General features: G+C 45.7%; 3 protein-coding genes and 1 non-coding gene across 8 annotated transcripts; 2 read left to right on the forward strand and 2 right to left on the reverse strand.

The window, feature by feature from the left end:
- Window positions 1–8,807: 8,807 nt before the first annotated feature.
- On the reverse strand, window positions 8,808–83,456 carry USP12 (ubiquitin specific peptidase 12). Its single transcript, XM_044292669.1, has 9 exons — window positions 83,249–83,456; window positions 46,009–46,089; window positions 32,611–32,824; window positions 24,072–24,301; window positions 20,924–21,000; window positions 15,966–16,049; window positions 13,262–13,459; window positions 12,293–12,371; window positions 8,808–9,490 (listed from the first exon to the last, which is right to left on the reverse strand). The coding sequence occupies exons 1-9, from the start codon at window positions 83,294–83,296 to the stop codon at window positions 9,389–9,391; spliced, it is 1,113 nt and encodes a 370-aa protein (XP_044148604.1). The 5' UTR covers window positions 83,297–83,456; the 3' UTR covers window positions 8,808–9,388.
- Window positions 83,457–92,807: 9,351 nt separating this feature from the next.
- Window positions 92,808–115,109, reverse strand: LOC122924869 (translation initiation factor IF-3, mitochondrial-like). 5 transcript variants are annotated; one of them, XM_044276387.1, is made up of 6 exons: window positions 115,062–115,109; window positions 114,042–114,085; window positions 98,438–98,484; window positions 95,892–96,383; window positions 94,856–95,010; window positions 92,808–93,084 (listed from the first exon to the last, which is right to left on the reverse strand). In XM_044276387.1, the coding sequence occupies exons 4-6, from the start codon at window positions 96,373–96,375 to the stop codon at window positions 92,866–92,868; spliced, it is 858 nt and encodes a 285-aa protein (XP_044132322.1). In that variant the 5' UTR covers window positions 96,376–96,383; window positions 98,438–98,484; window positions 114,042–114,085; window positions 115,062–115,109; the 3' UTR covers window positions 92,808–92,865. The 5 variants fall into 5 exon arrangements, with proteins under 5 accessions (XP_044132322.1, XP_044132323.1, XP_044132324.1 ...); XM_044276388.1 differs by lacking the exons at window positions 114,042–114,085; window positions 115,062–115,109 and adding an exon at window positions 107,510–107,570; XM_044276389.1 differs by lacking the exons at window positions 114,042–114,085; window positions 115,062–115,109 and adding an exon at window positions 107,430–107,465.
- A 10,939-nt stretch (window positions 115,110–126,048) lies between these two features.
- LOC122924870 (60S ribosomal protein L21-like) lies at window positions 126,049–134,594 on the forward strand. The gene is made up of 6 exons (XM_044276390.1): window positions 126,049–126,110; window positions 128,473–128,551; window positions 129,325–129,386; window positions 131,160–131,272; window positions 134,115–134,265; window positions 134,466–134,594. Exons 2-6 carry the CDS (start codon window positions 128,485–128,487, stop codon window positions 134,553–134,555), a joined length of 483 nt encoding a protein of 160 aa, XP_044132325.1. The 5' UTR covers window positions 126,049–126,110; window positions 128,473–128,484; the 3' UTR covers window positions 134,556–134,594.
- On the forward strand, window positions 131,300–131,431 carry LOC122925295. Its single transcript, XR_006387606.1, has one exon. It is a non-coding gene; the product is annotated as a small nucleolar RNA SNORA27 (small nucleolar RNA).
- Window positions 134,595–144,179: the final 9,585 nt, after the last annotated feature.

Genomic DNA, 144,179 nt, shown 5'->3' on the forward strand with positions numbered 1-144,179 from the left:
CCGATCGGTAAATGTCTGACTCCCAGCATGATCTCCAGTAGCTCTGGAATCGCACAGCTCCTTTCATTGTGTAGTGAATGGAGTTGGTTACTGCAACGCTGCTCTTAATAGTTACTATCTCCACCCACTACACAATGGATGGAGCCGTGTAGCTCCAGTGCAGACGTCCAATGCGACTGAAAAATAGCTAATTGATGGTCCAGCACCCTCATCAATTAGCTATTTTTTAGTCGCATTGGATGTCAGATATTGATGGTTTACCTTGAAGACAGGACATCAATAGTTAAATAATGGAATACTACTTTAAGGGTGGGGTCACACATGGCTTTGGTGGCACTTTTTTGTGCCACAAAAAGCTGTTTGACACCACCCTTAGGCCTATTTCACACAGGCGTGTGTGCCCCGTTGTCGTGCTGCGGCCCGCAAAATCCAGGGCGCAATGCACGAGCACAGTCCGTGGGGCAGCCGCATCGGATCGCGGACCCATTCACTTGAATGGGTCCGCGATCCAGCCGTTCCGCAAAAAGATAGCACATGTTCTATCTTTTTGCGGAAAGGAAGTACGGGACGAAACCCCACAGAAGCACTCCGTAGTGCTTCCGTATCTCCAGATTTGTGAACCCATTGAAGTGAATGGGTCCGCATCCGTGATGCAGAATGTCCACAAATGCGGTCCACAATACGGCAACAGGTCACACACGCCCGTGTGAAAGAGGCCTAAAAGGTAGGAAAAGAAAATAACGTTTCTTAAAATCAATAGTATACAATTGTCCCTAGGCTATGTCTGGTATTGCATTCAAGCCAATGAGACTAAGCTGAAATACGAGTCCAAACCAAAATCGATGACCGTCGTATTGTTCTATTGATAAAAAGCAGACCCTTTTTTCTAACTCTGGACATCAAAACACGGAAATTAAAATTGAAGTTCTCACACTAGGGCTTTGTCCATATTTCGTCAGGGTTTCTGAATTTTTGACAGCAAGAACAGTATCACCCGAAGCTCTGTTCTTGGCGTCGGCTCCAGAACCTGACTGACCACATCATAAGGCCCCATGCACACAACCGTATCCATTTTGCGGTCCGGAAATTGTGCATCCATAAAATACGGATGCAGTCGGTGTGCTGTCTGCATTTCATTTGTGAACTCATTCCTTTCAATGGGTCTGTGGTCTGCATATTGCAGAAGGTCTATCTTTTTGTGGAACGGACACACGGATGATCCGTGTGCTTTCCCCATCCGTCTGTCTGTCCGGCACAAATTTAGAACATGTCCTAAAGTCAATGGATGGGAAAACAATGTGGACGCAACACAGACTGCATTCGTATTTTACGGATCCGCGATTTGCAGACAAGGATTCTTTCTGAACTGAACAGTCAAATGACCGATTTTGCCGCACGAAACAAAATTATAAATTTTTTTTGCCTGTTTTGTTAAAAAGGTCCACCTTGGACCATAATTAGTAGGAGAACACTGGGCCGATTTATTAATTTATTTCTACTACTTTTTATGAAGCAACACTTTATCCAGCACAAACGCATAAGAAAAAGTGGGTGGGATGTCAGTGAAGGGCTGAGCAGGACTCATTTGCCAACATTTTCCTTCTTGGACGTGGCAGAAACCAGCAGCAGGTCTAACCTGGAATTATCAGTGTCCGCCGTATTCATCAACAGGGTATATTCTCTATTGATGAATCAGACATTCGCATTTGCATGTTACACCAGCTTAGGCTTCGTGCCCGACAGGTCAGAAGATGATTGGGATTCCCCTTTAAATGCAAGAAGAGAAGAGAGAGGGGGGGGGGGGGGGGGGGGGGGGGGAGAGGAGAGAAGAAGTCGAAAAGCCAAGGTTTCTAGCCATGTGTGGAAAATTCTCACTACTTGTAAATGAGAGATAGATAGTCTCAGCCTTATCAGAGTTCCGAGATGCCGCTCTCAGCATTACTTGGGCTACAGGCTCAATGGGGGTAATTTATTATGTGACTTGCGCTAGTTTTCCAGCATAAAAATTTGCATATTTGGGTGCACACATTTGCACAAAAAAATAAAATTAAAAAAAGTGAAAGGGGCTTAGCAGGAGGCGCATAGCTGCCCAACAGATTTAGGCCTATTGCACACGGCCGTTTTTTTTTCCCGTTTACTGGCCGTTTTTTGCGTTCCGTATACGGTCCGTATACGGAACCATTCATTTCAATGGTTCCGCAAAAAAAACGGAATGTACTCCGTATGCATTCCGTTTCCGTATTTCCGTTTTTCCTTTCCGTTTTAACATAGAACATGTCCTATTATTGCCCGCAAATCACAGTCCGTGGCTCCATTCAAGTCAATGGATCCGCAAAAAAAAACGGAACACATACGGAAATGCATCCGTATGTCTTCCGTTTCCGTTCCGTTTTTTCCTGAACCATCTATTGAAAATGTTATGCCCAGCCCAATTTTATCTATGTAATTACTGTATACTGTATATGCCATACGGAAAAACGGAACGGAAAAACGGAACAGAAACGGAAACACAACGGAAACAAAAAACGGAACAACGGATCCATGAAAAACGGACCGCAAAACACTGAAAAAGCCATACGGTCGTGTGCAATAGGCCTTACTATAACTTACATCAGAAACTGGCGACAATTATAGCACAAGTCTACGCCAGCTGATAGCGGCCAGAGAATCTCAATTCTGCAGCTGGGTCTCTTAAAAAATTTGCTGCCACTTACTCCAGAGAACTTCTGACCAAGGCTGCCATATGAAATGCCATTCCTTATAAATTACCTCCTATGGAATTTCTGGGTGTCCTTGGATCAGAACTATAGAAGAGCAATTCCTGAGCCAATAGAAGTGTTTCGTGTTAGCAGAATAGTAATCATTAGCAGCAGTGATCTCTATTTACTACCCTATCAAACAGACTTTACCGGGTCTCACTGTCTTTAGTAAACACAGCCCATTTTCCAACAGGCCAACATAGGATCTATATACAGCACAATCTTCAAAATCTATGGTTTTAAAGTCTTACCACAATATGGAAAGAAGGAATGGTATCAAGGCTGAACGGACAATAAATGAGCTGCAAACTTAATCCACTTTTCCAGGCAAGCTACATTCAAAAACACGGTCAGAAAATACACAGAGGTCATAATGGAACAGTTAACAATACAATAACGTAGTACTGTCATAGTATTTGGTACTGTCATAGTTGTACCATATCAGCTTCAACTTAGAAGCATTGTACAGAAATAGAAAAAAATATTTTGCCCTAGGACAGCGCCACTCTTTCATGGACTTAGTCTGGTAGAGCAGCTTTGAGCTTTGCCCCATTTACATTAGAGTAATACCAAACGCAGCCCATGGAGAAGGCTGTCGCCATTGCTAGGGAAAAAAAATAAAAATGTTTAATGACCATCCATTCTAATCCTGGACAAGACCCTTTAAAGCGTACCCCATGTTACAAAAGAGAAAATCACAATCAGACGTAGTACAGCCAAAAATCTGCATATTTTAGGTCTTTCTTCTTACTGGTTTCTGTAAATGCACATTTCCTTTATGAGTCGTGAGTGGACTCTTCCTGGTTGGATTAAACACACAAGCACAGTTGCCAACATATCCTGGGACATTTGAAGGCTACCTTTGGGGGCAATTTGTTTTATTGCATTGTACTCTTTGAGCTAAAAATCATTTATTCAATTTGTCTATTAAAAATGTTGAGCCCCTTTCTCTGTACAGCCTTGAGATTCTCTAGTAGCACGCTCTGTGTTTTTACGGTTCCATCAGGCAGCCCAGCTGATGGCTCCTGATCTCTGCCCTTATAAACACTCATTCCGTATGTATTCAGGTATTTTTTTTGGCGGATTTTGCGGAACCATTGACTTGAAATGAGCCACCGATCGTTATTTGCTGGCAATAATAGGGTAAGTTCTATCCTTCAGCGGAACGGAAATACGGAAACGGAATGCATACAGAGTACATTGTTTTTCTTGGTTTTTGCGGAACCATTGAAATAAGTGGTTCCGCATACGGACCGCAAACGGAATGGAAACTGAAAAAAATATCAAAAATGTTTGTGTGCAAGAGGCCTGAAAGTACTATTCTCACAGCTATGACAAAGTTGCTGAATATTTGTAATGAAGACCAATTGAAAAAATATTTTCAAGTGGAAAATAAGTAAAACGCAGTTATTATAGCCTATCATAACTGCTATGCTTCATCCTAATGACCACCTCAAAGCTGAAATCTGCACAAACCCTGTCCCCCTCCCCAGGACTGTTGGCAACAATGTGTGCGCTCAAAGCCGGTCAATAGGATGTCCTGCACTGCTACATTCCCTGATGCTATCTCCATGAAATGGGGAGAGAGACTGCAGCTGCATCCCCCTCCTCCCTATTTACTCTAGATGAATTTTTTGGTGACTGAGAAAAAACATTTTTTTACATTTACAAAACGTCTGCAGGCAGAGAAAGGGGAACTACTGGCTACAGGAAGATGTCATGTCAGTTTCATGCACTCCTACATACTATGGATTATTGAAAAAAAAATGTTATAACAATAGGTATGTTTTGGAGAGAAAATAAAAAATTAAAAAATTCATGTAAATTTTCTAACTATTCTGTTTTCTGTGTTATAAAGAAATGATCTATGAAAATAACAACCTGCATAAATATGTGTACTAGGCATGATCTCAAAGAAAATCTTAACCTTGTGCCAGCATCAAACAGTTTTTGGAACCTTTAAGACAATCCCCAAAAAGCCTCCCTCCCGGCACAGACTGCACACTAATTACAATCATTCTGTTACCTGCACTTTTCACCTATTCTCTTGCATCTCTTCTTTTGCTTTAAAGAGGGTTCTCCAGTCTATAGCTAAAAAGCCTCCTTCAGCTAAACTGTGGAGAGAAGACACTATGAGCAGTACTCGACCTTCAGACGCTCCATCGATTCCGGCTAGGATCCTGTGAGCACTCCACTGGTTGGCAGGCTCTTCCTCTGGAGTACTGACCAGATGTAATCGTCTTTCTTCCCGTTTAGCTATATCTACATTATGCAGCTGAAAAGGAAGAATAAAGAGCACATCCGGTCGTAACAGTGGAGAAAGTGCCTGCAGCCGGTAACATGACACCAACCAGGATTGCGGAAATTGGTGGAGCAATGGAAGTATAAGCACTGCTCAAAGTGTCATCTCTGAACAGGTTAGCTGAAATAGTCTTTTTAGGTACAGGTCCATAGAACCCCTTTTCAAGTGAATGTACGCAATATTTTTATTTCAATAATTTCTAAATTCTGCATTGCTTATTTTCTTACAGTATCTTTACATCAGAGTTCCAATTTTCTGATAAATGTAGATGAAAAAAAAGAAATTTAGATTCTTGCAGCCACCACTAGAGGGAGGTTACATGCATACTATTCATACATTGAATTAAGTAATACCTCTGTATGCAGTAAGCTCTTCACTGCCTTCTAGTGGTGGCTTTGAGTAGCCTGTATGTTATTTTTCAGAAATACATCTATGCAGTGGATCTAGAGCTCCGGCTGCTGTAAAGATATACTCAAGATAGGAATTTTGAATGATAAAAAGGTGAACATGGTCTCGAAAAAGGTGGTCTTGTAAATGTACGCAGCCTGCAGAATACAGGGAAATTCACAAGAGGAGGAATAAGCAGAGTAATCCTAACTTCATTAGGCGGATGCAGTTGGGCTTTCTGAACTGCAGGCAAAGTAAATGGCACTTCCCAGCATTAACGTCCAGTGGCTACGTATGACAAAGCCGACATTACTAACAGGTGAAGTGATAAAGGAGGACGACTCAAACTTTGGTACGTAATTCAGCATAGAAACAGCATCTAGCAATGAATAAGTCATTAACTAGAGAAATTTAGAACATAGCAAATCTCAAAGCAGAATTCTGTCCATCTCTGCTACAAAGTGATCCCACTGAAAAGAATTTCAAACCTATTGGCGGTGTATATACGTCACTTATATACCCACACATGATGACATACATATACACAGTAAAATTCCTTTTATTGGGCAAAAGAAGTAATCCATAAGAACAAGTAGTCCGGGGAGGGAAAGGCATTAAGGAGCCTCCCCCAATTAATATATATATATATAAAAAAAGAATCTAATAATTTATATGGCATAATATATATATATTTTATATAAGCAATTTATTCTGTGATGATCAACACCCATAAAAAGTAATTTTTTACATTCTTTCCTATGACCGTTTTATAATCCAGGATTTCTAATAATTCAGTACTCACCAGATCCTGAAAAACAGAACTTACCTGATGTGAGTGCGTTAGTAATTTTGGCATTCATGCATTAATAATGTATGGGTTCTTTAACTCAGGGTTGAAGATGCTGTGGTGCTCACCAGAGCTCCAGTGAGTGCCACGGCCTCCTCGCCACTTAACAAGCATAGTGCCTTACATATATAGTGGCTGTGCTTGGTATCGCACCTCGGCCCCATTCACTTGAATGAGAATGAGCTGCATCTAAGCCATGTGACGTCACTGGCATAGGAAAGGCTGCAAGAAGGCCGTAGCGCTACTACGAGCACTTCTGCCTCCTCAACGTAACATAGGAGCAACACAATGCAGTTCTAAGAAAACATGTTTCATAATTCCGAATACTAAAACATGAAAGAGGTTATCCAATCCCAATAATGACCCCCAAAATGCCCAGGTACCTCCTCTAGAGCATACTTACCTGCTCCCCAGCACTGAAGCCCCTCAGGATCCAGCAGCGGCGGCCGTGAAAGGATGTAGTGTGACGCAGGTGACGGGGAGCAGGTATGCTCTAGAAGAGAGGCTCAGGAATTCTGGGGGGGTCATTATAGGGATTAGACAACCCCTTAAACTAAGGCATCAGGAAAGCAGACAGGTCCCCCTTGCTGCTGGACTGAAGGAATTTTCCTGTGTATATGTACATATCATTGCGAATGTCCATGACATTCCTCTAACCAATAAATTACCTTAAATTTGACTATATTTTGAGTTAGAAAATAAGAATTTAAATCCAACCCGAGGGGCCAAGGTCAACATTTGTGCGGCAATAAATGATCGCTATTACCAGCAACTCCCCCCAGCCCAAATACAAAGTGGGGAAATAAAAGACACCCATTAATGATCCCAAGCTTATCATCTGAACACACACTATAGACTTCTCCAGGCATTCAACAACCTGACTCGGGCTCATCTCTACTGTCCTTTGAAAGAAAGGCAATTGCGGTTGCTGGGCGCAAAATATAATTATATATATATTGTCCTTCTAAAAAAATTTGCTTATTGTGATAAAGTTCATTATTTTCTGTAATGTACTGATAAACATTAGACTTTCATATATTTTAGATTCATTACACACCAACTGAAGTAGTTCAAGCCTTTTATTGTTTTAATATTGATGATTTTGGCATACAGCTCATGAAAACCCAAAATTCCTATCTAAAAAAATTAGCATATCATGAAAAGGTTCTCTAAACGAGCTATTTACCTAATCATCTGAATCAACTAATTAACTCTAAACACCTGCAAAAGATTCCTGAGGCTTTTAAAAACTCCCAGCCTGGTTCATTACTCAAAACCGCAATCATGGGTAAGACTGCCGACCTGACTGCTGTCCAGAAGGCCATCATTGACACCCTCAAGCAAGAGGGTAAGACACAGAAAGAAATTTCTGAACGAATAGACTGTTCCCAGAGTGCTGTATCAAGGCACCTCAGTGGGAAGTCTGTGGGAAGGAAAAAAGTGTGGCAGAGAACGCTGCACAACGAGAAGAGGTGACCGGACCCTGAGGAAGATTGTGGAGAAGGACCGATTCCAGACCTTGGGGGACCTGCGGAAGCAGTGGACTGAGTCTGGAGTAGAAACATCCAGAGCCACCGTGTACAGGCGTGTGCAGGAAATGGGCTACAGGTGCCGCATTCCCCAGGTCAAGCCACTTTTGAACCAGAACAGCGGCAGAAGCGCCTGACCTGGGCTACAGAGAAGCAGCACTGGACTGTTGCTCAGTGGTCCAAAGTACTTTTTTCGGATGAAAGCAAATTCTGCATGTCATTCGGAAATCAAGGTGCCAGAGTCTGGAGGAAGACTGTGGAGAGGGAAATGCCAAAATGCCTGAAGTCCAGTGTCAAGTACCCACAGTCAGTGATGGTCTGGGGTGCCATGTCAGCTGCTGGTGTTGGTCCACTGTGTTTTATCAAGGGCAGGGTCAATGCAGCTAGCTATCAGGAGATTTTGGAGCACTTCATGCTTCCATCTGCTGAAAAGCTTTATGGAGATGAAGATTTCATTTTTCAGCACGACCTGGCACCTGCTCACAGTGCCAAAACCACTGGTAAATGGTTTACTGACCATGGTATTACTGTGCTCAATTGGCCTGCCAACTCTCCTGACCTGAACCCCATAGAGAATCTGTGGGATATTGGGAAGAGAAAGTTGAGAGACGCAAGACCCAACACTCTGGATGAGCTTAAGGCCGCTATCGAAGCATCCTGGGCCCCCATAACACCTCAGCAGTGCCACAGGCTGATTGCCTCCATGCCACGCCGCATTGAAGCAGTCATTTCTGCAAAAGGATTCCCGACCAAGTATTGAGTGCATAACTGAACATAATTATTTGAAGGTTGACTTTTTTGTATTAAAAACACTTTTCTTTTATTGGTCGGATGAAATATGCTAATTTTTTTAGATGGGAAATTTGGGTTTTCATGAGCTGTATGCCAAAATCATCAATATTAAAACAATAAAAGGCTTGAACTACTTCAGTTGGTGTGTAATGTTTATCAGTACATTACAGAAAATAATGAACTTTATCACAATATGCTAATTTTTTTTAGAAGGACCTGTATATATATTTTATATTTTTTCATCTTTTTTTATTTTATAGCGGCTTACGTTTTTTCACTTTTCTTGTAGCGTAGAATGAACATTGTGGAAATGCACAGGCTCTGGCTTAAAATTTCAGGAACACTCCCTGTGTAGCTTATAGCTAGCTAAAAAAATGACAAAAGGTAAAGAATCAATGACTGGAAGTCCAATCCCCCAATGGTGAAGACCACCTCTGTTCTTGCTTAGCAGTAGTAGTGATGGAACTGTATGGTGAGCGCGATTCCTGAGAGAAAATAAATCAATTCTCATGATAGGAGTTTCTTTTTGTTTCCTTGATCCGTGTTCTTTTGCTTCGGCGTGTGCAAACTGCGCTAATGCCCCCCTGAGCTCCCAGTACTCCATGTGTTTTCTCCTCTTCTCTGTAGATACATATATATGTAGCCTATACACATATATCTATCCATATATGTGTATGTATATATACATATCTAGTCATCAGTGCTTTCTCCTTGTTCCAACTGTACAAAGAAGAAGAATGAGGCAGAATGTATGTCTTATCACAGTTCTCATTTAGTCACGAGACTGGTAGAAGAGGATATACCCAGATTCAGAGTTTTTAGAGATGTCTGATGTTAACCCGTAGAATTCTTCTATCGCTTGTGCATCAATTTTCTGTAGAAAAAGACAATACAGACAATAATCAGTCAATCATTCAAGCAATTGTTTTTCATATAAATGTTATATATATTTCATAAAATGATGGGGCAGGTGGGGGCAGCAGGACTCAGGCTCTCTCTCTCGGGGCAGGTGGGGGCAGCAGGACTCAGGCTCTCTCTCTCGGGGCAGGTGGGGGCAGCAGGACTCAGGCTCTCTCTCTGAGCAGGTGGGGTCAGCAGGACTGACTGCTCCACACAAAAAAATAATAATACGAACCAGATTAAATAAACAATCCCACTCTATCATAGACTGCCTTCAGAGATGGGAGCATGGAAGACCTCCAAAAGTGAAGGTAGTCATCTAGTTACCAAAGCTCATTCCTTCACTGTATGCCTTTCAGCATTCTGAGAAAGCTGGGTAGACCGCCCCTGTGGTAGAAATTGGCGATATTGGTTGTGCCTTCGTTTTCGTAGAAACAAAGGGATCTAACAATGTAACAAGTATCGGTGTGTAATTGTAATGTGTATTAATTTTCCTTTGATTTAGCTTAGAGCTGGCGGAAAGAATATGATTTATGAGAAACTGCAGAGCTGGACAATACATGATACAATAGATGACCTGAATGCTTGGAACATCTCCAAGGTCAGAGCTATTATCACCATGATGATGTGAAATGTAAAAATAAATAAATAAAAAATGGCGGCCAATTAATTTCAGTGGATACTATACAGTTCTAGGGTTATGTTCATATGTGGCAGATTTGCTGCAGAACAAATCTGACTTTTCTATACATGTGAATGCAGTGGCTGCATGTGCTGATGAATAGGACAGTTGCAGAAATTCACAAATCTGCCCTGTGTAAATACATATCAACTCTGGTTAAAGAAAATTACAAGCACCACATCTTATTAGCTGTGCATGTCCTATCAGGACATACCAAAAGGGGTTGTCCAGCACAAAGAACCCCTATTACATATACGTGAGAACATATGTACCTGTAAATATTTAGTACAAAAAGAACAAGAAAATTGGTGTTATTAGGACAAGGGAATTGTTAGGTCTGCAATTCATGCCCACCACTCTCCTTCCGCTTCCTGTGGGCGCATACGCTGCGCCACTTGCCATGTCATCGGGTGTCCTGATAGCAGATATCCTCTCAATGCTTCCTCCTGATGCTCCCTTAGGTCACGCGTGCACTCTCCTCCAGCCTCTTAAAGGCTTAGTAAGCATGCTCCCTAATCCTTCCCCAGCCAATGGCTGAGGTTCCCTGGGTATTTAAGGCACCTTCTCCGGCAGGAGGGTGCCTGAGTTTTAGGTTACCCATGACCAGCAAAGGTGTTTGGTAATCTAGTGCTATTGCGATTTACCTGCGTTCTCCTACCTGTATTTCTGCAGTGTTTCAAGTCTATGCCATCCTGCCTGTGCGTTCTTGCACTTTCAAGTCCAAGTTCAGTTTGCGTTTAAGTTAACCCAGTCTGTCTACCCTGTCTGTGCTCCAGTGAAGTCCCCAGCCTGCCTGCTTCCAGTTAGCCTCATCACTACTCTGCCCTGGTTTCTGCATTAACTGTGCGCTGCCTGGATCTAAAACGAACACAAAAAAAATATAAAAAATAACCAATATTGGTGGGTCAGCTGCCAACTCACCGGGACTACGCAAGGAGGTGGTGGTGGTCTGACTGCTAACCTGCAGAGAAATACAGATCCCTAAACAGGGGTTAAAGGTTGCATACCAGACAAGCGCCAAGGCGAGAATTCCGCGCAGGTGCAATCCGTGGGGTGAACGCATTGCACCCGCACTGAATCCAGACCCATTCACTTTAATGGGGCTGTGCAGATAAGCAGTGATTTCACTGGTGCGTTGCGTGAAAATCGCAGCATGTTCTATATTCTATAGTCCCATAGAAATGAATGGGACTGCGCAAAAATCACAAGCATCCGCAGAGCAATTTTCACACATGGTTGCTAGAAGATGATAGGTATGAGCAACCCCGGACCCAATTAAAGTCTATTCACTGTATTATATTCCCTTATAACATGGTTAGAAAGGAAAATAATAGCATTCTTAATACAGCATACTTAGTAAAATGTCAACTGAGGGGTTAAAAAATAAAACAAACTCACCTTATCCACTTGATTGCGCAGCCGGTATCATCATCTTTCTTCTTCTTTCAGGACCTGCAAAAGGACCTTTGATGACGTAATCACGCTCAGTCAGCGCAGGTCCTTCATTCAGCAGGACCTGCGCTGACGTCACCGCGCTTACCATGTGGTGAGCGCGATTACATCCTCAAAGGTCCTTTTGCAGGTCCTGAAAGAAGATGATGTCGGCTGCGCGATCAAATGGATAAGACGTGTTTATTTTTATTTTTTTTAACCCCTCAATTGACATTTTACTAAGCATACTGTATTAAGAATGCTATTATTTTCCTTTATAACCATGTTATAAGGGAAAATAACAACAGCTATGCAACACCGAACCCAAAAAAGTTTTTTTCTCATGCGCATGCAAAAAGCATTGCACTCGCGCGGAAAAGACTGAACATTGGAACCCAATCGCAGACAAAACTGACTGCAATTGCGTGCCTACTTGCGCGGGTTTCCCGCAATGCACCCTGAAGGCATCAGGCCCTCACCCATGTGAAGGGGGCCTCAGGGTTAACCCTGCGCCAAATCAGTTAGTTGGCACAGAGGGTCCACACTTATCCATAACAGGAATTTCTAGATCATAATTAGTGCTTTCTCCTTTTAGTATTTGAGGATCACAAATCAATATAGAAAACGAAAGAGAACAATGAATTCTGAAGGCAAACAGCTTACCTCTACAATGTCATCATCAAACAACAGCCAGAAGTCATGACTCTTCACTATTGCAATATAATGTCCTCTGTTTGGGCCACTGTTAAAATGGAGAAGAAATAATAACCATATGTACTTGAACCATATTACCAAAGCTGAACATACAAATGTATGCAATTACAAGAAAATACAATTCAAAAAGGTAAGTTACTCTAGACAGGCTAGTCCTGCATTGCTGCTTGCCACCTAGTAGCCAAGGAGATGGGTCCAGTTATTGCTAGCCACCCTTTTTCCAAAGGCCCCATTATCGGCTGTATGTTCTGTGTCCATGGCATGTACTCCGTTGATTACCAAGTCTTAAAGGGGACCTGTCACCTCTCCTAACATGTCTGTTTTAGTAACAACTGGCATTCCCCATGTAATAATCTTGGAGCATCTATTCTTATGACTCTGTGTTGAGCTATTCCTCTTCTAATCCTATTATAACTTTCCGAATTAATTCATACCATTTTGCAATTAAGGTCCAGATGGGTGTTACCAGTTGGTAGTGTGTATCTGCACTGATTGGATAATGTGAGACTGTGCATGGACACCACCCACCCCCCCCCCCCCCCACCCCAAACTGGTAACACCCATGTGGACCTTAATTAGCTAGCTATTCAGTCATAACTTGGATAGGAATAATAAAAGGAATGGTACAACATAGTCAGTAGAACAGATTCTCCAGAACTGTTATTTCAAGGGGGATGCAATTAGCTGCTAAAACAGACATGTCAGGAGATGGGACAGGTTCTCGTTAAGTTGAAATATTTAGAGGTGAAAGAAGGCAGTACAAGTGTCTCTGAAGCTATGAAAGACTCTTCATCAGTAGGGCATGATGGAGGAGTGCAGTTTTGGGCACATATCACAAAATATCGGGTTATATGTGGGTTTCATGTTTGCTTCTCATTAGCATGTCTGATTGTCTTGATTTTCATAAGGTGATCCTACCTTCCACAGTGGACAACCACAGCCACAAGGTCATACATTCTTTCTGGGTTGGTGGCATCTCCCGAAGTATTAAAAAGTCGAAGCTCTAAAGGAAAGACTACTCGGTACGAGAGCTTTGTGTATCGATGCAGCTGGTCCATGTATTTGAACCTCTTTAGGTGCAGAGCTAAAATCATAGGCAGCTTTTTTACCTTCATCCTGAAATGGACAAAAGCCAAATACATAGATAATGAGAGAGTGGTCTGAACACCGAGTACACCAATACACATATGATCGCCGAGTCCAGTGTGTGTATGTGTGACCACTGCTCCACTCACTTGTACAGTACTGCAGGAGGTAGTCAAACATACTCAATAGTCCCAAAGTGGTGGTCATGCATGCACAGTACTGGTCCATCCACACTGGGGACTCAGGGACTCCCGTTAGCATGGGGTAGATGCTGGATACATGTAAATCCAGCTCTCGAATCAACCCGTTAAAAAGGTTTTACTTTCACAGGAATTTGATTTAAAAGGGGTTAATTGGGAAATAATATTGATGACCTATCCAGCCTCTCCTAACAGCTGACTGGCGGGGGTCCTGGGTGTCGGACCCCTGCCGATCTGATATTGATAACCTATCCCGAGGATAGGTCATGAATATTAATTCCCGAATAACCCTTTTAAGACATAATTACATATTAAAGGGGTCGTTTCTTGATAATAAGCTGATCCTAAAGTGTTCCCCTGAAAGGACCCCCAGCGATCAGCTGTAATCTGTGGTGAAACCTGGCAGTGAGTGCTCAGTTTCTCAGCAGCGCCACCACAGGGCAAATTAGGCATTACACAGGGCCTGTTAAAATCAATGGATTGTGTCTATAAAGAAGAAATGTCCAGCTTATTCAATATAGATCAATGAAAAAGGATCTAAAGTTCACAGTATAGTGTCCAGCAGTATTGATCCCCTTAAAACATAACTTTTACTAGTCAGATCATAAAAAAGGTACCACTGTGGTGGTTCACCAGTGCATAAGTGAAAAAGACAAACAACAATAATAATAAATGCAGGAATATGTCTGGGAGCTAGTCATAAAGACTCCACTACGAGAGGGATGAGTGAACACAGGGCAGCAAAAATGGGAGCAATGGGTATGCCTATACTCTCCCTAAGCTCGCCCTGGCTATAACCTCAGCCCAGGGACGTCCCCTTGTGGTGGAGACTCCCTGTCCTCGTTCCTGGGCTGACTGCCCTGCGTTTACCCTCCTCTTTACAATTAACAAAAAGTGCTCCACAGACCATAGGTAGGTGTGGTCATGTGTCCCTGGTAGGAAAGAAAAAAAAAAAAAAAAAAATTCCAACAGGGCCACTAGGATGGATAGGACCAATCAAGATCGATACAGTAAGGTGAATTAGTATCACCTATACCCTGTAGAGCCAAGCCCGGGTGCACCAGTCACTGCATTCCCAGGTTGGTTCTAAATGAAGCCCCACAGAAAGAAATATATGGTCAGAAATGCAACCATCACACAAGATAAGTTAGAGATACTTAAGATAAGGTGAGGCAACAGGACCAGAGACGCAGATGATGTTTAGGCATAGGACCAGGGACCCATTTGATATGTCCCACTCAATGTCCCGTGCAGTCAGGAGAAAGGAGAGCCCACATGATACGGGCCAATACGTCACTTAGGGATATTTAACCTGCGTCCTGGTGTCGTCCTGTCTATAAAGAAGGATGGGACAGGTCAGCCAGAGAGAAATATTCTTTACACCAGAGGGGGATATCGGACAAAAAATAGTGGAGGTAGTCTTTTCAGGATCCTCATTTTACCTCCCAAACAGGATATATGAAAATGGGTTTTCCAAATTAGACAATCACTTTAAAGCCTCACGCACACAGTACCACATATTAAGGGGTCGGAAGCCCACGGAAGCACTACGGAGCGCCTTCGTGGGTTTTCTGTCCGTGCCTCCGCACCACAAAAAAGTAGTGCATGCACTACTTTTTTGCGGTGTGGACCATCTGATGTGGATTGTGGACCACACTTAAGTGAATAGGTTCTGCATTCGCATACAGCGGCCCTACGGTGGGTGCCCGTGCATTGCAGTCTGCAGCACGGGCCTAGCCGGCACACGTTCGTGTGCATGAGCCCTAAGAAGTAACGGCAACTTGCTAGGACCTCTCATTTTGTGATTGGTGGGGGCTCAACCACTGGGGGCTCCATACCATGCCACAGAACGAGGAGGATGAACACCCGATCTGTGCAGGCTTCTGCAACATATCACTAATATAGCATCACTTCTTCCGATGGGAATACCCATTTAATTTGGAAATAAGAGGTAGAGAACAGTGTAGTCCGTATTTGGCCCGGTCACTTCCTGCAAAGAAGCTGGACCTGAAACAAGGCCTCAATCAAGAACAGACTGGTTGCTAAGGGCGAGCTCCTGACAACTTCATTTGAATGATTACAGCTGTCAGACAGCTTAACCTTAGCAATCAGTCTGTCCCAAGCGTTCCGTTATCCTTCATGAAATATGAACATCTGGAGAGAACGGATGATTGTGTGTGTATGGATCTGTAAGATAACACATCACCGGGGTCCAGATTTCACAAATTCTCAAACAGATGTCCCTTCTACACTATAGAATTCCATACATGACATTTTCCACACATTACATTTTCTCTTTGGATTCCGACAAGAAATGTCCATTACGGACGCGTTACCTTTTATGTGCTTCCTGTTTACTGCGACATTCTTCACAGTAATACTTATATTCACTACAGAGGGTCTCCGTGTTGCTAAAACCCCTATGAATGACAAAATAAAATGAAGTAAGATTAATTGGTGATGACTGATGGATAATTACTCAAACATTTTACATTCTCCCACCAAACTGACATGCTTCAGGAACTCAGGGAATGGTCCGCATTAATCTTCCCGTATATCGGCACTGCATGAGCATTTCCGCTGCAGGACAGGGAAGCTAGAGGTTACTAGATACTCAGGATAGGTCATCAGTAGGTCATTTGTGGGGGTCTGACAACCAGAACCAATCAGCTGTTTGGGGAGACCACAGCAGTCCGGTGAGGGTTGCAGCCTCCTGACAGAGTCACAAGCACAGCACCATCCAATGGATAGCAGTTGGGTCTGGTATACCAGCTTAGCCCCATTAGCGATGAACAACGTCGCCACCCTAGGAACAAGCCTCTTCAAACAGCTTACTGGTGGGGGTGCCAGGAGGCAGAACCTGCCAATCTGACATTGATGGTCTATCCAGGGAATAGCAATAGTAATAACAAGGACTGGAGGAGGGTATACAGTGCATATAGAGGGAGGACTGGAGGAGGGTATACAGTGCATATAGAGGGAGGACTGGAGGAGGGTATACAGTGCATATAGAGGGAGGACTGGAGGAGGGTATACAGTGCATATAGAGGGAGGACTGGAGGAGGGTATACAGTGCATATAGAGGGAGGACTGGAGGAGGGTATACAGTGCATATAGAGGGAGGACTGGAGGAGGGTATACAGTGCATATAGAGGGAGGACTGGAGGAGGGTATACAGTGCATATAGAGGGAGGACTGGAGGAGGGTATACAGTGCATATAGAGGGAGGACTGGAGGAGGGTATACAGTGCATATAGAGGGAGGACTGGAGGAGGGTATACAGTGCATATAGAGGGAGGACTGGAGGAGGGTATACAGTGCATATAGAGGGAGGACTGGAGGAGGGTATACAGTGCATATAGAGGGAGGACTGGAGGAGGGTATACAGTGCATATAGAGGGAGGACTGGAGGAGGGTATACAGTGCATATAGAGGGAGGACTGGAAGAGGGTATACAGTGCATATAGAGGGAGGACTGGAGGAGGGTATACAGTGCATATAGAGGGAGGACTGGAGGAGGGTATACAGGGCATATAGAGGGAGGACTGGAGGAGGGTATACAGTGCATATAGAGGGAGGACTGGAGGAGGGTATACAGTGCATATAGAGGGAGGACTGGAGGAGGGTATACAGTGCATATAGAGGGAGGACTGGAGGAGGGTATACAGTGCATATAGAGGGAGGACTGGAGGAGGGTATACAGTGCATATAGAGGGAGGACTGGAAGAGGGTATACAGTGCATATAGAGGGAGGACTGGAGGAGGGTATACAGTGCATATAGAGGGAGGACTGGAGGAGGGTATACAGTGCATATAGAGGGAGGACTGGAGGAGGGTATACAGTGCATATAGAGGGAGGACTGGAGGAGGGTATACAGTGCATATAGAGGGAGGACTGGAGGAGGGTATACAGTGCATATAGAGGGAGGACTGGAGGAGGGTATACAGTGCATATAGAGGGAGGACTGGAGGAGGGTATACAGTGCATATAGAGGGAGGACTGGAGGAGGGTATACAGTGCATATAGAGGGAGGACTGGAGGAGGGTATACAGTGCATATAGAGGGAGGACTGGAGGAGGGTATACAGTGCATATAGAGGGAGGACTGGAGGAGGGTATACAGTGCATATAGAGGGAGGACTGGAGGAGGATATACAGTGTATATAGAGCAGAGGTGAGGAGGGACCATTTCATGAGGCCCCCGGCCAGAAAATGCTAATGACTGCTCCCATTATGGAAGCGGTTATTAGCATGCAGGAAGCACAGGAAGGTGAGAACAGTGCTGTACTGGCTGTACTTGCCTTCCCTGGTCCTCTTCCGGCCCCACGCTCTGTCCTGACATCTACAGTGTCAGTACGTAGTACACGTAGAAGAGCACTATGACCTGACGCTGTGAGCTGTCAGATCACAGTACAGCGCAGCAGGAAGAAGACCAAGTCCGGAGCAGGAGAGCCAAGTTTTATTTTTTTATTTTTATGTCTGATCTGAGGTGGGGGGGGGGGGGCTATTGGTGGTCTGATCTGAGGCTGGGGGGGTCTAGAAAAGGTCTGATATGAAGTTGGGAGGTCTGATGTGGGGTGATCTGAGGCTGGGGGGTCTGATCTGAGGCTAGGGAGGGTCTGATCTTTGGTTGGGAGGTCTGATGGGGGTCTAATCTGAGGCTGGGGGTCTGATCTAAGGCTGGTGTAAACTGGGAGGTCTGATAGGAGGCTGATGGAGGTGGGGGGGCAGATCTGAGGCTGAGAAAGGGACAAAGGTAGGGACAGTTGCGAAGAAAGACAGGGACAGTGATAGGGAGTGTGAAATCTAGGTGAACCCCTCTCTGGACCCCTCTGGGGTGAGCTTGGCTGACAAATGCCAAATAAAGAACTAAATATATAACATTTTCGACTTAAAAATTAGACTGCCATTTGTGGTAAAAATGGCTATGTACTATTTGTAATATATATAGTGCAGGCACCTTTTGTGCTGCAAAAATACAACGCTCTAGATTTTTTTAATTGAAGCGCAATTTCTGTAACTTACCCCTAAGTCACTTATATGTTTGACCAAATATAGTCGTCAAATTTTTAGGTTGAGAATTTTGTATGGCCCCCGAACGATGTTATAAATATCCAAATGGCCCTTGGCAGCAAAAAGGTTCCCCACCCCTGATATAGAGAGAGGAGTGCAGGAGGGTATATAATGTATATACAGGGAGGAGGGTATATAGAGGGAGGACTGGAGGAGGGTATATAGAGGGAGGACTGGAGGAGGGTATATCGTGTATATAGAGGGAGGAGTGTATATATAATGTATCTAGAGGGAGGACTGGAGGAGGGTATATAATGTATCTAGAGGGAGGACTGGAGGAGGGTATATAATGTATCTAGAGGGAGGACTGGAGGAGGGTATATAATGTATATAGAGGGAGGAGGGTATATAATGTATATAGAGGGAGGAGTGTATATAATGTATATAGAGGGAGGAGTGTATATAATGTATATAGAGGGAGGAGTGTATATAATGTATATAGAGGGAGGAGTGTATATAATGTATCTAGATGGAGGACTGGAGGAGGGTATATAATGTATCTAGAGGGAGGACTGGAGGAGGGTATATAATGTATCTAGAGGGAGGACTGGAGGAGGGTATATAATGTATATAGAGGGAGGAGGGTATATAATGTATATAGAGGGAGGAGGGTATATAATGTATATAGAGGGAGGAGGGTATATAATGTATCTAGATGGAGGAGGGTATATAATGTATATAGAGGGAGGAGTGTATATAATGTATATAGAGGGAGGAGTGTATATAATGTATATAGAGGGAGGAGTGTATATATAATGTATATAGAGGGAGGAGTGTATATATAATGTATCTAGATGGAGGACTGGAGGAGGGTATATAATGTATATAGAGGGAGGACTGGAGGAGGGTATATAATGTATATAGAGGTAGGACTGGAGGAGGGTATACAGTGTATATACAGGGAGGACTGGAGGAGGTATATAATGTATATAGAGGGAGGACTGGAGGAGGGTATATAATGTATCTAGATGGAGGAGGGTATATAGTGTATATAGAGGGAGGAGTGTATATAATGTATATAGAGGAAGGAGTGTATATATAATGTATCTAGATGGAGGAGGGTATAGGACTGGAGGAGGGTATATAGTGTATAATGGGTTACCCCTTTAGGCCCCTTTCACACGGGCGAGTTTTCCGTGCGGGTGCGATGCGTGCGGTGAACGCATTGCACCCGCACTGAATCCTGACCCATTCATTTCTATGGGGCTGTGCACACGAGCGGTGATTTTCACGCATCACTTATGCATTGCGTGAAAATCGCAGCATGCTCCTCTTTGTGCGTTTTTCACGTAACGCAGGCCCTATAGAAATGAATGGGGTTGCGTGAAAATCGCATGCATCCGCAAGCAAGTGCGGATGCGGTGCGATTTTCACGCATGGGTTCTAGGTGACAGTCTATTCACTGTATTATTTTCCCTTATAACATGGTTATAAGGGAAAATAATAGCATTCTGAATACAGAATGCTTAGTATAATAGTGCTGGAAGGGTTAAAAATAATAAAAAAGTTAACTCACCTTCTCCTCTTGTTCGCGTAGAGGCCGGTCTGTTCTTTAGCTGTGGCTGAAGGACCTTTGATGACGTCAGATCACATGCTCTATCACCATGGTGATGGACCATGTGATTGGAGCATGTGATCTGACGTCACCTCAGGTCATTCAGTCCACAGCTAAAGAACAGACCGGGATCTACGCTAACAAGAGGAGAAGGTGAGTTAACTTTTTTTTATTATTTTTAACCCTTCCAGCACTATTATACTAAGCATTCTGTATTCAGAATGCTATTATTTTCCCTTATAACCATGTTATAAGGGAAAATAATACAATCTTCAGAACATCAATCCCAGACCCGAACTTCTGTGAAGAAGTTCGGGTCTGGGTACCAAACATGCGTGATTTTTCTCACGCGAGTGCAAAACGCATGACAATGTTTTGCACTCGCGCGGAAAAATCGCGCATTTTCCCGCAACGCACCCGCCTCTTATCCGGGCAAAAAACATGACGCCCGTGTGAAAGAGGCCTTAGACGTATCACGGATGACAGTGATATCCTGGACTATCTGTAGAGCATGTAAAGACCTATAGGCGTGCCGTATGAAGCAGATATTCAGTTCTCTTCCACAGCAGGAATATTGAGATCTCTCACTATATGATGAATAGCCATAGAGTATTTAGGGGAGCTCCAAATCAGTAGATTGGTCTAACCTAATTCCATTACAATTACCTTAAACAGTGTGTGATTGACGTATTTTGTTCAACATCTACGGAAAGATCTAAAAAATCTTCATCTTTACTGCTTATCTGCAGAGAACACAAGAATTAGACAATCAGTTCATCTGTCCTGGCATTCTGATCCAGCCACTTAACCAATTCAGAGAATGAAGCTTAAAAGGGGCTGTCCGACTGCTGGGGCCCCTGCCGATCACTAGAAGGGAGGCCGGTATTCCAGTCTGAATGAAGAGGCAGACATGCATGCTTCTCCCGCGCCGTTCATCTCTATAGGGCTGCCAGAGATAGCCAGGAGCAAGTACGCATTTGTGTCCACCGCCCCATTCAAAAGTCAGACCACAGGCCCCTGTTTTCGTTATCAGCGGAAGACCTTTTAATAGGACAATCCCTTTAAAGGAGCTCTTAACTTTCCACAATCCCCGCTTGTTGGAGGGAGAAGGCTGCTTTGACAGTAGGCTGATCACAGCGTCCACCTGCCAGGAACCCTCGTGATCATCTGTAATCTACAGGGAAACCTGGCAGTAGGCGCTCAATTTCCCTGCTGCGCCACCACAGGGGATATTAAGCACAACACACTGCCCATCCAAATCAATGGTTTGTGTGCGCACCATTTAGGACAGGGCAGGTCCCCCTGAGCAAGAGAGTCTTTATAACCAGTCTCCACTCTGACCAAAAGATGAGGAACTTGACCACAAGACCTCTCTATATTAAACTCAAAATTTTCAAATTGGGTATATGATGAAAATAGGTTTTATAAACTGGAGCACCCCTTTAAAAACTGTGTTTTCCTGAAGAGTAGGCATCTTTAACTTCTCTTCGGTCCAAAAGTCCTAATGAGTCAAGCTGCTCACAGGGGTTTCAATATCCAAACTCGGCATGTCATTGTAAATGACCCCCAATGCAAATGTGTGAATGGCAGATCTGATATCGACACCCGGTCTCCCTATAGAAGTATAAACGGAGAAATCCCCAACAGCAACGGGGGGCTGTTCGCTTTTTTGCATGACTTACATGGGCAAGCCTAGTGTGAAAATCGGACCAACATAGAGCATGCTGCGATTTCCTCTGCACGGCCGGGAGGGGGATACAGGATAGCACACGTTAAATCGGTCCATTAATTATAATTTGAGATGAGCGAATTTCAGATTTTGAAATTCTTTCATGCTTCATTTGGTGGTAAAAGCAGAATTGCATTATGGATTCCGTTACCACGGACGATAACGCAATTCTATGACGGAATGCCTTTAGAGGCATTCAGTTATTCATTCTGTCATAATTGAAGTCTATGGGCTGCAAAACGGATCCGTCCCGTTTCCATTATACAGGGGAGTCCTCTCCTTAACGGAAACAGGATGGATCAGTTATGCAGCCTATAGACTTATTATGACGGAATGAACAACGGAATGCCTCTAAAGGCATTCTGTTACGCATTCAGTCATAGAATTGCGTTATGGTCCGTGGTAACTGAATCCATAACGCAATTCTGCTTTTACCATCAAACGAAGCTTGAACGAATTTCATAACATGAAATTCACTCATCTCTCTTTGTAACGGCCAGCACAGGGGCTCAGTGGTCAGCACTGGTGTCTTGCAGCGCTGGGGTCCTGGGTTCGAATATGACTAAGGACAACATCTGCATGGAATTTGTATGTTGTCTCCGTGTTTGCATGGGTTTCCTCCCACACGCCAAAGACCTACTGATAGGGACCTTAGATTGTGAGCCCCACAGGGGACAGTGTGATGCTAATGTCTGTAAAGCGATGTGGAATATAGTAGCGCTATATAAGCGAGTATAAATAATAAGTAATGCTCAGTCTGTGTGCTGTCCATTCTATACTCAGACAGAACACAGATTATGAAAACTGAACGAGCCTCAAGTCCAGATGGCACAAAGTGTGTGTATAACGGATGTATGAATCACATGGCTGCATGATTGTGGATTTATTGGGAGTAACATATAAAGCCATGAAATTGTAAGCTAGTAAAGTTTGATGTAATCACGGCTAACAAGGTGCTATGAAAGATCACGCCAAACAACACGGACAAATATCCCAAATGAGGTAAACTGTAGCCCATGATGCTGCATTCCCCCAAGACACTCTATATAGTATGTTCTAGCATGCACGGTCACCTTACGCTGTGCGCGTCAGGTCACAACACACAGCAGGAAGAAGAAGTAGGAGCACTGGATGTGAGGAACGGCGTCGGCATCCAGAGCAGGAGAGGCGATCATTATATATTTTTTTACCTGATATGAGCATGAGGGTTATTCTCATGGAGGTCTGATCTGGAGAACGATTGGGGGCTTATTAACATTAGGGGTCTGATGGAAATAGTTTCTTCTTATTTTCCTCCTCTAAAAACTTAGGTGCATCTTATGGGCAGGTGTGTCTTATAGGGCTGCGCACAAGCATCTTGCTCTCCATTCACTTCAAGGGCGCCGTTCTGGAGATAGGAGTGGGTCCCAGAGGTGGGACCCTCACCTATCTGACATTCATTGCATATCCTAGCAATATGCCATCAATGTCCCAACATGGGAATACCCCTTTAAATATTCTGTCTACAACGGGAGAGCACAAAAGCTAAATCCTGCCCATCTTAGTCAAGCCTAACCCCTCAGATAATCCCCAGCTCAAACAGGATGACTTGGGAGCCAAGAGTACAACAAATCTCTATGGGACTCTATAGAAAATCCTGGACGAGGCCACGCTCTGTCATGACGAGCACCAGCGGCAAAAGGGGAACCAGAAAGGTTATGACGATTATAGTTATTGCTCCAACAATTTGGACGTTTCCCTTGCGTCACCATGATGCACTTGTCTCCGTACGGCCTCATGCACACAAATGTATTTTAAATCGGTGTCCAATCTGCATTTCTTTGCAGATTGCACACGGACCCATTCATTTCTACGGGATGGCACGCAGATGTCATCTGTGTGCTGTCCGCATCAACGTTCCTGTTCTGCACAGAACATGTTCTATTCTTGGATAAAATATGCGGACAACCGATCAACTGAAGTCAATGGGTCTGCAAAAAAAAATAAAAAAATGGATGCGACGTGGACATCATCCGCGTTTAGTGGTATGTGACAAATTCTCCATGTAATCTCCCAGAAATTCCATCCAAAGTAAGAAGAGCTCACCGTCTCACACGTAAGACACCTGGTTTCATTAGTTAGCGTTCCCTGAAAGATCTCGTGTACCCAGGTGGGGTCCGGTGTGCTGTTATTGTTCTCATTATCAATGTTTCCGTTGGGGATCCGCCCATTTTGCTTCTCCTGCTTTCTCTCCTCCTGTAATATATCGGCTATTGTGTTGAGCAAGTAGTTCAAGAATTCGTGAGCGTCCTGTTGCATGTAGTTGTCAAAAAGCTCTGGAAAAAATAAATAAAAAATAAGATTGGTTATAGAGAAATTGAGACCAAAATTAAAAGGGGTTGTCTGCAATTAATAAGGTAAAAAAAGAATTCGGATATTTTTTTTCTAGACGCTGCGCCACACATGTCCTTGGTCCCATTTTCTTAAAATGTAGCGGAGCTGCAATACAAGGCACGGGGGGGGGGGGGATTTTTTTCTAATCTCTAATCTAACACTTTTTTACCACAACCTGGGAATGCTGACCCTACAGGACTAGGCATCCAGTGTTATGAGCCAGGTGACTTTGGTAACTTACCAGGTCTAGAGGGGCATATAGACATGGCATACCCTTCTCTCAACAAAAAGACATCCTCTTCGTACATCAGCCCCTGCAACCAGCAGCAGAAAGTGGCAGGGGCGCTTACAGGATAGCTGCAGTTCATACATGTGTGGCGGCGCTGGTACTGCAACTCAAACATGGTCAGCCCCATATGACCCTAGCACGGGGCTCAGCAACTGCCAGCACTACAGCTGTTGTGCATGCTGGGAGTTGTAGTTTCACAACAGCTGGTGTGTCAAAAGTGGTCACCCCCTGCCCTAGTAGGTTCTGAAAACCTGCTTGGAGTTCTTAAAGTAATTTCCTATTGCCCATATTGGCAATATGCCCTGGCTTGGTTTAAAGGGGTTTTCCTGTAAAAATGATTTTTTATCAAGTTCCAGCAGCATGGTCCAGAAACAGAAGATTCATACTCGCCTACTCCACAGTGCTCCGGTGGTCCACGCTACCGCCATCTTCTGGTTTCTGAGTTTACATCCAGCGGTGCATGGACATGGTCGCGTGCACTGCTCCAGCCAATGACTGGCTTCAGCAGTGTCATTCTGCTTGTGGCCACATCACTGATGAAGCCAGTCATTTGCTGGAGCAGTACACGCGACAATGTCCATGCACCGCTGGATGTAAACTCAGAAACCAGAAGATGGCGGTGCATGTTGAAAGCAGAAGAAGAAAAAGCGCAGAGGACCGGGGAAGGATGGAGCAGGTAAGTACAAATCTTCTGTTTCAGGGCCATGCTGATAATTTGTTTGTTTTTTTACTGGAAAATCCCTTTAAGGCCCCCATACACATTAGTGTATTGGTAGATTTGGCTGACGGTCTAATGTGTGCAGGGAGCTCCTGGCGCTTTACTGACATGATGTCGGAGTAAAAAAGGATTTGGCAATATTTTCAGCAGATAAGCCGCTGCCTGATGTGTCTGACAGCGACTCTCATTTCCCCCAACTGAATTCACATACCCGTTCCGCAAAGCCGAATGTGTATTAAGGAGCCGGCAGAGAGCGACGTATGGCCACGCTTAGACTAGGACTACATGGCGACATTGATGTCGCACCAATGTCACGCACCATATTTTGTAATGCTAGTCTATGGTGTCGCACTGGATCCAAGATGGATTTTTGTGTGACCGTCGTGTCGCAGTGTGACACCATAGACTAGCATTACATCCATGTTGCAGTATAGTAGTACCCCATATGCCGCCATGTAGCCCTTGCCTTACACTGCAGTCGTGGTACTTGCAGGATCCTTTACGATGCATTTGACGGATCCATCATGATCACCCTACCAACTTCTGGGTCTGTCCAATGTATTATTTTTTATTGAACAGACTCATGCAGGCAGGTTTCCGTTACCTTTTGATGGTCAGAACAGCATGACAGAAAGTTTAATACAAATCCAAACATTCCGGGTCTTCGCGCCTTCAGCATAAGTACAGGCTATATATAAAGTGATCAGACCCCCATGAAGAAAGAGCTGATAATACATCTGGGCATACAGAGGAAAAGCTGGATGCTGTGACCATGTTCTGCGCCCGCCGGACACGTGTGGGCACTGCCAGTACATTCTCCAGCTCAAGAATGGGAAATGGCACCTGATACGCTTACCAACCTCAGCATAGAGACTTTCATTATTTTCACTCTGTATGTAGTTCATTTTCCACATACTTCAGCAGAGAAAAGCTTTATGAGAAGACTGGGGATGTTCACTGACCCTCTGCGGAGCTGAGCAGATGTGCACCATGCAAAAGCACCACCAGCTACGATTACAGATAATCATCGCCCAGTTGTAGCTTCAGCATAATAAAAAAATTCTGCTTACAACGGCATTATAAGCGTGTACAGGGGAAAAGCGAAAGATCATGAAGTTAAAATAAGGTCATACAATTGCTGGCAAAAGAATGCAGCAGAGAACACAACATGCAGAGCACATCGAGGGTAGCGGTGGTAGACTGTTAATTTAAAGGGAGTCTGCCACCAGAAAACTCACTCAAACCAGGCACCGTGCCTTGCAGGGCTAGCTGGGTTGAATGTAATGATACCTTTCATCATTGTTCTATTTTAGAGAAAAACTACTTTTTTTAAAAATATAAATGAGCAGTTAAAGGGAGTCCGTCACCTCCAAAATCAGTTTACCGCCATGTAGGGTAGGTGCCCAGAAACACAAAACTATACCTTTCTTATGAAAATCTGGTCCCCTAATCCTTAGAAATACTTCATTTTACAAAAAGGCTCTTCGGTGCACAATGGGTGGGGCCGCTCTGTTTGGTGCACCCAGCATACCTTGTGCCATCCCTACTGGCTCTGAAGTCTTAAAGGGAACCTGTTACCTGGATTTTGTGTATAGAGCTGAGGACATGGGCTGCTAGATGGCCACTAGCACATCTGCAATATCCAGTCCCCATAGCTCTGTGTGCTTTTATTGTGTCAAAAACCCGATTTTTATAATATATATTATATATAAACCTTAGACGAGTCCTGTCTGCTCCATGCTTCAGAGAGGAGTCCAGCATTCTGACTCATCTTACAACGTGAGATTACGGCGCTCTAGCTTTGTGACGTCGGGGAGCAAGGAGGAGATTTGGAGGATGCGGGGCGGTGCTGGGCTCCTTCACAGTGACCGTGGCTGGGCTCCGGAAACGTTAGTAACTTTATTTGCCTCATTTACACACCTATATATAATCGTTTTTTTGACACAATAAAACAGAAAGCTATGGGGGAATGGATATTGCGGATGTGCTAGCGGTGATCTAGCAGCCCATGTCCTCAGCTCTATACCCAAAATCCAGGTGACAGGTTTCCTTTAGGGTCCATTCACACGTCCTGTTTTTTTTCATCCTGAAAAACGGTCCGTTTTTTGCGGATCCGTTGTTCCTGAAAATGTTTCCGTATGTCATCCGTTTTTTGCAGATCCGCAAAAAACGGAAACATGTATACATTTCAATAATCAAATAAAGTTGTTTGGATTTCTTTGAAAAAAAATTGAAAAAAAATAAAATAAAAATTTGTTATGCGTTTCCAGGAACGGAATCCGCAAAAAACGGATGACATACGGAATGACATCCGAATGTCATCCGTTTTTTGCGGATCCATTGACTTTGTATTGTACCAGGATCCGATTTTTCAGGACAAGAATAGGACATGTTTTATATTTAAACGGACATGCGGAACGGAACAACGGAAACGGACAGCACACATTGTGCTGTCCGATTTTTTCCAGGACCCATTGAAAATGAATGGGTCCAGATCTGGTCCTGATCTGTTCCTGAAAAAACGGAACAGATCAGGAAAGAAAAAACGGACGTGTGAATGAACCCTTAAAGGAAGAAAAAAAAAAAAGAAAAAAAAAGGAATAGGGGAGGTGCTGGACTGCTTTACTGTGGAGAAATGCTAGCTCAGCCCCTCCCACAGTGATCTCAAACTTTTTTGCATGAAAGTACAAAGTATTTCTTAGGATTAAGACTGGATTCTTAAATGAAAGGTACATTTATGTTTCGGGGCCCTTACTCTACATATTGGCATGTTTACTTGGAAACAGATTATGGAGGCGACAGACTCCCTTTAAGTGCACAGAGGGCAGGCCCAAGCTACTGTGTGCACCCTTGCTCCTCCGGCTTCCTCTGTTGGCCCCTCCTTCTTCTTAATTGACATTCCCCTAAGCTAGCAGTACAAGTCTGTGTGCCCCTATGCAGCAGATTAGGGGCAGGCTGTCCCAGCAGACAGCAGTGTCGCTGTACATTTCGCCTAACCCTCATTGACTATAAAAGGTCCAGTGGTGATCCCGTCTCTTTCTGGCATAAATGCTAGGTTTCATTGCATGCAATAGTTTTTGTCTGGCTGCCACTGGTACCAGATCAGGCATGCAGCAAATGCGAACATATTCATAAAAAGGAGCTGTTCCCTCTGCTGATATATATATTTTAACTCCCTATATAATCATTCTGAAGCATTCATTCTTGTGGCTCTATGATGTGCCATTCCTTTATTGTTCCTGCTAGAAATTTATGAATGAATTGCTGGCAGTTTGCAATGAAGGTCCAGATGGGTGTTACCAGTTGGAGGCGTGTCCCTGCAGAGTCTGACATGGGCAGCACTGATTGGATAATGTTAGACTGTGCAGGGACACCCCCCCCCCCCAACTGGTAACACTCATCCGGACCTATTTTGCATGAATATCTGCCATTGAGGGACAATTCTTTCCTTGGAGACTGATATAGAACACATGTCCAGTATGCAAGTTGATTTCAGTGGGGTGATTGCCATAATCTGCAGCCAGACATCCATGACAGCGCCTTGTCACCTTGAAGAAACGAAGATCATCTCCAACATGCCGACCCTCCTTTCTCCAAAAGTCTGCTCCCCATACATCTTACACGGCCATCCAACTATGACGTTCACATCACATCATTGGATGACTGCTAGAATGACTTTATGGAACTGCTCTGTAAGTAATTCCACAATAATAAATGGGTTTAATGGGAATATACACTGATTGCTTATACTTCGGGTAGGTGATCAGTGTGTGATCACTGGGTGCCTGAGCCCTAAGCACCATCACAGATGAACAGATTGTTGGGATATTGACCAGGAGCAGCAGCACATACCGTAGAGTGGTATCTGGATAAAGCACTGAATGGGCTGCAGCACTACACGTCTCTCTTTACATTTGGCCATCAGAGAGATCCCTATTCATCTACATTTTCAAAGCCGCTCCAAGCTTCTCTTTTAGGCTACGGCAAACTGCGAATTAACCCTTTCACCCCCGGAGGTTTTTTTTTTTTTTGCGTTTTTGTTTTGCGCTCCCTGCCTTCCCAGAGGCATAACTTTGTCTGTTCACATAGCCATATGAGGGCTTGTTTCTTGCGGGACAAGTTGTACTTTCCAAAGCCACCATTTAATATTGCACATGATGTAGAGGAAAGCAGGGAAAATAATATATAATACAGTGAGGAACAGAAGTATTTGAACACCCTGCGATTTTGCAAGTTCTCCCACTTAGAAATCATGGAGGGGTCTGAAATTCACATTGTAGGTGCATTACCACTCTGAGAGACAGAATAAAAAAATAAAAATCTGGAACTCACATTGTATGATTTTTAAAGAATGTATTTGTCTTGCACTGCTGAACATAAGTATTTGAACACCTGAGAAACAGCAAAAATTCTGGCTCTTAAAGACCTGTTACCGTGCCTTTAAAAAGTCCCCCTCTACTCCACTCATTAATCTAACTTAGTAGCACCTGTCTGAGCTCTTTAAAGACAACTGTCCACTCCACAGTCAGTCAGACGCCAACTACTACCATGGGCAAGACCAAAGAGCTGTCAAACGAAACTAGAGACAAAATTTGGACCTCCACAAGACTGGAAAGGGCTACGGGGCAATTGCCAAGCAGATTGGTGAAAATAGATCAACTGTTTGAGAAATTGTTAGAAAATGGAAGAGGCTAAAGACGACTGTCAGTCTACCTCAGACTGGGGCTCCATGCAAGATCTCACCTCGTGTGGTATCACTGATAAGAAAGGTGAGGAATCAGCCCAGAACTACAAGGGAGGAGCTGGTCAATGACATGAAGAGAGCTGGGACCACAGTTTCAAAGGTCACTGTCAGTAGAACACTACGCTGTCATGGTTTCAAATCATGCATTGCACGGAAGGTTCCCCTGCTCAAGTCATCACATGTCCAGGCCCGGCTGAAGTTCGCCAATGACCATCTGGATGATCCAGAGGAGGCATGAGAGACAGTCATGTGGTCAGATGAGTACTAAAGTAGAACTTTTTGGTCTAAACTTCACTCGTCGTGTTTGGAGGAAAAAGAAGGCCAAGTTGCAATCCCAAGAACACCATCCCTACTGTGAAGCATGGGGATGGTAACATCATGCTTTGGGGGTGCTTTTCTGCGAAGGGGACAGGACGACTGCACTGTATTAAGGAGAGGACCATGGGGCCATTTATTGTGAGATTTTAAGCAACAACCTCCTTCCCTAAGTCAGAGCATTGAAGATGGGTCATGGCTGGGTCTTCCAACATGACAACGACCCGAAGCACACAGCCAGGATAACCAAGGAGTGGCTCCGTAAGAAGCATATCAAGGTTCTGGAGTGGCCTAGCCAGTCTCCAGACCTAAATCCAATAGAATATCTTTGGAGGGAGCTGAAACTCTGTGTTGCTCAGCGACAGCCCCGAAACCTGACAGATCTAGAGGAGATCTGTGTGGAGGAGTGGGCCAAAATCCCTGTTGCAGTGTGCGCAAACCTGGTCAAGAACAACAGGAAATGTTTGACCTCTGTAATAGCAAACAAAGGCTTCTGTACCAAATATTAACTCAGATTTTTTCAGGTGTTCAAATACTTATGTTCAGCAGTGCAAGACAAATAAACTCTCTAAAAATCATACAATGTGATTTCCTGATTTATTTATTTTTATTCTGTCTCTCGGAGTGGAAATGCACCTACAATGTGAATTTCAGACCCTCCATGATTTCTAAGTGGGAGAACTTGCAAAATAGCATAGTGTTCAAATACTTCTGTTCCTCACTGTGTATATATATATATATATATATATATATATATATATATATATATATATATATATATATATATATATATATATATATATATATATATATATAATTTTAAATAGGGTGAAATTGCAAAAAAAAAAAAAAAAAAAAAAACTATTCCACCACAGTTTGTTTTTTTACGATGTTCGATAAAACTGACCAGTTACTTTTATTCTACAGGTCAGTACGAATCCGGCGATACCTTATATGTCATTTTTCTTGCGTATCGCTTTTACTTTTTTGTCGCCATATTATGTGTATGGAGCTGTATGGGGGCTAATCTTTTGCGGGGCAATCTGAACTTTTCATTGATACCAATCTGGGGTGTGTGTGAATTTTTGATCACTTTATTTAAATTTTTTGTAGGAAATGAAGCAACCAAAAATGACGAATCTGCCATTTGGCCGCTTTTTTCCCTTTTCCCTTTTGCTGTTTACCGCATGGGGAATATATTTTTATACTATGGGCGTTTTCGCACATCGCGACACCGGTGATGTGTATTTTTTTTTTTTAGTTCTTTTAATTTTTCTTTTGGGAAACAGGGGGCGATTTGAATTTAGGGTTTTATTTTTAAATTTTTTTACACACTTTTTTATAGTTCCCATAGGGAACTATAACAATCAATCATATGATTGCTATCATCATAGACCCCAATGCACTAGCATTGGAATCTATGATCATTTTACTACTTTTCTATAGAGCCCTATTACAGGCAAGGGCTCCACAGGAAATACTATGCAGCAGCCTCCTGTCATTAATTAAGACAGGGGCTGCTGTACACACGCTCCAGCTCCTCCGATCGCCACACGGATGAGCCGGAGCATAACTGAAAGATTGACCACGGGATCTGAGGGGTTAAACGTCCGCGATCGGCATTACTGCCGGTTGCGGACATGAGCAGCGGGTGTCTGCTATAAGAAGCAGGCGGCCACCTGCGGCTATGGCGTCAGCAGCGCACGCGATCGGGAGCCATGTTTAAAGACCGGACCGATGACGCACACGTACGTCATCGGGCGTGAAGGGGTTAAAGGGAACCTATCACCTGGTTAAAGAGCCACCAAGTCACCACCATTATGCAGCCAGGATTTAGGCTGGTTTCACACAAACGTGTTCAATGCGTTGTACTTCGCAGTGTGTGATTGCGAGAGCTCCTGCCCACTCAACAGTAACCTACAGGATACACGAGTAGGAAACGGACAGAGCGGCTGTCGGGCCTGGCCGGAGAGTGATCTTAACTAGCCACAGGAGCAGGGGTTGCAAAGAACTTTCTGGGGGAGGCGGTGGGGACCAGTCAATTCTAGTTCTGCCACTGCGCTATGCAAGTTGAGGTTGCTGCGGATTTGCTGCAGTTCCACCCCACCCCCCGCACACACAGATACCGATACCCAGAGCGTCTATAGTTCTACCAACTTGGGTGAGTAATACAGCAGTTACTTACCATTTTCTTTCCGTAACCGGGTAATGAACTTCTTTGGAGGAATGACTCCAACTTTTTTCTTTTGCGTGGCTATACTGTGGAAGAGATCGGCTAAGCAGGTGAGGAGATTCTCCTTCTTTCTTGGTTGGCTTTTGTAGGCAAGAACTTTTTCCCGAAAAGGGCGGCAAAAATAAAGTGCCTGAAGGACAGAGTTGCAGTAGCAGGTGTTCCCGAACTAAGGGTATAAAAAAATAAAAATATAAAAAGTGAGAAAAGAAAAAACAAAAAAAAAAAACACACAGAAATTACCACATGTATAGCACTAATAGCCAAAGTCCACTCAACACATGTGAGCGCTAGATTAGCTGACGCCATGTTGTCACACTTAAAAGAAGTTGTCAAGAATTAGGGTACTTTCACACTTGCGGCAGAGGATTCCGGCAATCTGGACGCAAACGGATGCATTTGTCATCCGTAAAAAACAAATCCGGTATTTATTTTTCGCACAGATTTAATGGTCTGCACATGCGCGGAAGGAAAGAACGGCGCATTTCGATGGAAATTAATTCCTGATCCGGCAAGTGTTCATGATTTTTGGCCGGAGAGAAAACTGCAGCATGCTGCGGTATTTTCTCTGGCCAAAAAACGTAAGAGGGACTGAACTGATGCACCCTGAACGGATTGCTCTCCATTCAGAATGCATTAGTATAAAACTGATCAGTTTTTTTCCGGTATAGAGCCCCTGTGACGGAACTCCATACCGGAAAACAAAAACGCTACTGTGAAAGTACCCTTATTCATGTAGGTCATGTACATTGTATTCTACGAGAATATGAAATTCTCATGCACACGACGCAGATTTTTTCCGTGCGGATTTTAAAATCTGCAGCATGTCAATTTACAGTTGAAACCAGAAGTTAACATACACTATATAAAAAGACACATATACATGTTTTTCTCAATATCCGACATGAAATCAGAATAAACCTTTTTCTGTTTTTGGTCAATTAGGATTACCGTAATTATTATTATTTGCCAATGCCAAAATAATGAGAGAGAAGGTTTTAAGGCATTGTTATTACTTTCTGCAAAAAAAAAAAAAAAAAAAAGCGGCTGAGGTGGGAATCAAAGTATAGGCATTTAAAGGGAGGTTTTGTACTTATTTGATCAGTTATTTCCATCAGTTATTCTGAGCCAAATACAGGTCGGTGTCAATGTCGTTTGGCTGCAGATCTCGCCCTTCCATTGAAAGGGGTGAAATCTGCACCAATACTTGCAAACAATTGACATGCTGCGAATTTATAAATCTGTACTTCAGGTCAATTTCCACACGGAATGAGCAAAGTGTACATGAGATTGGTCTAATCCCATACAATTTACTGCGTTTTTTCTGTACAAGAATCTGTGCAGAAAAAAACTTGAGTAATCCGCTCCATGTGCAGGTGGCCTTACACCTCTGGTGCAACTTCTCTGTACCATCAGGAGTGGGTCTGGAAATCCCTATACAAACTTAGGCCTCTTGCACATGACCGTATGCCCTCCAAGACATACGGTCCGGAGCGGCATTGATCGTGCGCACGGGAGTACACCACCACATAGATTACAATGATGCTGTGCACTTCGGGCCGCCCGCGGGACTATCATCCCGCACTAATATGATCTCTTTAGTGCAGGACAATAGACCCACGGGCGGCCTGACGTGCACAGCCTCATTGTAATCTATAATGCTGTCTACTCTCGTGTGCACGCGATCAATGCCGCTCCGGGACATATGGCCCGCTCACAGACAATGTCTTCGAGGGCATACGGTGGTGTGCAAGAGGCCTAAGATGGTCGTTCCAACCTGTTGAAATTGAAGGGTGTGGCTGATGTTCTTATGTGTACAGACAGCTTAAAGAAGTTGTCTTACCTCAGTAAATGGCATCATAAAGACAGAGTTAAAGGGGTTGTCCAGTTTCAGAGCTGAACCCGGACATACCTCCATTTTCCCCCCGGCAGCCCCCCTGACTTAAGCATAGGAGCAGTTCATGCTCTGATGCTCTCCTTTGCCCTAAATCGCGCAGGGCAAAGGCATTTTTTGGAGATCCGGTGACGTACAGGGCTCTCCATGGGGCTGCCAGGAACCATGGTGACGTCACTGGCACTGATGGGCGGGATTTAGCGCTGCCCTAGCCAGTAAAACGGCTAGGGTAGCGTTAAAGCCCGCCCATCAGAGCCGGTGACGTCACCGAACACACTGCCGGGTGGAAGCTTCCGCCAGCAGTGTGTTATTAAAAACAAAAGAGCCCGTGCCCTGCGCGATTTAGCGCAGGCAAGGGAGTGCATTGGAGCATGAGCTGCTCCGATGCTAGCCTCAGGGGGGGCTGCCTGGGTGAAAATAAGGGTATGTCAGCTCTGAACCCGGAAAACCCCTTTAACATAAGCCACTTACTAATGTATTGTGTATCCATATTGTCTATTTTGCTGACAATTCATTTATTCCATTGCATTATACTCTGTTTGCATCCATGGTTACGACCCCCTGCAATCCATCAGCGGTGGTCGTGCATGCACCCTACAAGAAACTCGCTGGTGGCCGCGACTGGGGGAGCACGCATATCATATAATGTGATGGAAAAATGAATCCAGCCAGCAAAGTAGGCAATATGGACAATCACAATACATTAGTAAGTGCCTCATATTAACTTTATCTACACGATAAATGCCATTTTCTGAAATGAGACGACTAAAGAGCACCTGTCATCACATTTTGCCTAGGCAGTAAATGGCTGCTGGGCACATTACACAGTTCTCAAAATTATTTTTCTTAAAACTGACCATAAAGCCGATTTCCTGAAATAAACGTTAGTATCTTGGCCTGACCTGAGCTCAGTGTGGGAGGGGGGCGTATAACTGGATTTCTTGAGTCACCACCGCCAGCTCGCCCACCTCGCCGTGACCGACAACCCCTTCCTGACATCAGCTCGTCTATAATCTTGCTCCTGCTTATGGAACACTGTTGGGGTCATTTATCAAACTGGTGCAATAGCAACCAACCAGTTTCCACCTTTAATTTTACAAAGGAGATGTCAAAAATTAAAAGGAGGAATCTGATTGGTTGCTATGGGCAACTAAGCCAGTTCTACTTTATACCAGATGGATAAATGACCCCATGAGTCTGCTCCTCGCTTGAGACATGTGCAGTGAGCCTCATCTTCAGTAGCTCACAGCGCACGCGCAAGAAGTCTGTGAGCCTCTCACAGCAAGTTTGTGATGAGCCGGTACCAAGGTCAGCAAGCTCAGGGAATGTCAATCACAGCGAGGTGGGCAGGCTGTGCGCTTGGCAGCTGAAGACGTCTGTGCTGGTCCCATGTTCATATGTGTCCGCATTGCTGAGAAAAAAAAAAAGTGCAGACAGAATGGCAGTTGCAGAGAGAGCTGAGCCTCTAGGTGTAATGGTAACACCCCCATTGCTCCTGGAGGATTATTTGCATATATATTAAAACATCATTTTTCTCAGCAATGCGGACACATATGAACATGAGACCAACACAGATGTCTTCAGCTGCCAAGTGCACATGTAACAGGTCAGCCAGTGTCATAGGGATAAATCTGCTGACAGATGCCCTTTAAAGGGAACCTGTCACCGGGATTTGGGGTACAGAGCTGAGGACATGGGTTGCTAGATGGCCACTAGCACATCCGCAATACCCAGTCCCCATAGGTCTGTGTGCTTTTATTGTGTAAAAACATTGATTTGATAGATATGCAAATTAATATAAAAGAGTCATATCTTACTTGTGTGACCAGAGAAGAGTCATATTTTCAAGCTCTGACTCATCTCAGGTTAATTTGCATATGTATCAAATCGGTTTTTATACACAATAAAAGCACATAGAGCTATAGGAACTGGGTATTGCGGATATACTAGCGGCGATCTAGCAACCCATGTCCTCAGCTCTGTACCCAAAATCCCGGTGACAGGTTCCCTTTAAGAAAAATAAGATTGAAAAAACAGTGCAATGTGCCCAGCGGCAACATGCCATAAGTTGTATGGGCAAAACGTGATGACAGGTTCCCTTTTTCCTCCCCTATGTTCCTTATCAAGGAGCCAAGATGAGACCGGTTAGTCTACTATCACACTGGCGTTTTGGCTTTCCGTTTGCGAGATCCGTTCATGGCTCTCACAATCAGTTTGCATTCTAAATGGAAAAGGATCCGCTCAGTTTGCATCAGTTCAGTCTCCATTCCGCTTTGGGACGGACACCAAAACACTGCTTGCAGCGTTATGGTGTCCGCCCGACGATGCGGATCAGTCCTGACACACAATGTAAGTCAAAGGGGAAGGATCCGTTTTCACTGACAATATTAAACGGATCTGTCCTCCATTGACTTTCAATGGTGTTCAAGACGGATCCGTCGTGGCTATGTTACAGATAATACAACCGGATCCGTTCTGAACGGATGCAGATGGTTGCATTATCTGAACAGAGCCGTCCATGACGGATCCGCACAAAACGTGAGTGTGAAAGTAGCCTAACATGGACATTCAGCACAGACAGAAATTTGTCCCGAAAGCTCCTGGATAATAAAAGGATTGTCAGACGGAGTATGTGAGATAACCCGAAAACAAATCAAGAGGAAAAAGCCGTGAAAAGAGCAGCAATTGTGATTTCCATATGATGCATTTGTGGATAAAGCGGATTACACATAAAACACGCAGTGAACAGCCTAATTTCTTCTGAAGTGATGACCGGTATAATGGCGGTTTCTACAGTCGCTTCTGTACAGACACTGCTGGGGTCTCCTATACCACCAGGACCATCATGGGAAATACAGAAGTTCCATAACGCTCTGATCACATCTGTGTCATGGTCCGTGCAGTCCCAGATCTGTCACACAACGCACCCCAATGGCGCCTGAGGGACTCTGCTGACTTGTATGGTACGTAGGATTGGGAAGGAGAACTTCGGAGGTCATATTGTGCATTTTGATTCCCTGTGGGCAACCAGTGAAGAGAGAGCGGGAGGAGAGGCAGAGGGGTTAAAGGGATGTCTCACTTCAGCAAATGGCATTTATCACATAGAGAAAGTGAACATAAGTCACTTACTAATGTGATTGTTCATATTGCCTCCTTTGCTGGCTGGATTCATTTTTCCATCACACTATACACTGCTTGTTTCTGGCATGACCACCGCTGCTGTATTTGCAGGGTGGTCGTAACCATGGAAACAAACAGTGTATAATCTGTTAAAAAAATATATGAATCCAGACAGCAAAGGAGGCAATATGAATAATCACAATACATTAGTAAGTGTCTTGTATTCACTTTGTGTACATGATAAATGCAATTTGCTGAAGCGAGACATCCCTTTAAGGTAGCCATACACCTTAGAAGGTAGTCAAACATTCCAGATATTCCTTCCGATCCCCTTGCACGTGTGTGTTCTTAAAAGGATGGAGAATAAGCCGCCGCCAGACACCTCTAGGAATGGTTTATCTCCCTTGATAACAAAAGGACTGGACATGTGGAAATCCAATATGTCTGATGCTGCTATCCCCAACATCTGCAATCCAGGGAGAGTCAGGATAACCCCTTAACATTTCATGAATGTTGCTGAATTTGGTGGGTTCTCCTCTTAGTCTATTGTGTATGGGCACCTGTAAGGATAGAGCGGAACAGTGACTAATCAGGCTAGTCAGAAAGGAAAGGACGCTGCAGTTATCAGGGGGAACCATGAAAACATTCTATATTGAACTATGCCGACATTCACCTCCACTGGGGTGACAGAACAAAGCACAGATTTCCAGGTACTTCTCTTGTTGTCAGTGGTGTCCCCGTGGAGTGATACACTGTCTAAGTGTGAAGGAACAGGGAAATGCAGATAATAAATGGGACAATGGTGGTTACCAAGCCTAAAGCTATACAGCCGCAAACTAAGGCCACATACACAAGGCACAGCTGAACGCAGGCTGCAGCGGGGTATAGACAGCGACGTTCTCCCAGCTCGGTAATATGGCATCTTATGGAGATGTGCAGTTCATAAGGATCGTCCTTTGTGAGAATTCTTCCATCATATCACAGGGGCAGCCGATGATGCTGTGAACACGCGGAGGGGTGTCCATCGGACGGATCCCCTCCAGCTTCTCTCCACCAGGCTCGGCTTGATCGACAAGGCTCTCCCTATACACAAACCGGGAGAAATCTGTCAACCAGGCCAACTGATGAGAAGCTGGAGGGGAGCCGCCCTGAGGACACTCTTTTCAGAGCCATGTTCTATATGAAACGCCGCAGAATTAGAGAGCTGAACGTAGTTCTTTGTAATGAGGGAGCCCGTGGCAGTCTGATGCCACCCGTGGTTTGAGCGGTGTGAAACTGATGACAGGCTGCCTTGAAGTTTCGCTTTTAAAGCCCTGCATCCCCTTTGAACAGCGGCGCAGACACCCAGCTGTCACGCTTTGCAAATAGAATTCTTTAAACCTAAAAAAAGCAGGCTTATATAAAGCACCGGAGCCGCATTCTTGAGGAAAAAAAACAAGTTTGTGATCTGGGAACGCTGCCATCACTTGTGAAAATCCACGTTATTTATTCCAGCACAGTGTCATTTTAGAAGGAGGGTTTTTGTTCAGATAAAAGTGAAGACGGGAGACAGATTTCTCTTACATTTCTGGGACGTCTGCTATTTTTGGAGCAGTTATATAAAATTAGAGCGTATTTAGGCATCTGTTGCGGCGTTCCGACTATTGAAGCACTACAGTCAGAACGTTCTTCGTAAAACAGCAATGTCAGAGGCCGCAACTCCCTCTAGCATACCAACATCTAGGGATGAGCGAAGCGAGCTTCCGGTCCTAGATCCAAAGTCGATTCGCTCAAAACTTTGTTTAAAATGCTGTACGAAGAGGCGAATGTATGGGCTCCGGCAAGACTTCGGTGAGTAACTTTGGGATTGGATTTTACAACTTTAAAACCATTTTAAAACTTGGTACCAAAGCCGGACTTCAGATACCTGTTTTAGGCCTCCTGCACACGAACGTGTGCTGCCCAGTTGCCATACTGCGAACCGCATTTGCGGATCCGCAATACACTGGCGCCGCTCCCATTTACTTCAAAGGGTCCGTAAATCCGGAGATGCGGAACGAAAGCACAGAACAGAAATTCCATGGGGTTTCGTCCCGTACTTCCGTTCCGCAAAAAGATAGAACATGTCCTTTTGGCGGAACGCGAAACCAATAGAAGTGAATGGGTCCGCGAACCGTTGCCCCACGGTCGGTGTTCGTGCATTGCGGCCCGCAAGCACGGCCACAGGTGACATTAAGGCCTCTTTCACACTTGCGTTGTCCGGATCCGGCGTGTACTCCACTTGCCGGAATTACACGCCGGATCTAGAAAAACGCAAGTGTACTGAAAGCATTTGAAGACGGATCCGTCTTCAAAATGCGCTCAGTGTTACTATGGCACCCAGGACGCTATTAAACTCCTGGTTGCCATAGTAGGAGCGGGGAGCAGTATACTTACAGTCCACGCGGCTCCCGGGGCGCTCCAGAGTGACGTCAGAGCGCCCCATGCGCATGGATGACGTGCCATGCGATCACGTCATCCATGCACGTGGGGCGCCCTGACGTCACTCTGGAGCGCCCCGGGAGCCGCACAGACTGTAAGTATACTGCTCCCCCGCTCCCCACTACACTTTACCATGGCTGCCAGGACTTTAGCGTCATTCAGAAAAGGCTAAACGTCGGATCCGGCAATGCGCCGAAACGACGTTTAGCTTAACCTCTTAAGGACATAGGGCGTACAGGTACGCCCTGTGTATTTCTGATCACTGCCGTGCGGCTGGCAGTGATCGGAACCCGGTGCCTGCTCAAATCATTGAGCAGGCACCTAGAATAAATGCGCGGGGGGGTCCCGTGACCCCCCCATGTCGGCGATCGCTGCAAACCGCAGGTCAATTCAGACCTGCGGTTTGCTGCGATTTCTGCAGTTTCTGATCCCCGCGGTCCCTGACCCCCTAAAATGGGGTCACTTTTTTTGGAGTTTCTACTCTAGGGGTGCATCAGGGGGGCTTCAAATGGGACATGGTGTCAATAAAACCAGTCCAGAAAAATCTGCCTTCCAAAAACCGTATGGCATTCCTTTCCTTCTGCGCCCTGCCGTGTGCCCGTACAGCAGTTTACGACCACATATGGGGTGTTTCTGTAAACTACAGAATCAGGGGCATAAATAAATGAGTTCTGTTTGGCTGTTAACCCTTGCTTTGTAACTGGAAAAAAAAATATTAAAATGGAAAATCTGCCAAAAAAGTGAAATTTTGAAATTGTATCTCTATTTTCCATTAAATCTTATGCAACACCTAAAGGGTTAACAAACTTTGTAAAATCAGTTTTGAATACCTTGAGGGGTGTAGTTTCTTAGATGGGGTCACTTTTATGGAGTTTCTACTCTAGGGTTGCATCAGGGGGCTTCAAATGGGACATGGTGTCAAAAAAACTGTCCAGCAAAACCTGCCTTCCAAAAACCATATGGCGCACCTTTCACTCTACGCCCCGCTGTGTGGCCGTACAGTAGTTTACGGCCACATGTGGGGTGTTTCTGTAAACGGCAGAGTCAGGGCAATAAAGATACAGTCTTGTTTGGCTGTTAACCCTTGCTTTGTTAGTGGAAAAAATGGGTTAAAATGGAAAATTTGCCAAAAAAATGAAATTCTCAAATTTCATCCCCATTTGCCAATAACTCTTGTGCAACACCTAAAGGGTTAACGAAGTTTGTAAAATCAGTTTTGAATACCTTGAGGGGTGTAGTTTATAGAATGGGATCATTTTTGGGTGGTTTCTATTATGTAAGCCTCGCAAAGTGACTTCAGAGCTGTAGTGGTCCCTAAAAATTTGTTTTTTGTAAATTTCTGAAAAATTTCAAGATTTGCTTCTAAACTTCTAAGCCTTGTAACATCCCCAAAAAATAAAATATCATTCCCAAAATAATTCAAACATGAAGTAGACATATGGGGAATGTAAAGGCATCACAATTTTTAGGGGTATTACTATGTATTACAGAAGTAGAGAAACAGAAAACTTTGAAATTTACAATTTTTTTTCATATTTTTGTTAAATTAGGTATTTTTTGGTGCAAAAAAAATTTTTTTTTTACTTCATTTTACCAGTGTCATGAAGTACAATATGTGACAAAAAAAACAATCTCAGAACGGCCTGGATAAGTCAAAGCGTTTTAAAGTTATCACCACTTAAAGTGACACTGGTCAGATTTGCAAAAAATGGCCTGGTCCTAAGGTGTAAAAAGGCTGTGTCATTAAGGGGTTAAGGCCGGATCCGGATCAATGCCTTTCAATGGGCATTCATTCCAGATCCGGCCTTGCGGCAAGTCTTCAGGATTTTTGGCCGGAGCAAAAAGCGCAGCATGCTGCAGTATTTTCTCCAGCCAAAAAACGTTCCGTTCCGGAACTGAAGACATCCTGATGCATCCTGAACGGATTTCTCTCCATTCAGAATGCATTAGGATAAAACTGATCAGGATTCTTCCGGCATAGAGCCCCGACGACGGAACTCTATTCCGGAAGAAAAGAACGCAAGTGTGAAAGAGCCCTTAATGGTATTTTAGTTTAATAATCAAATGCCGAAGTTATTCACCGAAGTCTCACGAGACCTTCAGTGATAACTCACTTCGCCTTGCCGGAGCCCATCCTTTTTTTCGTCTCCGTACAGCATTAAAAGAGTTTTGAGCGTAGGGACTTAGGACCTAGGATCCGAAGCTCACTTCGCTCATCCCTACTGGCATCACAAAATTAATGGCAGCTATAATACTAATACATCAGTAATATTACAGACTAGAATAATATATTTGCTGATCTGGAGACGTGCATGCATAAAAAAAAAAAAAAAAAAAAAAAAACACCACTCCAGAAGGCCGCAACTACGCAATGCATCCATTAAGGCATCATTTACACAGTGTGCTATTCACAACGGATCCGGTACCAGTTACTTAGATTATGTTTCATGCCAGATCAGTCTTGCTCAGTATCCCTTGGCGCACTCAAAAACGGAGCTTGCAGTGCTTGTGTGCGCGTCACGGGAACGCAACGAAATGCATTCTGGTACAATGAATGGAGACAAAACTGAAGTGTTTTTCTCCGGTTTTGAGATCCTCTGATAGATCTCAAAACCGGAAAGGAAAATACAGATGTGAAAGAAGCCTTACATGCTGATTAGGTCACGGCTTTAACCCTCTGCAATAGAAATAGGTGAATTCCACGGCAAAAAAAATATTCTAAAAGGCAATCCTGGTAAAATCCTGCAAATGCATGGGTTCTTCCGTAAACAACACTTCACATCTATTAGGTGATAAATGTCTGATTAATTGGGGTCTGACTTAGGTCCCTTTCACACGAGCGAGTTTTCCGCGCGGGTGCAATGCGTGACGTGAACGCATAGCACCCGCACTGAATCCTGACCCATTCATTTCAATGGGGCTGTGCACATGAGCGTTGTTTTTCACGCATCAGTTCTGCGTTGAGTGAAAATCGCAGCATGTTCTATATTCTGCGTTTTTCACGCAGCCCTGGCCCCATAGAAGTGAATGGGGCTGCGTGAAAAACGCATTGCATCCGCAAGCAAGTGCGGGTGCGATGCGTTTTTCACTGATGGTTGCCAAGAGATGTTGTTTGTAAACATTCAGTTTATCACGCGCGTGAAAAACGCATCAAAACGCATTGCACCCGCGCGGAAAAAACTGAACAACTGAACGCAATCGCAGACAAAACTGACTGAACTTGCTTGCAAAATAGTGCGAGTTTCACTGAACGCACCCTGAACGCATCCGGCCTTAATCCGAAACGCCCGTGTGAAACCAGCCTTAGGCCTCTTTCACACTTGCGTTGTCCGGATCCGGCGTGTACTCCACTTGCCGGAATTACACGCCGTATCCGGAAAAACGCAAGTGTACTGAAAGCATTTGAAGACGGATCCGTCTTCAAAATGCTTTCAGTGTTACTATGGCACCCAGGACGCTATTAAAGTCCTGGTTGCCATAGTAGGAGCGGGGGAGCGGTATACTTACAGTCCGTGCGGCTCCCGGGGCGCTCCACAGTGACGTCAGAGCGCCCCATGCGCATGGATGACGTGCCATGCGATCACGTCATCCATGCGCGTGGGGCGCCCTGACGTCACTCTGGAGCGCCCCGGGAGCCGCACGGATGGTAAGTATGCTGCTCCCCCGCTCCCCGCTACACTTTACCATGGCAAACAGGACTTTAGCGTCCCGGCAGCCATGGTAACCAATTCAGAAAAAGCTAAACGTCGGATCCGGCAATGCGCCGAAACGACGTTTAGCTTAAGGCCGGATGCGGATCAATGCCTTTCAATGGGCATTCATTCCGGATGCGGCCTTACGGCAAGTCTTCAGGATTTTTGGCCGGAGCAAAAAGCGCAGCATGCTGCGGTATTTTCTTCGGCCAAAAAACTTTCCGTTCCGGAACTGAAGACATCCTGATGCATCCTGAACGGATTTCACTCTATTCAGAATGCATTAGGATAAAACTGATCAGGATTCTTCCGGCATAGAGCCCTGACGACGGAACTCTATGCCGGAAGACAAGAACGCAAGTGTGAAAGAGCCCTAAGGCTATTTTCACACTAGCGTTGTTTGAATCCGGCGTTCAATTCCGACACCGGAACTGCCCGCTGGATCCGGAAAAACGTGTGAAAACTGATTACATTTGAATCCTGATCAGGCTTTCGATCACAATGGAAAAATGCAATGGAAAAAACGGATCCGCCATTTATGGACTTTAACTTTTTTTTCCTATTTTTCGGGTTTAACATGCAAAAGCCGGATCCGTTTTGACTGAACACACGGTGCCGGATCCGGCGTTAATGCAAGTCAATGGGAAAAAAGCCTGATCAGGCGTTCAAAGTGTTCAGGATTTTTGGCCGGAGGAAAAAATACTGCATGCTACGTTTTTCTGAAAAGCCTGATCAGTCAAAAAGACTGAACAGAAGACATCCTGATGCATCCTGAGGGACGGACTCAATTCAGAATGCATTAGGATAATGTTTAAAGAATAGTTCTTTTCCGGATTTGAGCCCCTAGGACGGAACTCCGCGCCGGAAAAGAAAAACCCTAGTGTGAAAGTAGCCTAATGGGACTCCCACAACACGAGAACCAGGGTCCTTTGAATGGAGCAGAGAAAATCTAGCCGTGCCATGTCCATAGCATAGAGACTGAAAAGATCAGTGGTGCCCATGCATAACCACTAGTGTTAAGCGAACTTGTGTTTTCAAGTTGGGGTTCTCTAAGAATTTCGTTATGAATTCCGCTACCACGGACCATAAATTACAGTCTGCGGTAGCGGAATCCATTACAGAATTTATATAACCCGAACCTTGTATGCCAAACTTGAAAACACAAGTTCGCTCATCCCTAATAACCACCACTCCACTGAAACAGTGGACACTGGACCTCAGTCAGACACTGCTTATCGATCCCTGTGTACAGGCGATACGCATTTATTATAGGAAAAACCCTTTAGCCCCTTCCCGACCTCCAAACATACATTTACATCGGTAGTAGGGTGTTTACAGTGAAACTCTTTCTTTTATTTATTTATGTAATTTATAGGGGCAGTGATGCTGACCATTTTTGTAATATACTTTAATTACTAAAATCACACATTTCTATTAGAAAATAGCAATAAAGTGGCCCCATTTTGAGCCTCAGCGACGCTCCTCTGTCTTCTGTTTACATAACTATGGAGACTTGCTCAACATTGACTGTCTTATGTAAACAGAAGACAGAGGAGCGTTTTAAGGTTCAAAATGGGCCAATTTAGAGCTATTTTTCTAACAGAAATGTGCGATTTCAGTAATTAAAGTATATTACAAAAATGGTCAGTATCACTGCCCCAACACATTACAAAAAAATAAAGAAGAATAGCAGTTACACTTTAAAAATGGCGCCTGCTCCACTCACTGCTCTCCGCGCCTTATTAGTAAGCAAGAAGCACGGGGAGCAGTAAGTGTAGTGCTGCTAGCACCATGACCCGACACTGTGCCACATCAGGTCACAGTGCAGGGCCAGAACAAGACCAGGGAGCGGCGAGTGCAGGAAGAGCAGTCTGAGCAGGAGAGGTAAGTAGTTTGATTTATTTTACTGTCATCTGAACTAAGGTCTGATAAAGACTGGAGGGGGTCTGATCTGAGGCCTGATAAAGTTTGGGGGTCCGATTGGGGGTCTGATGAAAAATATATATATTTTTTTTTAAGATTTTCCTTCTCTAAAGCCTACATGCGTCTTATAAAGCAAATAACATGGTAATTCACTTACAGTATATGGTGCCAGCCCCAGCAAAAAAATAAAATATGACCAAACCGTGCACAAAGAGAAAATCCATCTTCAAGTTCAATGACAATATAGAAATAATGGTCACTTACATTTACCAAGCCAAAGTAGTGCTCGTTCACTGGAAACTGTTCCGGACCAATCTCTTTCTCTAAAGCCGAGGCATTGGCGCCCTGGAGAGGAGAGAAAGAAGGCGCCATTAGAGATCTCTATAGCTTTTACTTACATGTTCACAGTGTGGGGAATAGAACAGCAACACATAAGGCACTGAATTTTTTATTTTTTTTATTAAGCAATGCTGGGACTTGTTGTTCAACATCAAAGCCACTTGGTGAACACTTTCCATAAAGAAGCGTGACTCTGATGTCACAGCAAGGAGGCAATTTCAAAGCATCATTTTAGCTGCGAGGAGATGGTGACCAAAACCTGATTGCAAAAAATTTAGCGCTCGTCTCTGGCATGAGATAAAGGATTTCAGGACAAAAAATAAAAAATAAAAATCCCTGACTTGGTCACAAGTACGAATACGGCTCTGGACGATTCTTTTGAACGCTTGCTGTTGTGAACTGCTGAGCTGTCTAGACATATCCCACAAACATGGCCGACCGAGCCGCTCCCTACAACCAGTCCCTTCATGCTGTGACCGGCAAACTCCAGCGCGGCTTTTTTTGGGGAAAGGCAGCTGAGGATTATTGCATCCTCTCTCACTCTGGCAGTTTCACAATATTGAACTCGCTGGAGGAGGATGATGGGAGTGGCTGGTCAGCTGTGGAGGATGATGAGCTGTATGAGGTTGCTGTAAATAAATGACTAGAATGGATTTTCAGGTGGTCATCGGGTTTTAGGACTGACAACGAAAAGAAGAGATCAAACTGCAGATGTGGAGTGAGGCAGTCACCCGTCGTCGGGACGCACCGCTCAATCACTCGGGGGGGGCATTATCAGAGGCATTTTTTATGCAATTTTCCTCCAATGCAAATTTTTTTAACTGTTGCTCAACGTGCAATACATTTTGCACCAGGAAGGGGGAAAATGGCATAAAAAAAATGCCTTTGATACATTCCAACCAAAGTAGTGCGCACAAAACGTCAGTGAATTGCGGACGTTTGCCGTCTGATCTCCAGGGATCGCTCATGTATCTTTTGACTTTAACGCGTCTATTCACACATGGACCGTGGCTCTGTGGTGACACCACGGAAGCATCCTCTATTTTGTCCTCGATTACGGATCCCTCACATACACTAGTCTACGGGTCTGTGAAAACCACTGACACAGCACGGACGTCATCCGTATTTTGCCAGTGGTTTTCACGGAGTGACATAGGGACTAAACACAGATGCTTGATGGACATCTTCACAGATGAACCACAGGCCTCTTTTACACGTCCATGATGACATCCGTGACAAGATGGTCAAAGTCACAACCAGGCTGCCAAAGGAGGGGGGGGGGGGAAGAGAGAAACAAGCTCTCGTATGAGGCACAAAAATGTTCCATAAATTCCCCCGCACGCCTTCTGTATCTGGCCATTTACGAGGTCCTTGAACAGAAACATTCTATAAACCCGTCCTGACCTCATCTAAGGGGTTAGCACTGGTGCCTTACAGAGATGGGGTCCTGGGTTCAAATCCGACCAAGGACAACATCTGCATGGAGTTTGTATGTTCTCCCCGTGTTTGCGGAGGCCTGGAAGCGAACGGAACTGCCTGCCGGAATCCTCTGCCGCAAGTGTGAAAGTACCCTTACATGGGGGGGTGCAAGTAACTATGAAAGCAGACATGTCAGGAAAGGGGACAGGTCCTTGTGCTTGCTGCCAAACAACCTCATTCAGGTGAATGGAACCAAATTGCAATTGCAGAAATGTCTGCAATAAATCTGCTGTGTGTGAATATTCCCTTACTACAAGGTACCTTTCACTACATAGAGATGGAAAACCTCGTCTACACAATAAGCCTCGATCAGTTCATACAGCAGGATGAGAAGGGCTCACTGAGCCAGCACGACCAACCTGACACAGCAAGGTAATGAGATCCCAGCGGAAAGGACTTAATTACTACCTGCCTGTTTACCAGAAGGTTCCCGCGCCATAAACCAGAATATAACACCGCATGGACAAAGTCTCCAAGAAAACAATCACATTCACCCGAAGAATGAAAGCGCGGCCCGTTTTATGTGAATAAGGCTTCAATTTTTCAATTATACTTGGTTCTTCAATTTCTCATCACTTTCAAGGCCTCTGCTTGCTGTCAAGAAACACGGCCATTTATTTCTAGAGGGTAAAAACCCATCCTAAGGCCTCATGCACACGACTATGTATTTTGCGGTACACAAAAAATGCGGATGACGTCCGTGTGCATTCCGTATTTTGCGGAACAGCTGGCCCCTAATAGAACAGTACTATCCTTGTCCGTAAATGCAGACAATAATAGGACATATTCTAATTTTTTGCAGAACGGAAATGAAATGCACATGGTGTACCTTCAGTTTTGTTTTTTTGCAGACCCATTAAAATGGATGGTTCCGCACATGGTCCGCAAAAAAAAGACACGAAAAGAAAAAAACATTTGTGTGCATGAGGCCTCCTGTCGCGTCGCAGTATGGCACATATTGCAGTGCAACACCATAGACTATCATTATAAAAAATGTTGTGCGACACATGTCGTCGTTTAGCCCTAGCCTAAAGCTGACCTACAGCAGTGAAGAAAAATGGCTGTGTTATGGAAACCTGGAGTAAAACTGTGTGTATGTGGAGACTAAGAGCCTGCGAGCTTCTATTGGCTGATAAGGGACATGTGAACGTGTGTATGGCAGTTGGGATATGAAGAGAAAGACTTGCAGGCTTGTATTGGCTAATGCAGGTCATTTTTTGGGAATATCTAGGAACGGTACATCCTAGAGAGCCGAGACCCCCACAAGATTTCTTTCCAGGTAGCAAGGGATGGGTATACCACGTTTCATTGAAATCGATAGTTGCGTTTTAGAGTGATTGCGGAACATACATACATACTTTATACATAGAGCTTATACTACAGACATGGGGCTGTATTTTTGTCACTTTTATGTTAGTATTTTTTTTATATACTCTGTAAATTCAAAAACAAATAAAAAGGGGGCTATTAGTCTGTTTTTCCTATTCGTTTTAAAATAAAAAGTGCAAATGAAACCCTTTTACATTGTCCCCACTTTCCGTTACAGTTGTACTTATATAGGGGATACATCGTTTACAGACACGGGGGTTATTTGTGCTGTTTTTGTTTTTTTATTTCACACTTTCTGCCCCTTGTATTTAGGCACGAGTTATATTTGTATATGGTGTACCCTGGTAGGCAAAGGTGAGGTTCTACAGCAGGGATCAGCAACCTTCAGAACTCCAGCTGCTGTGAAACTACAACTCCCAGCATGCAAACATGCTCAGCTGTTCTTCAAACTCCTATAAAAGTAAATGGAGCATTCTGGGAGTTGTAGTTTCAGAACACCGGGAGTGTCGGAGGTTGCCGATCCCTGTTCTACAGACTAAGGGCTGTCAATAACGGAGTCCTGTGTGGTATGTGGCACCAAAAGGTTAGCATCAGATCCATTAAGAGGGTATTCCCAGTTTTCCCACCCCAAAAAGTGGGGACTGTGAAATGTGGAAACGGCACAGCACAGCGCAGCGCGATAAGTGGATAGGACACAAACGTCTGAGACCCGAGTCCTGTAATTTGCAAGGTGGGACCTCCACGGGTCGGACTCATTTTTGCCAGGGGTCAATTGCTAATTGTAGATTTGTTTTTCCAGCATATCCCACAGGGACCTGATCGGATGGGGTCTGGAAAATCTGGAGGCAAATTCAATATCTAGATCTTTCTTACGTTCCGTAGACCGTTCCTGAAAAATGTTTGCATGAGGGTCCATTCACACATCCGCAATTCTATTCTGCATTTTGCGGAACGGAATTGCGGACCCATACATTTCTATGGGGCCGCACACCTGGAATTGCGGACCCGCACTTCCGATCCAGAAAAAAAATAGAACATGTCCTATGGCATATTCTCTTGGTGCCGCACATTGCCGCTGTCTGTGTTTTGCGGATCCGTGGATCCGCAAAACACACACGGATGTGTGAATGGACCCTTACCCTCACAAAATAACTCATTGCCATTAGGCAATAGTCCAGCCAGGAAGGAGTGTACGTGGTCTCCATAAATGTTTTGGGGGATGGTAACCTCCTCATGGAGCCCAGGTTTCCCAGCAGGATGCTGCCCGGAGGATCACGCTGCCTCCGCCGGCTTGTCTTCTTCCCATCCAGTGATATAGGGTTAAACTTCTTCTAATACTCATGTGAGCAAAAAGCCAGACAAAAGAAAACATCAATTTTCCAATATTACGCTAATGTGCAGTGCTCCCGGCTCATCGCCAGTAATAGGACGAAGATTGCTGCGATAATCTAGAATCATCTCCATTATCAGGTGTACGAAGCGACGCGGAGGTAAACGCTTCAGCGCGGTAATGGAGCAGATCAACCACTCACAGAATGCAATCACCTAGTCGGAGAAGTTTGCATGACGACACGATGTGGAAAACAGATCCTTCCGGATAATATGGACACGGGAGCTGCCACCCGCTGCCCACATCTTACACCAGTACCTGCAGATGGGAATCCGAGGAAGGACTCGTCCAACACCCAAAAAGGTCAAATACAAAAATAAATGTAATATATTCCACAAGGTCTGCATTTTATATATTTTTAAATCTACCTTTTCTATTCCAATGTTAATCCATGAAAGGCTACACGCACACGAATGTTGCTTGTTTCTGTGTCCGTTCAGTTTTTTTGCGGATAGCATGCAGACCCATTCATTTCAATGGGTCCGCATCAGTATGTGCGTTCCGTAGCCCCTTAAAAAAATAAAATAATAATATATAGAACATGTCCTATTCTTGTCCACTTTAGGCATTGTTACAATGGATCCGCAAAAAATAAAAAAAATAAACGGATGGCATCCCTTTTTTTTTTTTTTTTTTTTGCGGACCGCAAAACACATACGGTCGTGTGCATGTAGCCTAACACAATATTTTTCCTGTTGGGACCCTTGCAGCAGATCAGCAATGCTAAATTCTGTAACCTAGGCCTCTTCCGATTGGTAGCATCCTCTGTATAAGGGTGTAATCACAAAACCGTATTTATGGGCCCGCATCTGTTCTGCAATTTTGCGGGACGGATGCTAACCCATTCATTTCACCGTGTGCTGTCCGCATCCATACTTCCGTTCTGCGGCCCTGCAAAAGAGACAGTATTGCCTATTGGACTGGTTCTATCATAAGGCTTGCCGTGGGCTTTCCACAAAATGCAGAACACACACGGCGAGTATCCATGTTTTGCAGATCTGCAATTTGTACCATAAGTGTGTATACAGAGAAAGCTGTCAGTCACAAATAAGATAGCCCCCCCATGTACAACTGAGCTCAGAAAGAGCAGAGACTTAAAGGGGTTTTCCGGGTGTTTAATATTGATGACCTAACCCCCAGGATAGGTCATCAATATTAGATTGGCAGGGGTCCGACACCCAGCACCACCCACTGATCAGCTGTTCAGGTGCCACTGACTTTAGAAGAAGTCAGGGACAGATATGATGAGGTTTTCACTGCCTGTCCCTGTCAATTAAAGTGCAGAGGACGAGGCAGTCGCAGAGAGCGCAGAGCCTCTAGGTGCAATGACAACTCCCCCGTTGATCCTAGACTCTCATTTGCATATATTAAATCTTAATTTTGCTCAGAACACGGGACCAACACAGATGTCTTCATCTGCCAAACGTACATGTAACAGGTCAGCCGGTGTCATAGGGACATATCTGCTGATGTCACAGCATCTCAATGGGATTAGAGTCAAGACTTTGGGAAAGATTTATCAAACTGGTGTAAAGTAGAACTGGCTTAGTTGCCCATAGCAACCAGTCAGATTCCACCTTTCATTTTGGACAGCTCCTTTGGAAAATGAAAGGTGGAATCTGATTGGTTGCAATGGGCAACTAAGCCACTTCTACTTTATACCAGTTTGATAAATCCCCCCCCTTTGACTTCAAACCCTTAAAGAGGTTGTCCAGCTTTTATAGACATTTGGGCGATACCCCCTCCCATAGGTCTGGCAGTAGGAAGAAGCATACTTCCCTGCTCCCCGATGCTCAATCCCAGCTCCTTTAGTCCATCATGCACCGGTCCCTGATTGTCAACTTCCAGAATAAATGGGAGGGGGTGTCACATGTGTTACTGCAGCGGGGACACATGCCCCAAGTGGCATGTGACCCAGTAAGATATGTATTGTATGCACAGTGACCAGCAATGTCATTCACCACAGGGCAGGACGGTGGACATGGAAACAAGAAGTTCCACAGCAGCAGTGCCGACATCCTGAGACCGGATGGGGCAGATCACACAGATATACAGACGTGGACAAAATTGTTGGTACCCTTTGGTCAATGAAAGAAAAAGTCACAATGGTCACAGAAATAACTTTAATCTGACAAAAGTAATAATAAATTAAAATTCTATAAATGTTAACCAATGAAAGTCAGACATTGTTTTTCAACCATGCTTCAACAGAATTATGTAAAAAAATAAACTCATGAAACAGGCATGGACAAAAATGATGGTACCCCTAACTTAATATTTTGTTGCGCAACCTTTTGAGGCAATCACTGCAATCAAACGCTTCCTGTAACTGTCAATGAGACATCTGCACCTCTCAGCAGGTATTTTGGCCCACTCCTCATGAGCAAACTGCTCCAGTTGTGTCCGGTTTGAAGGGTGCCTTTTCCAGACTGCATGTTTCAGCTCCTTCCAAAGATGCTCAATAGGATTGAGGTCAGGGCTCATAGAAGGCCACTTTAGAATAGTCCAATTTTTTCCTCTTAGCCATTCTTGGGTGTTTTTAGCGGTGTGTTTTGGGTCATTGTCCTGTTGCAAGACCCATGACCTGCGACTGAGACCAAGCTTTCTGACACTGGCTAGTACATTTCTCTCTAGAATTCCTTGATAGTCTTGAGATTTCATTGTACCCTGCACAGATTCAAGACACCCTGTGCCAGACGCAGCAAAGCAGCCCCAGAACATAACAGAGCCTCCTCCATGTTTCACAGTAGGGACAGTGTTCTTTTCTTGATATGCTTCATTTTTTCGTCTGTGAACATACAGCTGATGTGCCTTGGCAAAAACTTCGATTTTTGTCTCATCTGTCCACAGGACATTCTCCCAGAAGCTTTGTGGCTTGTCAACATGTAGTTTGGCATATTCCAGTCTTGCTTTTTTATGATTCGTTTTCAACAATGGTGTCCTCCTTGGTCGTCTCCCATGTAGTCCACTTTGGCTCAAACAACGACGGATGGTGCGATCTGACACTGATGTTCCTTGAGCATGAAGTTCACCTTGAATCTCTTTAGAAGTCTTTCTAGGCTCTTTTGTTACCATTCGGATTATCCGTCTCTTAGATTTGTCATCAATTTTCCTCCTGCGGCCACGTCCAGGGAGGTTGGCTACAGTCCCATGGATCTTAAACTTATGAATAATATGTGCAACTGTACTCACAGGAACATCTAGTTGCTTGGAGATGGTCTTATAGCCTTTACCTTTAACATGCTTGTCTATAATTTTCTTTCTGATCTCTTGAGACAGCTCTTTCCTTTGCTTCCTCTGGTCCATGTCGAGTGTGGTACACACCATATCACCAAACAACACAGTGATTACCTGGAGCCATATATATAGGCCCAATGGCTGATTACAAGGTTGTAGACACCTGTGATGCTAATTAGTGGACACACCTTGAATTAACATGTCCCTTTGGTCACATTATGTTCTGTGTTTTCTAGGGGTACCATCATTTTTGTCCATGCCTGTTTCATGAGTTTATTTTTTTACATAATTCTGTTGAAGCATGGTTGAAAAACAATGTCTGACTTTCATTGGTTAACATTTATAGAATTTTAATTTATTATTACTTTTGTCAGATTAAAGTTATTTCTGTGACCATTGTGACTTTCTTTCATTGACCAAAGGGTACCAACAATTTTGTCCACGTCTGTAAATGTGTACGACAGAACCTCGCTCAGACTGTGCAGCTCACAGACGGCCATGTGTCCTGCGGGGCTCAGTCTTTTGAGGTTATAATTAGTGTTGAGCAAACTTGTTTTTTAAGTTCGGAGTCATCGAAGAATCGCGTTATGGATTCTAAATTCCGTTATGGTCTGTGGTAGCGGAATCCATAACGCGATTCTCCGATAACCCGAACTTTAGACGCCGAACTTAAAACACAAGTTCGCTCAACACTAGTTATAATTAGTTCTCCGTTATGTTGCTGAAGCTAAAATTTGCAAAAATCACGACCACTAACCGTAGCCCTAACAGATCCCCAGAGTAAGTAAAGGGGTATCCCAGTTATAGAATGTAATTCAATCCCTATCCACAGGGACCCTCACCGATCAAGAGAAAAGCTGCTCCGTCCATTTCAGGAGGGCTCCACAGGGTACAGGACCCCCGTTCTTGTGATTGGTGGGGGTCCCAGCGGTAGGTAGTCATCCCCTATCCCAGAGATCAGCAACCCCCCGCACTCAGTCTGTTCTGAAACCACAACTCCCAGAATCCTCCTTTCACTTCTGTGGGAGTTACAAGAACAGCAGGGTATGTTTGCATGCTGGGAGTTGTAGTTTCACAGCAGGTGGAGTGCTGAAGGTGTCTGATCCCTGCCCTATCCTGTGGACAGCGGCTAACTTTCTGTAACTACAATACCCATTTAAGTTCTATACGGCTAGACCTACACATTACATAGCTGAAAGCCATCTCTTCTGACCCTTCCACAGACATGCACCCTAAGGCCTCTTTCACACGGGCGTCATTTTTTTGGCCCGGCTAAGAGCCGGGTGCGTTGCGGGAAAATGCACGATTTTTTCTGCGCAAGTGCAAAACATTGTCATGCGTTGCACTCGCGTGAGAAAAATCGCGCATGTTTGGTACCCAAACCCGAACTTCTTCATAGAAGTTCGGGCTTGGGATTGATGTTCTGAAGATTGTATTATTTTCCCTTATAACATGGTTATAAGGGAAAATAATAGCATTCTGAATACAGAATGCATAGTAAACCAGCGCTAGAGGGGTTAAAATAAAATAAAAAATAATTTAACTCACCTTAGTCCACTTGTTCGCGAAGCCGGCATCTCCTTGTGTCTCCGCTGCTGATGAACAGGACCTGGGATGAGCTGCTCCATTAAATACAGGTTAAGGACCTTCGATGACGTCACTCCGGTCATCACATGGTACGTCACATGATCTTTTACCATGGTGATTCACCATGGTAAAAGATCATGTGATGACCGGAGTGACGTCATCGAAGGTCCTTAAGCTCTATTTAATGGAGCAGCTCATCCCAGGTCCTGTTCATCAGCAGCGGAGACACAAGGAGATGCCGGCTTCGCGAACAAGTGGACTAAGGTGAGTTAAATTATTTTTTATTTTATTTTAACCCCTCTAGCGCTGGTTTACTATGCATTCTGTATTCAGAATGCTATTATTTTCCCTTATAACCATGTTATAAGGGAAAATAATAATGATCGGGTCTCCATCCCGATGGTCTCCTAGCAACCATGCGTGCAAATCGCATGGCATCCGTACTTGCTTGCGGATGCCATCCGATTTTCACACACCCCATTCACTTCTATGGGGCCTGCGTCACGTCAAAATCGGACATTATAGAGCATGCTGCGATTTGCACTGAACGTACAAGTGATGCGTTAAAAACAACGCTCATGTGCACAGCCCCATAGAAATGAATGGGTCAGGATTCAGTGCGGGTGCCATACGTTCGCCGCACGGATCGCACCCGCACGGAAAAGTCGCCCGTGTGAAAGGGGCCTAAGGGCTCTTTCACACTTGCATTCTTTTCTTCCGGCATAGAGTTCCGTCGTCGGGGCTCTATGCCAGAAGAATCCTGATCAGTTTTATCCTAATGCATTCTGAATGGAGTGAAATCCGTTCAGGATGTCTTCAGTTCCGGACCGGAACGTTTTTTGGCCGGAGAAAATACCGCAGCATGCTGCGCTTTTTGCTCCGGCCAAAAATCCTGAAGACTTGCCGCAAGGCCGGATCCGGAATGAATGCCCATTGAAAGGCATTGATCCGGATCCGGCCTCAAGCTAAATGTCGTTTCGGCGCATTGCCGGATGCGACGTTTAGCTTTTTCCTCAATGGTTACCATGGCTGCCGGGACGCTAAAGTCCTGGCAGCCATGGTAAAGCGTAGCGGGGAGCGGGGGAGCAGCATACTTACCATCCGTGCGGCTCCCGGGGCGCTCCAGAGTGACGTCAGGGCGCCCCAAGAGCATGGATCACGTGATCGCATGGCACGTCATCCATGCGCATGGGGCGCTCTGACGTCACTCTGGAGCGCCCCCGGGAGCGCGCGGACTGTAAGTATACCGCTCCCCCGCTCCTACTATGGCAACCAGGACTTCAAATGCTTTCAGTACACTTGCGTTTTTCTGGATCCGGCGTGTAATTCCGGCAAGTGGAGTACACGCCGGATCCGGACAACGCAAGTGTGAAAGAGGCCTTAGCTCAGCCGAGCATGCCTGTGCCCTGAATGGGGAGAAAGCTGCTGCCAGGCAAGTCTGGTGGTGGCTTTTTATCCAGATTGGGGAGAGAAACTGGTGAATAACTAGGATGCTGCGATACATAGGGGGCTCCTGGAACAACCCACCGAGCAAGAATCTTACATACAGCCATAATATGGGTGAAAGGAGGCAGGAGAAGAGGGTTTCCACCCACAGGACACATGCCGTACACAGGGAGCTGGAAATATTTTTTAATTCGTGAACAAGCCCGCTCCCTTGGGCTATGCAAGGGTACTTTCACATTAGCGTTATTCTTTTCCAGCATAGAATTCAGTCCTAGGGGCTCAATGCCGGAAAATAACTGATCAGTTTAGTCCCCATGCATTCGGAATGGAGAGTAATCCGTTTAGGATGCATCAGGATGTCTTCAGTTCAGTCTTTTTGACTGATCAGGACGGAGATAAAACTGCAGCATGCTAGGGTTTTACCTCCGGCCCCAAAAAACGGAACACTTACCTGAATGCCGGATCCAGCATTTTTTTCTGTAGGAATGTATTAGTGCCGGCATTCAAATTGCCGCATTGACGGATCCGTTATTCCGGTCTGCGCATGCACAGACCTTTAAAAGGTGTAAAAAAAAAAAAATACCGGATCAGTTTTGCCTGATGACACCGGAAAAACAGATCGGGTATTGCAATGCATGCGTTTGCATACATACAGTTTGCCTGATCAGGCAGGCAGTTCAGGCAACGGACCTGCCTGCCGGAATCAAACAACGCACCTGACATGGGTGTATCAGTGCCCTGCCCAATAATGATGCAGACACACACTGGGCACACTATGCCATGTTTGCAGAGCATATCCACATTTACACTGCCTGCACATATTTATCCTACTACAGACGACGGCTTCAGTTTACCAGAAACATAAGGCTATGACTACTCACAGCTGAAGAGGTCGTCACACGTAACAGCGACTACCGGGAACTCACAGCTAGCTTCAGTAATGGAGCCACGGTCTGCAGATACTGTTACATGGAGCCGACTGACGGGTCCCACGTACTGCACATACTGCATAAGGCACTCATACAACAGCCTGTATCCCGAGTATAAGGCCCCCTGCACACGAACGTGTGCACCCTGTGGTCGTGCCGCGGCCTGCAAAAATGCGGGCCGCAATGCACGAACACAGTCCGTGGGGCAGCCGCAGCGGATCGCAAAAAGATAGAACATGTCCTATCTTTTTGCGAAACTGAAGTACGGGACGAAACCCCACGGGAGCACTCCGTAGTGCTTCCGTAGGGTTCCATTCCGTGCCATTCCACATCTCCGGATTTGCGGACCGCAATACGGCAACGGGAAGCACACGTTTGTGTGCAGGGGGCCTAAGGCAGTATATACAGGCACTCATAAAACAGCCTGTATCCCGAGTATAGGAGCAGTATATACAGACGCTCATAAAACAGCCTGTATCCCGAGTATAAGGCAGTATATACAGACTGCGGAGAAGAATAGGCATTGCTATAGGGGGTGCCGGCCGGGTGTGTTGCGGAGCCGCAACACACCATGGACGTGTGAATGGAGCCTAAGGCAGTATATACAGACGCTCATAAAACAGCCTGTATCCCGAGTATAAGGCCTCATGCACACGGCCGTTGTTGTGGTCCGCATCCGAGCCGCATTTTTTTGCGGCTCGGGTGCGGACCCATTCACTTCAATGGGGCCGCAGAAGATGCGGACAGCACTCAGTTGCTCCGTTCCGTGGCCCCGCAAAAAATATATAGCATGTCCTATTCTTGTCCGTTTTACGGAAAAGAATAGGCATTTCTACAATGGGCCGCCCGTTCCGTAAATTGCGGAAGGCACACGGGCGGCTTCCGTTTTTTTTGCGGACCGCAAAAAACGGAACGGTCGTGTGCACGAGGCCTAAGGCAGTATATACAGACACTCGTACAACAGTCTGTATCCCGAATATGGTGCATATTACAAAGATGAATAAACCTATAACGTAAGGCTCACATGGCTAAAATCCTCTGCACAAAATCAGTAGTCTGACCTGCCTCTGAACAGTGCATTTTTGATGGTGGAAAAAAGCATAAAAAACAAGCAAAAAAATAAATAAAATGCCATTTTAGCTCTCTCTCAATAACTTCAAAGGGTAATGCAGGGGAAGCAGACATGAGATCAGCACCAGACAGACAAACAACAACAACAACACGTCACTGTGTGCACTGTGGAGGCCAGGCAAATAAAACGTCACTATGTGCACTAAGTCACAGGCCTTTCCAGGCACAGCACATAGGCAATGAAGGAGTTAAAAAGAAAAAGCTCAGGAGAAAAGAATGACAATTAGTTCAAAAGGAAAAACCTGAAAGGTGGGGGAGCGGCAGCTACAAAGACATATGTGCTTTCAACTAATTAGGTGAAAGTCCCAGGCCACTAATTAGGGCAAAGCGAAGGCGACCACCAATGTAATGGCGTGTGTGTGAGAGAGAAAAGGACTGCGGCGAGTTTATCCAGCACGTTTATCAAAGGGTAAAGCCATAAAACAGGGGGGGGAAAAGCGGAGTGGATCACATACACACTCCAGAATATAACCGTACAGATCACGCCGATAAAGGATTGTGGCACCAATCATTTACCGCTGTAGAAAAGATACATTTTGATCGGTGGAGGCCTGGGTGCCGAGACCCGTCCCAATCCCTAGAACAAGATGAGAGCCGTGTCCCTTGTTTCTGTTCAGCTTTCCAAGTCCATAGACCTCTATGAATCCACATGATGCTTGATAGGTTCTCAGAAGAGGGCTAAAGAGCTGTACAGACATGAAGGGGGACGCCCCCTCTTTTTTACAATGACGTCTCAGCACCTAGACCACGACTGATCAAGACTTCCGATACGTCACTATGACGAGTCAGACGTTTCTTCATACGAGAAGTACTGAATAAGTTGGTGGTCCTGCTGTGAAGAAGTACTTGGGCAATTTACAGCAGCGGGGTAGAACGTACTGACCTTGTGGGAGGCAGCGACGTGTCCATTAGGTTGGAGCTTCGGGTCAGGAAGATTACATCATACCTAATGCGTGCATTCACAAAGCCATGTCCATTTTGCGGACCGCAAACTGTGAATCCATATGGTTGCTTCCGTGCCCGTGCGGCTGTGCCGCAAAAGATAGGACGTGTCCCGTATTTGCCCACAACAAGAGTCAATGGGTCCGTACCGCGATGAAGGGTACATCCAGCCGATGTCCGTGTTTTGTAGATCCGCAGTTTGTGGCCCACAAAACAGTCACGGTTGTGAACGCACAGTAAGGTCTCATGCACACGACTGTTCTGTTTATTGCGGAATGGAACAGGCGGCTCATTGTACAAATGCCTATTCTTGTCTGCAAAACGGACAAGAATAGGACATGTTATATTTTTTTTTGTGGGGCCACGGAACGGAGCAAAGGATGCGGACAGCGCACGGAGTGCTGTCCGCATCTTTTGCGGCCCCATTGAAGTGAATGGGTCCACACCCGAGCCGCAAAAACTGCGGCTCAGATGCGGACCAGAACAGCGGTTGTGGGCATGAGGCCTAAAGGATAGGGATGAGAACAGCAGCAGGACAGGATTGTACTGGTCTTGCAGGAGGCAGCGACCTACCTACAGTACATACTGTATGTGATACGTTAGGATTATACAGGAGCAACTGCTAATTATCTGTAACGTTATGAGACAATTATTCGTGGTTCTCCTGACATTTTTTTTTAATTTCAATTTATATTCCTCCGGAAATAATAACTCTGGAGCAGCTGTCTTTAGAACTCTGAAGCGTGCTGTTCTGCCTTTAATCTTCCTGGAAACGTGTGACCAAACTGACAACCGTGCGTTACCAGTTAGGGGTTTGCCCCTTCCCAGTCTGACGCCGTCTAATCACTGCTGACCGCTCACAAATGTAGGGACACACCCCTTTGATAAAGTAGATGGTATGGCCCAGCTGCCAATTTATTCATAAGCTTCTCACAGGAATAACAGAGGAATGGCACAACACAGACATAAAAAGACGCTCCAGAATGGTTATTGTAGTAGGGATACAAGTAGTTACTAAAACAGACACGTCAGAGGAGGGGACGGGTCAAGTGAAAGAGCCTTTGCTGGAGCAGTAGAGGAGTGACGCAAACAAGTATTGCAAACAAACTGGGGGAGATTTATCAAATCTGGTGTAAAGGAAAGCTGGCTTAGTTGCCCATAGCAACCAATCAGATTCCACCTTTTATTATCCACAGGATCTCAGAAAAAGGTGGAATCTGATTGGTTGCTATGGGCAACTAAGCCAGCTTTCCTTTACACCAGATTTGATAAACCTCCCCCAAGGTCCTCTGATAATTTGCTGCTGCTTTATCCTACCTTCCCCATTTTAATTTTCAGCGATTAATACACAGAAAAAAAAAAAAAAAAAAAAAAAAAAAAAACACACACACAAACACTGACTGAAAAGCCCATAAGAACACAAACCACAACGCAAATTTACAGTTAGGCCACCTGCACACATTGCGGTTTTCTCATGCGGATTCCCGTGAAGAAAAACCAGAGCGTATTAAAGTACCAGCATGCAGATTTTTTTTGTATGCAGAAATTGACCTGCTGTGCGGATTTTGAAATCCACATCATGTCAATTCTTTATGCGGATTTTACTAGTTTCAATGCAAGGGTGAGATCTGCAGGAAAACCACATCGAATCAGCCCAAAAAATGCAAGTAACATATGTAGTTTTTGGTGCGGAAATTCGTACAGATCTTATTATTAAAGCGCCATTCACTCCATAACGTTGTACATATGGCAAGGCCTCTTTCACACGGGCGTCATGTTTTTTGCCCGGATAAGATGCGGGTGCGTTGCGGGAAAATGCACGATTTTTCCGCGCAAGTGCAAAACGTTGTAATGCGTTTTGCACGCGTGTGAGAAAAATCAGCATGCTTGGTACCCAAACCGGTTTGGGATCGGTGTTGTGTAGATTGCTATTATTTTCCCTTATAAACATGGTTATAAAAGGGAAAATAATAGCATTCTTAATACAGAATGCATAGTACAATAGGGCTGGAAGGGTTAAAAAAATAATACTAATAATTTAACTCCGCTTAATCCACTTGTTCGCGCAGCCCGGCATCTCTTCTGTCTTAATCTTTGAGGAATGGGACCTTTGATGACGTCACTGCGCTCATCACATGGTCCATCACATGATCTGTTACCATGGTGATGGACCAAGTGATGAGCGCAGTGACGTCACCACAGTTCCTTTTCCTACTGCACAGCAAAGATGAAGACAGAAGAGAAGTCTGGCTGCGCGAATAAGTGGATTAAGGCGAGTTAAATTATTATTATTTTTAACCCCTCCAGCCCTATTGTACTATGCATTCTGTATTAAGAATGCTATTATTTTCCCTTATAACCATGTTATAAGGGAAAATAATGATGGTATCCACCCCGATCGTCTCCTAGCAACAGTGCGTGAAAATCGCACCGCATCCGCACTTGCTTGCGGATTTTCACGCAGCCCCATTCACTTCTATGGGGCCTGCGTTGCGTGGAAAATGCACAAAGGAGCATGCTGCGATTTTCAAGCAACGCATAAGTGATGCGTGAAAATCACCGCTAATGTGCACAGCCCCATAAAAATGAATGGGTCCGGATTCAATGCGTTCACCTCACGCATCGCACCCGTGCGGAAATCTCACCCGTCTGAAAGAGGCCTAAGGGGTGGACATACATAATACAATTGCACCAAGCATAAACAAGACGAGTTACAAACTGGTACAGAAGGAGAGAGGGCCCTGCCTGTGAGGCTTACAATCTACATAGTATGGGAGAAGGACACAGTAGGTGCGGGTGAAGTTGGTCATGGCGGTATAGAGGCAGCAGGGTCACTGGTTGTAGGCTTGTCTGAAGAGGTGGGTTTTCAGGTTTCTTTTGAAGGATTCCACTGTAGGTGAGAGTCTGATATGTTGGGGTAGCGAGTTCCAGAGTGTGGGGGATGCACGGGAGAAATCTTGGAGGCGATTGGGGGAAGAGGTGATAAGAGGAGAGAAGGAGGTCTTGTGAGGATCGGAGAGTGCGTGTGGGGGTGTATCAGGAAAGTATCTCAGAGATGTAGGGAGGGGACAGGTTATGGACGGCCATGTATGCATTTGTTAGTACTTTGAAGTGAATTCGCTGGGCAATGGGGAGCTCGTGAAGAGATTGGCAGAGGAGTAACAGGGTGAGAGGTGAATTAGTCGGGCAGCAGAGTTGAGGATAGATTGGAGGGGTGCGAGAGTACAAGCATTTTCGCAGATTCAAAGTTGAGAAAAGAGCGGATGCGGGAGATGTTTTTGAGTTGGAGGCGGTGGAAAGGGCTTGGATGTGCGGTCAGAAGGAGAGCGCAGAATCCAAGGTCACGCCAAGGCAGAGGACTTGGTTGAGCGGGGAGTGTGTGCAGCCATTGACCATGATAAATACAGGTGAAACTCAAATAATGAGAATATTGTGCAAAAGTTCATTTATTTCAGTAATGCAACTTAAAAGGTGAAACTAACAGATGAGATAGACTCATTACATGCAAAGCGAGATATTTCAAGCCTTTATTTGTTATAATTTGGATGATTATGGCTTACAGCTTATGAAACCCCAAAGTCACAATCTCAGAAAATTAGAATATCGTGAAAAGTTTCATTATTCTCAGCTCAAAGTGTCACACTCTAGTCAGCTAATTAAGCCATACCCCCTGAGCAAAGGGGACCTGAGCAGCCTTAACATGGTCTCTCAGGTTCAGTAGGAATCACAATGATGGAAAAGACTTCTGACCTGACAGCTGTGCAGAAAACCATCACTGACACCCTCCATGAGGAGGGAAAGCCTCAAAAGGTAATTGCAAAAAAAGTTATATGTTCCCAAAGTGCTGTATCAAAGCACATTAATAGAAAGTTATGTGGAAGGGACAAGTGTGGAAGATAAAGGTGCACAACCACAGCCTGGAGAGGATTGTCAGGAAAAGGCCATTCAAAAGTGTTGGGGACTTTCACAAGGATTGGACCGAGGCTGGAGTTAGCGCATCAAGAGCCACCACACACAGACGGATCCTGGACATGGGCTTCAAATGTCTTCTTCCTCTTGTCAAGCCTCTCCTGAACAACAAACGTCAGAAGCGTCTTAGGCTACTTTCACACTCGAGTTTGGTGTGGATCCGTCATGGATCTGCACAGACTGATCCGTTCAGATAATACAAACGTCTGCATCCGTTCAGAACGGATCCATTTGTATTATCTGTAACATAGACAAGACGGATCCGTCTTGAACACCATTGAAAGTGAATGGGGGACGGATCAGTTTTATATTGTGCCAGATTGTGTCAGTGAAAACAGATCCGTCCCCATTGACTTACCTTGTGTTCCAGGACGGATCCGTTTGGCTCAGTTTCGACAAGTGGACAGCAAAATGCTGCAAGCAGAGTTTTGGTGTCCGCCTCCAGAGCGGAATGGAGACTGATCAGAGGCAAACTGAGGCATTCTGAGCGGATCCTTTTCCATTCAGAATGCATTAGGGCAAAACTGATCCGTTTTGGACCGCTTGTGAGATAGATCCCTGAACGGATTTCACAAACGGAAAGCCAAAACGCCAGTGTGAAAGTAGCCTTACCTGGGTTAAAGAAAAAAAACTGGTCTGTTGCTCAGTGGTCCAATGTCCTCTTTTCTGATGAGAGCAACTTTTGCATCTCATTTGGAAACCAAGGACCCAGGGTCTGGAGGAAGAATGGAGAAGCGCACAATGCAAGATGCTTGAAGTCCAGTGTGAAGTTTCCACAGTCTGTGTTGATTTCGGGAGCCATGTCCCCTGCTGGTGCTGGTCCACTGTGCTTCATTAAGTCCAGAGTCAACGCAGCCGTCTACCAGGAGATTTTCGAGGACTTCAGGCTTCCTTCAGCTTTATTGAGATGGCGACTTCATTTTCCAGCAGGACTTGGCACCTGCCCACACAAAAGTACCAAAATCTGGTTCAATGACCATGGGATTACTGTGCTCGATTGGCCAGCAAACTCCCCTGACCTGAACCCCATAGAGAATCTACGGGGCATTGCCAAGAGAAAGAGGAGACATGAGACCGAACAATGCAGAAGAGCTGAAGGCTGAAGCATCCTGGACTTCCATCACACCTCAGCAGTGCCATAGGCTGATAGTACTTGGTTTGGGCCCCTCAGTGCGGCATGGCATGGATGCCGAGTACATATGCATGATTATACTTTTCACAGGTTCTACATTTTTCTATTTAACATCCTTTTTTATTGATTTTATGTAATATTCTAATTTTCTGAGATTGTGAGTTTGGGGTTTTCATAAACTGTAAGCCATAATCATCCAAATTATAACAAAAGGCTCGAAATATCTCCCTTAGGCCTCCTGCACGAGCACAGTCCGAGGGGCAGCCGCAGCGGATCGTGGACCTATTCACTTTAATGGGTCCGCGATCCGGCTGTTCCGCAAAAGGATAGGACACGTTCTATCTTTTTGCAGAACGGAAGTATGGGATGAAACCCCCCGGAAGCACTGTGTAGTGCTTCCGTAGGGTTCCGTTCTGCACATCCGGATTTGCAGACCCTTTGAAGTGAATGGGCCCGCATTCAAAATGCGGAATGCACACGTAACGGTGCCAGTGTATTGCGGATCCGCAATATGGCAATGGGACACCTACGGTCGTGTGCAAGAGGCCTTAGCATGTAATGTAACATTTCATATGTTTTCTAGCTATTTTTTATTTATTTTTTTGTGAGGATTTTATGCAGTTTTGGCGCTGATCTCACATTTCATTTGAAAAGGGGGAAATCCACAGCTAAAACTGCAAGACATAATTGACATGCTGCGGTTTTGGAAATCCAAATGACAGGTCAATTTCCGCACAGGAAAGTGTAGATTAGATTTCTTTAATCTGCCGGTACTCTACCACAATGTCCTTCAACTCCAGTGGCCCACCTACCGGTCACGATTTGAGAATATCCCACCGAATAAATACGGGGGGTAAGTCCTGATGCATGGACACACATATCACCTGCTCAATCTTGAAAACATGAACGGCAGGGGGTCCCGAGGACTGAGGTTGAGGAATACTGCCCCAATACACTGCAGTTTTTCCACACAGGAATCTGCGCTGCAACACGCAAACACATGGTCAAGTACCGCGCAGCCGTATGGGCCCCAGCTTGTTATACCAACGAGACCCCACTGTTAAGTCTTCATTAGTTAACAAGATCCAGCTGCGGCCTGTACGACCATGCAGTACGCGCGGCCGCGTCACCGCTGCTCCGTGTGGTCGTACCCCTACCGTCAGCGCCATAGCACAGCACCCCTCAGCAGGTGATCTCAGACGGATGTGATCTGGGAGGCGTTGATGGGCCTGGGTTACATACATGCTGACAGCTTCCACGGTTATGATTCCACCTGAGCGCATGGGATTAACGAGCATAAAAAAAAAGGTTCCCTTTCCTTATTTAAGGGAGTTAATCTTGCCGAGACCCAGAAATGTCTATTAAGAGATTTTAGTCAAAATGCAGATTTGCTGTGCCTTAAAAAAAAAAAAAAAAAGAAATTATATATAATTGTTGCCATGGCAACTCGAAACACCCAACTGTAAACAGTAGTCACTCCTCCGGATCTTTATTTCCATACATCTGCCATAACCACTCATGCCAGACATACTGTATCTTAAAGGGGTTTTCGGGAGTCCTACACTGATAACCTATCCTCAGGATAGTTCATTAATATCTTATTAGTGGGGGTCCGACACCCGATACCTCTGATAAGCAGTTGTTTGAGGCGGCCACTGTACTCCGGTGAGCGCTGCAGCCACCTCAAAGCAGTCTCAGCAGAGCGCTGTACATAGTATAGTGGCTGTGCTTGGTACTGTAGCCTAGGCTCATTCACTTGAATGGGACTGAGCTGCAGCGAGGCCACGTGACCGATGAACGCAACGTCGCTGGCTTACGAAAAGACCGCAGCTAGGCTTGAGAGAGTCAAGCTTCAGATCATAGATACGAAGCCGATTTATTAAAAAAAACTTTGTGGTTAATGCGGTTTCCCGTAGAGCATTAAAATGTATTGGCTCCATGGAGCCAAACTTCGTAACGCTCGAGACCTCAGTGAATTACTACGGTATTCATTTCTGCGTATTTCAAAAACATTTTAAAATGTGAAAACCCCAATGTACCAGCCAGTACCAAAGACTATTTTAAAATACGCAGATAGGAATACAGGACTAAGGCCTCTTGCACACGAATGTGTGCTCCGGACCGCAAATTGCGGTCCGCAATGCACGGGCACCGACCGCGGGCCAGCTACATGCAGATCGCGACCCCATTCACTTAAATGGGGTCCTCAATCCATCCGTTCCGCAAAAAGATAGGAGTTCTATCTTTTTGCGGAACGGAACACCACAGAAGCACCCCGTAGTGCTTCCGTTCTGCACCACATTAAAGTTAATGGGTCCGCATCCGTGATACGGAATGCACACAGCTGGTGTCCCGTGTATTGTGGACCCGCAATACGGCCACGGGGGAAACATGGTCGTGTGCAAGAGGCCTAATTCACCGAAGTCTTGAGAAACTTCAGGCGATACGAAGTTTGGCTCCACGGAGCCCATATATTTTAATGCTGTACAGAAACAGAATTAACCACAAAGTTTTTGAACAAATCGACTTCGTATCTATGATCCAAAGCTCGATTCTCTCAAGCCTAGCCGCAGCGCTCGGTGGCTTCTTCAAACAGCTGATTGTAGGAATGCTGGGAGTCAGGCGCAGACCAACCAGATACCGATTAAGTATCCTGACTTTCACACTAGCGGCAGGACGGATCCGACAGGCTGTTCACCCTGTCGGATCCGTCCTGCCACTATTTCACTGTGCTGCCGCTCCGTCCCCATTGACTATAATAGGGGCAGAGCTCCGGCACAGCACTGCAGTGCACGGCGAGAGGGCCCGGACTAAAAGTACTGCATGTCCGACTTTTTAGTCCGGCGGCCTCTCACCGCGCCAGAGCTCTGCCCCCATTATAGTCAATGGGAACAGAGCGGCAGTCCGGCAGCACAGCAAAATCCGACAGGGTCAACAGCCTGTTGGATCCGTCCTGCCGCTAGTGTGAAAGTAGCCCTAGAAGCACAGTTTATAATCTAAAGACTGGTGAAATGCAATGCTGAAACACCGGCTACACCTCCATGATGGAAGCTCAGTGACAACTCTGCCCTCATCAATCCCAAGGGGATCACAGGTGCCAGGGTGTTGCCACTGGTGCCGCATTTTTTTTTTTAAATGGTACAGCAATAAGGGTATACAGATTTTGCCACACACTATTGCTTGCGCCATAATTTGCCACTTTTTAGGGGCTTTGTGCCCTGTTGACTACTTTTCCAATGGATGCAGTAGGACAGAGTGTGGGAGGTACAGGGCTGGGCATAGCCGGCCTGGCACATTTATTTATTTTATGTAATCTAGGTCAGGAAACTGATTATACCATAAATCTACACGGCTCCCTTACCGGCATAAATTTCAGTTCGCCAGGATTATTAATATAGGTGCGCCTCTTAACTGAGGCGCAAGCCACGTCAGCGGGGGATGATTTAGACCAGTATGTAGGTACAACGCTCTTCTTAATAAATGTCCCCCATAGAGCAAACAAAAGGTTAAATGGGGTTGGCCCATCTTGGACACTGATGGAATATATCGCTAGGATATGCCATCAATGTCAGCCCTGCTCCGATCGAAACAACTGGGCCCCTGAAGTGGACAGTGTGCTCTCTGCTCACTTCAGGAGTCCCGCTCTGGAGACAGGAGCTGGTCCCAGAAGTGGGACCCGCACCGATCTGACACGGATGGCATATCCTAGGGATGTCATCAAAGTATAGTGGCTCCTGGACTGGTCCAACCAGCTCTTCAAGTATATACTTTGTCCAGTCCACCTTGGTCTGTACACAGATATTTAAAGCATGAACACCCCTTGGCCCCCTACTCGTTGACCGTCTTTGATCTCCCATTTGCCACCGCTTTCCCTTCTTGAAAATTCCTATGATGTTATAAACTTGATCACACGAATGGACAGGTCACTGCCTCCCAAAATGTCAACATATTCCTCTCCCGCTGTTCAGACCCTTCTGATAATTCTTCCTGTCGTTTGTGCAAAGAAAAGAATCCTTCTGCCATATAGGAGAGGAATGGGCAGAGACATGGAAGACCATGACTTACACAGTTCGGGGATTGGGGTTCTGTGATCCACGAGATGCAGGCCAAGAGACCCCCCCCACGAAAAGTAAGGCTTTCCGTTGTCAGGAAAAATCTACATTTTCTGGCTATATTTCCATAAGGCAGAATGTGACAGAACAGATTCATCATGCAAAAACACGAGAATCCTCCATATAAAAAAAATAAAATCGGAGGCACAGTATGGGCTTAGATTCCTATAGGCGCTGTATAATGGATTTGAAATGAAGCCTGAATTCACGCTACATTTTTATTTTTGCGTCTTGCTTTCCCTCCCCATACTTTTTCATCTACCCACTACGTGAAGCCGAGTGCGAGGGCATGGGCCTGGATATCATGCTCCCTGAGGAGATCTACATGATGCTGTGGGTACAGAGTTTGCCCTACCACCATTAAAATAACTGGCACGAAGCTATCCGCGGGCACAGCGCCTACCGGCTGAGGCGCTGCAGGGAGACGCACAATCGTTATTTTCGCTTGCACAAATGACTTCACTGATGCCATGTGAATTTGTCAGTGCGAGAAAATGCAAGACCATCAACTGTGCCCTACTTCCGTCAGGCCGGGGGCGGGCGATTCTCCTGCCAGCTATCTATTATGTGTGACAGCAGAGCGCCCGGCACCACGTATGCTGATCAATGGTTCCTACGCAGCGTCACACACTGATCAGGTTTTTCTGATGCAGTTTTTTTAACCCAAAATCAGGTGTGGGAGAGGAATTATGAAGGACAGGGGCCGATTCTCTTGCTTGAACCCACGCCAGGTTTTGGCTTCAAAAACTGCACTTTAAAAAAAAAGACAAAGACAGCAAAACCTGAATGTGTGACTATATCCTTGTGATTTCACAGTTTTGGGTGACACCATCTCCAGATGTTTCTCTATGGGAAACATGAAAAGCAGGACACATACGTGCCGTTTCTTTTAATTTGGTGACGTTTCTGTGCCTTTTTTTTTTTCAGAACCTTCTCTATACAGAAAAAAATGCTTGGAAAAATAAAGCACACAAAAATATTGAAAAAAAAAGATATACAGTATCCCCCAAAAATAATTTTTTAGGGCTTTTTAACAGGACAAACAAGTGACAGTAAAGCCTCATTCACACGTCTGTGCTTAAATCCGTGAGCAGGTGGTCAGTGATGCATCCGTGAAGCTGTTCGTGAAGGATCCGTGCTGGGTCCGTGTGTCAGTTTTTTTGCTGTCCGTGTTTCATCCGTGTTTCACTGACACTGAACAGCTTAAAAATAATTTTCAAAGCATCTCTTCCTAATGATCTGTGAAACACAGATGCAACATGGATGGCATTTCAAGACTATAATGGGCCTGATGGATCGGAGAACACGGACATAATAGAGCATGCATCCGTGCTAAAAACACTGATGTGTGAATACAGACATTAATATAAATGGGGATGCGTGCTGTCCGTGGGGAACACATACAGCACATGTCGGTGGAACACCAACGTGTTAATGAGGATTCTTAGGCCACAATGCACGATCGCTGGACGTAGGTCAGCCGCATCGGATCGCGGACCCATTCACTTTAATGGGTCCGCGATCCGCCAGTTCCGCAAAAATATAGGACATGTTCTATCTTTTTGCGGAACGAAAGTACGGGAAGCAACCCCACGGGAGCACTCCGTAGTGCTTCCGAGGGGTCCCGTTCCGTGCGGCCGTTCCGCAATTCCGGTTTTGCGGACCCATTGAAGTGAATGGGTCCGCATCCGTATTGTAGGCCTTAGGGTCAGTTCACACAGCTGATTTTTAAAATACATGTTGTAAGAAGGTATCTGGAATCATTGTGGATGGAAGGTATGTGTCACCGAGGTTCCTGGCCTCGGTGAAGTAATGTAAGAGCCGGTATTTTATGTGTCAGCAGCAGCTATTGCTAACTGACACCTTCAGATTTAGCATGGCCGCCATAGCTGATCTGGGATGGCTCTTACTGGGAGTAGTCAAAGTGCTGGGTGGGCGACTTCTCCCTATGTTCCAGGCTGGGTTTTGCCAGGCATAAAAACCAGCCAGCACTGCCAGGTGTGGTGGATTTACCTCCCTCTGACAGTGGAGCTCTGTGTGCTGTGAACTGAGGGCTGTGCTGGGATTTGAGGCTTGAGCCGGGCTGGAGGCCCCTCTAAAGGCGAACAGGCCGCCTATGGACTTGATGAGGCTGAACTGCTAACAGGGTGTGAATTAACACCCAGGAGAAAAGGTGACTTTTATTGTTTATGGACTTTCCTTGTGTGTGAACAAACACCAAGCCACCTGCGTTTTGTGATACACCTTATCTGCATTTTGTGTGAATAAACACCGCTGTTTGATTCAAGAACTGTGTACTTTGCCTCTATACTGCATCCGCTAGTCCTAACTACCAGAGCGAATCCCCACAATGTATTATGTTTAAACAGTATTTATTAAGTTTTGACAAATATTGTAACAATGTGCACCTGTAACTGCAAAGCATAAAAGTATAGAGAAAACAAACATACCGGTCTCGGTATTGACTATGCTATAACATATGACCATCCGTAAGTATCATTCCACTGAGTTCGTACATAAAATGCTTGCACGGATGGTTTACAAAAATGAGGATTAGGAAAGAATGATATGGGGGAAGGGGAAAGGAAAGAAAAATAAATATTAATAGCATTAGAAAAAAATAGATAGATATATATATCTATCTTTAAAAAGGAAGGAAATGTGCATTCCATCCCAGGGTTTATCTAGAAGGTCTCTTAAAGGAGTTGTCCAGGTTCAGAGCTGAACCAGGACATACCCATATATTTTAACCCAGGCAGCACCCCTGAGGCTAGCATTGTAGCATCTCATGCGTCAATGCGCTCCCTTGCCGTGTGCTAAATCAGGGCACGGGCTCTTTTGTTCATCATCGCACACTGCCAGGCGGCATGTAGAGAAAGTTAATACCAGGCACTAATGTATAGTGATTGTCCATATTGCCTCCTTTGCTGGCTGGATTAATTTTTCCATCGCTTTATACACTTCTCGTCTCCGTGGTTTTGACCACCCTGCAATCCAGCGACGGTGGTCGAGCTTGCACAATATAGGAATAAGCACCGGCTCTTTGGTGGCCAGGACCGTGAATAGTCCAGCACTACTTTCTATAATGTACAAGCACGACCACCGCTGCTGGATTGCAGGGTGTTCATAAGTAGTGTTCAGAGAGGTTTCTTAAGGCGTTTTAAAGCATTTAAAAAACATTTTTTATTTCTTTTCTATGCTGTTAGGAGGCCGCAGAACTAACCGAAGCACCGATGCCTCTTCAAACAGCCTGCCGGTCAGACCCCCACTGATCAGGATATCTATATTTCAGTCCTCGTTAATGTACTGTGAGCCCGTTATTTGTTAGAAGCAGGTTCATGAATATTCACTGCCACATTCTCATCAACAGCAGACTACACGGCCAAGAAAAACTGCTGAGCGAAGGAGGTGAACCGGGTGCAGCCGAGAGTGAACCACGCAGTAACCGGTACAAACACCGATGGAAAGTGACGGCCGGCGGTTATACAGAGGAGATATTCTTTGGAAAATGCATAGGGGGGGGGGGGGGGGGGTGAAGGCTGCCATTACTCTGCAGTCAATGTATTGGCCACTCAGATTTAAAGGGCATCTGTCAGCAGTTTTGTACCTATGACACTGGCTGACCTGTTACATGTGTACTTGGCAGCTGAAGACATCTGTGTTGGTCCCATGTTCATATGTGCCCGCATTGCTCATTTGCATATATTAAAACTTCAGTTTTTTCAGCAATGCGGGCACATATGAACATGGGACTAACACAGACGTCTTCAGCTGCCAAGTACACATGTAACAGGTCAGCCAGTGTCATAGGGACAAAACTGCTGACAGATGCCCTTTAAAATAAACTGAAAATCTGCCCCAAAAACACTAACAAAAAAAAACTAGATAAATAGTGCAGATTTATATACTGCTTTTATAGAGTTTTTGATGTGGTTTTCCTGCGGGTTTTCTGCTTACAAGTAGGCAATCTGTGCAGGCAGCTGAAGCGTACATGCACATGGAGAATATGCAGATTTTCTTCAAAGATTTTTGTATGGAAAATCCACATAAGAGCTCATGCCAAGGAGCGTACCTGTACTGCAGGCCGTAAATGGCGGTACCGCAATATACAGGCACCAGCCGTGTGCACTCCATGGTGCGGATGCACCATTGGCTTCAACGGGTCTGCAAGATATGACCGAAGATAAGACTTCACCTATCTTTTGCACAACGGAGGCATGGATCGGAAGCCTGCTGTGGTCCAGGCCTCCGCACCGCAAAAAGAACACGTGCTATCTTTTGCCGTATCTTGCAAATCCTGGACCCATTCAAGTCAACGGGTCCGCATTTGCAAATGGAGTGCACACGGCACGTGCCCAAGCATTGCGGATCGCTATTTGCGGCCCACAGAATGGGCCCTTACAATCGTGGGCATGAGCCATTATATAGTACCAGATCTTCAAAATCTCATCTACACGTTGCTAAAAGTTGCAGTGCAGAAATTGACCTGTGGTGCGGATTTTGAAAGTCTCAGCATGTCGCCTGTTTGTACGGATTTTAAGCGCAGATTTCACAATTTGCAATTCTAAGGATGAGATCTGGGGCAAATTCGCATCAAAATCCGAAACAAGAATTGTGGATCTCGGTGTAAAAACTGCAAGAAAATCTGCGTGGAAAATCCACAAACAACACTGCTGGGTAAACACACTTTTTCCTGCAGTTTTTTTTTTATCCTGTGGATGGGAGAAATTCTCTGTGCCTAAGGCCTCATGCACACGACCGTTCCATTTTTTGCGGTCCGCAAATTGCGGATCCGCAAAACACTGAAGCCGCCCGTGTGCCTTCCGCAAGTTGCGGAACGGAACGGGCAGCCCATTGTAGAAATGCCTATTCTTGTCCGCAAAATGGACGTTATATTTTTTATTTTTTTTGCAGGCCTACGGAAACAAGAACTGCGGCTCGGATGTGGATCCGCAAAACACGGATGGCGTCCGTGTGTGTGTTCCGCAACTTGCGGAATGGCACGGAAAGCTATTAATATAACTGCCTATTCTTGTCCGCAAAACGGACAAGAATAGGACAGGTTATATTTTTTTGTGGACCACGGAACGGAGCAACGGATGCGGAAAGCACACAGAGTGCTGTCTGCATCTTTTGCGGCCCCACTGAAGTGAATGGGTCCGCATCCAAGCTGCAAAAACTGCGGCTCAGATGCAGACCAAAACAACGGCCGTGTGCATGAGGCCTAAGGCTACATGCACACGACCGTATGTGTTTTGCGGTCCGCAAAAAAAAAAAAAAAAAAGGATGCCGTCCGTTTTTAGTTTTTTCTTTGCGGATCCATTTTTAACAATGCTTAAAACAGACAAGAATAGGACATATTCCATTTTTTGGCGGGGCTACGGAACGGACATACTGATGCAGACATTTTTTTGCAGACCCATTGAAATAAATGGGTCCGCATCCTATCCGCAAAACAACAACAACAAAAAACCACTACGGAACGGACATGGAAACAAACAACGTTCGTGTAGCCTAACCTGAAGGAGTAAGCGACCTGCAGCACATGTATCATGCCCCCTGAGCCCCTGTGATAAATCTGCTGCAATTCTGGACGTACAAATGCAGAAAACGCACAGATAATAGTCTGCTTTCCGCACCCTTATATCCGAACATGTCCTATTCTTGGCCGCAAAAAGCTGACCACAGACCCGCTGAAGTCAACAGGTCTTGGGGGGGGGGGGGGGGACTGATGCAACAAGGACGTCATCTGTATTTGGCGTGTGTATGAATTCATACGCTTGTCCATTCACTTGAGCCGAGATACCCCACACAGGACAAAAGTGAGCCTATTTTGGAGGAAAAACAAAACACCTACCTAATCATTATCCCAGGTAAAATGCTCATTGCCTCGGGGCCCTGCCGACGATAAAAAAATAAAAAATAAAAAACACCACACACACGGCAAATCACGTCCCTCATGCAAATAAAGATGTCAGCGCTTGGCTGTTTCCATGGTCCCACAGACATTTAATACAGCGCCGCTCCACTCATCTACAGGTCCTTCTCAAAAAATTAGCATATTGTGATAAAGTTCATTATTTTCTGTAATGTACTGAGAAACATTAGACTTTCATATATTTTAGATTCATTACACACCAACTGAAGTAGTTCAAGCCTTTTATTGTTTTAATATTGATGATTTTGGCATACAGCTCATGAAAACCCAAAATTCCTATCTCTAAAAATTAGCATATCATGAAAAGGTTCTCTAAACGAGCTATTAACCTAATCATCTGAATCAACTAATTAACTCTAAACACCTGCAAAAGATTCCTGAGGCTTTTAAAAACTCCCAGCCTGGTTCATTACTCAAAACCGCAATCATGGGTAAGACTGCCGACCTGACTGCTGTCCAGAAGGCCATCATTGACACCCTCAAGCAAGAGGGTAAGACACAGAAAGAAATTTCTGAACAAATAGGCTGTTCCCAGAGTGACATCACAAAAATATATATATAGTGGCCAATATTCCGTAGCCCCGCGCTGGCGTCCTCCTTTGTATGCATTACTTGCTCGGGATGGTTGCTAGCTGCGGTCCACATGCGGTGGGAGTGCTCCCCCAATGATAAACACGCTACAGTGTTTGGGGTTTGAGCAGCTCCCCCATACTTGCCACGGTAATTTAGTGGTTCATATGCGGTGGGACTGCTCGCACAATGAAAGACACGCTACAGTGTTTGTGGTTGAGACAGTCCCCCATATTGGCCACTATATATATTTTTGTGATGTTGTTTTATATGTATTGAATGGGCCTCTATCTGGCATTTGAACATTCTGTTGCACCTGGAAACCTCCATCACATGGTCTGATATGGGTGTGGCTTACAGTCTGGCTGTGTCCACATTGCATTAGCTGACCTGCTGTGCGGTTGTGTGGGAGCCTGGCTGTGAGCTGGATTTCATCACCTTCAGGCCTCATGCACACTGCCGTGTTTCACGGCCGTATACGGGCCGTGGAACCGCGGCCTGGATCCCTCCTGAGAGCAGGAGCGCACGGCGTCACTGGTTGCTATGATGCCGTGCGCTCCATGCTGCCGGCACAGTACAGTAATACACTGGTATAGATCATACCAGTGTATTACTGTATTGCGGCGGCAGCAGGGAGCGCACGGCGTCATAGCAACCAGTGACGCCGTGCGCTCCTGCTCTCAGGAGGGATCCAGGCCGCGGTTCCACGGCCCGCATACGGCCGTGAAACACGGCAGTGTGCATGAGGCCTCAGACCGTGTTCACACCATAGTTAGTGCAGTGGTAGGACCCCTTGCCATGCTGAGAACCGTGACGTGGTGCATGATGGGCTCCGATATCTTCCTGACAGGAATATATTGGCAAAAGTCTCAGCTTTTAATATCTGCTTGTATGACTAGCTAGTATAGTCAGAGGTATATCTGTTTGGTGCTTTTTCAGTGATTTATATGTTCCCAGAGTGCTATATCAAGGCACCTCAGTGGGAAGTCTGTGGGAAGGAAAAAGTGTGGCAGAAAACGCTGCACAACGAGAAGAGGTGACCGGACCCTGAGGAAGATTGTGGAGAAGGACCGATTCCAGACCTTGGGGGACCTGCGGAAGAAGTGGACTGAGTCTGGAGTAGAAACATCCAGAGCCACCGTGTACAGGCGTGTGCAGGAAATGGGCTACAGGTGCCGCATTCCCCAGGTCAAGCCACTTTTGAACCAGAAACAGCGGCAGAAGCGCCTGACCTGGGCTACAGAGAAGCAGCACTGGACTGTTGCATGTCATTCGGAAATCAAGGTGCCAGAGTCTGGAGGAAGACTGGGGAGAGGGAAATGCCAAAATGCCTGAAGTCCAGTGTCAAGTACCCACAGTCAGTGATGGTCTGGGGGGCCATGTCAGCTGCTGGTGTTGGTCCACTGTGTTTTATCAAGGGCAGGGTCAATGCAGCTAGCTATCAGGAGATTTTGGAGCACTTCATGCAGATGAAGATGTCATTTTTCAGCACGACCTGGCACCTGCTCACAGTGCCAAAACCACTGGTAAATGGTTTACTGACCATGGTATTACTGGGCTCAATTGGCCTGCCAACTCTCCTGACCTGAACCCCATAGAGAATCTGTGGGATATTGGGAAGAGAAAGTTGAGAGACGCAAGACCCAACACTCTGGATGAGCTTAAGGCCGCTATGGAAGCATCCTGGGCCTCCATAACACCTCAGCAGTGCCACAGGCTGATTGCCTCCATGCCACGCCGCATTGAAGCAGTCATTTCTGCAAAAGGATTCCCGACCAAGTATTGAGGGCAGAACTGAACATAATTATTTGAAGGTTGACTTTTTTTGTATTAAAAACACTTCTTTTATTGGTCGGATGAAATATGCTAATTTTTTTAGATAGGAAATTTGGGTTTTCATGAGCTGTATGCCAAAATCATCAATATTAAAACAATAAAAGACTTGAACTACTTCAGTTGTGTGTAATGAATCTAAAATATATGAAAGTCTAATGTTTATCAGTACATTATAGAAAATAATGAACTTTATCACAATATGCTAATTTTTTTAGAAGGACCTGTACATGAATGGCATCCAATGTTTTTGTCACTTTTTGGCCTCATGCACACGACCGTTCTGTTTTTTGCAGTCCACAAACTGCTGATCCGCAGAAAACGGAAGTCGCCTGTGTGCCTTCCACAATTTGCGGAACAGAACGGGCGGCCCATTGTAGAAATTAGGGCTGTCCCCGATACCACTGCCGATACCTGTGCGCCGCTTCTAAATGTGTCTGTGTCCGTCCACGGCCTGCCCCTGCATCTCGCACAGCAAATACAGCTGCGATTCCTCTGACTGAGCTGATCCGTGTGAAGCCGCTCAGTAGGATTAGCATAGAGGCAGCAGCAGGCAGTGTAATAGGAGCCGACAGTGGAAGCTAGCCCCGCCCACCAACCAATCAGAGGCAGCCAGCAGTCCAGCACTGACTCACAGCACAGGGAGAGTCCTGCAGGGACTCAGAGAATCGTCTGGGTTTATTAGTTAAAAGAATCGAATTAGTCAGAGACGTGTCACCGAGTCCCTGCCAGGCTTCCTGCTCTGCAGCTCCCTGTGGGGGGCATTAGTATAGCATGTAGCAGAGCTGTGTGTGTTCAGGGTGCATGTAGCAGAGCAGGAAGCCTGGCAGGGACTCGGTGACACAGTCTCTCTGACTCATTCGATTCTTTTGCTAATAAACTCTCAGACGATTCTCTGAGTCCCTGCAATAACTATACATTGTAATTACATCCCAGTCTGCTCCACTGCATTCACTGCAGCAGAGCTGTGTTTGCCAGGAGCGAGTCCCTCTTGACCTTCGGTTCACTTGAGAGCAGTCTCAGCAAGTGAACCGAAGATTCGATTCATGAATTGGTTCTTTTGAATGAACCGATTCATGAAAAAGATCTGAACTTCCCATCTAAATGCCTCTCCAGACACCCTCCGGCCTCCTCAAACAGAGTTCGCCTGCCAGTAGTTTTAAAAGTTATAGGAACCGACCCTAGTAAGTGTATAAAGCTTAGTTAGAAGATTATAACCAGCCCAAGTGGTCACAGACTCCTTGTGGCTGCCCCCCATACAGTATAACAACGCCTCCTTGTGGCTGCCCCCCATACAGTATAACGCCTCCTTGTGGCTGCCCCCCATACAGTATAACGCCTCCTTGTGGCTGCCCCCCCATACAGTATAACGCCTCCTTGTGGCTGCCCCCCATACAGTATAACGTCTCCTTGTGGCTGCCCCCCATACAGTATAACGCCTCCTTGTGGCTGCCCCCCATACAGTATAACGCCTCCTTGTGGCTGCCCCCCATACAGTATAACGTCTCCTTGTGGCTGCCCCCCATACAGTATAACGTCTCCTTGTGGCTGCCCCCCATACAGTATAACGTCTCCTTGTGGCTGCCCCCCATACAGTATAACGTCTCCTTGTGGCTGCCCCCCATACAGTATAACGTCTCCTTGTGGCTGCCCCCCATACAGTATAACGTCTCCTTGTGGCTGCCCCCCATACAGTATAACGTCTCCTTGTGGCTGCCCCCCATACAGTATAACGTCTCCTTGTGGCTGCCCCCCATACAGTATAACGTCTCCTTGTGGCTGCCCCCCATACAGTATAACGTCTCCTTGTGGCTGCCCCCCATACAGTATAACGTCTCCTTGTGGCTGCCCCCCATACAGTATAACGTCTCCTTGTGGCTGCCCCCCATACAGTATAACGTCTCCTTGTGGCTGCCCCCCATACAGTATAACGTCTCCTTGTGGCTGCCCCCCATACAGTATAACGTCTCCTTGTGGCTGCCCCCCATACAGTATAACGTCTCCTTGTGGCTGCCCCCCATACAGTATAACGTCTCCTTGTGGCTGCCCCCCATACAGTATAACGTCTCCTTGTGGCTGCCCCCCATACAGTATAACGTCTCCTTGTGGCTGCCCCCCATACAGTATAACGTCTCCTTGTGGCTGCCCCCCATACAGTATAACGTCTCCTTGTGGCTGCCCCCCATACAGTATAACGTCTCCTTGTGGCTGCCCCCCATACAGTATAACGTCTCCTTGTGGCTGCCCCCCATACAGTATAACGTCTCCTTGTGGCTGCCCCCCCATACAGTATAACGTCTCCTTGGAATGTTATAGTTCTGTTTTTGGGCCTTTTGGTTGGTCAGTGGTCAGAAAATACAAGTGTGTGTATTTTATTGTTAAAATTAGTATCGGTAATTGGTATCGGTGAGTACTTAAATAAAAGTATCGGTACTCGTACTCAGGGCTCTTTCACACTTGCGTTGTCCGGATCCGGCGTGTACTCCACTTGCCGGAGGTACACGCCGGATCCGGGAAAAACGCAAGTGTACTGAAAGCATTTGTTCCACATTCTGCGGAACGGAATTGCGGACCCATTCATTTCTATGGGGCAGCACGATGTGCTGCCCGGATACGGAATTGTGGACCCGCAATTCCGTTCCCGAAAAATATAGAACATGCCCTATTCTTGTCCGCAATTGCGGACAAGAATAGGCATATTCTATTAGTGCTGGCAATGTGCAGTCCGCACATTGCTGCTGTCCGTGTTTTGCGGATCCGCAAAACACACACGGATGTGTGAATGGATTCTTACTAAAATAATAGTTTACTGCGGCCCTAGTCCGCAGCATTTATACTGAAATACTGTGGCAGAAAGCGCTGCGGTTTCTGCATGTTCAAAACATGGCGGTTTCTCTGTGTGAACTAGCTTAGCGCGGAATGTTTCCATATGGCACTTCTATTGTACCTGCAGGTCTTGGATTTCATATGGCGACACACCGAGGTTTTAATCTGCCAGATTCCTTACAGAACAAACTGACGGGAGCAGCAACACAGGGAGGGTCTGCACTGCTCTGCCATGTGCACAGGGCTCTATCCGCATTTTTTTTGGTGTGCTTTTCAAATTCAGAAAAGCCCTGTGTGAAGGAGGACTAATGAGAGATCCCAGGCTTCCTGCAATGGCCTCCTGGACTGAAGGAGAACACGGGGGCGGGGGTCAGAGCTGCTCTACCAGCAACCTTTGCACTAACCGCTCCCTCCGCTGTCTGTGTATAAGAGTGACCCATACACAGGCAACCAGCAGATTTCAGTGCGTCGGAGACCAGTATGCCCCATCTGCGACAGTTTTAGGCCTCATGCAGACGACCGTTATTTGGGTCCACATCTGAGCCGCAGTTTTGGCGGCTCGGATGTGGACCCATTCACTTCAATGGGGCCGCAAAAGATGCGGACAGCACTCCGTGTGCTGTCCACATCCGTTGCTCAGTTCCGTGGTCCGCAAAAAAAAATAAAAAAAAATAATATAACCTGTCCTATTCTTGTCCGTGCTTTGCGGACAAGAATAGGCAGTTATATTAAAGGTTGTCTGTGCCGTCCCGCAAATTGCGGAACGCACACGGACCCCAAAACACACAACGGTCGTGTGCATGAGGCCTTATTCACATAATCTATACTTCTGTGCCGTTTCAGCGTCAAAATCTGCACTGAAAAAAACATTTTGGCGTATTGGATTCAAAATGACAAATCACATGCAGAACTTCCCATTGCTATTTTTTTTTTATTATTTTTTTTAAAACACACATACGGTTTTAGAAAATAAAAGAAAATTTTAAAAAAGTGTCCGGTCCATAAAAAACAGGAAAAACAACTTGATCCGGATTAGGGTACTGTCACACTTGCGGCAGAGGATTCCGGCAGGCTGGTCCGTTCAGGCTAGTCTTCAGGGGTTTTTTTCGCCGGAGATGAAACCGTAGCATGCTACAGTTTTCTCTTTTGCCTGATCAGTCAAAATGACTGAACTGAAGACATCCTGAACGGAATGCTCTCCATTCAGAATGCATGGGGATAATCCTGATCAGTTCTTTTCCGGTATAGAGCCCCTGTGACGGAACTATGCCAGAAAAGAAAAACGCTAGTGTGAAAGTACCCTTACACATCAGGGTTTTTTTCCGTCGCCCAAAAAACTGTGTGTGAACCCAGCCTTAGGGCTCATGCCCACAAACAAAAGGGGTCCGTGGCGGTATCGCAGACATGGGCCGTGTGCACTCCGTGCTGCAGTGCTGACCCATTGACTTAAATGGGTCCGCGAACCGCCAAATATAGGTATGGTTTTGAGCACTATTTCCCTAAGGTCTTGTTCACACAGGAATTTATAAGGTCCTCAACAGAGGTGAGAACAGATATGGGTCCCCCAGCCAGAACCCACATCCCCCTCCCTGGAGGACTCGGCATCTCTGCACGTTGCATCGTCAGCCCATTGACAGTAATCAAAGTTGCGAAATGCTTTATTTCCCCTGCAGGGGCGCCGCAGCAGAATCGGCTGCCAGATTCTGGCACTGATCCAATGGAGCTGAGCTGCAGTAGCGGACACAGCCTGTGGACAGGTGTGGGGCTGTTTCTGGAATAGAGCAGCCGTATTTTTCTAATCCCGGACCACCCCTTTAACTAACTAGTCCTCCGAGGACCTGTCAAACAAAATGGGCTTAAAGGGATGTTCTGGGCCTAGAAAAAAAAAAAAAATTGCCGCTTTCTGCTAAAAAGCTGGCTGGTATTAAGCCCCATTCACTTCAAGGGAGCGGAGCTGCAATACCAGACAGAAGCAACCCGTGGTCAGGTGTGGCGCTGTCTTTCGGGAAAAAAGCAGCCATGTTTTTCTAATCCTGGACCACCCCTAAACAACCAATGAACATTTGCTATCGGGAACCTGGTGGGGAAAGGGTCGTATGCAAGGAGAATAGCCTACACTGGAGACCGCTTGTTTGAGAGGTGTTCCATTCACTGACAGCAAGCAAAGTTTTTGAAGATGGTGAGGAACTGAAACCGTTGCAGAACCTTCAATGCACTGTGATCCAAGAGGACGACCCACCACAACTTATCACCTATTCCACTACCACAATAATGGGGGTCCCGAGACCCTATGTTTGAATAGAGCGACGCTCACATGGGGAGGGGTCTGATAACGCTGAACTGACTGCCGTGCAAGTAGCAACGAGGAAACGAAAAGCATGGGGGACATAGGACCAGTGTTGGAGCACTCTCTAGTTAGTAGATGGGTCAGCCCTGGAGCACTCCCTAGTACAGAGGTCCACAACCTCCAGCTTCTGAGAAACTACAACTTCCAGCATGCACCACTGACACCTATAGGAGTTCCGAGAACACGCTGGGAGCTGTAGTTTCGCAACAGCTGGAATCCCGGAGGTTGCTGACCTGTCTTGTGTGCACCATGTATTCTTTTGGGAGGGGGCAAAACTGGCGTATGAGACCACGCCCCAAGATAGACAAGGTCAGAGCTGTCCCTTTAAGGGGAAGCAACTCCATAAATCTGGTACAAGCCGGCAGCACGCTTACGCCAATTACACGGCTACAAACGCCCTGCTGATCCGCTCCAATGAATGGGGCCCAAACCCAAGTCTTTCCGCCCTCCTCAAAAGTTCTATTCAGCATTATCTGCACCTGGAAAAGCTGGGTGACTGCAAAACAGTGGGGGCAAACACCCAACTTTACCAGGGTCCAGAATGGCCGCCTGTCTACAGGAGGGCGTTACTAGGCAGGGTGACAGGAGCAGACACACTGCTTGTCATCCAGCTTTCCCAGAGGAAGAGAAGAAACCTGACAGATGAGGACAAGTCAAGGACTGGTATCCACCTGACAGGCCGGTTTCCAGTGCACTTCCCCCTGCTGCACCTGTGGCAATTACCACAGGTGCAATAAAACGCAGAGGACCACGGCAGCCAGCCGCTGTGTATAGGTGGGCACCTGCAGCCACCTACCTGTGGGCACAGAGCAGGAGGATGAGAAGGGGCTCTCCACGGCTACAGCCACAGGCCGCACTGCATCCCCGGCCTCTCGTACAGCCCCACACCGCAAACCATGCGCACCGGCCCGCAGCCAGCGCTCCGTCCTCTCCTCCAGACCATGCGCTGCCAGGCCCCGGCCACTTACCATGGTACAGATAGAAGCGATCCTGGAGACTGTCATTAGGATTTCCATCCGCCCGGCGCCATCTTCACCCTTATCACCGCCAGCAGACAGGCCGGAGCCGCGCACTCCCGACACCCGCGGGCACCACGAACCAGGGCGCGGCCCCGACACCCGGCGAAGAGAGGGAGGGAGCAGTGCGCGTGTGCGGGGGCGTAGTGGTGCGTTATTACACAGCAGTCTGAGGCATCAGGTGCCCATGCACCCAATCATCTGCGACTACTTATCAAACGGGCTTGGTTTTCTACAGCAACCAATCAGATTAATCCTTTCATTTTCCAAAAGGGCTCTGTAAAATGAAAGGATCAATCTAATTGGTTGCTATGGGCAACTAAGGCAGATTTCCTTTACACCAGTTTTAATAAATCTTCCCCCAATGTATACAGAGATTTATCAAAACTGGTGCAAAGGAAAAGTGACCTAGTTGCCCAGTTATGCAATCAGATTGATCCTTCATTTTCCAAAGAAGCTGTGAAAAAATGTAAGGTGGAATCTGATTGGTTGCTATGGGCAACTAAGGGTTTTCATCAGCATTAGTGATTCCGTTATGACGGAATGCAAAATGGAACTCTGTTTTGCTCCGTCCTAATACATTTAACTACATTTTTTACGGACCATATGCGGAACCATTCACTTCAATGGGTCCGCCAAAAAAACGGAAGTTACTCTGTTTCCGTATGTCCGTATTTCTGTTCCGCAAAAAAATAGAACATGTCGTATTGTACGGAATGCACACGGACGTCATCCGTATTTTTTGCAGATCCGTTTTTTTGCAGACCGTAAAATACATACGGTTGTGTGCATGAGCCCTTACCAGCAGTGCTCACTCCTGACCTGGTTTCTAAGACCCCACGCACACGACCATATGCATCTTGCGGGCCCCAAATCACGAATGCAGTCCGCGTGCTGTCTGCATTTTATTTGTTAACCCATTGTTTTCCATAGGTCCGTGGCCCGCATTTTGTGGACACTATCTATATGGAGAACCCTGTGCTTTTGCATCTGTATGTCAGTTATGCAAAAAAATTGAAGATGTCCTATACTTGTCTGCAAAATGCATACCACAGATCTATTGATGTCAGTGGGTCCGCAAAAAATGTGGCTGCAACACAAACCACATCCTTATTTTGCACATCCTCGATTTGTGGAGACACGGTCATGTGCATGGAGCCTAAGTGTTATATCTGGGACTATACTGCAGCTAGCACAGTGATCCTGGTTTTAACATTTAGATTCTTAGCTTTGAAACAAGACCTGGCTCATAGCTCTAGCTGCCATACAGCCTGAGATGTAGCTGCTTGTAGCAGATATCTCATACCTCTTTAGATACAGAAAATTTACTAGCACTTTAATGTGCCTGTAAAAAAATAAAACTCAGCAATGGCCTCCTGAAGGTATTAGCAGCTTGGCTGGTGGTTTACTGGCCAGGTGGCAACACCAGAAGGTTTCTGTGTATGTGCAGAAATCCAGGGCATTTGGAGTGTGGGGGATACTATGAAGGGATCAGGTGACCAATAATGTAGAAGAGGTGAATGTAGAATAGGGAGGGCGGATGACATTGGAAAGTGATTGTATAGGGGGGGGGGGGGGGGGGGGTGAAGGAAATATCAGTGTCAAATATGAAACTAAGACAGTAAGCGTTCTGCCTAGGAGAAGACTGAGATGGAAATATCAGGTTTAGGTGCAGTAGGTTAGTAGGATTGGACTGAGCTGCGCCTAGGCCACGTGTCCGAGGAATATCATATCCCTGGCCTAGCGTCCACTCACCCAAATGCCGCAACTCCTTCAAAAAGCTTATCCGCAGGGGTGCCGAGTGTCAGACCCCGGCCGATCTGATATTGATGACGCCCCCCGTGTCGGCGATTGCCGCAAACCGCAGGTCAATTCAGGGTCCCCATGGGGCTGTAGGGGGGACCCAATGGCATGGAAGGCAGCGCGATGCCTTCCTTAGGCATCAGCATTGCCTTCCGGCGATGAGCATGTGAGATCCAGCCCCCTGGATCTCACAGGCCGGAAGCTGTATGAGTAATACACACAGTATTACTCATACAGCCAATGCATTCCAATACAGAAGTATTGGAATGCATTGTAAAGGATTAGACCCCCAAAAGTTCAAGTCCCAAAGTAGGACAAAAAATAAAGTGAAAAAAAAGTTAGGTATCGCCGTGTCCGTATCGACCGGCTCTATAAAAATATCACATGACCTAACCCCACAGATGAACACCGTAAAAAATTTAAAATAAAAACTGTGCTAAATAAACAATTTTTTGTCACCTTACATCACAAAAAGTGTAATAGCAAGCGATCAAAAAGTTGCACGCACCCCAAAATGGTTCCAATAAAATGGGGCCACTTTTTTGGAGTTTCCACTCTAGGGGTGCATCAGGGGGGCTTCAAATGGGACATGGTGTAAAAAAAAAAACAGTCCAGCAAAATCTGCCTTCCAAAAACCGTATGGCATTCCTTTCCTTCTGCGCCCTGCCGTGTGCCCGTACAGCTGTTTACGACCACATATGGGGTGTTTCTGTAAACTACAGAATCAGGGCCATAAATATTGAGTTTTGTTTGGCTGTTAACCCTTGCTTTGTTACTGGGAAAAATGGATTAAAATGGAAAATTTGCCAAAAAAATTAAAATTCTGAAATTACAACTTCATTTGCCAATAACTCTTGTGGAACACCTAAAGGGTTAACGACATTTGTAAAATCTGTTTTGAATACCTTGAGGGGTGTAGTTTCTTAGATGGGGTCACTTTTATGGAGATTCTACTCTAGGGTTGCATCAGGGGGGCTTCAAATGCAACCCTATTTCGCAAGTTTGGCAGAAGGACCCCCCGAGGGTGAGTTGTCACACTGAGTAAGTTATCTGCAGGTAAATCCACATTGAAATCCACTTTTGTTTTTGGTTCAGAATAAGTCAGAGATTTCAATTATTGCACTGCAAAATAATAAAATCTGCAGTGAAAATCCATTGCATTACTGCTGCAGTGCATGCTATAGATTTAGACCACGGCACTCGTTTTTTCGTATGTAAGAAAATTATTTTTATATTTTCATATTTTCATTTCATGATTTTCATTTCATTTCATTTCATGATATTATTCCAAAATTTCATTGTTTTAAAGCATCCAGGAATGCAAAAGACTTGGCCAACGTTTAACGTTTCGGTCCTTGTATGGGACCTTGATCACGGCCTTTGTCCGTGTTGCATGTTGCCTGCTGTGGGAGCGCATCCCACAGCAGGCAACATGCAACACGGACAAAGGCCGTGATCAAGGTCCCATACAAGGACCGAAACGTTAAACGTTGGCCAAGTCTTTTGCATTCCTGGATGCTTTAAAACAATGAAATTTTGGAATAATATCATGAAATGAAATGAAAATCATGAAATGAAAATATGAAAATATAAAAATAATTTTCTTACATACGAAAAAACGAGTGCCGTGGTCTCCTTTAATATTCATTATCTCACATTACCACTGAGCACCGTGCAAAAAAGATTTTTTCAGGAGTGCCGTCCAACTCAAGTGTATCATAGATTTAGGCCAGACACACACAGGTGAGTTCAATGCAATAAATTTGCAGCGGGTGTCAGTAAAGCCTAATTCACACGTCAGTGGTTGTGAGTAGGGATGAGCGAATCGACTTCCGATGAAACATCCAAAGTTGATTCGCATGAAACTTAGTTCTAATATTATACGGAGCAGGAGCTCCGTACAGTATTAGAATGTATTGGCTCAGATGAGCCAAAGTTATTGCTTCGCAAAGTCTGGTGAGATCACGTAGATGCGGAACGGAAGCACAGATCGGAACCGCATGGTTCCGTGATGTTTCTGTCCGTGCCTCCGCACCGCAAAAAAAATAGAACTTGTTCTATTTTTTTGCAGTGCGGATGGATCACTTTCCGGCCGCTGCACGGAAGTTGCCCGGTCCCCAATGCTGGGAACGGATGCACAGCAATTGTGTGCAAGAGGCCTACGGGGCTCATGCACACGGCTGCAGTTTCAGCAAAAAACACGGATCAGATGCGGACCCATTCATCTCAATAGGGCCGCAAAAGATGTGGACAGTACACAGGTGTTTTACACTGTATTTTACACAGGGTATACACAGTCATAGAGGGAAGGCTGTCAATCACTGATAGGACCGCCTCCCGGACTTCAAAGCCCAGAATGGACAGGAATTTAAAGGGATTCTGCCACCTCGTTTTCGGTTATAGAGATGCGGACATGCACCACTAGATCGCCGCTAGCATGTCCGGAAAAAAACCTGTCCTATAGGGCTGTGTCCTTTTATTGTGTTTAAAAAATGATTTTAAAGATATCTAAATGAGCCTGGTAAGGAGCCCAGGGGGGTGTACTAACCTTCTTGGTGCCCAGCCATGCCCCCTGTGAAGGAGCCCAGCACCGCCTGGGTCCTCTGTATCTCCTCCTTTCTTCACAGTCAGATTGCCGTAATCTCGCGATGCGTGAGCTTGCGCATGCGCAGTTCCTTCCTTGAGGCTGATGCCAGCACAGGCAAGGAACACTATACCGACACTGCACATGCGCGAGCTCGCGCATCGCGAGATTACGGCAATCTGACTGTGAAGAAAGGAGGAGATACAGAGGACGCAGGCGGTGCTGGGCTCCCTCACAGGGGGCATGGCTGGGCCCCAGGAAGGTTAGTACAGCCCCTTGGGCACCTTACCAGGCTCATTTAGATATATCTAAAATCTTTTTTTAAACACAATAAAAGGACACAGCCCTATAGGACCGGTATATTGCGGACATGCTAGCGGCGATCTAGCCGTGCATGTTTGCAGCTCTATAACCGAAAACGAGGTGACAGAATCCCTTTAAATGAATGAAATACAAGTTTTACTGAATCTTTTCCAAAGAGAGTCTGTATCTGCTCGTCTCCTCCTTCTCTATAACATGCTGCCTGTAGCTTACATTGCAATTTCATGGTGACAAATTCCCTTTAAAGGGGTTGTCTCATCATGGACAATGGGGCATATCGCTAGAATATGCCCCCCATTGTCTTATAGGTGCGGGTCCCACCGTTGGGAACGGAGCCCCGCAAGTCAAGAAGGGCGCACTGCGCATACGCAGCCACCCTCCATTAATTTTCAATGGTGCCGGGGACTCTATTTCCGTTGCCCCCATAGAAATGAACATGAGCGGGCGCCGCGCATGCGCGGTACGCTCCCATTCACTTCTATGGGAGCTGGCTTGGTGGTGGCCGGACCGAAGTCCTCCAGCCACCACCTTGCGGGGCTCCATTCTCTATATAGGTGCGGGTCCCAGCGCTGGTACCCACACCTGTAAGACAATGGGGGCATATCCTAGTGTATGTGATGAGACAACCCCTTTAATGGGGTTGTTCCATTACAAACACTTATCACCATCCAGAGAATAGGTATAAGGCATAAGTGTGTAGTGACGTTCCGATCACTAGAACGGGGACCCCAATTTCCCCGGGCCCCACACAATGTACTTACCTCGCTCCCTGACACCCGCATCGCTTCTGAGGCAAGTATGGCCGCCGCTGCATCTCCCTATCACACGGATGAGAACATCTGGCATTGGGGTAGTTTGCCAATGTCTTTGCCATAAACGGCAGCGGTGAACGGGAAGAGAGAAGGGAGACGACACATGCGCACTGCTTCCTTTAAAGCTGATAGGCGGGGGTGTCGGGTGTTGGATCCCCGCTACTCAGATATCGATGACCTAATGTGAGGATAGGTAATCAATATTATAAAGCCCAGACAACCCCTTTAAGGGTGTCTATCTGATCATTCCTGCTCCCACTATAGGAATATCGTAAAGGGGACCTGAAAGGAGGAATATTAGGGTGCAGTTGGGGGAAATTAAATGTCAGCTGAACAACAAGTCATCTATATGGTCAGCTTAACGTCTCATCTATGCAAAGAAAGCAGTATTTGTTGTCCAGTACAGTAGGCCATAGGCGTCAGATTGCCTGCAGATCCCAACATGTAATATCTACAGTGCCTTGCAAAAGTATTCACCCCCCCCCCCCCCCCCTTGACTTTTTTCGTGTTTTGTTACATTACAGCCTTAAGTTCAATGTTTTGTTAATCTGAATTTTATGTGATGGATCAGAACACAATAGTCTAAGTTGGTGAAGTGAAATGAGAAAAATACATAAATAAAACTATTGTTTAGAAATAGAAAACAGAAAATTGGCATGTGCGTATGTATTCACCCCCTTCGTTAGGAAGCCCATAAAAAGCTCTGGTGCAACCAATTACCTTAAGAAGTCACATAATTAGTGTATGATGTCACCTGTGTGCAATCTAAGTGTCACATGATCTGTCATTACATATACACACCTTTTTTGAAAGGCCCCAGAGGCTGCAGCACCTAAGCAAGAGGCATCACTAACCAAACACTGCCATGAAGACCAAGGAACTCTCCAAACAAGTAAGGGACAATGTTATTGAGAAGTACAAGTCAGGGTTAGGTTATAAAAAATATCCAAATCTTTGATGATCTCCAGGAGCACCATCAAATCTATCATAACCAAATGGAAAGAACATGGCACAACAGAGACGGCCGCCCACCAAAACTGACGGACCAGGCAAGGAGGGCATTAATCCGAGAGGCAGCACAGAGAGCTAAGGTAACCCTGGAGGAGCTGCAGAGTTCCACAGCAGAGACTGGAGTATCTGTACATAGGACGACAATGAGCCGTACGCTCCATAGAGTTGGGCTTTGTGGCAGAGTGGCCAGAAGAAAGCCATTACTTACAGCAAAAAACAATAAGGCACGTTGTGAGTTTGCAAAAAGGCCTGTGGGAGACTCCCAAAATGTATGGAGGAAGGTGCTCTGGTCTGAGGAGACTAAAATTGAACTTTTTGGCTATAAAAGAAAACGCTGTGTCTGGCGCAAACCCAACGAACACCATCCCCACAGTGAGACATGGTGGGAGCAGCATCATGCTGGGGGGGATGGGACTGGGAAACTGGTCAGAGTTGAGGGAAAGATGGATGGTGCTAAATACAGGGACATTCTTCAGCAAAACCTGTCCCACTCTGTGTGTGATTTGAGGCTAGGACGGAGGTTCACCTTCCAGCAGCACAATGACCCCAAAAACACTGCTAAAGCAACACTTGAGGGGTTTAAGGGGAAACATGTAAATGTGTTGGAATGGCCGAGTCACAGCCCAGATCTCAATCCAATAGAAAATCTGTTGTCAGACTTAAAGGGAGTCTGTCATCAGCATTTCACGTTTGTAACCCTTCCCATAGCTTTCTAGCATGCTTACAGTTAATAAAAACATTACCTTTAGCATCAATCCTGGACTTATAAACCGTCAAAAAACATCTTTGCAACATATGCAAATGAGGGCTTGCAAGTGCCCAGGGGCGGCGTTATCCTCGTAGGTGCCCTGCTAGCTCAGCCTTTTCTTCGCTTTCCCCTGCCCCTTCCTTCCCTCCGCCCGCCCATCCTTTCCCTCTGACCGCCTATCTACTTACTTCTTAATTTATCGAGATCCCGCGCCTGCGCACTCAGTCCGTCGGCCTTTAGCCGGCGCATTAATTACTGTGATGCCGTACAAGGAATGGGCATCGCAGTGCGCATGCGCGGGCTGACAGACTGAGTGTGTAGGCGCGGGATCTTGGCGAAACAACAAGTTAGTTGATAGGTGGTCAGAAGGAAAGGATGGGCGGGCGGAGGGAAGGAAGGGGCGGGGGAAAGCGAAGAAAAAACTGAGCTAGCAGGGCACCTACGAGGGTAACGCCGCCCCTGGGCACTTGCAAGCCCTCATTTGCATATGTTACAAAGATGTTTTTTGACGGTTTTATAAGTCCAGGATTGATGCTAAAGGTAATGTTTTTATTAACTGTAAGCATGCTAGAAAGCTATGGGAAGGGTTACAAACGTGAAATGCTGATGACAGACTCCCTTTAAAGATTGCTGTTCACAAGTGCAAACCATCCAACTTGAAGGAGCTGGAGGAATGGGGAAAAAAAATCCCAGCAGTAAGATGTGGCAAGCTCAAAGACTTATCCAAAGCGACTTAGAGCTGTGATTGCTGCAAAAGGTGGCTCTACAAAGTCCTATTTGTTGTTTGCTTCACAATAAAAAAAAAAAAATCTTCAAAAGTTGTTGACGTGTTCTGTAAATTAAATTATGCAAATCCTCAAACAATCCATGTTAATTCCAAGTTGTGAGGCACCAAAATACTAAAAAAGTCAAGGGGGTGAATACTTTTGCAAGGCACTGTAGGAACCTTACATTGAGCATATTACATTGTCGTGACCAATGAAATCCGACTGGTTAATATAGGCCCATACACCTTTAATTCAACTGCTATTCCTCACTTCCAACCAATGTCTGATCCGAATAAGCCCAATTATGGTGCTAGGTTCTGATACCCAGAACAGAAGGATCTGGTGTCTGTTTCCCCCTCCACACATTTCCATGACATTTGGGACCATTCTCTACCACCATGCTAACAATGCACTCCTCCGTAGAGGGGAGTAAGGGGGATGAGACTCTATCCAAAGCCTCCATAGCACCAACATGGCCTTTCTCTACGGTATGTACACCCATGTAGCTTAGTGTGCATGTCCCTCTTTAAGAGTAGTGTGAATATGAAGTTTTATTCTGCCAGAGTCTGCTCCTGCAAGTGTCCAGGATGGAGCTTCAAAGGGATCCTCAGTATTAAATGAAGAGCTCCGTCAGATTACTTCTGCTCTGCTGATTTAAATGTTTTTGCCCTGTCCAGATCTGTGGCTCCATTGCAAAGACATCCTGTCTATTCTGATATGCAAATAAGCTGCTTGGTGCAACAAGGACAGCACCTTTGCACCAAAAGCTCTGTCCTGTAACATAGATAGCATTGTCTCTCCCTCCAGCTGTGAATGACAGGGCCTTGGCCTCACCTTGGCCCTGTGTTCTAATGCATGCACCATCACTTTGGGAAGCGGTGAACGCGCAGTACAGAGGTGAAGTCATCTGTACGCACCAGGGCTGTACTGCACGTGCACTAGTTACTGAAGCGACGGTACATGCACGACAACACAGGGCCAGGCGAGATTATATTACCAGCCTAGCTAGCCACAATACAGGGCAGAGCTTTTGGTGCGACAAGGTGCAAGGGTGCTGCCCTCGTTCACCAATGAGCTAATTTGCATATCAGAACAGATGCAATTTCTCTGCAACAAAGGCACAGATCTGGACGGGGCAGAAACGTTTGAATCAGCAGAACAGAAGGAATGTGACAATGCTCTTTGTTTCATACTGCGGTATGTGCTGATGGATTCCCTTGAAGCTCCCTCCTGTCCACTTGCAGGAGAAGAATCTGGAAGAATAAAACTTCATATTCACACTACTCCACAAAAGGTGTGTGTATCCTGCTCTCCCCAGCCTCCACCTAGAGCTTTTAGCGGTTCTACTCCCTGTAAGATGTATTACTAGATAACACTGGTAAGATTTATTGAGCGTGATCCCTGCTAGTGTCAAATCTAATGGCAAAATAAAGATGAGTAAAATCACTTTACAGTGGAACAATAATGAAAATGTAATCTTTCTTTAATAATAGGCTGCGTGCGAGTCCAGAATCTAGTGCCCTTTATGGGATTGGTCTATGGTTGTCGTTTGTACTGGGCTTTTCAGCAGGAGCGGCATCACTCTGCTTTTCTGCCGTCACTTCTACCTTCCGTTTCTGCAGTTCCTTGGCAGACAATGGCCGCAGGACACAAATCATGGCTCTGCCATCTTTCCTTTCCTTGGGTTGCACCATGCATGTAGCACAATCCACCATGCTTTCTATCATTTGCTGCAGAACTGCCTGAAAAATAATCCAAAAAATAGGTTTATTAATGAAACCCTTAAAGACCTCTAAATCACAACATCTTTCCTTTATTAAAAAAAACATTTAAAGAGGACCTTGAAAGAGTATTATCCTTCTTCATGCACCTTTTCCTTATAGAGACAGGCAGCTCTCATTACAATAGTGCTGACTAGAAACTTTTCCTTATAAAGACAGGAGGTAAATGTATACATAGTCACCCTTCAATATGATGTCACCCAACCTCTTGTCCTTCATACAGATTATACAGCTAATTCTGTTTAACCCTTCAGACCTTTCATGTTTTTTTTTTTTTATTCTAGATAAATACCTTTACTTGTGGGGGTACCCCCTGCTGATGCTTCCACCATGCCTGTTTTTTTTTTTTTTTTTTATAATATCACTCCTACGCCCCGCTGTGCCCCCTGTAGTTTTCCCGCTCAGTATGTTAATACTAAGCATTGGTACAGGGAGGAGGAGACGCCAATCAGTAGAGGGGGGGGGAGGTGTTATCAGTGATTAATAGCATTCCCTGTGTATACACAGATAACCGTCAGTCATGAGCGGCGTGCTCTCCATTAATTTCTATGAGTGCTCCGAAAACACGTGCGCAGCCAATTTTCAGAAGTGCCATAGAAATTAAAACGGCTGTGGCCATTGCTCCATTCACTTCTATGAGACTGCCTGCGGAAGTCCCATAAAAATGAATGGGGGGGCTGCACATGCGCACTTTAGAGGTCCCATTCTGGAGAAAGGTACGGATCCCAGAGGTGGGACCGGCACCTGACATTGGTGGCATATTCTAGTGATGGGAGACAACCGCTTTAAACAGGATATGGGCATACATACATTGATGTCATAAAGCTGCACATGCCACCTATTACATGATTCTTCCTTCACCTACTCAGGGGGAATATATATGGCCAGCCACAGTATCCCCATAGGTGGCCACACACCTTCAATAGCCATTGGCCAAACATTAGACATGCATGCTCGGTTTTAGCGTGCATGTGATCTCAATGGAGAAAGTGGAAGACGTTGCTGCCAGGCACATGTACGTGAAAAGAAAGGGTCATGAATGTTAAAATTCAACAGCCCGGTCTTTCTCTCCAGTGGCATACGTCAGCCAAACATCTAAGGGTGCTTTCACACTAGCGTTTTTGTTTTCCGGTATTGAGTTCTGTCACAGGAGCTCAATACCAGAAAGAACTGATCAGTTTTATCCTAATGCATTCTGAATGGAGAGCATTCCGTTCAGGAGGCATCAGTTCAGTACCTTTTACGTTTTTTGGACGGAGAAAATACCGCAACTTGCTGCAGTTTTATCTCCGGCCAAAAATACTGAACACTTGCCAGAATGCCGGATCAGGCATTAATTTACATTGAAGTGTATTAGTGCCGGATCCGGCATTAAGTGTTCCGGCAAAACGGATCCGTTTTTCCAGATGACACCAGAGAGACGGATCCGGTGTTTCAATGCATTAGTCAGACAGATCCGCATCCGGATCTGTCTGACAAATGCCATCAGTTTGCGTCAGGATTGCCGGCGACGGAACTGCCTGCCGGAATCCTCTGCCGCAAGTGTGAAAGTACCCTAATACATATTAAATGGCCGCCTGGTCTGCGAGAATCAGGGGGTTCAGCCAAAATTTATATCAGCTGGGGTTTCAGAAGCTGAATTTGCAGAGGTCAATCAGACAGCTTTATACGATTCACGTTGACCCACAAAGGTTTCGGTTAGCCGCTCTTTGATGGCCGCAGGGCCACTTACCAGCTTGTCTGGTCCATTTACAGTGCGACTGTTCAGCACAGTGATCCGTATATGATGCTTTTTCTCGATCCAATGAATAAGCTGTTTCCTTTTCACATCTAGATCATGTTGTGAAATGCTGGCGAGAAACGACATCTCTTTGATCTGGACGGGACCTGTGCCATGAAATACGCTTATTGTATTACCAGGACTATATACAGTAATACACAGCAAAATGGGTTTATGGTGTAAGGCCTCATGCACATGACAGTGTCCGTTTTGCGGTCTGCAAACCGCAGGTCTGCAAAATACGGATGCCATCCTTGCGCGGTCCGCTTTTTTTTTTTTTTTTTTTGTGGAGCCACTGACTTCACTGGGTCTGTGGTCCACATTTTGCAGACATATTCTATTTTTTTTGTGGAACAGACATAAGGATGAAGAAAGCAAATGGATGATCCCTGTTCTTTTCGTATCCGTATGTCCATTCCGCAAAGGTAGAACATGTCCTATATTTGGCCGCAAAATGCGGACCACGGACCCATTGAAGTCAACAGGTCCACAAAAAAAGGAGGACGGCACATGGACTGCTTCCATATTTTGCGGATCCAAGATTTGTTGACCTCAAAATACATATGGTTTTGTGCATTGGGCATACGGATGATACTGTAGAAAAGGTTTGATGGTAAGCCCCTATAGGCAACAGCACTGCAGTCTAGAGACACTCGTACTGCGTTTCTTCCTCATACACTCGGTTTTGCCAAGCATGCATGTGCTTTCAGTTAGGAGGAGGGCTAAGCCGTTGCCCGAGATGATGTTTGCATGTAAATGCAGCTTTCACCTCTTCAGATGAGCAGGCAATTATGGGGAACAAATAGGTCATTTCCGATAATTGCCTTCTCATTCGGCCTTAAATCCATAAAATCTGCTTCCATCGCTATGGTACATGATAACTGCGATGTATAACCCTTTAATGACCAGTGCTCTGAAGAACGACCACCACAAATGTACAATATGGGACACATGAGCATGTGTATGGGCAACCTATGGGACTACGTACCGGGGCTGGTGCCGTGTTTCTGCTGCTCTCTGAGTTTCAGCTGCTCCTCGTGAAGCTCTTTACCAGTCAGCAGCTTGTATACTGGGGGATCTGCGTTTTGCGAGACAGTTACCAGTTTCAGGTTCTCTTTCTCCATGACGCGTATCACGTCCCTTTTCAGCATCTTCCCCATGTCCTTCCCATCTTGGTCTAACACCTGGATCATTTTATAGGGGATCAACCGGCCAACATGCCCAATCACCTTCCTGGCATTGACGTTGACTTTTTTTGTAGCACTTGGCTTTTTGGCGACTTCTTCTTCTGCCGTACTGTAGGACTTGACGTCTACTGCCAGCAGGCCTTTTCTTGTCCAGCTAATGGTGTTCCACGGCAGATAACTGGTTGTCCTGAATGACCTGTGACAGAGGCCAAAGTGCCGTCCGAAATAGCACCTGCCATTATTTGCAGCTTGGCAAAATATTTTCTTTAAGTGAAGTCCAGACATTCTGCAGACTAAGAGGAAAAAATGCAAAGCATGCTGTCAGTATTCGACAAGTCACCTTCTCGGTACCTACGTACTGGAATGGTGTTAGACACGGACCAGGATTTGTGGTAGTGGCCACCAAAATCCTCAACAATCAATACAGTTTACATACAGATTTTAAAGCTACGTCCAGCTGGATAAACTCAAAAATTCCTACCGTTTTGTTTCTACAACTCCTGTGCAAACCTATGCGTTTCCAAGGCAACAGACAAACAAACTTTGTGTAGTCGGATCCTGCAGTCCTACTTCCTCCTATCTGTCCTCTACTTCTGTCTAACCCATCGAATGTATGTTACCATAAAATTGGGAACAGAGGGGATGAAAAATAAACGCAGCATATGCAGTCTGTTGGTTAGTCTGTTACCATGGAGACGTGTAGCTCTGCACAGGAGCTGCAGAAAGAACATATTTTATTAAAAAGGTATTCCAGTTCTCATGTCGCTAGGATATGCCATCAATGTCAGATAGGTGAGGGTTCCACCTCTGGAATCCGCTTCTGTCTCTAGAACAGGGCCCCCCAAAAGTGGAGAAGCACAACCACCCTCCAGTCACCGCTATAGGAGTTCTGAAAAGAGCAGAGCACTGGCTTGGCTATTCCCAGGTGAATGCAGAGGTGGCCGTGCATGCCTGGGGAGGTCTCCATTTATCGCTATGGGATTTCCGAAAATTGCCCAGAGTGCTCGCTTGGCTATTTTAAGAACTCCAATAGCAGTGAATGGAGAGTCCACTGCGCATGCGCAGGGTGCTCTCCTTCACTTCAGGTGTCCCGTTATGGTTATGCGAGCGGGACACACCTATGTGACATTGATGGCATTTCCTAGCGATATGCCATCAATGTCTGAGATGGGAATATCCCTTTAAGACCTATGGCAAAGTTGCTTCATTTTTTAATTTGAGATGAATTGAGGTATTAAAAAAATCTGTTTGTGATAGGCTTTGATTACATCCATTACTGATCATACGTTACAGCCTGTATTATAGTCAAGGGCTTGTCTGACTCATCGATGGGGGCTCCAGCAGGCCCCGCTGTGTGACACCCTAACGCCCTAACGGCCAGGGTTCTCCTTATGATCAATCAGATATGGAATGAGGTTTGAGATGTTTAGGGCATCTCCAGATGGTCTGGTGAAATAGTCCCACAAACAGCATCCAATTCATTTCAATGGGAAATAAGCGCCATAGTTCATATGGTATGTATTTTTACGCCACCGATTTCAAAATACGTGTCACGTAAAACAAAAACAAATAAACACGTGATCTCAGTTTGATGAGTATTCCACATGTAATACACTTCAAGCCAATAGGAGGCAGAAAAGATATAAAAAACGTAAAAGTATGTGTGGAAAGATGAACCGGACACCTAAAATGTGATGTGGATACGCCTAGTAATTTTCAGTCTCTACATTAGGGCTCATGCACACGAATGAGCGGCCTGAGATTGTATTGCGGCCTGCAAACAGCAGGTCCACTATATACGGAAACTGGCTGTGTGTGCTCTATAGCCGGACTGTCTATTGCATATCGCGGACCCATTCATGTGTCCGTGCATGGTGGATTGCTATAAGCATGCACCCTTATTAAAAGGGAACCTGTAATATGGTTTGGGGCCCCACCAACATGCCGTTATGCAACTGAGGGTTAGGGTCCCAAACCTGTCCAACCAAACCCATCTGTCCCGGAAAAGAATAGCAAATCAAATCAAATTTACAGAGAAAAGAGTCCAGGACTCTTCTGCAGCCCCAGTACACATTATGGCTTTATTTAGTGTGTGATCTTATCTAGGGGGAATTCACATCTGGCAGAAATGTTGGCAACTGAAACCGCTTACATCTGAATGGATGGGGCTGTTTTGGGGTAAGCACAAGGGTTTCTCCAGTCAAAGAAATTTCTGCAACAAATGTGCAGATCTCCTAACTAAAATGCTTGGAAATGGTGCATGTGAGGGCCTGTAAGTGGAGCCTGAGGTCATACCGCGTTATGTCAGCATATGGCAAACATCGAAGGACTGGGTCCCATTACTCACCCTTTTACTGGGTGTACACGTAGTCAGCTCATTCTTCTTCCCAAATCCTGTAAAAAAAAAAAAAAACACAATAATAATAATAATAATAATAATAGTAGTAATGATAAAATTAAAAGAAAAAATGGTTCTTTTCCCAGAAACAGCCTCCCTTCTCAGTTCAGCCCCAGTAATTTGCTAATTACAGTATATAGCCTGCGATACACTGTATATTATATATATATATCCTGTAATACACTGTATATTATATATCCTGTAATACACTGTATATTAAATATATATCTCCTGTAATACACTGTATATTATATATACCCTGTAATACACTGTATATTATATATATCTCCTGTAATACACTGTATATTATATATACCTCCTGTAATACACTGTATATTATATATATCTCCTGTAATACACTGTATATTATATATATATATATATCCTGTAATACACTGTATATTATATCTCCTGTAATACACTGTATATTATATATCTCCTGTAATACACTGTAAATTATATATCTCCTGTAATACACTGTATATTATATCTCCTGTAATACACTGTATATTATATATACCCTGTAATACACCGTATATTATATATCTCCTGTAATACACTGTATATTATATATCTCCTGTAATACACTGTATATTATATATCTCCTGTAATACACTGTATATTATATATCTCCTGTAATACACTGTATATTATATATATCCTGTAATACACTGTATATTATATATATGTCCTGTAATACACTGTATATTATATATCCTGTAATACACTGTAGATTATATATCTCCTGTAATACACTGTATATTATATATATCTCCTGTAATACACTGTAGATTATATATCTCCTGTAATACACTGTATATTATATATATCTCCTGTAATACACTGTAGATTATATATCTCCTGTAATACACTGTATATTATATATATCTCCTGTAATACACTGTATATTATATATACCTCCTGTAATACACTGTATATTATATATATCTCCTGTAATACACTGTATATTATATATATCTCCTGTAATACACTGTAGATTATATATCTCCTGTAATACACTGTATATTATATATATATCCTGTAATACACTGTAGATTATATATATCCTGTAATACACTGTAGATTATATATCCTGTAATACACTGTATATTATATATATCCTGTAATACACTGTAGATTATATATATCCTGTAATACACTGTAGATTATATATATATCCTGTAATACACTGTAGATTATATATATCCTGTAATACACTGTAGATTATATATCTCCTGTAATACACTGTATATTATATATATGTCCTGTAATACACTGTATATTATATATCCTGTAATACACTGTAGATTATATATCTCCTGTAATACACTGTATATTATATATATGTCCTGTAATACACTGTAGATTATACAGGGCTCTATGGAGCGATCAGACCCCGGCACTGCACACGCACAGAGCAGCCTATACCGCCCCATTCTTGTGTACAGGGAGGAGGAGTAGGCCTCTGTTCAGCCTCGGCCTCTCCAGAACAACCAGACCCAATCAGAGCCGTCACTACAGGCGTACCCCAGCACACCTACCGGCCCGTCCCGCGGCCGTCCAGGGACCACACAGCTACAGCAGCAGGACGCAGGCGACGCTGTCACACGGCCAACTAGGGGTTAACCACGGCCGGTCAAGGTCACATGACTAATACACGCCCCCTTTCACAGTCAGGGTCACGGCCTCTTAAAGGGGCCAGCCCCAGCTCGTGCTGATGATACTGCAGCACATCTAGAGGAGCCCGCACCGGCGATCATTGCTGCAGTGAACGATCCTGTCTGACCCATAATTACAATACAACAGATCGGACATGTTGATGATTCCGTTGTTTGGAATCTGGTAGAGAAATAATAATAGAATATTACAGAGTGAGAGACGGTTACCAATATAATCAGCACTCCCATCAGACACCAGAGATCACTGTGTAGCAGGACATCTGTCAGCAGATTTGCTCCTATGACACCGGCTGACCTGTTACATGTGCCCTTGGCAGCTGAAGGCATCTGTGTTGGTCCCATATGTGCCCGCATTGCTGAGAAAAATAGTGTTTTATTTATGCAAATGAGCCTCTAGGAGCAACGGGGGCGTTACCATTACACCTAGAGGCTCTGCTCTCTCTGCAGCTGCCACCCCCTCTGCACTTTGATTGGACAGGGCCAGGCGGTGAAAACATCATACCGCCTGGCCTTGTCAATTAACCACTTCCTGACCGCCCATAGGACATAAACGTCCTATGGGCGGTTGTTTATCTCTTAATGGACGTTCTAAAACATCAATTCAGAGATGGCAGCTGCATGATAATCGTGCAGCTGCCGAGCGGGGGGCACCCCAGGGGGAAGGCAGAGACAGTATTGCCACCTCCGTGACGGCCGGCTATATAAATATATCACATGATCCACCCCGTCAGATAAACACCAACAATTTAAAAAAAATAAAAACTGTGTCAAAAAAAGCTATTTTCTTCACTTTACATCACAAAAAGTGCAACACCAAGTGATCAAAAAGGCGTATGTCCCACAAAATGGTAGCAATAAAACCGTCACCTCATCCTGCAAAAAATGAGCTCCTGCATAAGAAAATCAGTCGAAAAATAAAAAAAAAATAGCCCTCAGAACATGGAGACATTAATGCCTCTTTCACACTTTAGTGTTTGGTCAGTGATTTCCATCAGTGATTTGTGAGCCAAAACCAGGTGCAACTCTAAACACAGAACAGGAGCAGATCTTTCCCTTCTACCTCATGTCTGTGGAGGCTCCACTTCTGGTTTTGGCTCACAAATCACTGATGGAAATCACTGACCAAACACTGAAGTGTGAACGAGGCCTAAAACATCATTTTTTTTTCAAAAATGCTATTATTGTGTTAAAGTGAAATAAAAAAAAAAAAAGTATACATATTAGGTATCGCTGCGTCCGTAACAACCAGCTCTCTAAAAATATTACATGAACTAACCCCTCACTTGAACACCGTAATAAAAATAAAATAAAAAACTGTGCTAAAAAAGCCATTTTTTGTCACCTAACATCACATAAAGTGCAACACCAAGCAATCAAAAATGCGTATGCCCCCAAAATAGTACCAATCAAACCATCAACTCATCTCACAAAAAATTAGACCCTAACTAAGACAATCGGTCAAAAAAGAAAAAAGCTATGGCTCTCAGACTATGGAGACACTAAAACATATATTTTTTTGTTTAAAAAATGCTATTATTGTGTAAAACTTAAATAAATAAGAAAAAGTACACATATTAGGTATTACCATATCCATAACCATCTGCTCTATAAAAATATGACATGACTTAACCCCTCAGCTGAACGCTGTGAAATAAATAAATAAAAACTGTGCAAAAACAACCTATTTTTTTATCACCTTCCCCATAAAGTGTAATAATGAATGATCAAAAAATCATATGTACTGTAGGGATTCGCTCTGGTAGGCAGGTTAGTGGACGCAGTACAGAGGCAACCACAAAGTCTTCAACTTAAATAGTTCAGTGTTCATTCACACAGAAGGCAAAACAAAATAACAGTTCGCAGTCTTGGTGTTTGTTCACACCATGGAAAGTCCATAGAACACAAACATTCACCTTGTTAGCAGATTTTCATCAGCCATCCCCAGCAGGCTTTAGGGGCCTGTTTTCCAGCAATGCAGCTCTCAGCCCTTTTGCACGGCACACATCTTCAGATCCCAAACCACAGCGTCTCCACAGCTTCACTGTGAGATGGAGGATAATCCACCACACCTGATTAATGGTGACTGCTTTTTTAAGCCTCCCAAGATCCGGCCTGGAACGTGGGGAGTAGCCACCCACCCAGCACTTTGGCTACTCCCAGTAAGAGCCGTCCCGGATCAGCTTTACAGCCATACTAAACAGCTGAAGTGTCAAACTGCAAAGGCCAGGAACCTCAGTGACACGTACTGACCATCAATGATGGCCCCTTGTTCCTTCCTACATACCTCCCCCCTTTGTTCAACCCTAAAGGGGATGGACACACATTAAACAGTGTACCCGGGACAAGGCATCCGCGTTTCCTAGTAACCGGCCTGTCCGGTGTTCCACCGAAAATTTTAAATTTTGCAAAGACAGAAACCACCTGGTGACTCGGGCATTTCTGTCCTTGGCCTGACTCATCCATTTTAGATGGGAGTGGTTGGTCACCAGACGAAACTTTCTCCCCAAAAGATAATAGCGGAGAGACTCGAGTGCCCACTTGATAGCCAAGCACTCTCTCTCCACTATACTGTACCTGGTCTCTGGATGCTTCTCCCCGTTGACCTCCTGAGACAGTACAGCACTGAGACCCACCTCGAAGGCATTGGTCTGTACTATAAACTCCCTTCTGAAGTCGGGCATCACCAAAACCAGGGACCCACACAGGGCCGACTTCAAAGTGGAGAAAGCCTTTTCCGCCTGCTCATTCCAGTGGACCGTCACTGACTTGCGTCCCTTCGAAAGGCCTGTCAATGGTGCGGCCACTGTAGCAAAGTGGGGGACAAACCTTATATAGTATACCACCATTCCCAGGAATGACTTTACCTGCCGAGTAGTGACAGGTCGGGGCCAATTCCGAATTGCCTCAATTTTGTTCACCTGAGGTTTGATAACTCTGCGTCCAATTATAACCTTATTGCGCACTTTTTTGGGTTAGCAGTTAAGCCAGCCTTCCTAAGGGAGTCAACTACAGCCTTTACTTTAGGTAGGTGACTTTCCCAGTCAGTGCTGTGGCGTACCGACGATGTGGACGGAGTACAATGTCCATTAGCCTTTGAAACGTGGCGGGAGCGCCATGTAGACCAAAGGGGCTCAGTGACAATGTCACAGATGATAGAAGTGCGTCCAGGGAGGTCCGAAAACACATTAGTGTTTTTGCTGACGAATTCCCTGGCCTGTTGTCCGCACTGGTCTCCCTATCTTTACACGGTTTCAACAAGCTTACATGGTACACCTGCTCTGGCTTTCTCCACCCGGGCTGGTGTACCTTGTAGGTTATCTCCCAAACTTTTTCAAGCATTTTGTAGGGACCCTGCCACCTAGCCAGGTACTTACTGTCCACCGTTGGCACCAGAACCAAAACCCGATCTCCAGGGTTAAAACTCCGAACCCGCGCCTGGCGATTATAGACCCTACTCTGGGCTCGCTGGGCTGCCTCCATATGTTCCCTAACCAGCGGCAATACTATCTCCATCCACTCTTGCATTTGAGTGACATACTCAATGACACTTTTATGCGGTGTGGGTTGTTATTCCCACGCCTCTTTGGCTATGTCCAACAACCCACGCGGATGTCGGCCATATAGCAGTTCGAAGGCGAGAACCCCATAGAGGCCTGGGGAACCTCTTGCACTGTGAACATGAGATTGGGCACTAGCAGATCCCAATCCCTTCCATCTTTAGACACCACCCGCTTTAACATGTTTTTTAAAGTTTGATTAAACCTTTCTACCAGGTCGTCTGTTTGCGGGTGATATACGGATGTCCGCAACTGTTTGATCTGTAGTAGTTTCCTGAGTTCCCTCATGACTTTTGACATAAAAGGGGTCCCCTGGTCGGTCAGAATTTCTTTAGGTAGGCCCACTCGGGAAAACATCTCCACTAAATCTTTGGCTATGAGTTTGGCCGAGGTATGTCGCAGTGGCACCGCCTCCAGGTATCAAGTGGCATAGTCCAGGACTACCAAGATGTGTAGGTGCCCTCTAGCAGACTTCAGTACTGGGCCTATGAGATCCATAGCGATCCGCTCGAATGGAACCTCAATAATCGGGAGAGGGACCAGGGGACTACGGAAATGTGGCTGGGGGCTGGTTATCTGGCAGGTTGGGCAAGACTTGCAATACTCTTCCACCTCTCTGAACACACTGCGCCATGCCTTGGGCACCACCAACTGTTCAATATGCTCACCCCGTAGTTGATTTACCCAATGCAGGCTGTTGAACCACAAATCGGGGGGACATAGACTCGGCACCCGGTTGTTGTGGCTCACCCTCAACTACTACCACATTTTCCCAGGCTCGAGATAGAGTCGGGTCCTGGTGCTGTGCTGTACCAAAATTGTCTCTGCAGACGTTGAGGTCTGCCAACTCCGGACCCGGCGGCAAGTCCTCCACGTCTCCCACCATCACCCCTACCGCTGGCCCTTCGGTCTCAGGTTCCCAGAGTTCTGGTCTCCCCCCTGAGCCGGGCCACTCTGCTAGGGTTATCCCTGTCTCATGTGTATTGGCGATTCTTGCTTCAGGCCACAGTGACGTGAAACCGGGGAAGTCTCTCCCAATTATTAGTTCATACTGTAATTTAATGGCGGCGGCCACCTCATGAGTCCACCGTTGACAGAGAGACCAGGGCGGTGGGATATACCTTTAAGTCTCCATAAATGCACACCACGCCGACTTTTCGGCCAGTATACTCGCCGGGCCGCCCCAGGGCAGCTCTTACCAGCAGTGCCACCGCCAGAGTGTCCACACTTCCACCTGGCACAGGTGGCTATTGTCTATAGTCTCGGAGGTACCTGTGGCACACAGCTTCCTGGCATACAATGAGTGGCGGTAGCCATAGTTGGTATCCATGGGTTCACCCTGATGGGGCCAGTCGGCCCTTATGTGTCCAGGCTCCTGACACCACCAGCATACCACAGGGGCTGGGTCTGCAGGGGGTACGTCTCGGGCGGGTTTTGCTGACACCAGCTGCCGGGTCTGGGGTGGAAATTTCCGGGGTTTGACGGGCCCCCTCCCAAAAGAACCCCACTGTAGTTTTCTGGTGGCCTCGTAGCGCTCCACCAGGTCGACCATCTCTAAGGCATTACCAGGAGACACCTGGCTGATCCAGTGCTGGAGAGGGTACGGCAAAGCCCTCCAGAACACATCCTCCAACAGACGGTCCAGTATAGCAGTGGGAGTCAATACATCAGGCTGCAGGCATTTTTGCAACCGGTGTAGCAGGTCATAATATTGTGGTCTGGCGGTCATAATATTGTGGTCCGGGCCCGGGCCCGGACCAATACATTCACCCCCAGTCTTGCCAGGATCTCACCTTTTACGGTCGGGTAGTCGGCCGCTTGATCATCGGGTAGATCGAACAACACTTGCTGGGGTCCAGATGCCAGGAACGGAGCGACGACCTCAGCCCACTGGTCTCGGGGTAACCTCTCCCTCAAGGCCACCTTTTCGAAAACCGCCAGATAGGTCTCAACGTCATCCGAGAGGGTCATCTTAGGAATTGCCGCACGGACAGCTTTCCGGGCATCGTGGACGTTCTGGGACGCTCCCACTGCTTGCAACGCCATCACATGTTGTAATAGCAGCTGGTTAGTTTCCTGCCGCTGCAAGTTAGCCTCCACAAGGGCTTTCATGACCGCCTCCATTTTGTCAGGGGACACGGGTCGTAACCTTGCCGGCTTCATATAGGACATACACTCGTGCCCAGGAAAACCCCAAAAAAATTCGGCCTTCAGGCCAGCCTCACTGCATTTGCCCGCATCAGACACCAATTGTGGGGATTCGCTCTGGTAGGCAGGTTAGCAGACGCAGTACAGAGGCAACCACAAAGTCTTTAACTTAAATAGTTCAGTGTTCATTCACACAGAAGGCAAAACAAAATAACAGTTCGCAGTCTTGGTGTTTGTTCACACCATGGAAAGTCCACAGAACACAAACAAACATTCACCTTGTTAGCAGATTTTCAACAGCGGTCCCCAGCAGGCTTTAGGGGCCTGTTTTCCAGCATGTGGCTCTCAGCCCTTTTGCACGGCACACATCTTCAGATCCCAAACCACAGAGACTCCACAGCTTCACTGTGAGATGGAGGATAATCCCCACCACCTGATTAATGGTGACTGCTTTTTTAAGCCTCCCAAGATCCGGCCTGGAACGTGGGGAGTAGCCACCCACCCAGCACTTTGGCTACTCCCAGTAAGAGCCGTCCCAGATGGACTTTACAGCCATACTAAACAGCTGAAGTGTTAGACTGCAAAGCAATAATGACACTTCAGGAAAAAAAACGGCTCTTACCTCACCGAGGCCAGGAACCTCGGTGACACTTACCGACCATCAATGATGGCCCCTTGTTCCTTCCTACAGTATCCAAAAATGGTACCAATAAAACCATCAACTCTTCCTGCAAAAAACGAGCCCCTGCACCAGACAATCGGCAGAAAAATAAAAAAATATGGCATTCAGAAAATGGAGACACAAAAACAATTTTTTTCCAAAAAATGCTTTATTATGTAAATCTGAAACAAACAAAGAAAGTAGACATATTTGATATCATTGCATCCGTAACAACCTTCTCTATAAAAATAGCACGCGATATACCCTGTCAGATAAATTCTATAAAAAATAAAAACAGTGCCAAAACAACCATTTTTTGGTTACCTTGCCTTACAAAAAACGTAACATAGAGCAATTAAAAAATCATATGTACCCGAAAATAGTACCAATAAAACTGGTACCATATGCCCTATACAATCAAAGAAAATAATGCACTATAATAATAGATGCAAGCATAACAGATGGACTAAGCCCTCGCTATTGATAAAATCTGAGACACTTGGTCAATACATTTTGATCAAAACACATTTAAGCCCACCTACCAAGCGACAAGGTGGTCTCAGTTCAGACGGGTCCTACGCTAAACCTGCATATGCCGTTATGCATTTATGTTCAGGAGCGTAGACCCCACACATATAGTGTGTGGCTCCTAGTTACCTCCCTGTGCAACAGCAATCGGCGGGAGGAGGAGCACACACCTATATGTACCGCCTTAATCAAGGTCGCCTATTAGATAGGTTCCGTGATTTGTTTATCCCCTGGTTTCCGAAATGGGTACATTTTTGGGAGTTTCTACTGTAAGGGTGCATCAGGGGGGCTTCAAATGGGACATGGCATCTATAAACCAGTACAGTCCAGACCAGAAATCATATGCAGGTAATCAATCCAAATAATACCTTGTGCAGGAAAACTCACAAGGGACAGCCAGACCAGGCCAAAGTTCATATGCACAGAAATAGTCTGTGTAACGTAGTACCTAGGGACGAGACATTTCCAGGGTCCGATCCGAGGCCCAACACGAGACAAACTGTTCCGCATAGAAGTTTCCCACAGGCAGTCTCTAGAGATGGATTGAGGAAGTCAGAGGTCATGCACAGGTAGTCTGGAAGAATGTGAACAGCAACATACACCCGGGTTGTCAAAACAACAGTGGGCACTGACCAGTCAGGGAGATCACCTCTTAAAGGGGTATTATCATCTTAATGTTCACTGTTAAATCTGTTAATGATTTAAAGGAAACCTGTCACCGGGATTTTGGGTATAGAGCTGAGGACATGGGCTGCTAGATGGCCGCTAGCACATCCGCAATACCCAGTCCCCATAGCTCTATGTGCTTTTATTGTGTATAAAAACAGATTTGATACATATGCAAATTAACCTGAGATGAGCCAGAGCTTGAAAATATGACTCTTCTTTGGTCACACAAGTAAGATATGACTCTTTTATGTTAATTTGCATATGTATCAACTCGTTTTTTTTACACAATAAAAGTACACAGAGCTATGGGGACTGGGTATTGTGGATGTGCTAGCGGTCATCTAGCAACCCATGTCCTCAGCTCTATACCCAAAATCCAGGTGACAGGTTCCCTTTAACAGTGATCATTTTTCTAAATATATTTCATTAACAAATCCCAGGGGCGTTGCTAGGGTCTGAAGACATCCGGGGCCCGAGCCCACGTGAAGCCACGCCCACACCCCATGAAGCCACACCCTCACCCCATGAAGCCACGCCCTCATCGGCATCGGGGGCCTTCACAGTAGTTTTAACCCCTTTCAGCAGTCACCCCTTCAGTGAATGGGGGACTGCTGAAAGGGGTTAACCACCTCCGGACCGCCTAACGCACATGTGCGTTCCGGAGGTGGCAGGGCTGCGCACAGTCACGCATATACGCGTCATCTCGCGATACGCGAGATTTCCTGTGAACGCGCGCACACAGGCGCGCGCGCTCACAGGAACTGAAGGTAAGCGAGTGGATCTCCAGCCTGCCAGCGGCGATCGCTCGCTGGCAGGCTGGAGATCCGAATTTTTTAACCCCTAACAGGTATATTAGACGCTGTTTTCATAACAGCGTCTAATATACCTCCTACCTGGTCCTCTGGTGGTCCCTTTTGTTTGGATCGACCACCAGAGGACTCAGGTAGGTCAGTACAGTCGCACCAAACACCACACTACACTACACCCCCCCCCCCCGTCACTTATTAACCCCTTATAAACCCCTGATCACCCATTATCACCCCATATAAACTCCCTGATCACCCCCCTGTCATTGATCACCGCCCTGTCATTGATCATCCCCCTGTCAGGCTCCGTTCAGACGTCCGCATGATTTTTACGGATCCGATCCATGTATCCATGGATCCGTAAAAATCATGCGGAAGTCTGAATGGAGCCTTACAGGGGGGTGATCAATGACAGGCGGGTGATCACCCATATACACTCCCTGATCACCCCCTGTCATTGATCACCCCCCTGTCACTGATCACCCCCCCTGTAAGGCTCCATTCAGACGTCCGCATGATTTTTACGGATCCGATCCATGTATCCATGGATCCGTAAAAATCATGCGGACGTCTGAATGGAGCCTTACAGGGGGGGTGATCAGTGACAGGGGGGTGATCACCCTGATTACCCTGATCACCCCCTGTCATTGATAACCCCCCTGTCAGGCTCCATTCAGACGTCCGCATGATTTTTACGGATCCGATCCATGTATCCATGGATCCGTAAAAATCATGCGGACGTCTGAATGGAGCCTTACAGGGGGGGTGATCAGTGACAGGGGGGTGATCACCCTGATTACCCTGATCACCCCCTGTCATTGATAACCCCCCTGTAAGGCTCCATTCAGACGTCCGCATGCGTTCTGTGGATCCGATCCATGTATCCATGGATCCGTAAAAAATCATGCGGATGTCTGAATGGAGCCTTACAGGGGGGGGTGATCAGTGACAGGGGGGTGATCACCCTGATTACCCCCTGTCATTGATAACCCCCCTGTAAGGCTCCATTCAGACGTCCGCATGCGTTCTGTGGATCCGATCCATGTATCCATGGATCCGTAAAAAATCATGCGGATGTCTGAATGGAGCCTTACAGGGGGGGTGATCAGTGACAGGGGGGTGATCACCCTGATTACCCTGATCACCCCCTGTCATTGATAACCCCCCTGTAAGGCTCCATTCAGACGTCCGCATGCGTTCTGTGGATCCGATCCATGTATCCATGGATCTGTAAAAAATCATGCGGATGTCTGAATGGAGCCTTACAGGGGGGGTGATCAGTGACAGGGGGGTGATCACCCTGATTACCCTGATCACCCCCTGTCATTGATAACCCCCCTGTAAGGCTCCATTCAGATGTCCGCATGCGTTCTGTGGATCCGATACATGTATCCATGGATCCGTAAAAAATCATGCGGATGTCTGAATGGAGCCTTACAGGGGGGGTGATCAGTGACAGGGGGGTGATCACCCTGATTACCCTGATCACCCCCTGTCATTGATAACCCCCCTGTAAGGCTCCATTCAGACGTCCGCATGCGTTCTGTGGATCCGATCCATGTATCCATGGATCCGTAAAAAATCATGCGGATGTCTGAATGGAGCCTTACAGGGGGGGTGATCAGTGACAGGTGGGTGATCAGGGAGTCTATACGGGTGATCACCCCCCTGTCATTGAGCACCCCCCTGTCATTGATCACTCCCCCCCTGGTAAGGCTCCATTCAGCCATTTTTTTTGGCACAAGTTAGTGGAAATTTTTTGTCTGTTTTTGTTTTCGTTTTTTCTTACTAAGTCTCATATTCCACTAACTTGTGTCAAAAAATAAAATCTCACATGGACGCACCATACCCCTCACGGAATCCAAATGCGTAAACATTTTTAGACATTTATATTCCAGACTTCTTCTCACGCTTTAGGGCCCCTAAAAAGCCAGGGCAGTATAAATACCCCACATGTGACCCCATTTCGGAAAGAAGACACCCCAAGGTATTCCGTGAGGGGCATATTGAGTCCATGAAAGATTGAAATTTTTGTCCTAAGTTAGCGGAAAGTGAGACTTTGTGAGAAAAAAAACAAAAAAAATCAATATCCGCTAACTTATGCAAAAAAAAAAAAAATTCTAGGAACTCGCCAGGCCCCTCATTGAATACCTCGGGGTGTCTTCTTTCCAAAGTGGGGTCACATGTGGGGTATTTATACTGCCCTGGATTTTTAGGGGCCCTAAAGCATGAGAAGAAGTCTGGGATCCAAATGTCTAAAAATGCCCTCCTAAAAGGAATTTGGGCCCCTTTGCGCATCTAGGCTGCAAAAAAGTGTGACACATCTGGTATCGCCGTACTCAGGAGAAGTTGGGGAATGTGTTTTGGGGTGTCATTTTACATATACCCATGCTGGGTGAGAAAAATATCTTGGTCAAATGCCAACTTTGTATAAAAAAATGGGAAAAGTTGTCTTTTGCCAAGATATTTCTCTCACCCAGCATGGTTATATGTAAAATGACCCCCCAAAACACATTCCCCAACTTCTCCTGAGTACGGCGATACCAGATGTGTCACACTTTTTTGCAGCCAAGGTGGGCAAAGGGGCACCTTTCAGATTTCGCAGGCCATTTTTTACACATTTTGATTTCAAGGTACTTCTTACACATTTGGGCCCCTAAATTGCCAGGGCAGTATAACTATGCCACAAGTGACCCCATTTTGGAAAGAAGACACCCCAAGGTATTCCGTGGGGGGCACGGCGAGTTCCTAGAATTTTTAATTTTTTGTCACAATTTAGCGGAAAATGCTGATTTTTCTTTTTTTTTTCTTTTTTCCTTACAAAGTCTCATATTCCACTAACTTGCGACAAAAAATAAAAAATTCTAGGAACTCGCCATGCCCCTCACGGAATACCTTGGGGTGTCTTCTTTCCAAAATGGGGTCACTTGTGGCGTAGTTATACTGCCCTGGCAATTTAGGGGCCCAAATGTGTGAGAAGAACTTTGCAATCAAAATGTGTAAAAAATGCCCTGCAAAATCCGAAAGGTGCACTTTGGAATATGTGCCCCTTTGCCCACCTTGGCAGCAAAAAAGTGTGACACCTCTGGTATCGCCGTACTCAGGAGAAGTTGGGCAATGTGTTTTGGGGTGTCATTTTACATATACCCATGCTGGGTGAGAAAAATATCTTGGTCAAATGCCAACTTTGTATAAAAAAATTGGAAAAGTTGTCTTTTGCCAAGATATTTCTCTCACCCAGCATGGGTATATGTAAAATGACAGCCCAAAACACATTCCCCAACTTCTCCTGAGTACGGCGATACCAGATGTGTGACACTTTTTTGATGCCAAGGTGGGCAAAGGGGCACATATTCCAAAGTGCACCTTTCGGATTTCACCGGTCATTTTTTACAGATTTTGATTGCAAAGTACTTCTCACACATTTGGGCCCCTAAATTGCCAGGGCAGTATAACTACGCCACAAGTGACCCCATTTTGGAAAGAAGACACCCCAAGGTATTCCGTGAGGGGCATGGCGAGTTCCTAGAATTTTTTATTTTTTGTCGCAAGTTAGTGGAATATGAGACTTTGTAAGGAAAAAAGAGAAAAAAAAAAAAATCATCATTTTCCGCTAACTTGTGACAAAAAATAAAAAATTCTAGGAACTCGCAGTGCCCCTCACGGAATACCTTAGGGTGTCTTCTTTCCAAAATGGGGTCACTTGTGGCGTAGTTATACTGCCCTGGCAATTTAGGGGCCCAAATGTGTGAGAAGAACTTTGCAATCAAAATGTGTAAAAAATGCCCTGCAAAATCCGAAAGGTGCACTTTGGAATATGTGCCCCTTTGCCCACCTTGGCAGCAAAAAAGTGTGACACATCTGGTATCGCCGTACTCAGGAGAAGTTGGGCAATGTGTTTTGGGGTGTCATTTTACATATACCCATGCTGGGTGAGAAAAATATCTTGGTCAAATGCCAACTTTGTATAAAAAAATGGGAAAAGTTGTCTTTTGCCAAGATATTTCTCTCACCCAGCATGGGTATATGTAAAATGACACCCCAAAACACATTCCCCAACTTCTCCTGAGTACGGCGATACCACATGTGTGACACTTTTTTGCTGCCAAGGTGGGCAAAGGGGCGCATATTCCAAAGTGCACCTTTCGGATTTCACCGGTCATTTCTTACACATTTTGATTGCAAAGTTCTTCTCACACATTTGGGCCCCTAAATTGCCAGGGCAGTATAACTACCCCACAAGTGACCCCATTTTGGAAAGAAGACACCCCAAGGTATTCTGTGAGGGGCATGGTGAGTTCCTAGAATTTTTTATTTTTTTGTCGCAAGTTAGTGGAATACGAGACTTTGTAAGAAAAAAAAAAAAAAAAAAAATCATCATCATTTTCCGCTAACTTGTGACAAAAAATAAAAAGTTCTATGAACTCACTATGCCCATCAGCGAATACCTTAGGGTGTCTACTTTCCGAAATGGGGTCATTTGTGGGGTTTTTCTACTGTTTGGGCATTGTAGAACCTCAGGAAACATGACAGGTGCTCAGAAAATCAGAGCCGTTTCAAAAAGCGGAAATTCACATTTTTGTACCATAGTTTGTAAATGCTATAACTTTTACCCAAACCATTTTTTTTTTTGCCCAAACATTTTTTTTTTATCAAAGACATGTAGAACTATAAATTTAGCGAAAAATTTATATATGGATGTCGTTTTTTTTGCAAAATTTCACAGCTGAAAGTGAAAAATGTCATTTTTTTGCAAAAAAATCGTTACATTTTGATTAATAACAAAAAAAGTAAAAATGTCAGCAGCAATAAAATACCACCAAATGAAAGCTCCATTAGTGAGAAGAAAAGGAGGTAAAATTCATTTGGGTGGTAAGTTGCATGACCGAGCGATAAACGGTGAAATTAGTGTAGTGCCGAAGTGTAAAAAGTGGCCTGGTCATGAAGGGGGTTTCACCTAGCGGGGCTGAAGTGGTTAATAACTACAGTGAAGGGCCTAGCCGTCTGGGCAACCCCACAGATCATCCTAACCTATGGTCAGCCTAATTTAAAATTAAGCAAACCCCCCCAACTATAAACTAATCACAGAAGTTGTAACCCATCAACCCCCCTTGTACTTGTTCCGCTACTTGCAGGCTGCGCAGGCATGAGTTCAGAACTTCGGACCGAAGTGGCTGAAGTTTTGAACTCATGCCCGTGCAACCTGCAAGTAGCGGAACAAGTACAAGCGGGGTTAGCGGATGATCTGTGGGATTGCCCAGACGGCTAGGAATAGCCCAATAAATAAAATCCCACCAGTATAGGCGTGCGCAGCCTATTGCATTAGGGTGTGCACCCTAAAGCACACAAACACACACACGCCGCGCGTGTATGTATGTTTTATTTATTATATACATATATATATATATATATATATATATATAATATACACAAATACACTCTGCATACATACATACAGACCCGCATCAATATAATGAAGTGAGAAGAAATCATTTTCAAACTTACCCGTATTTTTCTCCCTATAAGACGCTCCGGCCCATAAGACGCACCTAGGTTTTAGAGGGGGACAATAAGAAAAAAATATTTTCATTACACCCGAGGTCAGACCCCCAATCAGACCCCCACTGTTAATCAGACCTCAGCTGACAGCCCCAATAAGACCCCCAATGTTAATAAGACCCCAATAAGACCTCAGATCAGACCCCAATGTGAATGACCCCCAATCAGACCTCAGATAAGAGCCCCAGTGCCTCATTTCAGCCCCCCAGTGTCTCTCTTCAGCCCCCCAGTGTCCATCTTCAGCCCCCCAGTGCCTCATATAAAGTCCCAATGCCTCATATCAGCCCCCAGTGCCCCTCTTCAGCCCCCCAGAAGCCTCATATCAGCCCCCCAGTGCCTCATCCTCATATCAGCCCCCCTGTTCCCCTCTTCAGCCCCCCAGTGCCTCATATCATCCCCCCAGTGCCTCATATCAGCCCCACAGTGCCTCATATCAGCCCCCCAGTGCCTCATATCAGCCCCCCAGTGCCCCTCTTCAGCCCCCCAGTGCCTCATATCAGCCCCCCAGTGCCCCTCTTCAGCCCCCCAGTGCCCCTCTTCAGCCCCCCAGTGCCCCTCTTCAGCCTCTCTCCAGCCCCCCAGCAGCCTCATATCAGCCCCCCAGTGTCCCTCTTCAGACCCCCAGTGCCTCATTTCAGACCACCAGCAGCCTCTCTTCGGACCCCCAGTGACTCACATCAGCCTCCAATGCCCCTCTTCAGCCCCCTAGTGCCTCATATCAGCCCCCTAGTGCCTCATATCAGCCCCCAGAGTCTCATATCAGTCCCCCAGTGCCTCACATCAGCCGCACAGTGCCTCACATCAGCCGCACAGTGCCTCACATCAGCCGCACAGTGCCTCACATCAGCCGCACAGTGCCCCATATCAGCCCCCCAATGCCCCATATCAGCCCCCCAGCAGCCTCTTTTCAGCCCCCAGTGCCTCCATCAGCCCCTAAATAAAAAAAAATAAAAAAAAAACACTTACAGTTCCTGCTCCGGTTGCTGCTGCTCTTCACCACTCGGTAATCCTCTTGTATAGTCTGCTGTGCAGCCTTCATAGTGGAGCGCCGAGGACCAGGAAGTAAAATGTGAGTATAGCTCTTCCCAGCCAGCATAAACATTCGGGGCACTGGAAAAAACATTCGGGGCTCCAGCCCCAAATGTTTTGACCTAACGACGCCCCTGACAAATCCCCACCCATTAGAAAAAAATAAACCTATACTTACCTGACTGTTGTCTTCCTTCTCCCCTGGTTACAGCCACCGCTCTTCTCAGGAATCGCGGTGGCCGCGCGTGCGCAGACGACTTATTTTCTTCTCCCGGCCGGCCACGCGCTGTACTGAACACGCACGCCGAGTCCGCGCATGCGCCCTGGTGAATTCTTCCTGGCAAGTATTCTATACTGGCCAGGAAGAAGTCACCAGGGCGCATGCACGGACTCGGCGTGCGCGTTCAGTACAGTGTGCGGCCCGGCCGGGAGAAGACATCAATGAAGATGGAGCCCGCCCCCTGCCGAAACCAGGAAGTGGACGGCGCGCCGGGAGCAGGTAAGTATAAACCTGCGTCTTGAGAAAACCCCTTTAAACACCTGCTAGCTAATCACAGAGTGCCATGTGTCTATTCCTCATGATTATCCTAATCCCTGACACTTGTGCGGCCTTGACTGGTCATTGATCACTTAAAGGGGTTGTCCGGGTTCAGAGCTGAACCCGGACATCCCTCCATTTTCACCCAGGCAGCCCCCCTGACATGAGCATCGGAGCAGGTTATGCTCCGATGCTCTCCTTTGCCCTGCGCTAAATTGCGCAGGGCAAAGGCATTTTTAGGAGTTCCGGTGACAGTTATTTTCACCCCGGCAGCATCCCTGAGCCTAGCATCGGAGCATCTCAAGGTCCTATGCGCTCCTGTGCCCTGAGCTAAATCGCGCAGGGCACAGGCTCTTTTGTTTTCAATAACACACTGCCGGGCGGTAACTTCCGCCCGGCAGTGTGTTCGGTGACATCACAGGCACTGAAGGGCGGGATTTAGCTCTGCCCTAGCCAGTAAAATGGCTAGGGCAGAGCTAAAGCCCGCCCCTCAGAGCCGGTGACGTCACCGAACACACTGCCGGGCGGAAATTACCGCCCGGCAGTGTGTTATTGAAAACAAAAGAGCCCGTGCCCTGCGCGATTTAGCTCAGGGCACAGGAGCGCATCGAACCTTGAGATGCTCCGATGCTAGGCTCAGGGATGCTGCCGGGGTGAAAATAACGGTTCCCCAACTCCAGGCCTCAGGGCCCACTTACCGGTCAGGATTTAGGAGTATCCCACAGAATGAATACCTGTGGTAAATCCTGATGGATGGACACTAATTATATCAGCTGCCCAATACTAAGGAAATCCTGAAAACATGATCGGCAGTTGGGCACTGAGGACTCGAGTTGAGGACCACTGACTTAATCCATGCCTACCTTCTAATCTACTAGAGTTTATGTACAGGTATATTCCACGTGAGCGGCCGGCGTAGCGAATTAGATGCGCGTACGTTCGGCCACGTAACCCTTTGCGAACCTCCCCTCAAGTGTGCACGTGGACGCTCAAGCGGCCCAGCATGGATACCGCGTTGGCCCGCAAAGGGGTCAGAACCGAAGATTCCGCAGGCACATGTGTGACCTTTCCCGCTACTCCAATAGGGTCCCCCGCAGGCCGAGCCCCACGAGAATTCCTGGGGGGCCCAGTAAACCGCGAAACAGGAGAGTGTCTTACACCAGTTCAGCAAAATCATCCTTCCACAAACCATATGGCGCTCCTTTCCTTCTGCGCCCTTCCGTGTGCCCTTACATCAGTTTACGACCACATGTGGGGTGTTTATGTAAACCACAGAATCAGGGTAATAAATATTAAGTATTGTTTGGCTGTTAACCCCCGATGAGTTAAAGAAAAAAAAAAGGATTAAAATGGAAAATCTGCAAAAAATTTTGAAATTTTTCCTTTAACAGCCTTATTTCACCTTAAGGACCAGGCCGTTTTTTGCAAATATGACCAGTGTCACTTTAAGTGGTGATAACTTTAAAACGCTTTGACTTATCCAAGCCATTCTGAGATTGTTTTTTCATCACATATTGTACTTAATGACACTGGTAAAATGGAGTAAAAAAAACAAACATTTTTATTTATAAAAAAAATACCAAATTTGCTAAAAATTGGGAAAAATTTGCAAATTTACAAGTTTCAATTTCTCTACTTCTATAATACATAGTAATACCTACAAAAATAGTTATTACTTTACATTTCCCATATGTCTACTTCATGTTAGGATCATTTTGGGAATTACATTTTATTTTTGGGGGACGTTACAAGGCTTAGAAGTTTAGAAGTAAATCTTGAAATTTCTCAGAAATTTTCAAAAACCAAATTGTTAAGGACCAGTTCAGGTCTGAAGTCACTTTGTGAGGCTTACATAATAGAAACCACCCAAAAATGACCCCATTCTAGAAACTACACCCCTCAAGGTATTCAAAACAGCTTTTACAAATGTTGTTAACCCTTTAGGTATTCCACAAGAATTAATAGAAAATAGAGATACAATTTCAAAATTTAACTTTTTTGGCGGATTTTTCATTTTAATATTTTTTTTCCAGTTACAAAGCAAGGGTTAACAGCCAAACAAAACTCAATATTTATGGCCCTGATTCTGTAGTTTACAGAAACACCCCATATGTGGTCGTAAACTGCTGTACGGGCACACGGCAGGGCGCAGAAGGAAAGGAATGCCATACGGTTTTTGGAAGGCAGGTTTTGCTGGACAGTTTTTGTTTACACCATGTCCCATTTGAAGCCCCCTGATGCACCCCTAGATTAGAAACTCCATAAAAGTGACCCCATCTAAGAAACTACACCCCTCAAGGTATTCAAAACTGATTTTACAAACGTCGTTACCCTTTAGGTGTTCCACAAGAGTTATTGGCCAATGGAGATGAAATTTCAGAATTAAAATTTTTCAGCAACTTTTCAATTTGAATCCATTTTTTCCAGTTACAAAGCAAGAGTTAACAGCCAAACAAAACTCAATATTTATGGCCCTGATTCTGTAGTTTACAGAAACACCCCATATGTAGTCATAAACTGCTGTAAAGGCACACGGCAGGGCGCAGAAGGAAAGGAATGCCATACGGTTTTTGGAAGGCAGATTTTGCTGGACTGTTTTTTTGACACCATGTCCCATTTGAAGCCCCAAAAAAGTGACCTTATTTTAGAAACTACGGGATAGGGTGGAAGTTTTGTTGGTACTAGTTTAGGGTACATATGATTTTTGGTTGCTCTATATTACACTTTTTGTGAGGCAAGGTAACAAGAAATAGCTGTTTTGGCACCTTTTTTTTTTGTTATTTACAACATTCATCTGACAGGTTAGATCATGTGGTATTTTTATAGAGCAGGTTGTCACAGACGCGGCGGTACCTAATATGTATACTTTTTATTTATTTATGTAAGTTTTACACAAAAAAAATCATGTTTTAGTGTCTCCATAGTCTGAGAGCCATAGTTTTTTCATTTTTTGGGCGATTATCTTAGGTAGGGTCTCATTTTTTGCGGGATGAGATGACGGTTTGCTTGGCACTATTTTGGGGTGCATATGACTTTTTGATCGCTTGCTATTACACTTTGTGTGACATAAGATGACAAAAGATTGCTTTTTTTACACCGTTTTATTTTTGCAGAACATGTACAGACTGTTTGGTCATATGCGTTTCCTGCAGACATATTATTGCTGGCTGATATCTAGATAGGTAACGGAACAAACCATGTCTCTTTGTAGCATCCGCCATTCCCCTCACATTCCAACTAAGTATTCTAGTAACAGGCCCCATAAGAATGCATACATAAAGAAAAGTAGGTTAGTGATCCATACATCTCCACCTCCCAGCAGCTGCAAGAAAAAGTAGCGTCAATCATCAGATTACAATCTCCCGTACATTTCAACATCTTAGAAATGCCAACAATAACCCATTTGACAGTATTAGCCCCCACTGACTTTTCACTTTTTGCCGGCATGTCGCTGGAGTATTGCACCGGACCGCTGCTTAAGTCCCCCGCTTCTCCCGATGATTACAGCTCAAAATGCCACCGCTGAACGGATAATAGGTAGGATTATCGCCGGAGCTGGTGCGCCGTGCGTCCTACTCCATGCGCCGCTAGGCTCCGCCCCCACCGTTTTATTTTTATTTTTTTTACGGTGTTATCCTGAGGGGTTAGGTCATGTGATATTTTTATAGAGCAGGTCGATACGGACACGGCAATACCTAATATGTATACTTTTTTTTTTTATTTACTTAAGTTTTACACAATAACAGCTTTTTTAAAACAAAAAAAAAGATGTTTTAGTGTCTCCATATTCTGAGCCATAGTTTTTTATTTTTTAGGCGATTGTCTTAGGTAGGGGCTCATTTTTTGTGGGATGAGGTGATGGTTAGATTGGTACTATTTTGGTGGGCATATGCCTTTTTGATTGCTTACTGTTGTACTTTTTGTGATGTAAGGTGATAAAAAAAATTGTTTATTTAGCACAGTTTTTATTTTTTATTTTTTACGGTGTTGATCTGAGGGATTAGGTCATGTGATGTGTTTATAGAGCCGGTCGATACAGACGCGCCGATACCTAATTATTTTTTTCCCCTATTTTTTACCTATTTTATGTTTACTTTTATTTGGGAAAATGAAGTTTTTGTTTATTTTTACTTGAAACTTACTTTTCCCACTTTGGGACTTCAACATTTGGGGGTCTAATCCCTTTTACAATGCATTCCAATACTTCTGTATTGGAATGCATTGGCTGTATGAGTAATACAGTGTATATTACTCATACAGCTTCCTGCCTGTGCGATCCAGGGGGCTGGATCTCACAGGCACGTCACAGGAAGGCAGCGGCGATGCCTCAGGAAGGCATCGCGCTGCCTTCCATGCCATCGGGTCCGCCCTACAGCCGCATGGGGACCCGATGGCACCTGCGCCTGCCGCTGCACCATTGAAAAGCCGCAAACCGCAAGGCCGCAAACACGGGGGAGTCACGGGACCCCCCCTCGCATTTAGCCGAGGTGCCTGCTCAATGATTTGAGCAGGCACCGGGTTCCGATCACCGCCCGCCGCGCGGTGGTGATCGGAAATACACAGGGCGTATAGGTACGTCCTGTGTCCTTAAGTACCAGGACATCAGGACATACCTGTGCGCCCTGTGTCCGTAACAGGTTAAAGGTGACCTACAGTAGTGAAGAAAATGGGCTGGGTTGTTATGGAAACCTGGTGTAAAACTGTGTGCATGTCGAAACTGAAGGACCTGCGAGCTTCTATTGGCTGATAAGGGTCATGTGACCATGTGTATAGCAGTCGGGATATGAGGAGAAAGACCTGCAGGCTTCTATTGGCTAATGCAGGTCATGTCATGCTGCCATATTTAGCATTTTTGTATGTGGAATATCTCACGAACGGTACATCCTAGAGAGCTGAGACCCGGTCTAAAACCTTCCCGGACACCTGATGTACCTGTATGCCAAATTTGGTAAAGATTGCTCCAGTTGTTTGGTCGCGCCTAAAGCCATTCCTGCCCCTTTAACCGTGACCACCACAGCACCCTGCCCCTTTAATGCTAGGGCTACACGACGACATGTGTTGTGCAATATTCAGTCTCAAGAATTTTTATAATGATAGGCTATGATTTTATAATGATAGGCTATGGTGTGGCACTGCGACATGCTGTGACTGCAACACGACAGTCGCAAAAAATCCATCCAAGATGGATGCAGGTAGCAGTGTAGTTGTGCCCTATGTGTCGTGCGACTTATTGTCGTTGTGTAGCCCTAGCCTAAAGCTGACCTACAGCAGTGAAGAAAAATGTCTGGGTTGTTATGGAAACCTGGAGTAAAACTGTGTGTGTGAAGCGAGCTTCTATTGGCTGATAAGGGCCTGCGTAGATTGTGTAGATTTTATTATTTTCCCTTATAACATTGTTATAAGTGAAAATAATAGCATTCTTAATACAGAATGCTTAGTAAAATGTGCCTTGAGGGGTTAAAAAAAAATTATATAATTTACTCACCTCATCCACTTGATCGCGCTGCTGGCATCGTCTTCTTTCTTCTTTTTTCAGGACCTGCAAAAGGACCTTTGATGACGTCAGCGCAGGTCCTTCTAAATGAAGATAGAAGATCCTTTTGCAGGTCCTGAAAGAAGAAAAAGAAGACGATGGATGGAAGTGGATGAGGTGAGTTAATTATATTTGTATTTTTTAACCCCTCAAGGCACATTTTACTAAGCACTCTGTATTAAGAATGCTATTATTTTCACTTATAACAATGTTCTAAGGGAAAATAATAAAATCTACACAACACCGAACCCAAACCCGAACTTTAATGAAGAAGTCCGGGTTCGGGTCTGGGAACCACATTCAGTTTTTTATCACACACCGTGCAAAATGCATTGCACTCGCGCGGAAAAAACTGAACAACGCAACGCAATCGCAGTTAAAACTGACTTAAATTGTGTGCGCATTCGCGCGGATTTCCCACAATGCACCCGGGACCCATTCAGAGCAAATCCGGGATGCCTGTGTGAAAGAGGCCTAAATAGCTGTGCATCACAGGGAACGCTCCCAGTTGTTGTTGCAGCTTTCTGTGTTGATGACTTTTGAACCACAAGAGATACTGTAAATCTGATTGCAGAAATCGATTTTTGAGAAAATTCTGGTCTTCCTTGATACGCTACATGAACCCCCTCCCATTGCCCTTGATCCAATATGGTGGCTTTCAAGATGTCGGCCATGTTCCATATGTAGCCTAAAAGATAGGCCACCTCACGCATCACTTGCTGGCGTATCCAGCTATTTCATTTTCCCTTTCATTTCTGAAATAAAAGGGTGTCCTGAGACTTTTGACTCACCCTGGAGATTTCAGTCTACACACATCATAGGAAGCCCAGTGCTGTTCTATGAGATGCTGGTGGAGGATTTCTCATACACGTATGGTATCACTGGTCTGTCTCATCAGCAACAGAGGAAATGAATGATTGTCCATCTAAGGCCACATGCACACGACCATTGGGTGTTTTGCGGTCCGCAAATCGCGGATCCGCAAAACACGGATGGCGTCCGTGTGCGTTCCGCAATTTGTGGAACGGCACGGAAAGCCTTTATTATAACTGCCTAGGACATATGCTGTCCGCATCTTTTGCGGCCCCATTGAAGTGAATGGGTCCGCATCCGAGCCGCCAAAACTGCGGCTCGGATGCGGACCAAAACAACGGCCGTGTGCATGAGGCCTAACACCTATCAGGCTGGACTTCAGGGATCCAGGCTGGTGGGACGTCTGAAACTGCCGCCTTGGGCACTAAGGTTCACATCACCGTTTCATTTTCCCTACTTCTGATCCGTCAGAAGAGCAGAAAGAAAAAATGGATCCTGTAAAAAAAAAAACTGATCCTGAGCATCCGTTATGCACATTTTGCACCCGTTTTAGCAATTTCCGTCTGAGATCGTTTATGTGGGACTTTTTTTTCCGTCTAAGGCTACTTTCACACTAGCGTTACCATTTTCTGGTACTGGGATCCGTCATAGGGTCTCAATACCGGAAAAAAACGCTTCTGTTTTGTCCCCATTCATTGTTAATGGGGACAAAATGTAACTGAACAGAACGGAATGCTCCAAAATGCATTCCATTCCGTTCTCATACCGGAGAGCAAACCGCAGCATGCAGTGGTGTGCTTTCCGTCCTTGGATGCGGAGCAAATCTTGGACACAATAGGAAACGGACCCGTCCCCCATTAACTTTCATGGAGTTCATGACGGATCCATCTTGGCTATATTAAAGATAATACAACCGGATCTGTTCATAATGGATGCAGACGGTTGTATTATCAGTAACGGAGGCGGTTTCCCTGCCGGATCCAGCAAAAACACTAGTGGGAAAGAAGCCTAAAATAATGGATCTTGGGCAGAAATGGCTAATATGGAAGCAAAATGTGCATAAATGCGCATAACGGATGCTCAAAACATAGGATCCTGTTTTGTTTTTTTGTTCTCATTTTCTGACGGATCAGAACGGAAAATGAAGCGGTGATGTGAACCAGGCCTTGTGCGTAGAATGGCTCTGTGTATAAAACTGTTTGATTGTTCTTGTGATCGGTGGTGGTCCACAGAATATACCTCCGGGGGTTGTCCCACCACAGCAACGTATTACCTGGCAGAGTGGCAGTCCACAAGGAAGGGGTTGTTCAGGGTGGCTTATCCTCAGAATAGGTCTCGATGACGCCCCTATGATCAGCTGTTTCATAGTAGCTCCAGTGCTGGAACTACACGGCTCCCTCCATTGTGGAGTGGACAGGGTTACTGGTTACTGCACAGCTGCTCTCATTCACTTAAACTGGAGCAGCGCTGCAGTCACCAGCTCCCAGGGGCGGACTGGGAACTTAAAGGGGTTTTGCCATCACAGACAATGGGGGCATATCGCTAGGATATGCCCCCATTGTCTGATAGGTGCGAGTCCCACCTCTGGGACCCGCACCTACACATAGAAAGGACCGGAGAAAGTAGTGGAGGGAGCACTGCGCATGCGCAGCCGCCCTCCATTCATTTCTATGGGGGCGCTGAAAATATCAGAGCGCTGGCTCAGCTCTTTCCGTCGGCCCCATAGAAATGAATGGGAGCATGGGCAGCGCATGCTCGGTGCGCTCCCATTCACTTGTATGGGAGCAGCGCTTGGTGGTGGCCACAACTCTCCCTGCTCTGTTCTCGTTGTAGGTGTGGGTCCCAGAGGTGGGACCGTCACCCGCACCTATCAGACAATGGGGGCATATCCTAGTGATATGCCCCCATTGTCTGTGATGGGAATACCCCATTAAAGTGGCCCTGGAAAATACTAAAAGTGGCCCCATTTTGTAGTTGGATCCAAATTGATAGAAGGCAGGACCAGCAATACCATATTGTGGCACATTACTCCACCCCAACAGAGCCAAGTACCACAGTTCATCACAAAATACTGCCAGCAGCACAAAATACATCCCCAAAATCTTCCACTGGCTGGCCATGAAGAAAGCTCAGGCGGCCCCCTGGGCATTGGCCCACCAGGAAATTTCCCTGTAAGGTCTATGGCCATCCGCCCCTGCCAGCGCCATACGCTACACAATAGATGGAGCTGTGTACTTCTGGCACTTGGGGCTAGCCCAAAAAAGCTGGAGCAGTCCCATCTGCTTGAATAGCAGACCACTAACAGTGATTTGCTGTTCAAGTACATGACCTCTGAGGCCAGTGATTGGCTGCAGCGGTCACGGGACTAAGCCACTACCTGGTCTTGTGGAGCCCAGAATAGCCAGCAACAGGGTGGCATTGTGGGCACGGGGCTTTTTTCTTTTTTTAAATGGACACAAGTTAGGACCATAAGGGTTGGCAGGCTCCTAGGCCGGACATCCCCATAAGTGCTCTTGCACACGGCCGTTGTTTGGCTGTTCCATGCATTGGGGACTGCAATTTGCGGTCCCCAATGCACGGGCACCATCCATGCGGCTGGAGGCACGAACAGAAACCCCACAGAAGCAATCCATAGTGAATGCCGTGGGCACATGGCCGGCGCCTGTATATTGCGGACCCGCTATTTGCGGGCTGTAATATGGGCCATAGCCGGAAACGACCGTGTGCATGAAATTTTCTCCGTGTGTGTTCCATGTTTTTTTTTTACGGCCCGTATGCGGAACGATTCACTTCAATGGGGCCACAAAAAAACGGAAATTATTATGTGTGCATTACGTTTCCGTATGTCTGTTCTGCACAGCACAAAAAAATAAAATATGTCCTATTATTGTCTGCATTACAGACAAGGATAGGACTGTTCTATTAGGGGCCGGCTGTTCCGTTCCGCAAAATAAGGAATGCACACGGACGTCATCCGTGTTTTGCGGATCAACATGAGCCCTAATTGTGCATTTATTTACTGCAGGAAAGTAAATGGAGACTGGCGAGGGTGCCAGAGGGGCAGCACTGCAGGAGCAGGGGTGTTCTGCCAGATCTCTATAGCTACACCGGAAGTGACGCGGCCGCACAGGAATCAGCTGGAGGAGGGTGTGCGCAGCTCTGCGCAAATCCACTAGCTTAGGATAGAATCATTCCAGCGCCGAGATAGAAGTACTTCGTACACCGCGCGTGCGCATTTAGGGGTATAGAGATTTTTCAGCGCAAAATGTTGCATCAGATCTCCCTATCCCTGAGTGCGCAGGCGCCCACAAATCAGTGGCAGTTTATCCTGATGTGATCTGATGATTTATGCGCGCGTGCGCACTCAGGGGTAGGGAGATCTGATGCAACATTTTGCACTGCAAAATCTCTATACCCCTAAGTGCGCACAAAGTACTTCTATCTCGGCGCTGCAACGATTCTTTCCTAAGCCAGTGGATGTACGCTTGCGCAGCGCACACCCTCCTCCAGCTCATTCCTGTGCGGCCACGTCACTTCCGGTATAGACTTTTCGCAAGGTATAGAGATTTGGCAGAACAGGGGATTTCGACACATAACTTCACAACAGCCCAGACCAACCACTCAAAGCATTACCAGTGATGACTAACCTCGGGGACTCCAGCTGTGATGAAAACTACGACTCCATTCATTTCTATGGAGTTCTGAGAACAGTTAAGCAAGTGTGCATCTTGGGAATTGTAGTTTTACCATAGCTGGAGTGCCGAAGGTTAGCCATCACAGCATTACACCGTGGCCAGTGACGTCATGACACAGAGGCGGGGCCTACCGCTTCACTGACAAGCTGCCCATCCTCTGGCCGTCCGCCCTAAAATAGTTGTCTGTGTCATTGCCTGTGTAGAATTTTCTATAACTGCAGCTCAGTCGTCTATAGGTTTACTTCTGTATTGCTCGCCTACCCCTGACATATTTCATGCGAGCTCTTCCAATGTCCGGCGGTCCCGTATTTCCGGTCAGGCACTGACTTAGACAGTCCTAGAGGGGTTGATGTACGGAGAGGCGGAGCTCAGGGCTCTCTCTTTCCGCTGGACCCGCCATCTTGCAGGTAGCCGCATGAGAGCTCGGGCTCCCGGGATGTGAGGGGAATTCATCATAGCCCTCGGGGTTTTCGTTATATGATCGGCCGTTGTGTCAGGGGGAGTACACGGGGAGTTGGCGGGGGACGTTTCCGGGGTGAGAGGGGCTGCTGCTTACGAGCACCGGCTGCTGTATGTGCGGCCTCCCGGCCGGCTGGGGATGGTCGTGTCACGCTACACAAACCCAGAGGTTCATCTGCTGAGGTAGCAGAGCTGAGTGTGTGTTAGTTGTCGGCCGTATGGCATGAGACGCCTTGCAGTTGATTACCCCTTTGAGATCGCTCTTCTGCTCATGTACACGGGGGGGATTGGTGGGCACTGGGCAGTGTGGAGCAGGGATGGCTGTTTTCCAAAATTATCATATAAACCTGAACTGGCGTTTAGTTGCTATTGGCAAGTTATTATATATATATATATATATATATATATATATATATATATATATATATATATATATATATATATTAGTACCCCAGTATAGGTCTCCCCTATATAATACATTGTTGTGGTAAGGCTCTGTTCACATCACCCCTAATTGTGTCAGATTGAGAGTATTGCCTGCACCATGTGGCACTGTATAGGCATGTAGTGCCCATTGGCTCCAACTGTAAAAAAAAGGTTCCTTTCTATGAGAATCTGCAAGGAAAAGTGTAGTTGACTGGAATTTTCTTGATCAGCGGGGGTCTGACGCCCAGGTCCGCCGCTGATCAGCTGTTTGAGAAGGCATCGGTGCTTGTCTTGGCACTGCCGCCTTTTCTCAGCTTTTCCTAGGCCGTGTAATGTCACGCGGCCCAGTGAATGGGGCTGAGCGGCCATACCAAGCACAGCCGCTATACACTGTATGGGATGAGTGAATATTTCTCATCCAGAGTGTTTCCCCTCTGTGGGGTTGTTCCTGCTGGTGAAGAATCTCCCGCTTCTGCTTGATTGTCAGGGCAAGGAGGGATGGCCGTGTCAATCTCATGCCTGCCCCGCTGTTCCACTTCCGAAGCAGAAGCTGTTCATACGCCACTTCCTGGAAGTGTTAGGGGCGCACGCGCAGTCACTGCTCCAATAGTGGAAGCTGGGCCACGGTGTAGGCGTGCGATTCTGTCTCATTTTAGTCATAATCGGTGGTCTCCTCACACGGACCCTTAAGCTAAATGCACACGATCAGGATTGCGTGCGGAAAATCCGGACCGTAGGTCATGTACATTTCCGTGTAGATATTTACCTGCGGTGTGGATTTTAAAATCCTCAGCATGTCCGTTTTATTTTTCCAGGCCAGTTTTTGTTCATTCACTTAGTAAAATCTGCACCAATTGATGTGGATTGACCGCACAGATTTGCCTGCGAACACCTGCGGATTTCTGTGTGGATTCTCCGCACGTGAATCCTGACCGTGTGCACTTAAGCTTTAAAATATTAATGTAACGTTTTTATAAAGTGCTCTCTAACTGGGCTTGTACACAGCAAAAAAAAAAAAGTTGCGCAGCTCTGGATACCTGTCATCAGTGGGGCTGCTGGGAGTTGTACTTCCTTGCCTTGTCCTCGGATGTCATCCATAAGCTTATATACGGTTTATTTTGGTGCGTTTTTTTTTTCTTTTCTAATTGCCATAGGAAAAAACACATGCATTTTTAGTGCTGTGTTGCCCATGGGGATAATTGGTGCGTCTGGGGACATCTGTCCCCCTCAGTCCTGACACTGGGCCTTGTGGGGGCTCTTGCTGAGGGTTGGTTGCGTGCGATGCCATCCTAGTGACGATTAGAGATGCGCAAATTTAATGTTTTGAAATTTAGTTTAAGATTCGTTTACTCGTAAAAGCAGAATTGAGTTATGAATTCCGTTACCACGGACAATAATGCAATTCTGACGGAATGCCTTTAGAGGCATTCCGTTATTCATTCCCTCATAATAGAAGTCTGTGGGCTGCAAAACTGATCTGTCCCGTTTCCGTTATGCAGGGGAGTCTTCATCATTAACAGAAACGGGACTGATTCGTTTTGCAGCCCATAGACTTCTGTTATGAGGGAATGAATAACGGAATGCCTCTAAAGGCATTCCGGCAGAATTGCGTTATCGTCCATGGTAACGGAATCCATAACGCCATTCTGCTTTTGCCAGTAAACTAATTGCAATTTCAAAATATAAAATTTGCTCGTCTCTAGTGACTATGTTCCCGTAGCCTGTGCTGTGGCTGTTGTCCTGAATTTGTAATCCCTGTATTTGGAGCTTGGGGGGGGGGGGGGGGGGGGGGTGTATTGTGTCCTTATCCCCCGGCACAATCATGTATCTGTTCACTGCTCTGTGCACAGTGGTTAAAATTTTAATTTTTTTTCCTTTCTGCAGTAAGGTGCAACCATGACCAACACAAGAGGCAAAAGGCGTGGAACGCGTTATATGTTCTCCAGACCCTTCCGTAAACATGGTAAGAGACCCGTCCACCACATCAGGTGACCTGCGCGTACGAGGAGGCCTGACCAGCTTGCTGGTGAATAATTACACTGGAAAAGCAACTCTACTGTTATTGAGGGCACACTTTATATTTAAGGGGGTTGTACCACAACAGCCCACTTATACGTATTACCAATTGGGCAGGTTATGCAAGCAAGTCAGATGGGGGTCTGTGGGTGCTGCCCACGGTCACCCTTTTCTCCAGTCGAAATTGGGGACTAAGGGCCTCGCTTTCTTGGCAGCTTTAAGCATCCCAGGCTGTAGGGTGAATGGTGCCATGGGGCAGAGTGATTTGCTATGCTCCACTGTCCTCAGTCGTTATACCCTCATTGCTTTATGTAAAAATCTAATGCTCTGTGATGACCTTTCTCCAAACTATTTACTTTCTAAGTAAATATGAGTCAATCATTTCACCGGTTCTGAGAGCACAAACGACCTATAGTGAGATGAAGGCCACTGCTGAGGTTATTTTATCCTTCTTGTCTTGAGTTAGTAAAACTTCAAGAGTTGTGTAGCCTTAGAGGCCTATCACTTCTCACAGCTCAGAATTTGCTACAAATTGCTGTATTTAGCCCAAAAGTACTCAGGGAGCTACAGCATGGACTCCAGGCTGTTTGGATCTGTGCTGATACATTGTAGCAGACTCGGTACATGACAGGCTTATGCTGCAGGTTCATTAGCTAACAAATTACTTACTAATTTTGTGTAGTTTTTCCGGTTGTGGATAACTTATCCGTCTTTCTCTAGGAGTGGTTCCCCTATCAACGTACATGCGTATCTACAAGAAGGGTGATATTGTGGACATCAAGGTAAGGATTTATTACAGCTAAAATATGACTGATCAACCATTACATTTTAAAGGGAACCTATGAACAACCGACCTCAATCATCGGCAACCACTTACTTTTAGCTCATGAGTGACACCGCTGAGATCGGCATTTCGATCAGTATTTTATGCTGCCCTCAATGAGATCAGCATAAAGTTGATGACTGGTTCCCTTTAAGGTTTTCACATAAGATGTGAAATTTGCATTTGGCAGTGAATAAGAACGTAGTGGAAAAGTTTCTCTAATTGGCTCATTTCTACTCCGGTGCCACTTCCTTGTCCTTTATATAGTCCATTGTTCCTGCACTACTCATGCTCTGTCCTTTTCTCCTAACTAGAAATTGGCGAATCAATTCTAATTAATCAAATTGGTTAAGTCAGCTTCCTGGATCACCAAGGGGCCAGACCTGCTGCTCAGGAGACTTCTCCCTCCTTCCCCTTGATTACAAGAGCCTGACATCTTGCCTGGTCTTGCCAACTTCATGCCTGTGCTGTTACTCAGAGTGTAGGTGGAAGTGCAGAAGGATCTGGAGCTGCTGCCGATGTCTTGGTCTGCCTTGAAGTGCTTCAGATGGAGGAGTGCTGCCTCTTCTTACAGGTGCACTCAGATGGCAGCGGCACATGCACATGCAACTGCTGGTACTCGGAGAGCATGTGTAAGATGTCTGGCCCTGATAATCATGGATGTGGGGATAGGTGTGGACCAGCCCCTCGTATTTCAGGAGGATAACTTTGAACTAGTTTGATTTGTTAGAAAGTAAATGGAGATCAGCAAATCTATTCTAAGTAAAGATGAATCTATCATTTTCCTCGGTTCTGAGAGCACAAACTACATTTTGTGATACGAGTACTTGAAATCGCATCAGAATTCAGATTTAGTTACAAGGGATCTGGGCACCAAAATCATCAAATCTGCCAACATTTCTCATCTAATGCAAGTGAATGCGGAACCTTATACTCCAACACTACTTCACTAAAGTACCTTATTTCCAGCAGTCGTCTTACTTTATTTTGTTCCGCCCCCTCCCCACATCATAGTCTCTACCTTCTAGAAATGCCCCGTCCTTCTTCCTGTCGGCAGCCAGAAAACTTGCGCAGGTGCAGTACCGCCTGCGGCTTGCGCGATCATCAAGCTCCTGGGGGCAACAGCCTCAAAAGTCTCACTGGGCATGCGCTGAGCCCAGTGATGTAACCTGAGCGCTGTTGCCCTGAGGAGGTTGATGATCGCGCAGGCGGTACTGCGCCTGTGCGAGTTTTCTGGCTGCCGACAGGAAGGACGGGGCATTTCTAGAAGGTAGACTATGACGTGGGGAGGGGGCGGGACCGTTTGCCGGGGCTGTGGGAGGTTATTTGAGGATCAGGAGGTGTTCTTGGGCACTGCAGGGGTGTGTTGCTGGGCACCGGAGAAGGAAAAACGCCCATCTGGGCACCTTGGAGCCTCATTAGCATAACATAAAAGTAAAAAGACTGCTGGAAATAAGGTACTTTAGTGAACATAGCGATGGTGACAGCTTAAAATGGTAAAAGCAGGTGACAGATTCCCTTTAAGTATTGGGCCACTCCACAGTGAACCCTTCATTACCGGTTTCTGAGCGGTTGCTCCACTGTATGGCTGTACAGTGGTCCTTGCACAACAAGCCCAATATTGTGACTGTCCTACTTTACAGCAGACATACTAATAACATGCTAGAAATGAACACTTATTGTGAGGACTGAACTTCTCGTTTACCCCTCTGTACGAATTTGTTCTTTGCAGGGTATGGGCGCAGTACAAAAAGGCATGCCACATAAATGCTACCATGGCAAGACTGGCCGGATCTATAACGTTACACAGCACGCCGTGGGTATAATTGTCAACAAGCAGATCAAGTAAGTGAGGATACTGTGACGTCCATTCAGAGCCCTTTCACTTTACCAGTTGGATTGGTACATATCTGGATTGGTCATTCAAAAGGGCTACAGAAAACATCTTCTTAAAACCCAAGCAAACTGACCTGTGTTGCTTGTGTCCTGTCAGAAGAGACAGCTGCCGAAACCACATGTAGTGTGACTGATATAGAGTGCGCCGGTTATTCACTGGGTGTGTGGACATTGCTTCATGACGTTTAAGTTACGCAGAGATCTGGCCAACCACTAAGTTGCTTTATGGAATGTGGCTATTCCATGGGGTTGCGCCAGATTTATCCTAAAGGGGTTGTTCAACTTCCAAGTGTTTTGAACAAAGGACCCGTCGAGGGGATCATGAATGCCTGCTCCCCAACCCTCGGTTCTGGCTTGCACAGTTTACCACCAAGAAAGGTGGAATTGTGTGAAGAAAGTGTTAAACTGGAAATGGACCTTTTCGTTTTGATGCACTTGTACTTCCTGCTGGATCCACTTCAGCACTTAAGGCTACTTTCACACCTGCGTTAGGTGCAGATCCGTCTGGTATCTGCACAGACGGATCTGCACCTATAAATGCAAACAATTGTATATGTTCAGTACGGATCCGTCTGCATACACTTGGTCAAAAAAAAGTCTTAAGTGCAAGTCAAACGGATCTGTTTACAATTGCACCAATATTGTCAATGTAGACGGATTCGTCCCCATTGACCTACATTGTAAGTCAGGACGGATCCGTATGGCTCCGCACTGCCAGACGGACACCAAAACGCTGCGAGCAGCGTTTTGGTGTCCGCCTCCAGAGCGGAATGGAGGCGGACCGGAGCCAAACTGATGCATTCTGAATGGATCCGCATCCATTCAGAATGCATTGGGGCTAAACTGATCTGTTTTGGGCTCACAGGTGGACCTAGAAACGGCAGTGTGAAAGTAGCCTAAAATGGTCTGATTCCAGCCTTAAAGGAAATGTCACCAAAAATTATCTGCCAGTTAAAACCAGATGGTAACACATTTTTTTTTTTTTTTTTTTTTTCTAATGTTTTTATTTTCTGATAGTATTTTTTTTTTTGTTTCCTGAACATTAGCTATGGGTGCTTAACAGCATTTACAAAGCATTAAATTCCTTACGGCAGCCCCACTGTCTATAGACACAATGATCTTGAGCTGACCCTTTTGACTTCTATGCAGAGTGTTCTAGGTGTGTTATGTGATCTGTGCAGAGATCATTGTACAACGAAAGAATAGATAATCTTTGATCGCCTATGGTGAATCCTGTCTTATCTATATACAGAGGTGATATCATTACAGGCAGGTTTAGAATAGCAGATGGCTGCAGTAAAATGTTCTCTACAGACCTAGAAGTAGCGTCTATTAGGCTGGCCAGGGTGGAAACTTCAGGATTTTTGTTTTTAGTTTAAATATAAAAAGTGACATTGAAAATTAAAAATGACATCACAAATTATTAAAAAATGTTAAACATAAAGTAATGGAAACAGCAGGTCACTTTCTGATGAAACATTCCCTTTAAATGGGCATTCTGGTTACTCTCTCAGCTGCACTTGTCTATCTCCAGAACTCCCATAGAAATGAATGGAGCAGCTGCACGCATGCCCGACCGGCACGGGGAATGTGTCATCAGAAAATTGCGTTTAAATCACTGTTTAACATTTTTTATGTAGTTTAATTTTCCATGTCGCTGTATAGTTAAATAAAAACACAAAATCCTGCAGTTTTCACACTGGTCACTAAGCCTAATAATTGCTGCCACTACTTGCTCTGTACAGATCACTTTTCTGCAGTTATCTGCTAACTGTCATTCTAATCCTGCCTGTAATGACATCACCTTTGTGTATAGATAAGACAGGATCCACTATTCACAATAGTTGATTGTCAAATGATGTCTCTTCTTTCCTTGTACTGCACAGGGCATACTTGGAACGGTCTCCTCCAGACCATTGTGTCTATGGCTCAAGTGGCTTTTTTTTTTTTTTATGCTGTTAAGAACAGCTCAGGCAAGGTGGCCGCCCCCATAATCATGTTCAGGAAATGGAATAAATCTGTAATTGGAAAATAAAAACAGATTAGAAAAAAGATGTCACTATCTGGTTTAAACTGGCAGATAAAAATTTTGGGGACATGTTTCCTTTAAAGTAACCGAAATACACCTTTTTAAGGGAGTTTATCAAAGGTACCATTTGGAAAGTATTGGCCTAATTGCAGGGATGGGTAAGAAGGATTTTTCCAATCGGTTTGTGGAATATCGCTAGCATATGCAACAAATATCAGATGTTCCAACTCTGGGGACCCTCTTCTATCTCTGGAATGGGGCCCTCGAATTTAAAGGAGAGCAACTGCATGCATGGCCACCCTCCATTTACTGCTATGGAAGTTCCCATAAAAGCTGAGTATGTGCTGCTTGGCTATTTGGAAGTCCCATAGCAGTGAATAGAGCAGGGATCAGCAACCTCCGGCACTCCAGCTGTTCTGAAACTACAACTCCCAGAATCCTCACTTCACTTCCTTTGGAGTTACAAGAACAGCCAAGTACCTGTGAATGCTGGGAATTGTAGTTTCACAGCAGCTGGAGTGCCAAAGGTTGCTGACCCCTGTAATGGAGGATGCCGCTCATGCATTGTATCGTCTCCACCACTTACTTTGGGGGGGGGGGGGGGGGGGCTGTTCTTGAGACTGATAAGAACAGGGCATTGAGGTGGGTCCCACATCTGATACTTGTGAGGTGGGAAAACCTCTTTAATGTTAGTGCCTCATGTTGGTTCTTTGTTTTAGTTTACAAAGCAAGTTTTCAGCAATGCTTCACTTTGTTTTAAAGGGGTAAGATCCTTGCCAAAAGAATCAATGTCCGTGTGGAGCACATCCGCCACTCCAAGAGCAGAGACAGCTTCCTGCAGCGTGTCAAGGAGAACGAGAGGAAGAAGAAGGAAGCCAAGGAGACGGGCGTCTGGGTGGTACTGAAGCGTCAGGTATGTAGCTGCTCGCCGTGGTCATCAGTGACTGCACTTACAGACGCTCAGTGATGACCTTTCTCCAAACTATTTACTTTAGTGGTAAATATGAGTCAATTATTTCACCGGTTCTGAGGGCATTTATGCTATTTCCAGCGCCTGGTGACCTCTGATGCAGATTATGGTAATACATTTTGTTTTTTGTTTTTTTTTTACAGCCAGCCCAACCAAAAGCAGCTCACTTTGTCCGCACTTATGGAAAGGAACCTGAGCTCCTTGAGCCAATTCCCTATGAGTTTATGGCATAATGTGTCACAATTAAAATATTCTTCGTTTTGGAAGCCAAAGCGTGTCTGATTCTTTCTTGTATGACAGTAACTTGAATTCCAGTTAATGCCAGCAGCTTAATAAAGAAAATGAGTTGTGTTGTGTTTGCTTGGTTCTAGCTAATATTAGCTTGCCAACACTGGAAATGGGACCCTCCATATGTAACAGAAGTTGGTCTTGTTTTACCATAGACCTAATGTTATATTTTCCGAGTTTTTAAACATACTGGAGATTTATTGCGTGTTGTATCACAATCCAATGGACTGTCATCCCCAAAGTTTTGGGAATTTGTTTTCCCATCACCCATGACAGCACCCATGCAACTAGGACCTCCCATCCGGGACAGGAAACCTGAAGAGACAAAATGGTTCTCACCCCCACCACTCCTTAGTTTAGGTTTCCTGTCCTCCGGATAGGAGGTAACATATTTTTCGCCCCATAAGATGCACTCCAGAAAATGCCCCTGCGTCTTATGGGGTGAATGCTGCCGTTTTACATTGCAGTCTGCGATGCTGGACGGGGAGGGAGGATGGGCCGGTGTCATGCAAATGCGCCGGGGCTGGTGTGGTCACTGTACTCCGGCCCCACCGCTCACTCACTTCCTTAATGCCTAAACCTTTTATAATAGCTTTCATTGAAGTTCCGATCCCCTAGCCCCATCTGTACTACGGTACTTACTAAATGTCCTGTAGCAGACTGAGCAGGTCGGTCGGCTGTAACTCACTGTCACGTGCCTGTGCTGCCTACTTCATTCATAAAGTAGGTGGCGCAGGCACGTGACATCAGTGAGTTCCGCCCACCCTGCTCTGCCTGCTACAGGACATTTAGCAAGTAGTACAGATGGGGCTAGGGGATCAGAACTTCAATGAAAGCTATTATAAAATGTTTAGGAAATAAAGCGGTGAGTGAGCGGTGGGGCCGGAGTACAGTGACCACATCGGCCCTGCTGCATTTGCATGACACCGGCCCCTCCCACAGGTATATTAGGGCATATGTGGATGGCACTGTCATGGGGGGGTTTAGATCTGTGGATGGCACTTATAGGGGGGGTAGACCTGTGGCTGACACATAACAGTGCCAGCCACAGATTCCCGCCCCCCATAACAGTGCCAGCCACAGATTCCCGCCCCCCATAACAGTGCCAGCCACAGATTCCCGCCCCCCATAACAGTGCCAGCCACAGATTCCCGCCCCCCATAACAGTGCCAGCCACAGATTCCCCCCCCCATAACAGTGCCAGCCACAGATTCCCCCCCCCATAACAGTGCCAGCCACAGATTCCCCCCCCCATAACAGTGCCAGCCACAGATTCCCGCCCCCCATAACAGTGCCAGCCAGATTCCCCCCCCATAACAGTGCCAGCCACAGATTCCCGCCCCCCATAACAGTGCCAGCCACAGATTCCCGCCCCCCATAACAGTGCCAGCCACAGATTCCCGCCCCCATAACAGTGCCAGCCACAGATTCCCCCCCATAACAGTGCCAGCCACAGATTCCCCCCCCCCATAACAGTGCCAGCCACAGATTCCCCCCCCCCCCATAACAGTGCCAGCCACAGATTCCCCCCCCCATAACAGTGCCAGCCACAGATTCCCCCCCCCCCCCATAACAGTGCCAGCCACAGATTCCCCCCCCCCCCATAACAGTGCCAGCCACAGATTCCCCCCCCCCCCATAACAGTGCCAGCCACAGATTCCCGCCCCCCATAACAGTGCCAGCCACTCTCCATTAAGTCCTTCATTCAGGGCCGTCTGAAATCACCAGAAGGGTGTACCTATAACATGGGCTGATTCTGATCTTTCTGGTGGTGACGAAGACATAGAATCAGGTCAGGAGTTGGGGTCCATTCACACGTCATGTGTTTTTCAGATCCGCAAAACACGGACAGCGGCAATGTGCGTTCCGCATTTTGGCGGCACTATAGAATATGCCTATTCTTGTCTGCAATTGCAGACAAGAATAGGATGTGTTCTATTTTTTTGGGGGATTGGAATTGTGGACCCAGAAGTGCAGGCAGCATATTGTGCTGTCCCGTAGAAATAAATGGGTCCGCAATTCCGTTCTGCAAAATGCGGAAACGACATTGTGGATGTGTGAATGGACCCTTATCGTCTGATTGTCTTCAGATGAAGATTCAGCAGGGAAAGCGTTATTTCCACTGAAAGATACTGAGCCTTTATTAAAAAGCTGTAAAAACCACAATGCAGTTGGAGGTCATAAAAGCCTAAAAATATCTGGGGGAAGGGGGTTTGTTTAAAACTCAGGAAAACTGATCAAAAGACAGCCCAATGATGCCAGAAATCAGGTAGGAGCAGGCTTGGACTGACCCACAGGGGAATCCCCTGGTGGGCCCCTGAGCAAAGTGGGCCCTTAGTCTCCCACCCCCTGCACAAGTGGCACATAACACAGTAGATTTACTGCACTACATACATTTAATGTACAGGACCTCAATCAGCTGATGTTCATATAAAAAAAAAAAACTTGTTTATTTATTATATTTGAATGTATTTGTATGGTGGGCCCCCAAAATAAATTTTACTGGTGGGCCCTAGGCATCCCAGTCTGACACTGGGTTGGAGGAAGACTGTCTCAGTTCTTCCCACCCTGGGGGTCCATTTCTCCGAACAAATGGATCATAAGTGTAATAGAAAACTGATTCCGGCTGGAGTTCCTTTCTTGCCCCCAAATGTTTTTTCACTCAGTTTGCTCCAAAACTCAGGAAAAAGGAAAGCTTTGGAAGCAGAGATTTTTTTTCCTTCTTGGATAAGGGAGTAGTTTGTTCAGTTCCCAAGACAGAGGGGAAAGGGGTTCTATTCACCTTTTATTTTTGGTTCAGAGTTATTTTAAATCTGAAGAAACTGAACAAATTTCTGGTCTACAAGAAATTTTGAATGGAGACTATAAAAAACAACTGTGAGCCTCCTCTTCCAGGATTGCTGGATGGCAAGCCTGGATCTGGAGGACGTGTATTACAACGTCCCAATCATATATATTTTTTCTTATTTATATTAAAACCTTTTATTTTCAATGGTGCATAACAACAATAGGGTACTCTGACCCTTAAATATTACAACATTGGGGTATGCAGACCCCTAAAACAAGTTTGATACAAATGGAGTTCAACTCAACATTTCAAAAGTATTAAACTACTGAAATGTAACTCTCTTACATTGTTGTCGTCACATGCTAGAGGGTTGTAGTAGTAGCCTACCCAAGCGCCCCTTCATCAGTTCTACCAGATACCACTCCATCAAAGAAAATGGTCTCATAATATATTCTATTTCTGCATCTGACGTATGCGATAATAAAGGTTTTCAGTTTCTGAAAAAAATCTGTGTGCGCCTATCCTTGGAGCTCATTATGTCTGATATTTTGATGTGGAACACTTTTTTTTTTTTTTTTTTCCAACTGCTCCAGTACGTGCTCCATTGTTGGTACATCTGATTGTAGCCATCTTTGTAATACATTCCTCTTTACCACCATACTTAACCACCATATTCGTATGGAATAATTGGGGTAGCTGCCTCTTCCCCTCCCTCTCTTCCTAATAGTGAAATAGAGCTGAGGAGTCAAGTCTACTCTACCAAAAGTTTTTAAGAACAGCAGTTTGGGTTCAGGGGAAGTTGCTGCATCTCCAATACAGAGCGCTTCCCTTTGTAGCACAGGCTCCAAGAGTCTTCACCAAAGTGTTGGCAGAATTAGCGGCCTTTTTAAGACTGTCATGAATTACTCTGGTGCCCTATCTGGATGATTTTTTTATAATCTCTCAGTCAAAAGGACTAGAAAAAGATATAAAATTCCTCTGCTCCACATCCTAAGATCCTGGGATGGCTCCCCGTATTCTGTGGATCAAAAATTCCACCTTTCCTCAAAAGCAAGACGCTCCCTGTTGTGGTGGACGATACCAAAAAATCTATCAGCAGGAGTGCTATGGACCAGACCATAATTACTACAGACGCTAGCCCTTGGGGTTGAGGAGCCCACTCCCAAAAACAGATACTGGCAAGGGAGGTGGGATCTGAATATGAGGAAAGCATCCTCCAATTTCAAGGACTTAAAAGCAGTAGAGAGGCCACTGACGGTGGCGCTTCCAGAAATAATAAACAGAAAGATTGTGTTCTATTTGTACAATTCAACAGTGGTGGCCTACATAAACCTTCAAGGAGGAATGAGAGTCTTTTCCCTCCTACATGTATTCCAGGAGATGTTTTGTATAGCAGAGAGAAGAATGCTTATCCTTGCAGCAATCCATCTGAAGGGGAAGGAGAATGTTATACCGGACTTCCTCAGTCGAGTTTTTCCATAAGTCCAGAGGTACAGTCTTCCTACAGTGGATTTTTTCACCTCAAGAGCCAACAGAAAGGTAGAGAAATTTATCTCCCTCGATCATTTGGACAGCCCATCAGCAGTGGATGGGTTAGCTCAGGACTGGAGCCAAGAATTAGGGTACGCCTTCCCTCCAATTTGCCTCAACCCACAAGTATTGAAGAAAATAGAATGCCTTGGTTATCCTGATTGCTCCCAAGAGGTCCTGGTATTCGAATCTTCTGAGGTTGGCAGTACAGCCTCCGTGGGCCCTACCATTGAGAGAGGACCTTCTTTATCAGGGTCCATTAGTTCATCCCAGCCAGGGCCGTCTTTAATATTGATTGGACCCTGGGCAAAAGTTTACTTGGGTCCCCTGGATCCCGCCTTCCCACACCTTAGCAGGCAATCACGCCCTCCACCACATCACACGCACAAAAAATCCACACATCTGGTAGAGTCCAGTGAATGACTGTAAATACTTCCAGTACTGAAGACTCCAGCGGCTCAGGATCAGTGCTCTGGGCTGGAAGTGGGCACCGCTCTGCAGGAAGGAGACCAGGGCTCGGCTCACCCTAGTGTTACAGTGCACCCCACAGTATGCAGTATAGCACCCTATAGTATACAGCACCACACAGTATGCAGTTTAGCACCCCACACTATACAGTACCCCACAGTATATAGTAGAGCAGTATAGCAGCCCACAGTATACAGCACCTCACGGTATACAACACCTCACTGTATACAGCACCCCAAACTATACACGATACAGCCCACCACACTATACAGTACAGCAGTATAGCACTCCCCCCCACTATACAGGCCCCCCACAGTATACAGCCCACCACACAGTATACAGCCCACCACACAGTATACAGGCCCCCACACAGTATACAGGCCACCCCCCCCCCCCACAGTATACAGCCCACCACACAATATACAGCCCATTACACAATATACAGCCCACCACACAATATACAGCCCACCACACAGTATACAGCGCCCCACTATACAGTAGTTTACAGTATATTAACATAACAGCCCCTGTCACCTTTTTTTTACACAAAAAAGCTCCACAGTTAACTTCTGCAACACTCAGTAGGACCTGTGATGACCTCATGGCCATGTGACCAGTAATTGCTAGGTTACTGGTCACATGGTAATGATGTCATTAAGGTCCTAGAGCAAAACTCATTAAGGTCCTAGAATTAAGATCATTAACACAGTACGATCATGATGCCTGTGTAGCCGACAGCCTGACACCCGGGGCAGTAGCTAGCAGGGCTCAAGAGGCAGCTGCCTTGGGCCCCCCAGGAGCAACTGGGCCCAGGGCAGCTGCCCCTTTTGCCCCTTGGTAAAGACGGCCCTGATCCCAGCCTAGAAGTTCTTGAGCTTTCGGCATGGATTTTGAAAGGGAGGTCTGGTCAGGAAGGGAATTGTCGGACAAGGTGGTTTCCACCTTGCTAAAAAGTAGAAAGGAGGTTATCTCTTTAAGTGTCTACAAATACCAAGAATCCTAGATTTTTTGCAAGCAGGGCTAGATAGGAATCTTAACGCTTCCACACGAAAGGTTCAGGTAGCTGCCCTAAGTAATTTTTTTGTTTGTTTATAGGTTAGCTGATCATCTGTGGATTAAAAGATTTTTGTCAGCAGCCTCTAGGTTACATCCTTCCTTAAGACCATTGTCTCCTCCCTGGGATTTGAATACTGTTCTTTCGGCCTTATCTCAGAAGCTATTTGAACCAGTAAATGAGATTTCTATTAAAATGCTCTCCTTTAAAATGGCCTTCCTTCTAGCAATAACATCTGCTAGACGGGTTTCTGAGATTTAAGTGTTTTATGCTTTCCCTCCCTATACCACTTTTTTGGAGGATAAAGTTATCAGACCAATTCCAGCCGAAGGTGGTCTCAGATTTTTCACAGAAGTCTGGATGTGGTTCTTCCCTCCTTTTCCCCAAATCCAGCTAATCCGTCAGAAGAAAAATGTCATTGCCTAGATGTTAGGAAGTGTCTGTTTTTTTTTTTTACCTCGATTCCACTTGTTGGAGGATAGATGAAAATCTCCTAATTCAGTTTCAGGGAAAGTGTAGGGGCCGCAAGGTTTCCACTCGCGTTATTGCTAGCTGGGTAAAGAATGCCATTTCTCTTTCCTATTCTTCCCTTAGTCTGCCCCCTCCAAGGGGGTTTGGGGCCAGGGCCATTGCGACCTCTTGGGCAGAGAGGGCAGATGCTTCTCTTGGCCAGATATGTAGAGCTGCTACCTAGAGCTCTCCCCATACTTTTTTCAGACATTACAGTCTGCATCTTGACTCAGATGCGACCTTTGGGAGGAAAGTGCTAGCTGTAGTCTCCCCCCCCCCTCCTTGCTAATTTTTGGTTTATAGTTTAGTCTCACATGGGTGCCATCATGGGTGAGGAGAAAACAATAACTGCTTTTACCGGTAATTTGTTTTTCTTGAAACCCATGATGGCACCCGAAAAATTTCCCTCCCTAATTTAAAAATAGAGAGTGAATATATTTAGATAGAGCCTCTTTTCCTTGGAAATTTAATTTGGAGGAACTACCGGATGGATTCTCCTCTTTCCACTATTCATTTTGTGTTCTGTCCTTTTAATCCTTCTTGCTTGGTGGTTGGCACACCTCCGGAGTTTGATTTATTATAATCACGAGGTGTGGTGGGGGTGTGAACCATTTTATCTCTTCAGGTTTCCTGTCCCGGATGGGAGGTCCTAGTCGCATGGGTGCAGTCATGGGTTTCAATGGTGGTGGGGGGGAGAGTCTAATCAACCTACCATAGGGCTTGATGCCTCGGGCTTGGGTGGGAGGGCAGAGCGGTATTGCAGTCATGTGCATAAAGGGGTTGTCCCCCCCCCCCCTTTTTATTTTAATACATATATCCTATTGTCAGGATAGGTCATCAATATCAGATCAGCGGGGGCAGACTCCCTAATTTAACACATTATTGTTTGGTAAAACACTGAGGGAAAACTTCAGCTGTTGCGCCTCAGTAAGGAGATCATGTGTAAAACTGGACATTCATGGAGTTAATCCGGGGTATGGAAGCCTCCGCTCTCTGCTACTTGCAGGTGACATCTGGAGGGAGCTTTGCAGAGGTGGCTAGAATACGACCAGCGGGCCTCCTCTGATGTAGTGCAACGCTCTGTGCATGGGATGACGCAGACTGGGCGAGTAGTTCAAGGCAGATGTTGCCCTCTGATGTGAGGTCTGGAGGTAGGAGACTATAAAAAAAAATCATGTTTGAACTGGGGGAAGAAATGAGAGCCTCTCAGTTCTCCACAGTATAATAAGTAAAGGTGGACAGAGGGTATTCTCAGCCAGGATAGATGTACTTAGTCTAACCTAACTCCTACTATTGTGTTTTCCTCTGGTTCAAATGTGGTGATAGTGAAAGACGGCTCTCATAAAAAAAAAAAAAAAAGTTTGCTCAGGTGGGCAGTTTTAGGTGATGGATGTGCGCGCACGTATGTCATTAGACTCTAACAGGCTGTCGGTTCAATAGGACACAAGAGTCATTGTTTTTTCTTCCTGTCCCTGCCTGGTTGGAGGAAGGTTGTGGAGGACTCAAGAAAAGGAAATTACTGGTAAGAGTGTTTTTGGACCAGATTGTGTTTTTGGCTTACAAATAGTGTTGAGTAGGGATGAGCGAACTCGAACTGTATAGTTCGGGTTCGTACCGAATTTTGGGGTGTCCGTGACACGGACCCGAACCCGGACATTTTCGTAAAAGTCCGGGTTCGGGTTCGGTGTTCGTCGCTTTCTTGGCGCTTTTGTGACGCTTTCTTGGCGCTTTTTGAAAGGCTGCAAAGCAGCCAATCAACAAGCGTCATACTACTTGCCCCAAGAGGCCGTCACAGCCATGCCTACTATTGGCATGGCTGTGATTGGCCAGAGCACCATGTGACCCAGCCTCTATTTAAGCTGGAGTCACATAGCGCCGCCCGTCACTCTGCTCTGATTAGCGTAGGGAGAGGTTGCGGATGCGACAGTAGGGCGAGATTAGGCTGATTAACTCCTCCAAAGGACTTCACTTGATTAATCGATCGATCTGCAGCTGTGCATCATTGAGCTGCTGAAATTCAAATGCTCACTCACTGTTTTTAGGCTGCCCAGACCGTTTGTCAGTCACTTTTTTCTGGGGTGATCGGCGGCCATTTTGTGTCTTGTGCGGTGCTGCGACCAAGTGCATCCAAGCTGCGACCAAGTGCATTTAACCCTCAATGGTGTGGTTGTTTTTTGGCTAAAGCCTACATCAGGGTGAAGCTGTCACACCAAGTGCATTTAACCAGCAATAGTCTGTTCATTTTTTGGCCATATACTAAATCAGGGGCAAGCTGCGCCTGTCACCAAGTGCATTTAACCCTCAATGGTGTGGTTGTTTTTTGGCTAAAGCCTACATCAGGGTGAAGCTGTCACACCAAGTGCATTTAACCAGCAATAGTCTGTTCATTTTTTGGCCATATACTAAATCAGGGGCAAGCTGCGCCTGTCACCAAGTGCATTTAACCCTCAATGGTGTGGTTGTTTTTTGGCTAAAGCCTACATCAGGGTGAAGCTGTCACACCAAGTGCATTTAACCAGCAATAGTCTGTTCATTGTTTGGCCATATACTACATCAGGGGCAAGCTGCACCCGTCACCAAGTGCATTTAACCCTCAGTAGTGTGGTTGGTCAAGCTGTGACACCAAGTGCATTTAACCAGCAATAGTCTGTTCATTTTTTGGCCATATACTACATCAGGGGCAAGCTGCGCCCATCACCAAGTGCATTTAACCAGCAATAGTGTGGTTATTTTTTGGCCATATCCCAGTCTAATTCTGTCACTAAATCCATACCAGTCACCCAGCGCCTAAATACTAGGCCTCAAATTTATATCCCGCTAAATCTCTCGTTACCGCTGTCCTGTTGTGGCTGGGAAAGTTATTTAGTGTCCGTCAAAGCACATTTTTTGTTCTGGGTTGAAGTACAATTCCCAATTTAGCAATTTCATAATTTAGTGGTTTCTGCTATATCAGAGCTATTTGAAATCTATCCCTAAAAGGGTATATAATATTCAAGGTGCACATTGGGTCATTCAGAATAACTTCACACACACGCTACTGTGCATTTCCAAGTCTAATTCTGTTAGTAAATCCATACCGGTCACCCAGCGCCTAAATACTAGGCCTCAAATTTATATCCCGCTGAATTTGAATACAATACATTGGGCCAAATAATATTTTTGTTGTTGTGGTGAACCATAACAATGAGAAAAACATCTAGTAAGGGACGCGGACGTGGA

Source organism: Bufo gargarizans, chromosome 1 (assembly GCF_014858855.1).
Source record: "Bufo gargarizans isolate SCDJY-AF-19 chromosome 1, ASM1485885v1, whole genome shotgun sequence".
Classification (NCBI taxonomy): Eukaryota; Metazoa; Chordata; class Amphibia; order Anura; family Bufonidae; genus Bufo; species Bufo gargarizans.

Excerpts from the sequence above, each read along its gene's own strand:
- LOC122924870 (XM_044276390.1), top strand. The coding sequence starts at position 128,485 with ATGACCAACACAAGAGGCAAAAGGCGTGGAACGCGTTATATGTTCTCC. Across the intron at positions 128,552-129,324 it reads CAGACCCTTCCGTAAACATG|GAGTGGTTCCCCTATCAACG; the intron begins GTAAGAGACCCG and ends GTCTTTCTCTAG. Across the intron at positions 129,387-131,159 it reads GTGATATTGTGGACATCAAG|GGTATGGGCGCAGTACAAAA; the intron begins GTAAGGATTTAT and ends TGTTCTTTGCAG.
- LOC122924869 (XM_044276387.1), bottom strand. The coding sequence starts at position 96,375 with ATGTCTGGACTTCACTTAAAGAAAATATTTTGCCAAGCTGCAAATAAT. Across the intron at positions 95,011-95,891 it reads GAAACACGGCACCAGCCCCG|GTCCCGTCCAGATCAAAGAG; the intron begins GTACGTAGTCCC and ends TTCATGGCACAG. Across the intron at positions 93,085-94,855 it reads TAAATGGACCAGACAAGCTG|GCAGTTCTGCAGCAAATGAT; the intron begins GTAAGTGGCCCT and ends ATTATTTTTCAG.
- USP12 (XM_044292669.1), bottom strand. The coding sequence starts at position 83,296 with ATGGAAATCCTAATGACAGTCTCCAGGATCGCTTCTATCTGTACCATG. Across the intron at positions 21,001-24,071 it reads GGTGTCTTACGTGTGAGACG|ATAAGCAGTAAAGATGAAGA; the intron begins GTGAGCTCTTCT and ends TGTTCTCTGCAG. Across the intron at positions 13,460-15,965 it reads AAACAGGAAGCACATAAAAG|GATGAAGGTAAAAAAGCTGC; the intron begins GTAACGCGTCCG and ends TGTCCATTTCAG.